This window comes from Oxyura jamaicensis, chromosome 3 (assembly GCF_011077185.1).
Source record: "Oxyura jamaicensis isolate SHBP4307 breed ruddy duck chromosome 3, BPBGC_Ojam_1.0, whole genome shotgun sequence".
In the NCBI taxonomy this organism is placed as follows: Eukaryota; Metazoa; Chordata; class Aves; order Anseriformes; family Anatidae; genus Oxyura; species Oxyura jamaicensis.
This window is the reverse complement of record NC_048895.1, coordinates 25,243,148-25,385,906: the sequence shown is the minus strand read 5'-3', so window position 1 is coordinate 25,385,906 and position 142,759 is coordinate 25,243,148. Positions and strand designations below refer to the sequence as shown.

General features: G+C 48.3%; 2 protein-coding genes and 1 long non-coding RNA gene across 11 annotated transcripts; 1 reads left to right on the top strand and 2 right to left on the bottom strand.

Moving 5' to 3' along the window:
• Positions 1-18,717: 18,717 nt before the first annotated feature.
• Positions 18,718-26,639, bottom strand: LOC118164756. 4 transcript variants are annotated; one of them, XR_004749657.1, is made up of 5 exons: positions 26,117-26,639; positions 21,958-22,061; positions 21,601-21,710; positions 19,890-19,943; positions 18,718-19,784 (listed from the first exon to the last, which is right to left on the bottom strand). It is a non-coding gene; the product is annotated as an uncharacterized LOC118164756 (long non-coding RNA). The 4 variants fall into 4 exon arrangements; XR_004749656.1 differs by having other exon boundaries at positions 18,718-19,943; positions 21,560-21,710; XR_004749654.1 differs by having other exon boundaries at positions 18,718-19,943.
• A 42,318-nt stretch (positions 26,640-68,957) lies between these two features.
• On the bottom strand, positions 68,958-122,996 carry RSPH9 (radial spoke head component 9). 6 transcript variants are annotated; one of them, XM_035321742.1, is made up of 6 exons: positions 122,747-122,996; positions 122,423-122,585; positions 120,998-121,127; positions 120,262-120,408; positions 103,352-103,477; positions 68,958-69,022 (listed from the first exon to the last, which is right to left on the bottom strand). In XM_035321742.1, the coding sequence occupies exons 1-6, from the start codon at positions 122,971-122,973 to the stop codon at positions 68,973-68,975; spliced, it is 843 nt and encodes a 280-aa protein (XP_035177633.1). In that variant the 5' UTR covers positions 122,974-122,996; the 3' UTR covers positions 68,958-68,972. The 6 variants fall into 6 exon arrangements, with proteins under 6 accessions (XP_035177633.1, XP_035177634.1, XP_035177632.1 ...); XM_035321743.1 differs by lacking the exon at positions 68,958-69,022 and adding an exon at positions 81,595-81,647; XM_035321741.1 differs by lacking the exon at positions 68,958-69,022 and adding an exon at positions 87,237-88,879.
• MRPS18A (mitochondrial ribosomal protein S18A) lies at positions 80,922-101,991 on the top strand. The gene is made up of 6 exons (XM_035321748.1): positions 80,922-81,082; positions 81,323-81,354; positions 84,431-84,535; positions 91,382-91,505; positions 92,279-92,345; positions 101,211-101,991. The coding sequence occupies exons 1-6, from the start codon at positions 80,983-80,985 to the stop codon at positions 101,353-101,355; spliced, it is 573 nt and encodes a 190-aa protein (XP_035177639.1). The 5' UTR covers positions 80,922-80,982; the 3' UTR covers positions 101,356-101,991.
• Positions 122,997-142,759: the final 19,763 nt, after the last annotated feature.

Below are 142,759 nucleotides of genomic sequence, written 5' to 3'. Positions count from 1 at the left end.
GGGGGTGGATTGTAGGAAGCCCCTGGAGGACTAGGAGCATGGGTGAGGGGCTAGCCTGCACCCACATTGCAGAGCAGTTATGTCAGCGGCCTTGGGGTTTTACTCTAGCCCATCTCCTTGGCTGGTCAGCCAGCTCAAGTCAAAAAGCATCTCTGATTTATAGGGATGTGGGTGTGGATGAGACACAAGTTACCAGCAACACTGGAGTTATAATCTTATTAACTCTGCAGTGAACACCCAAACTAAGCAGGGAGGCCAGGGAGACAGCGTGACTGTAACAGAGAAGCAGTGCAGCCAGGCTTGTAGTTCTGGTCCAGTTGTAGCCTTCCCACTCTCGTTCCCTCCACGCCACGCACCCAGCGGTCCTGGGGCCACCTGCACAGGGTGGGGGCAGGTCATGGCTTTCCTTTCCAGTCTCCAGGATGGGGGATGTCAGCAGCCAGACCCCCTCCCCCTGGCGCTCATCCCTCCTCCACCTTCACCCCGAGACCCCGCAGCTGGGCCCAGAGCACACAGCCAGAAATGGGAGCTGTCAGCGCAATCACTGTGGGTTTCACAACCTCCTATTACTGCAGCTTTACGGTTTGCTTGCTCTGTGTGCCAATATATGTGGAGGCATGCTCTGTGTCTGTGGATATACATGCACCCATGTGTCATGTTACCCACCTCCTTAAGCACAGGGGAAGGCCAGGCCGGTGAAAAGGTGGTGTTCATGGTTTGGCATCTGCACATTTTGTGGTCGCTCTTTGTATCAGATAGGCATGGGAAATTCCTACTGGACTCTGGCAACAAGTCTCTCCCTTGGCTAATTTTTAATGGCAAAGGTTTTGTAATCACCATCCGAGCCTGAGGAGCAGAAATTCCTGCGGGGTAATTGGCTTTGTCGGTCTGTTGGGTGCACTCAGTCTTGATCTCTTCAATTACCGTACGCATGTACCTACTCTCACACTGACATGCCGGCGAGGACAAGCCTGCCGGCTCATGGATGGGTGAGTGTCTTCAAGCAGCACAACCGCCCTGGCAGCTAATGCAGCACACGAGACGTGGGCCAAGTCTAGCAAGGCACACCAGGCTCGGCTTGGTAACAGCCACTTCATGAACTAGATCACAGAGGGGACAGGACCTGTGGGGACAGGGAGCCACCAGCCAGTCTTCTTCCACCACTTTGACTCAGCTCGATCACAAAATTCTCTATCTGCCACCGCTTAGGGCACCTCGCTCTCCCTACCAACAAGGCCTTTTTCGCACGGAAAATGCTGTAGCAAACCTTCCCCGTGGAGACACAGCTTCCCCTTGCATAAAGTCTGCCTTTGCCAGGGTGGCTTATCCCTGGTGAATTTGCTGCCAGCAGTACAGCACATCATCTTGACTCTTGACAGCATTGCCGCATCAACAGGAGGGACAGGATGACTTTTTCTTTCCTTAATTAATTGGGTTATGCAGGCAAAAAAAAATGGGGAATAGATCAGGCTGATGACCCCTTAATGCTGCCTCATCAGCATACAGCATTTAAAGGATGTATATGACACTGAAGCATGCTTTGAAGCCCCTCCATGGGGCCCAGGAGGGCTGTGCATAGGCACAAATCTTCAAGCCCAGCATCCATTCTATCATTACACACTGAACACCACAGAGGGCTTGGGCACAGCAAACGTGGTCAATGTATGCGTGGGATATCCTCCTCATGAACCCCATACCTTCACCATAAGGTTACCAGCAGTTTCCTCCACACCATATCTGTCCCACTCATGCCCCACCTGTCCCACATGCTGCTGCTGTCCTTCCCCATCCTCCCCACCTCCTCCCTGGCATAATATCTTTGCTTTTCCCCACTAGACCGCAGATCTCCTGCCCTTTTCCCTCCACTAGTGGCCTGTGGGTTGTTCCCCCACGCCGCTGGAGTTCACCGCAGGCAACTTTCACTCCCTCCTCTCCTCTAATTGCGGTCGGCACCCCCCAGGCTGGGGGGGCTCATAAATACCGCGGCCTTGTGAGGGAGTCTCCCAGCCAGTAATTGCCTGAACTTTCCAGATGCACTTCCAGCAAGAAATTAAAAAGCAATGTGACCCTTGTCAAGGGCACAGGCACCCCCCACAATGCAAACACCCTCTCCCAGGAAAACCCCGTCCCCACAGGCCAGCGGGGCCGGATGGAGCCGCAGTGGCAGAGGCGCTGAGGATCCATAAATCAGGCTTCCCCACAGCTCCTTATCAGCATTGCGGGTGCTGCAGGAGGGAGATAAGGGCCCACCAGGGCAGGCCCAGCTCTCCTGAGAGCCTCCAGGCCAGCAGGCCTGGCCAGCAGCTGCCATGCAGACTCCTGCTCCATGCAGGGCCTGGGCCTGCGGCCTCAGTACCCGGCTCCTCTCTGCCATCGCAGCGTGCTGCCCGGCAGGCCTGATAGCTTTACCCAGGCAGGCTGTCACTTCCCCGTCCCCTCTGCAACATGAGAAACAGCTTCAGGGCCTAATGGAAAACAAGTAATTAATGAGCAAAACAGCAGCGCTGACAAACAGGATTGGGGTGTGCACCTCTGAGCAGACACCCCCATTTCTTGCTCCTGCTATCATACATTGTGCTGGGTGAAGCAGGCTTGCCCCTCTCCCCTCGGGCTCTGCAAGATGTGGAACCACTCTCGGCACTGCGAGTGGATGAGGAATTGGGACAGCAGTCCTCAGCAGTGCTGCTGATGCCTGGAGCCACCGGGGCCAGGGCTGAGGGGCTTTCCAAGGGGTACGTGTGCTCTGTGTGCTGGGCTCCTGTGTCCCCTCACTTCCCCAACACGGCGGCTGCCAGCACAAAAGTGATGGTCTCCAGCTGTCAGGCATGCAGGCAGGGAGGGGGATCTCTGAGGGGAGGGCATCCCTGAGCTGCAGAGAGGATTGGAGAGGCAAAATGCAACCACTTCTGTGGCAGACAGACTGCCTCTCCTCTCCATGCATGCTGCAGCTGACTCTTGGCTGGCTCTGATGGCATGCTGGTGGCCAGGAAGCAGTGACAGCAGCCAGGGCCGGTGTGGAAACAGTGGCAGAGGGGTCCCCATGGGGCACAAAGTGCTTCAGGAGTGTCTGTGATGTACTGCGCCCTGAGCAGGCAAAGATAACTGGTTGAAAGGTCTCTCGCCCTGCTGATCCCATTTCCCTCCAGTAGCTCTAAATCCATCACTTAAAAATTCAGTGTTCCTCTGCTGGAGGACTGGGTGGCCTACAGGATGAATGGAGTTCTTCACCCCTGGGGCAGCAGGGAGACTCGAGCAAACAGGGCCAGGAAGGTGCTGCCATGTTAGCACGTAGCTGGGTTATAATTTACATGTATATGCCTATGCTGACTCCCATTAGCATCTTGTCTTGGAAGGCACCCAGTATCCTTTCACCCCTGAAGGAAACAGACTCATTAGAAAGCACTCTAAGGCCTACATGGCCATATTTGCCTGCAAAACAGGGGCAGCTCTGCAGAGACTAAAGACAAGCTTGAACATTAGGTTCATTCCCTTCTGATGGAGTTAGAAGGATGGCACTTCACATGGTGGGCAGTCTCAAGCTGCCCAGTTTCCCTGAGGGGATGCAGCAAACAAACTCATCCCTGCTGCAGTTTCGGTGACCTCAGGTGGCGTGCAATAGGGATGATTTAGGTTTGAGTATTTAAAATAACACCTATGAGAGATTGCCCAAAGGTCCAGTAACGATCAATTAGCTGGTAGAAGAGAAACCTTTAACTGCATGGCTAGTCAACATAAGATGGAACCTTCGGGTACTGAAAATGTGATCGAGTCCATGCTGAAGTATGGCCTTACTGTTGTCACTAGCATCATTCTCAGTGACTGTGACAAATACTGTCCCTGCCTGCACTCCTTTAGGTAAGGTGCAACCATTTCAATAGCCCCAAAGAAGCTGCAGAGGCAGGTGAGGCCTCCAATGGTCGAACCAGTGCTCCCAGCTACATGGGAGCGCTTTGCCTTTGGGTGGAGTTGTCCCTAAGCAGCTTGCCCACACCTAATCCCCCACACTCCCAAGACTCTGGAAGGCCACGACCCCTTCCTTTTCCACTGTGCTGCCATCACCTCCACTTAACGAGTGTCATAAAGCCCAACACAGGGCCCCAGATGGAAGTCCAGGGGGAGGAGGGGTGCTGAGTCTGTATATTCTTCCAGATCTCCCCCTACGCACTCCTCCATGCAGAAATATCCCTGTTCCTATCAGCGGTTTTGGAGCTGACGTCCTTTGTGACGTGGGTGAGGTCCCGCAGGGGCCACCAGCAATGATCTCTCCCCAGCAGGCTCCTGGACCTGGCCTGCTGGCCCTGCACACTGACACTCACCCCGGTGCTGGTAGGACACTGCTTGGTCCCGTTGGCTCACTGAAGGTCAAAACCGGTGACACAAAGGAGCAGCGCTGATGTAGAACCACCCAGAGAGCTGCCTGTTGAAATGCTGCTGCATTTTCCCTCCTTTGGGATGCTAAAGGCTGGTTTGAGGAAAGCCTTTGCATACCCTCTTGACCAGCATTTCCAAGAGCTGAAACCAGGTCTTGAAGTGCTGAAAGCACTGGAGCTTAAGCCCACACTGCCTGACTGGCACCTCTGTCCTATTGTCACAAGGAGGATGTACAGGAGCATACAGGAGACTTTGGCTTGCAGTACTTGCTCCAGACAACGAGCAAGACTCTGAAGGAACCACCTCAAAGGCACCCTCACTGTTGTGCCAGCATATACCTACAGCAGAAAGGTGTTTTCAGAGACCCCCTCTCATTCCCTGTCCTGATTTGACCACATGGGAATCTATAAAATGGAAATAAATGTGAGCAGCCACTGCAAAGGGAAGAGGGGCCAGAATGACAGAAGTTTAGCCAGTGAATGTCTTAAAGCAAGGTGCTGAAGTCTCTAATTCCTTGGTGCATAGAGTCAGAGCTCCCTGACTAGGTGACAAGCTAAATTCCCTCTGGCTGCACCAGCATCCCCCTTCCCTTGTCCCCAGAGCTCTTCCCTGTCTTGCATTAGTGCCTGACAGAGGGGACAAGCAGGGGACGGGACATGAGGGACAGCTTGGCTTATCTCTCCCAGGGGGAATTTCTCACCTCAGCCCTGTTCTGTTCAGCTGCCCAGGAGTCAGCCCTGTCGCCAGAGAGAGCGTCTGGCCTGCTGTGTTGACAAAGTCACAAGAGATGTGGAGTGCACATGGAGATCAAGGCAGGGCTGACACAGGCTTTAAGCCTGTTCCCACTGCTCCGCTTGTCAGAGAAGGGAGGCGGGGTGGGGATGGGAAGGGAGAAGAGTTGTCTTCTGCACAGAAGAGCCTTGGCTCTCCAGTTCCCCCAGCTCTCACACTTCCCAGTGGCAAGCAGAGGCAGCACAGACAGACAGGGGCATCACTCTGTAACCATTGTAGAGAGGACAGAAAAAATCTTCCTCATAGCCAAGCAGCGCTGTCAAACGCTGCTGCAAGTTCCTGTGTCTAAAACACCAAGTTGTGGCTGTGCTTTGCTCCTAGACTCGACAGCAAAGCAGACTCTTCTGGACAGGCATCTACCTCCACTGCTTCCTATCGCACAGCTTTTCATCTGAATGATTTCTCCTCATTCAGATGCTTATCTGCCAAGTTTGGCATCAGCCCTCAGATCTGAGCACTCTGCCCACGATCCTGCTGCACCCCCTTGTTTGCAAAGGATCTTGATGATGTGCACAGCAACTGCCTGAAAGAGAAGGGCAAGTTAGCATTTGCCTGGCAGTTTTCACACACACACCACTCAACGGATTGCAAGCGCTCATCCGTGCCTCCGTTCAGCACCAGATTTGCTTTGCCAGGAGGGGTTTGCCCATTTCAGGAGGGTGGGACCAGCATCGTTACAGGCACCTCCAGCGGCCAGAGCACAGCCCTGCTCCCCATGCTGCCTCCCTGCAGCCTCCCGGACAGCCAGGCCATGGTGTCCTCCTCTCACCGCTCCCACAGCCTGCCCCCTCCATTTCCCAAATCTGCCCTTGCAGCTGACTTTGGCTAGGTGGGAAACAGGTGCAATTTCCCCTGCTCAGTACACCTTCTTCCTGCAGAGCTCTGGAGCACTTTGTGCTCTGCTCTCCAGGTGCTGGGGCCTAACAGAGGTCAGGGGGGCCTGGTGGTCCCCCAGAGCTGAGGACACATCCCCAGCCCTAAATGCCGGCACTGAGAGCAAGGCAGAATCAGGCCGGGGGTAGCTGCCCTTACAAAGCTCTTTCACTGGGCTCTGCAGAGGGGTGTTTTGGCAACACTGTTCGAGCTGCTTCAGCAGATGGGATGAGTTAGCAATCGTAGTTCAATGCTGGAGTAACGGTGGCTACGCTTCCTAGTATAGAAATGTTGCTTAAAAAAACCCATACCCCTACATGTTTCAATTCCGCTGTGAGCCTGCCAGTAATAGAGGCCAGCTTAGCCTGAAATAGATGGGTTTTTAATGGTGCCCAGCTCCCACCGAGGACAATAGCAAACCCCATCCCCTGAAGAGCAGCCGCAGAAGCGCCGAAGAGCCCGCCGGCCGTGCTGCCAGCAGCCCAGCCGTGCAGCGGTGCGGCTGCAAGACGCCTCGGCAGGAGGAAAGGGCTGGCAGGTCTTCCCCTTCACTGACTCTCCGTCTCCACCTTTGTGTTGCAAAAACAAAGAGGTTTGGGTGTGATCCCGCCCCGCGCCCAGCGGCGGCTTCAGTGGTTGCGTGCACAACGTGCCCGCTCCTGGTGCTGCTCATGGAGGAGGAGGATGCCTGTGCCCTGGGCATGCTCCTCAGGCCCCCAGGTGCCGTGCTTCTCCCTCTCCAAAATACATACGCCCACACCGCCACCCCCTTGCCGGCAGTGGGGCGGTTGCTGGAGACTTTTCCATGCTGCAAGCCAGGCTGGGTGAGGAGGACTGGGCTTTTCCCAAGGTGCCCGCCCGCCTCCCGCCGTGAAATCACGGAGCGGATGGATGCAGATGAGCACGTAGGGTGGAGGGAGGGACGGTGTGTGCTGTCCCAGCCTGACTAAAGGAGCTTATAGTTTACAGCCAAACCTGGCTTGACCTCCTCCAGGATCACCCCAGGGAGCTGGGCTCTTCTTCTCCAGCTTTGCCTTTCTCATTTTATATTTTTGGCCTTTATAGCAATATCCAAGAAAACCCCTCAGGCTAGAAATCAGGGGGCTGCAGCTTTCCTCGGTGGTCAGTGGAAGCCAAGAACAAGGCGAGACACGTACTAATTCACACTGCCGCATCAAGCAGCACAGACAGGGCCCTGGATCCCACCACCAAAAACTAGAGGGAGGCTCAGCTCACATCTGCACGGTGCAGAGCGTTAGGCGTTAGAAGGACAAATGGAGAAGAGGAGGAGGAGAAACAGTCTGACACAGCTACACACGCACATGTCCCCAGCTAAAAGCCACTAGCAGAGTAAACTGTGAAGACCCCAGGCCAGGAGGAACGGAGTTACAGTAGTGTCTCCATCCAAACTGGCTCCTGCACTGAGAAGAGGAGCCTGTGGTAAGCACGCTGGCAAAGCCTGCCAGAGCCAAGCTACACAGCAACGTTAGCTGTCAGAAGCAAAGCCTCTGGGCTATTCTGTCTAGGATTTTTTTTTTTTTTTATAAGTCTTACTCTGCTTTTTCCAAACTCCAGACTCTGGCAAGCGTTCTGGGCAGCCTGGTAACTGTGTGCTAAGTTTGGCCCGAAAGCATATAATCCTAATGAGAATAGAAAGACCTGCCTCTTTCTGGGAGCTCCTGCTCGGCTTCAAAAGATCCAGGACTTACCAAGCGGTTTTGAAACCTATCCACGACTTCTGGCCCACTTTCTGGTTGTGCTGCTGAGGAGGGACAGCTTCATGCATGCATAGGAGGGGGCACGAGGCTGGGAGGGGAAGGCAGGGGAAGATGAAGGGGTGAAATTCATTGGTGACCAAGGGATAGGGCAGAGGAAGCAAGGCTGGGTGTCAAGGGAGGTGTCTGGATAGGAGGGGCTAGGAAAGCCAGTGTTAGGCTGCGCGGGTGCCCCCTGCACACCCAGCCTGGGGCTTGCTTCTCTTCATCTGCCCACCTGGCGTGAGACCCCTGGACCTTGTAATACTGCCCCAAAGGAAAGGGTTCTCTAAGGCTGGAGAGGCTCCAAGAGAGGAGGTGCTCTCCTCCCAGCCACTGTCCAGCTTACATTGGTTTTGCTGCATGTCTCAGAGGGGAGCAAACACGTGCTTGCCTAGGCAGGGAGACTGTTCTGTGTGTAAACAAGTAGGGGATGAAAATGTCCACAGACACTACCAACGCAACACGGGAGCTCACGAAACTTTTGGAGGATTGCCCTCCACCACCACCCTGTTGGAGAAGAGAAATACCATGTCCTTTAGCAGAGATATTTGAGGCTAAGGAGCACAGGGAGGCCACGGATGATGAAGAAATAACACTGCCACGCAGGTATTAGTGCTAGCTCAGGATATCACATGAACTGAGGCAAAGGGGAAACCAGAGAGTCGGGAATGCAAGTCCGATTAGCTATTGGACAAAAAACAGCAGAGTACCTCTGTGTAACCCTCGTCTCCTGTCAGATCTAATATTGCCCGAGCTGGGGCTGCACATGGGTGTGCTGCTGCTGGAGCACCGTGCGGTCAAAAGCCTGGTGCTGCGCCAAGCAGCATGTGTGCCACATTGCTAATGAAGAGCAGGGCTATCGCCCCCACAGGCACGACTCGCAATTCAATGCCTGATCTTTCATGGTTTTATTCACATCTGGCCATCCTGCTGCTGGAGTGCCTTATGTGCAAAGCCCACTGCAATGCGTTTCGCAGGCGGTGCGGAGATGCTCACCTGCCTGCCAGCTGCTTCCTGCTGCTCTGCCCCCTTGCTTCAACACTCCGTCCTTGTGAATGCCAGGCCTTTCTGACACGAGTCAGCAGCAGTCACAGCTGTTCCTTAATGGCTTGCTGCACAGGAGCTGCTTGCCCAGAAATACAGAGGCAATGGATTGCCCTCCCTGCTGTCCGTGGGTCCCAGGCAGCACTCAGCTCCCCAAGGAGGACCCAGCCCCACTGCCTGCCCCCACCTCCTGGCAGTGGTGAGGTGGGTGGCAGCATCTTATCCCACACAAGCTCAGGGCTAGCAAGGCCAGGGTGTACCATCATGCTATATACCCTGGACCATAATGTGCCAGCCCTCTTAGCATCCCCAAGAACGCGCACACACAGCACTCATGCTCTTAGCTTGGTTCCAGGAAGAGCCTCTGATGCCAGTGTGCTCTCAAGCCCGGCACTCACAGACAATGGAAATGGTCTCATTAAAAAAGCTGTAGACAGAGTGAATCACAGCCTCCTGCAGGACTAGTCTCTGGGCCCTTCCCAAGCAGATGAGGCTGGCAAAAAGCAACAAGCCCAGTGCCCACAGCTGCCTGCTAACTCTGTACGGCACCGGGAGGAAACACCCTGCTCACTGCTCCGGGGACCAGGCTCACCCTGAGACAGGCAAAGCACTCCGCAAACACCGAGGGATGCAGGCAAAGTTAATGCTGTAGTGGTGAGAGAAAACAGATCTCCACCGAGGAAGCCGCCCTGATGCTTTCCCCAGGATGCTTTGGTGATTGTGTCTTGCTGGAGAATGGTCTGCTCCATCCTAGAGAATGTAAGCACTAGCACCTATTGGACTCGTCTCTCCCAGCCCTGGTTTCAATTGCTTGTAACTTGCCACTTTCACCACTTGGGCTGACATTTTCCAGACCAGGCATCTGCCTTAGGTTGTTAAAAGAAAAAGAAAAAGAAAAAAAAAGGAAAACGCACACACATCTAGGGGTTTTGACTGTTTTTAGAATAGACGGAAGAAAAAGAGGTTATTTCGTCCGTGCTCAAAAAGCAGTGCTTACAACTGGTTAACTGAGTTCCCAGTTTAAAGCAAGAGTTTGAAATTAAGCAAGGGAAGTGCCTAGCTGCCAAGAATATGTCTCTGCTGTCCCCAAGAAAAATATCCCTGAATTTTGATCCAGTTATGAGCTCGATGCTCACACAGAATAGATTTGGCAGAGTTGGCTGCTCCATGCTGCAAAGTTTCTGCCCGAAGTGAGTGCTCTGTTTGTCCACACGTAGATCCCAGAGTGCAGAATGGAACCAGTCCTGCACTGCAACATCCACATCTCTCCATGTCAGCGTGTCTGCGTTTGTGATGGAAATTCTCCTTTCTCTGCAAAATAAGCAGAGAAGTAAGCATTTGCCTTGTAAAATCTTGCTGAATCACCCCAATCCCAGTTGCCAAACATCATCTGGAAACACTGGCCAGGCCTACCCTAACTTCGTTAACTTCAAACATCTTTTGACTGCTGCCACAACCAAGACTGTCCCATGAACATCTCTGGCTTCCTACATAGAGAAGCTGAATTCATACCCACCAATCCTGAGATCCACGCCAGTCAGAAAAAATGTATATATAAAAAATTATAACGTGATGGTACAAACATACTACCTGATCACCTTATGCATCTTAGGTGAAAAGACAACCTTAACTCCATCATTTTTTCATTCAGGAGGTGAGACAATATTTTTAACCTCTATTACTATGTAGGCTCCTGTAGCCCCTCCATCTCCCCAGTTTCTAAGCTGGCCCTAAGCTGATCCTGCCTCTGAGACTTGGGCCTTTCACCCGGGAGAGGAACAGTGGTGTTTTGAAGTCTCCCATCTCAGGTGTTATTTTTTTGGGTAGATGTGGGAGAGCAGGGAGCACAGTCCACATACGAAAAATGATAACCCAGGGCTGTTGTCTTCCAGAAATGCTGCGCCCTCTGATTTTAGCCAAAATATTTGTGTTGAAGTCTTCTTTGTTCTGCTAAATATTTATTCACAGCAATACCTTGCCACACTGATAGAGATGGGTACAGCAAAGAGAGACATAGGAGAAAAGAATCATGATCCAGAGCGATGGGTGTTCCTGGGGTGGGAGACAGAGTGGGAAGGTTTTCCTCTCCCAGCTTCTTTATTAGCATGGTGAGGTTTGTAGGAAGAGCAGAGAAGTTTTCTAATTAGACCAACGGATGTATCTGGGAAAAGACAGACAAGCTGTCAGGAACCTGCGCTAACTTCAGGTCTGAAAGAGACAAATCAAACCTCAAGCTAAGCACAGACTGCAAACAAGCTGAACTTCAGTGTGTCAATCAGCTAGCTGTTCTGAAGGAAAGGGGGTTGTTAGTGCAGGCACAGCAGCAGGAAATGCTAGCAGGGGAGAGGGGTAAGTGCTGCTAGCTTGCATGTAACAAGGAGAGGCAGAACTTCTTGCCAGGGGAACAGCAGGGGATTAGTGGAAAAGTGGGAACCTGGGGAAAATTGTAAAGCACTACACAGCCAGTATTGGTACTGCATCCTTGGGTTTTAGCATCCATTGAAGTCACAGACTGTAATTCCCTACTCATCTTTTGAAGGTGTTTCCTGGGTTTGCCTTAAGGATCAGGAGCAGGTCTATGACAGAGTGGCTGTTTTTTGCTGAGAACAGTGTTCTTCTGCCTGTATCAGCCTGTTTCTGTCAGGTACTGATGCCTCATGCTAGTTCATTAATAGCATGGTGGCAGTTTGGTCCCCCCACCAGCTTCCTTGAGGACACGGGGCATGCTGGAGGACATGCGTCACGTTCTGCACGTCGCTAAGATGGCTTAGGGACATCTTAGCAGTTTTATCCCCTGTTGCTCAAACAGTCTGACTGCAGGGTGACAATGCCTTGTTGTGCCATGCAAAATCCCCAGCTTGGACTGCTTCTTCATAGCCTGAGTTAATACTAACACCACCCAAAGCTTCATCCCTGTCTTTCAATGACTGCTCTTCTCTGTGTCTACCTCGGAGACCTGGCATAGGGCTGAGCGGTACCAGCCTTGAGCTGCGCAGGCTGCCCAGCCTCTCTGCAGGGGTTACAAATACTTATCCTGACGCAGACAGGACCATGCTCACCCTCGGCCTGCCCTCAGTGCTGGCAGCTGCCATCACAGCGACCACGTTTTGTTTCGCTGGATGCTGTAAGTCTGGATGACTGTGTAGGAGGCATGGGGCAATTTCTGAGGATGAAAGAGGTGGGACCAGAAAAGCCTGCCCTCCAGCCTGGGGACAGGGTCTGGATAATACTCTTTGCTGAGTCCCCACCACAGAATTTATTGCAGAGTAATTTCTTCCTGCTGCATCTTGCCCAGTTTCAGACATCTTTCTTTCTGACTCTCTCATCCCTTGCTCTCTGTTTCAGTCTCTGCTGTTTGTTCTATGAAGCTATTCACCAGATAACTCCCACAGATGGCTCCCAGACATCAGTTCGCTCATGAACAGCTCTGTGTAAATCTGCCTGAAATACAAGCAGCTCTGAGTGGATGTGCAGGTGCCACGGGATCCTTCCGTCCCTGCCATCAGGGGGATCCTTTCAGTGGTGCAGATGTGCTCAGCTGAAAACTGCACAGCGGTTTGCTGAGGACACTCTCTCATGTCTGATGTTCACGCCCCTTTGGAGCACAGGGAACACTTGAGGCAGAAGAACCAGGTCCAAAAGCAGATTGCTAAATGAATACCTGAGGATCAGCTTACCCAGAGATGCAAATACAGGGTGGCAGTTTTGACAGTAAGGTTTTTGCAGAATTTCCATGCCCTTCCTAACTTAAAGCAGTGAAGCAGTGGTTATATCTGTACCTGCTGTTTGCTGCATCCTTTTCCATGCTTTCCTCCGTGAGCCCAAACCAAGCAGCTTTGCTTGGGCCTGTCCCCACCACCACAGCCGAGCTCGGCTCCAGCTGAGATCACGTTGGAAGGTATTTCCCAGGATGACGGGCCTGCTTTCCTCCAAAGAGGGACTTAAAACAAAACAACCACAGCCACTCAATTAGAGTTTGGGGCTTAGAAGGCCCTTTATCTCATGAAAAAGAGATTAAAGCCCTCTGATAATTTATAAAGTGCTTAAAAGTTTAAAGGGGAATAGGGCTTTTATCTGAACTATCAGATAACACGAGGCACGCAAAGGCCACGCACAAGGCAGCCCCAGGGTGCAGTGGCTTCATTGCAGAGAGCTTTTGCTTCCAACCATGGATCTGATCCCAGTGCCTGAAATTAATAGCCAGACTCCCAGGCTCTCTGGGACCAGTAGCCAGGCCAGTCTGACACGTCCCGGCGGCTCAGACGTGCAGTCACGTAACTCTCGCTTAGAAAGTCCTTGGGTGTCCTCACTTAGTGGTGGCTGACAGCTCCTGCGGTGAGATGGACCGGGTGTCCCGGGTGCCTCTGAGTGGCCATCCCAGGGCTGAGGGCTTCTCCCACCACACTGGTGGCCAGTGATTACTTAATGAAGGCGTGTGGTGTGCTCAGCATACCCTCAGCAATGTGCAGTTGGCCCGAGCGCTCTCAGAAGCTTGCCCAACCTGTTTTCATTTGAGTTGGTATTTCGCACAGCCAGTTATTATTTGGGTGGTTGAGGCCATCATTCATTACTCTCCTGGTATCCTTGTGCTGTCTTCCCAGCTCCCTCTCTGCTCATTATCCACTTTGGCCACTGCTGACAATGGTGTCCCGGCAGGCTGAGACCACCATCGAACAATGGAGGGAGGAACGCGTGTGGGACACAGAGCGTGCCCTGGAGCTGGCCCTGGATGCTGGAACTCGCTCCCGCAGGAGATGGGGACTCCCAGGCTTGCGGCAAAACGCCAGGCTCAGCTATTCCTCGGCACTGCCCACACATAAAGGAAATGAGATGCCCTTTGAGCAACAGGGCTAACAAAGCCCAGGGTTCCTCGGGAAGAGGGGGTGCCTGTCATCCCCAGACGTCTTCTCCTCACTCACTGCATTAACCCTCATCCCTCTACGTGTTAGAGATGGTAGTGGTGTGTATAATCTAGAGTTAAATACCTGCTGGCAGGCAGGTCATGTTCACACCTGGTGATGGTGTGGTCAGCTAATGGCTAACACAAGGTGCAACAGCTGGGTTCTCCCTCTCTTTCCTTCAGAAGTCACCGCTTTTCATCATTTTATCTACCCTGACAGCCACAAACAGTATTTCTGAAACTTCTACTGTTCTTTCAGATGTGGTTGGAACTGGCTGACATATTGCTGCTACTTGGAGAGGGAAGGATGGACAGCCAAACAGGCATTGTTTCCTTTGGAAAACAGGCTTTAAAAATACCCTATAAATAAACCAGACTCTCTTCCTTTGTTCTGACCCCCAGTAAAAGCGTGTACTTCAGCCAGCAGATGAAGTCCCAACCTCTGCCATCCCAGCATGCAGACAGAGCCATGTGGCCAGACTCATCCTCACTTGACCACACTCCTCACGAGTGAATGAATCAAACACTCCACCTTGCATCTGCTTTGCTGGCAGCCTGTGAGAGGATCAAAATGTTCCCAAACAAATGCATTATGCAAATTGTTTGCCAAATACTTGTTCTGAAGGTCCTTTTTGCAGACTTTCAAGGCCAAGTTGAAAATGAAAGTTACCTCAGGAGATTTTGGTGGATCACTCGGGGAGACTGGGCTTTGTCAAGTAGCTAAAACTCTGGTCTCAGGGTCAGCAGGAGGTACGAGTCCCCTTCCCCGATCTCTCCAGGACCTTCTGCATGGTCTCAAAGAAAAAATCCCTTTTGTATTTTCTCTCTCAGGGTTTGCCCATCCACTCCATGAGTAAATCAGCCACCGTGCCTGTGTGTTGCTGAGCGTGGGAGACACTATGAGAAGGAGGTGTTCAAAACAACTCGGGGGTTGTGCTTTTTGTGCTGTGATTTGTCCTTTGGTTCAGGACACTACCAGAACTGGCCAAGAATACTTTAGCGTGACAAAGTTTTCATTCGCATGGCCAGCATGCTAACATCCTCATTCTTACCTTGCATGTCTGTCAAGTGTAAGCAAAGTATCTATTAATTGTGTCTGACTGAATTTCAGCCAGTCTTTTAAAAGGTCATTGATATAAGTGTAGACAATAGGCGAAGAACAGGCTGAATCCCCGTGGAAAACATGCACAAGGCATTCTCCTGTGTCACTGATTTAATGAGGAAGAGTTGAATACACTCCTGTTTAGAAAGGCCCAAATGCTTTGAAGGTTTCTGCTTGAATGGAAATTGGAATTCACTTTGGCTCTGCTCTCACCCTCTGTTCTCACCTCCCTGCACTGCCCCAGCCAAGGACTTTTGCTGCAGGGAACATCTGTGAAAATAGGAAGGGATGCCGCTAGCTTATGTGGGAAATCCTGTTTCCAGTGGGTACCTCTTTCCAATCACGAGGCTCATTCTCCAGGACCAAGGGGTGACGTATGTGACTCAACATCCAAGACCATAAACAACATCCAAGACCATAAATGAGGTGATCAGCATGATCCAAGAAAATGAAGTAACTCCGATTTTGAAGTACTGGGAATTTCCAAGAAATTAACTGCTGAGAGTTCGTCAGGAGACAAGAGATGAATATGTTACTTGAGATGGTGAATAATCAATCATAAACTCACGGGCTGCTCAGAAACATGACCAGCGTTGAAATGCCCCAGATACATGATTGGAAGTGTTACTCACTTGGTTGCAGGCATGACTCCTCAGGTCCACATGGTAACCAGAAACTCAGCCAAGATCTCACCAGGCTGGCCCTAGCTGCCACCTCCTAGGCCCCTTCGCTTAGTCAAGCCCTCTGTGCAATACATACTTCCTGCCCTCTCCCCTGCCAAAGTCCCACTCATCTGGAGCTCACCCCCCAGCAGCAGATGGAAACTATCCACGGCGAGAAGCAATGGGAAAAACCAGCTCCTCACCCCTCAGCACACTCCGAACTTGGTTAGCCGTGCTGGCTCCCCATCGCACGGAGTGCTGCCATCCCTCCCTTTCTATTTTAACTGCCTCACATAAGGAGTGGAAAATTCTGCGAGGGAATTAAGTTGCAGGGAACGCTGGTAGGCACTGAGCTGTGAATAGCCTCCCACGGCCTGAGCCGCAAGAAATGCATTGCTGAGAGAAGAAGGGCAGAGCAGTGCCATGATGGGACATGGGCATGGATGCCCTGCTGTGCTCGCTCTGTGCCTCAGATGCCATAAAAAACCCAAACGCTCTGTGTATTACACTTATTATGTACCTTTATAAGAGCCCCTAGCAGTTCCAGACACAAAGTTCAACCCGGCATCGTTCACTCCCTGGCAGAATGTCTCACGGAGCAGCGTGCTAAAATTTTGTAAGCGCTGTTGTGTCCCCAGCACGTGCACATGAACAAACACCGCATGCCTGAGCACCCTAGCAGGGAGGCTGTGTGTATTGCAGCCGCAACAATCAGGGCTTCATATCTCCAGCAGCGATAACAGACAGACAGTTTCTGTTATGCAAACAGCACCAGGTAGGGCAAAGCAACCCACGGCATGGCATCACTGACGTTCCAGGAATGGCACGGCACCGCTGTGGCCAAAGTGCACACCGCCTGCTGCACGTCCCAGCATGGTGGCACTCACACGGGGAGCTACAGCCACAGGGAAACATCCTCCTGCGACAACATGGTGATGTTTCAAGGGATACCTCAAAGCCCTAATCCTGTTGGAGAAGGCCAGCGGCTGGGTAGATGTGGAGCAGCTCAGGCAAGACCCAGCACCACCCAGGGTGCCTGTTGCTTATATTAAACAGCTAATAAAGCTGGTTATCATCCAGGCAGCTCCTGCATTAGGTGTCAGTGGCCATGTGGAGGACTCCCAAAAGGAAAAAAAAAAATACATGCAGGCATTGCTGTCCAAAAAGAGAACGTAAAGTATGAACTCAGCAATTGGTTTTGTTGAACACACACATCTAACAACAAATGCGTAGCAAACCTATATCCAAGAGGCACTTAAGCACGTGTGGATTAAAGTTAAGTGTGTGTTGGAGTGCTGTCCTAGATCCTACCCACTGCAAAATCAGGGCCTGTGTCTGCAGAGACTTTGTTGGGTAAAGGTGTCTTCTGGTACAAAATGCCACCTACTGAGAACGGGCTTTCACTGCTGTCTCCACACATCGCGGCAGGACACACTGAACCAATACACAGAGACAGGGAATTACCCCGGTAGGTGCAGAGGCTTCAAGCATTCTTAGTCACATTCATCAGCAGAAAATACAAGCTTATACAGCTGCACTGTGTTCCCAGATTTTAGTGAAAGTACCTGGAAGGCACATGAAAGAGGAGGAGAGAGACGCATGAGGACGCATCCTTCCATTCCTCAGGGTGAGAATATACCACAGGGTATTTATTTGCAACCAAAAGCATGAGAGGCGGGTAGGCCTCGGTGAAAACTCGTCTGAGGAAATTGTTAGCATGCATTACAAGAACCAGGGGCATCAAATGAAAGTGGCAGGCAAAGCAAGCAGTAGGAGGTGTCCGTTTACACAACAGGAGTTCAATGGTGGAAGTCCTTGCCGCAGGATGCTGTGGGTACTAGAAGTTTATGCCTTTTCAAAAGACTGCAAGACAAATGTATGGAAAAATAAAATAAAATAATAAATAAAGACTCAACAAAGATGGTAGGTCTGCCTCAGAAAGTCCCCAAAGCACAAATCGTTGGAGACTGGCAAACATTCGGGACACATATCACTATACATTTGCCTTCCAATTAGACTGTGTTGTGCATGCGCTATCAGCCATCGCTGGAGACAGGATGCTGGGCTCCACGAAAGCCCTTGGCCTGACACAGCACAGCTGTTCCTCCCTTATGCACATGCATGTTTTGCTTGGTGGGGGCAGAGAGGAGCAGTGGACTCCCAGCCAGAGGGAACACCCAAGCCTTGGAACAGGCTCCATCCCATGTCTGGTTTTGCATGATTGGGGTAGATATTTTGCTCAAAATGAGATTGGACAGAGACTTGAATCTGGGCACAAACTACCAGCATGCGCTCCTCGTATTCCAGCTGTGAAAAATGTAAGTTTCAATCTGAAAATCACATTTCACACACAAAGACTGGAAATTGGACACAACCCTCTTTCTGCCAGCATAGTTGAAATATCATGGCTTTGTCCCAAAACAGACTGAGAGCTAATTAGGGAGCTTTGAAAGTCGTTCCCAAACAAAACTGCTTTCCTCTGGTTATCTACCATGGCAGCCTGACTCCAGAAATACACGAATTTGTCAAGGAAAAAAAAAAAAAAAAAAAAAAAAAAAGTATAAAAATAGCGCTGACCACACACTGAAGCTCTGAAAAGTGCTCGAGCTCCCTTTTTCCAACACTACAATAGGAAATGCCAAATGCCAACAGGACTTACAGTGCTGGCGGGGGAAGCTGGTCTTGGGCTCCCCTCCCTGGGTTGGCAGCAAGAGGAAAAACCACTGCTTAAAAGGTGCACCATGAAGACAGTAAAGCACCAATCTAACACAGTAATAGCAATCCCAGGCACCCAACAGCACAAAACAGGACTCAAAAACTTCATGATCTTGGTTTGCAAATGAGAAATTAATATCCAACATGTTATGATGAAGTTTTCATGTCTCTCATGGAGTCTTCAAGCCCTCAGATTTCACGGTCCCAAGCTCTTCTTGATGACACTTGGGGCTGGAAACATGTTTAAAGAAAACCAAGACATGTGTGAAAAATAAGCTGTGATTGGCACCAGATTTAGTTTTTGCCATGACCATTTTGAAATACTTGCTGTTATGTGCGAAGCAGCTCCTCTCTCAGTAAGAATTTGGCCTCAAATTTTTATCCTGAAAAAGACTTTCAAAAATAGCAAGGTCACAGAAGAAGAGGGCCAAGGATCCATCTATGACTATCAATGGTAGAGTAAAATAAAATAAAATCTAAAAAATAAAAATAAAAATAGAAGAAAAACTTGCTATATAGCTGTTTAAAAATAAATAAATAAATAAAAATCAGCAGTAACATGAAACAATGGGGCTAAATTTTCTGGATTAATTGGTGAGTAAATCCTCTCCAGTCAATTGGCTTATGAGCCGAATAGCCTGCAGCGTTAGGGAAAAAAAATGCTAGATGGTTTTGCAACACAGAAGAAGAAAAGAAAGAAAACTTGAAAGTAGCTGCTGTTCTTTGTGGATGGTTCCTGACATTGGAAGTCATTACTGACTGATTAATTTACTAACTCATTAGGGGTTATTTACATTGTTTATGAGCATGTGACTAATTACACAATGAAGATACCAAAACATAATCACCTAATAAGAGCGTGTGACCATGGCAGAGATGAATTGGGTGACCAGGCCAATCCTGTCTAAGTGCAGCCAGCAAGCCCCAGCCTGCCCTGATGACGGGGCGCTCGGAGCGCTCCTTCACCCTCTCCCCCCAGCTCCAAGTCCACAAGAGGCACAAAAATTTCCAGGGAGCCTTGCTCCGGAGGGGCCACATCTGGAGGGAAGCCAGGAGGGCTGCACACATGTCCTCGCAGGGAGACACGGGCGAGAGGCACGGTGCGAAACCTCAGTGCCAGTGCCACCGACTGGGAGGGTGTAATTGGGGCGAGTGGTATCTGGGAGCGGTTCTCACCCTGTCCAGAGGCAAATTCCAGCCCAGGAGAATTTGCTCCTGATGAAAGGTGTCTGACAGGCAGCCTCAAAGACTGAAGGCTTCAACATCTAAAGAAACGGCAACGTCGTCGGTGCAAATGGAGCAATCCCCTTCGTCCACGCTGGCCTCGCAGGGAGTCTCATCTCCAGATACCCAGTGAGTGTCTTCTGCTGTGGTGGGTTTTCCTTATGCAGAAACTCGTTCTCCCGCAGCAATGCTGCATTTGCTACAACACACCACCACGGGGGCTTTGCATGTCCGGGGTTGCCATAAATACCTCCCGGAAATACGCTGTCACCAGTGAAGATTCTCATGGGGGAAACAGCTTTTATAGCCAGGCTACACTGCTCTACTTACTGGGTAAATTCAAGCTACGTTAACAAAATAAATTAACTTCTTACAGTATGACATCTCCCATTTCAGATAGGCTGCCACTAACCACTTCGCCATTTATAAACAAAAAGGGTGACACTGACCTGACTTAACCAAAACTGATGTCTCAGGGTAAAGGCTGTCCCCAAGAGGTTTCCCTGGTAGAAAAATACTAATAATAATAACAACAAATTGATGCTTTGAGAAACATCAACAGCTCACAGCAGTGCGAGCTCTCCCAGCTCAGCCTGGCTGACCCCGCTGTGCACATGAGGGTGCCCTGGGCACCCAGCCCCAGGGTCTGGCCGGGGGTCTGATAGACATGCTGTAACAGGGACATCACGGGAGTGCGAGGCTGAATGTTTAGCCACCGACAGCCAAAAAGCCAGAGACCTCAGGGGGCTGTTTGATAACCTCAAGGCAACGACATCCTGGATAGAAGAAAGCCGTCTATACACAATGACAAAACCAGCCAGGATTATGGTCATGTTTATGAATAGTCAATGTCTCCAAGATGCCATCCTGTCTGATGCTATCGGGGCATCTGCACTTGTCGGAAAGCTGCCCTGCAGATCGGTAGCACCCTGCCGTGGTGACATGCACCAGGGTCCAAAGCTGAGACCCCTGACAGAGCAGGGAGAGCCACCCTGCCCCCTATCAGATATCCTGGCGAGGAAGGCCGGTTATGTCCCTGAGTAAATTTGTTGGCTTTGCACTGCAGGCCCCAAGTGGAGCTTCTTGGGAAAGAAGGGGGCTTTGCTGAACAGCACAGTGAGGCACAGCCCTGCTCTGAGGGACTGCAATCAAAACAGGCAGGGTGACAAAATGCAGAGGACAAGCTGGGGGTATGTAAGACACGATGTCAGACCCCAGCTGTGGCTACCTGAAGACACCTGCAAGCAGCATAGTTTGTTGCCAGACTAACAATCCCAGCAGTGCTTTCTCCATTTCCCTTTCTCATCCAAATGTTTTTGGTGCTGTTTGAAGGCACTGTGATGCAAAGGGCAGGCATGCATTGCACCTGAAATGAAAACAGGAAGGCTGACAGCACCTCAGGAGAAAAATGCCACCCTGATGGGGCAGATGGGCAAAAAGGATACAGATTAAGTCCAACACCAGTTTCTGTAGGCAAGCTGGTGGCAGCACCACTGTGAACTACAGCTCCCTGGGCTGCTTTTGGTCCAACCACCCCACAGTTAGCCATGAGCTGCCACGTGCCAACTCCTGCCAGCTCCATCACCAGCTTATGCCTCCGAGGCTGCCAGGGGCTTGCACCCTGAATCCCAGGGAACAGCCACAGCCCCTGCTCTTTTGGCATACACGCAAACTAAAGCTGCAGCAGGAACTGCCCCACTTCTGAAGGAACCGTGGGGAAACCCCAGCCCAGCTTTGAACCCACAAGTGAGAGGCAAAGGACCCAGATCTCAGTCACCCTCTCCTCTTTTCTCCCCTCCTGCCCTAAACAGGATGGTCAAGAGGGAACATGCTGATTTATTAAAGTAGCTCTTGTGCAGAAAAGGGGCCCGGGGTACAGGACTGCTGAGCTCAGCTGAAATCGGGCATCTCCCCCGAGCAGCGGGGCAGGGAAACTTGTGTCAGCTGAGGAGTGGCCCAGCTGCAGGACATCCAGCTGGTTCCCATCCCAACAGGGTCCGAGACAGCGCCAGCCTTCCCGCCTGCCTCCCCCAAAACCGACCGTCACATTTGTCACGGACCACGTTGGCCTAAATAGCTAGGTGTCACGTCGCCAACAGCCCGTACGGGAAGATCTTACATAACCCGGATAAATGGGACAAGGTCACCGCCGAGCCCAACCTCCTCTTGCAGAAGACCCAGCACCCGTGGGTCCTGCCGGCCCCGCCGAGCCGGGAGGGAGCCCCGGCTGCTGCTCTGGTGGCAGGCAGATCGCAGCGCGCTGCTGATACCTACAGGAAGAAATTCCTGGCAGGATTTGCTGGGCTGGAATTTGCCAGCGTCAGTCAGTAACCAGCGGTGCTGGATCAGGTGAGAGGGTTTAGTGAAACCGCAGGTGTGGCCCTTTGTCTGTGCCCAGTGCGTGTCGCGGCGGAAAAGTTTTACCCGGGTTACCTCATATCCCCTTCACCTGCTGATTCAGGCTCCTCTCTCTATTTTTAAATGAGGTGCTTGGTGTCACTCACTGAGGAAAATTACTCTGTGCCTCCAGAAATAGATGCTACACCTCTACCCCAGGAGAGCCCCTTATACGCGATACCATTTTGCAGCCATCAGTGCCAAAGGGATGTCTGCAGCATCTGCTGTAAGACAACACAGAACCCGTGTTTGTGGGAAACACCATGAGATAAGGAAAAAGAGGGGGCCGGGTTATAGGAGAGCACAGCATGGGGTATCAGGGAGCGGGACTTCATGGAAAAAACGAGGGAGGATGGAAAGCAGGGGCTGGGGAGAGGAACCAGGGAGGCTGAACGCTGCTGGGGCCACGGGTTGGGAGCATTGGCCTCGGGAGCAGGGGCAGACACAGGCAGGGAGGACAGATCCACAGAGGGGCTGCAGCACGGAGAGAGGAGCGTGGGCAGGGCAGAGGCACCCGGGGCTGCCAGGCCTGAGATTCTTAGGATGGGTTTTGCCATGGCAAGGATTTTCCTTACAGCCCCTGCTTTTGCTGAGGGGAGAAAGCATTCAGGGCTTGCCTAGAAATGCAAGGCAGTTTTTAGTCTTGGTGGTTTCAGAGTTGTGTCCCAAGAGGAATTTTAAGGGTAAGCAGTTGGAAGTGGGGGAGGAGGGGAAGGGCTGTTAAATACAGATGCCTTTTTTTTTTTTTTTTAACTGTTATTTTTACTTACTCTACCAATTTGTTGCGTACTTCAGGCTGGCAGCATGGGGCCAGTGCAGGGTGCTGGCTACTTTCTTGTCACCACGGCGGGGCTGCGGCACCGCTCCTGCTCCCCAGCCCAGGGTGCTCAGGGAGGCTCCGGCCTTGCCACAAGCTCAGCACCACCGTCCCGTGTCCCCGTGTCCCTGTGTCCCCATGTCCCTCTGGTTTTGGGGGTGCCGGGTGCTTTATGCAGAGCCCTCTTCGCACCCCTGTGGCTGGGCCTGACCCACCCGGGGCCCAGCTACAGGTGTCCATCACCTGGAGGACACAGCCGGCGAGCAATGTTTGTATCACGTGCCGGGGAAGGAAAACCACAGAGTCAGCCAGAGGCCAAAAACAACAGCCGGGAGAGGAGGAATTCATTAAGAGAAACGGCAAGGGAAGCAAAGCCTGTTTGTGTAAGGGCAGAGCCTGCGGCAAGCCATCCCGCGACCTGCAGCCACAGAGGGTCGGGGATGGAGCCGTGCCCCCGGCCACCCCTGCAGCGGCCGTTTCCTCGGCCAGGCCATCCCGGCGAGCCGCAGCCAGGGACCCTCCTGCTGTGGCAGAGGGGCTTCCTCAAACGTGATGCTTCCACACCCTCAGCAGCTTCATTTGTTGCTCTCTTTGGGGTGGGTGGTTTTTTGGAGCCTGTGGCCCCACGGGTGAGCAAAGCCCCTCTCCTCGCAGCTCCCTGACTTAGCATCCCCTCTGGCACGCAGGCCAGTGAGTTCCCAGCAAAAAAGTTGGAACCAACTTCAAAAGGATTTGCAGCGAGCAGCCTTTCTATCTCTTGATCCTCTCAGCTGTACATGGGATTAGGGGCTGGCTGAAGCCCGGCGCCCCCAGCCTGGGGCTTGCTCCCCTCATTCTCAGGGCACACACCGTGGACCTTCCTGTCCCCAGCCTCACGCACTCTTTCCTGTGCTGGCCCGGGTGGCTGCTTGGGGGAGGCCCTGGTCCGGTGTCAAACAGCATTTCACAGACACTGGATAGCAGAGACAAAATGTGTGACCTTCCAAGGACAAGGGCTGAGTTTGCTCCATTACAGCATCACCTGGCAAAGCCCACTGTGGCCACGACATCTCCTCCACCTCACGGTTCTGCTGCTAGGGCTGTCGGGCACAGCTCTGTGTCCAGGAGGAAAAGCCCCAACTGTGGCAGCCATCCCCACAAACCTCACGTTGCCCCAGGGTTTAGCCACTGGGCTAAGGATATTAACTGGGCTGCTTCTCCTTGGGAAAGATACTGGCTCCTTCCATAGCATTCCCATACAGCCAATGCAGATCTTCCTGCCCCAGGGAGGAGGGAAAGGTGCCAGCCTAACACCACAGGGACTCAGGGAAGGGTTATGTCCCACCAAGGAGGGGAGAGGGGGCGAGGGGGGACAAAACGCTGGAGGAGCCTGTGACCATGATGAAAGGACTAAGCTTTCAAGATGGAAGATGAAAGGGAAAGCCGGGAGGTGGGGTTGTTTTTTGTTTTTCCAACTGACAAAAGATCTGGTCCAACTTTTTGAATCACGAAAACAAGGAAAGCTTTTGAGAGGGAGAAAAATGACTCTGGCTCAGCTCAGGGTAGCAGAAGAGTGGTTTGAGCTCAGCATTACAAACTTCCATTTGCTCTGCAGGATGGGTCAGTGTGATGTAAAGTTTGTCTTTGAGAGGGATGTCCAGACTTTTTCCAATAGGTGGGGATGGGAACAGAGGTGGCATTACCTCATTAAGGAAATGAGGGTGGGAAACGGCTCAAGCAAAATACATACTGCAGAAGTGTTTAGCCATCACTGGAAAAAAATAAAATAAAATAAAAAATCGTAGGCAGCAGCGTGGATAGGGTAACTTCAGGGCAGGACACCGGGGCTCCCTCCATAGTGAAGAAGGACAGCAGAGCAAGAGTTGGGACACAGGGTCTGGAAGCAGCACTGCTGTGCTCAAAGCCTGCTTCTGCATAGCTTTGTGTGCCTCAGCTGGCCGATACAATCCACAGGGTGAAAAAGTCAGGGCAAGGAATGTCCAAGAGGTGGTGGAATCAGCCATTACTGTTGTGTGCTCTGAGAGCTGCTGAGAAAGGGAGAGGACTCTAAGCCGCCAGTAAAAGCGATGGAGCCATCGGGATCTACCGGCATGAGCTTGTTCTCTGAGCCTTGGGCCCCCATCACGCTCTTCCCACAACCATCTGGCAGGGCCACCGCACTGGGATGCGCCGGGCAATCTCCGGACGGAGCCACCGCTGCTGCCGGTGCCGCTTCAGCTTGTTTGTTTTCCTTAATCCCAAGAGGCAGCATCTCTGACAGGGCAGCAGTGTGATTAAGATGATCCAGCGTGGCTGTCACAAGCATGTAATTACGGGTTTCCTGTGTCACTCCTGCTGGGAGGTCAGTGACTTGCCCTCCCTCGCTCCAGCAGCGGGAGGGGAGAGCCACCAGCTCCTGTCAGCCTCTTAACCTCCTGGCCAGCTCCGGCTTCTGGCCTCCAGCTCCAGCCTCCGGCTCCAGCCTCCACAGCCCTGGGGACGGGAGGGCAGGCTGTGGCACTCAGCCAGGCTGGGGACGGACAGCAGGCAAGCCACAAATGTGAGAGGGGCTGGGGAGAGTCAGAGCAAAGAGGAAGGGGATGGAGAGGACTGGAGAGGGATGGTATGAGGGCAATGCTGCCCATGGATGCGGAGAAGTGGATACGTTCCCCCTCCCATTACTCTTTTAAGACAAAACATGGGTCTGGTTGGACTTCTTAAGTGGAGAGACCTGGGCAAACTTTCCCATCCCCAATATCCAGGTATCTCTGCCTACTCCAACATGAAGAGAGGAAGCCTTGCTGCAGACTGTCCCAGGTTCTCCCCAAAGGCACTGCGAGATATTTCAGTGGCCCCCAAGGGATCATCGTGCTCTGCAGCACCCATGTTTCCCTCACCGCTAGCAGGCTGGTCAGGGACACACAGAGGGGCTGCTCTCACCAGATCGGATTCTGAAGCTGTTGCACACAGGATTAGCTGCAAATCACAGCAGAGAAGGACCCGTTGCTGGCCCGTCAGAACAAGACGAGGTTTTGTGCTGCATTTGCTCCTAGAGAAGGCAGGGTTTCCTCAAGCTCTGTTTGTTTAGTGACCCCCACATAAGGAAATCCATCACATAGCCTCCTTTATTAATACTGGCAATCATCTGCAGCCAGCTGTTGCCCAGCTGTCAGAGCTGGTATTGCACGGGAATCCCTGCACAGAGCACCACATCTCATCCTTACAGACCTAGCCTCCAAGAGGCACTCAGGGAAGAGCTTGCATGCCCCTGCAGAGCCCAATATCAATGCTCATCCTTGGTGGCAGCAAAGCATTTCTGTCGGTGAGGAACCGCCACTTGGTTGCAAGACAAAGCTCTCTCCAAAGCACCAAATGCCATTGTGTTTAGGTGGGGGCCAAAGCTGAGATTCAGGTTTCGGGCCAAAACAGAGTGGCACCTCCTGTAAAGCAAGCCATGAAACCAAAACTCAGTTCTTCACTTACCAATCTCACTTATTTGCCAGGCGTATCTTCCAAAAGGGCATCCAGTTGCAAGCCAGAGACATCAAGAAACAGGGAAGCCACCATCACACACAATAGAGGGCTCCAGCGAAGCACTGGAAAAATGCCTTCACCATTGGAAAATGTCTGCCTTCTTCCTAATCTGGATCTGTCTGGCACGAGCTGAGAAGCAGGCAACCCATACAAGAAGCTGTGTTTACACCTAACACAGTTACCAAGAGCTGCAGCCATGAAGTAATTACTACACAAACCTGGGAGCCAAGGGTGGTGAAGACTTTTTTACAGGTTTCCTCTAGTCTACGTTGCATTAGAAAACAAGTGAGCTCCATCCATAACGCATGCTGTAAGAAGGGGCGTGATGTAGAAACCCCCAGACAGGGTTTGCTAATTTATGCCAGCAGCCATGCCAGGCACATGCTGTTCCTCAAATAACCAAGCTTTTCTCTGAAACAGAAAAAAATAAAAAATAAAAATAAATAAAAGGTGGAGTGCTGAGGTCCTTCGAGTAAAGGCTCCCAGGAACAGCTTCACATCACAAAACCCTCCAGCTAATGCACGGGTTTAGGGGTCGCTGTGTGGGTTAGCTACAGAAAGCCACCCTGCAGGGGTGGCACAAACCTGGCGGTGGGAGTACAGAGATAAGCCGGAGGAGGCACAAGGCAGCTGGGGGGCTCCTGCCCAACACCCTTCCCACTTCTTCCACAGGGCACAAGGCAATGCTGCAGCATGCTGGCACGTGGTGAGGATTGCTGCTGAAATCCTCAGTGCACACCCCATGGGGCTGCTTTGCACCTCGATGCCTGCAGTTACACAGCCAGCCCCTGAAGCTCTCCTGTCCCTCTCGTGCACCCCCTGCTCACATGGCACAACATTTCGGTGTTCCTGAGTGTGCTTGGGGTGATTCACAGGCACGCAGACAATGCCTGCTTTAGCACGGGGCCAGGGAGGAGCTCTGCCTGCCGCGACAGAGATAACTGCTGCTTTCTGAAACATTTCCCAGGAGGAAAACCCCTCACCGTGCCAGCCCCGCATCACCATGCCGCTGCAGGGTTGGCAGCCCTGACACGCACCGAACCCCCTCCCAGGATGTGGGAGCTAATCACTTCCCGTGATCTGCCGCAGCCCTGGGACTGGGAAAGTGTCCCAAAGTGGAAGGGACCCAGGGTGCAAGGTCCAAGTGCCACTTCTAGAGGGGAACGGGGTGCTGCTCTGTACTGAACCAGCGGAGGAGATGCCAAATCTGCACGCGATGCTGGTGACTTTGGAAGCAAAGCAAAAAGATATCCCTTACATGTCAGGCAGCAGAGAGGCAGGCAGCTATTTGTCACCTACACGGCTATGGGACTGGGTAGGATCACTGAGGCCATCTGCCCCAGTCCCTGCAATTAGAGGCCACGAGGATATTCACCCCCACCTCCTCCATCGCCCACATCACAAAACGCCTCATGGTTCCCCGCATCTCCTGGTGGCCCCGGGAAAGCAGAGCACACCACAAACTACACAAGGTTCAAAAAATTGTTCCTGCCAATCTGATTTGGATCAAAATACCTTCCTGACCCCAAATTTGGCATTTCCTTAGGGCTACAACACATATATTAGCCATGTCAAGCAGCCCTCGGAGGGATTTCTGTGTGCCGCTCACATCACCATGACACCCCTCCACATCTTGTCTCTAGCAGTAGCCGGTGTCCCATGCATCGGGACAAAAGAGGGGGAAATGCAAACAAACCTTCTTTTCAGCCTCCTTTCTAAGTGAATTGGTAGGGAAGAAAGTTTGCTGGTGGGTTTACAGGCAACCTGAGAAAGGGATTTGGTTAGCAGAGTTGTGTGCATTAACTGGGATTAATTAGTGCACGGCAACAAACTGAAATCAGATCACTTTTCAGTCCCTCTTGGCAATACCACCAAATGGAACATCCAAAACTTAATATTGCAAGCTTTATTCTTCCAGTCCAGAACCCCGTTATCCTGTCATCTGATCCCCTCCATAAATTCAGCAGTCCTGCCAATGAATTATTCAGCTGTCCTAGGTCTTATGCATCAGCTGCTACACCCATGTAAGACCAAGATCATGATGAATGAGAAGAGGGACAAAAAATAAGACAGCCTGCTTTCTCTGTAGCTAGAGAACACCCTAAAGCACACCCCAGAAAAAGGGCAAAAGCTCCCCAGAATATTTGTGTTTTCCTGGCTAAGATGCAGAACAGCCAAGAGAAGGAGATTTATAAACTTGATATGAATCTTGTATTAAAACTGTTGTTGAACTTGTACCATTTAAAACTCATGGTCACTGAGATCATTGCTGCAGAACACCATTTATTTTACTCCTTTTTTTCTTCTGTTTATCTAACCCACACATGTAACTGGTGCAGGAAGTACTGACAGGACATGACTCAGAAATACATACAAGCGTATCCCTCTACATTTACGCAAGTAAATTCCCAAGGATTTGCTGCTGAGGATGGCAGCATTGCACTGGATGTAACAGGTACTCGTACAAAACATCCTTGGGGCCCTCTGAGCTCATGTAAACGAGCCCTCCATGGATGCCCTGGGGCCTTCTACCGTGATGGAAAACAGTCATCTTTTCTCAGGCATTGCCCTGTGACGGAGGACCCGACACCACAAGCCCTACCCCTCACTGCTAACAAAAGGAAGGCACATGTTTTTGATGTTCCTTCTCCACAAAGGGATGTACATCCCAAAGAAAACACCATCCTCCCATAAACAAAGCATCTTTTCTCCTAGGAAGCTGAGTATACCATAGAAGACTGACATTAGTCACCTCCCTTAACAAACCGGTGGAGGGTGGTGTGTTTTGGGCATGGGATGAAAACATTACCGTATGCTAGCTGACCCTGCACCAGGAGCCAAGCCCGGCCCTGCCTGTGAAGGCTCTGCTGATCTTTATCTGCTAGAAATGCGATGAATCTATTCAGCAGCAGGTCTGGTGGGGAGCCTCCAAAAGCTGAGAGTTCAGCAAAGGAGAAAGGAGAGGTGGATGAACTGCCAGAGAAGGGCCATTCCACAGCTCAGAAAGACGGGCACCGAGACTGTGAGCTCTGCAGGAGGGCAGGGAAGAACTGAAAGCTGGCCAAAAAAGAGCAAAGCTCCCTTGTACTCCTTTGGGACGCTTCTTGGAGCTCGTTATCAGCACCCTATGGCCGACTGCTGAAAGAGACAAATCCCAAATGACAACAAAAGAGAGAGATTCTGGAGTTCTGAAACAAAGTCAATTAAAGACCCCTGCATAGAGCCGAAGCAGGAAAAATACCACCACAAAGGTATAGAAGGGGGCGCTGAAGAAGCTGACCCCAGCAGCAAGTTGTGCAGAGCAGCGCCATCAACTCCTTGGACAATTCCCGCATGTAAGCATCATTCCTTCCCAAGGTCTGGTTGCCAAGGTCAGAGGTTCAGAGAGAAGAGGAACTTCTGGAAAGTAGGACATGAGGGTGGTAGGGCAAGCGTGAAGCAAACGTTTACCTGCAATACGTAACACCTCAATTAGGAATGCTGGAGAACGACAACGTCCTCCATGACAAGAACCAGTTAAACTTTACGCTCTTGCAACAAAAGCATTCCCATCTCACTGACCGGGAAACTGGAGCACCGGCAGATTCCAGCCGATGTTCCTAAACGTGGAAGCCTTAAATCAGATGTCTAAACAGCTTGCAGGCATGTTAGAAAGGGTCTTGGTCTTTCCAAGATGCTGTGTATCCCCATCTGTTGCTGGCTGAACAATTGCCAGCTGACCTACCTCACAGTTCATGCTCGCTGGCCTCTCCAAAAAGGCGTAGGATTATTATCATTATTATTACTGATAAGAGGGCCCAGCTCATTCACTCCATTATCCCAATTAATTCCAAGGCTTGCAATGCCATTTCCGTCTGATAAGTCAGACGAGCAGGCTGTCATATAATTTGCTCAAGACTTCCCCAAGTCTTCAGAGTTACCTCTTGCACAGATTTTTTTCCAGTCCCAAGGCAGCAGAGTCATGCATGACTATGTGGGGCCATTTGATCCTATCACTTTCAAACAAACGCCCCCCTGGAAATCAGGTGTTAGCAAGCCCAAGCAAGAAAAATCTGTGTTCCAGCACTGTGGATGACTGTAGCAGAGATCTGTATTAACATGTCCTTGCCAGGCCAGAAGAAAATTCACAGATTTTATTTTATTTTTTTTTCTGTAAGCTAACTTTATCCAAACTTCTGTTTTGGATCACTGAATCGTGTGTTTGAACCAATCTTCCCCCCGCTCCTCTTACGGCATGACAGCGAGGAGCTTATGTGACAGAGTTGATACTGTTTTGCTAGATAAAAGCACACAACTTTTTGGACATCAAAAAGGCGAGCCTTCATCACTTACAATGCATGTAGGAATTCCTGTCCATGAAAATACTAATCTTAACACTTTCCCAGTCTGTGTTAAATTAGTAGCATTCATATGCAGCACTTCAGGCCATTTACAAGGGGCACTTCCTGCAATCAAAAACATATGTCCCATAAATGGCCCAGTTCTGCCTAAGTTTGCTTTCCTAGAGCAGCTGGCCGCTCCTGAGAACACAAAGGAGAATATTTAAGCAAGTGTAGTGTTCGCTGATACCCGGGGCCGGCTGGGAAATAGAAATCCCTTCCAGCAAGAAAGAAAACAATAGTGACCGAGTTTCTTTTCAAGCAAAATACTAGACCAAAAAATCAAACCCGCTGTTTTCATTAGAACTCTGCAAAAGCCAGGCTTCGCCAGGACCAAAAGGAAAACTGCCGGCTTCCTGGCTGCAGCGGGTTGCAGGTGAGCTGCCAGGAGCTCCCGGGGCAGCTCCCAGCCCTCCGGTGCCTCTGGCTGTCGCTGGCTGCTCCGCTGCGCCTGGGATTTCTGGTCCCCGGGGGAAGGCTGGGCGGCTGGGAGCTGCGCGGGAAGGCAACCTCCGCGCGCCCGTCCACAAGCGCTCTCGGCGATTTTGTTTGCTCCTCGCAGAAAAAGAGCCAAGGATCCTTCAGCCTGATTCTCCCCGTGGAAATCTGCAACTTTCTTACAGAAAGTGCTGAGCTAGTGAAAAGGACATTTTCCATCGGAGAATTATTCTGATGGAAAATTTCCCAACCAGCTTTATTAATACCCTTGACATCGTTTTGTCATTCCTCCTATTTGTGTATCAGTGTCTGGCCACTAAACCAAATTTCTAGCCAGGGCTTTCATAGTTATGATTCCCAGAGGCCATCATGTAATTCTTGGAGTACACTAGACCTGGGATTTATTACAGCAACCGCTCTGGTGCCACACGTTAGGCAACCTGGACGTGTATTTCAGTACTCTCTTTCCAGCCAAGGAGGCTGGAAGAGGCTGTGTGCTAAGCCCATCTCCTCATCCTATCATCGGATGCCTCAGCCAGGCCCGTCTGGCTCTCAGTTTCACGTTGCATCAGGGGACCTGCCACTCCACGGGTGCTCGTGGTGCCAGCCACTGCGTCTCCTACCATGGTACCAGAGCAGGGACTACCCCAGAAAACCTCCCGGCTCCATAACCAGGCTTCAACTGCTAAAACCGAAGCCGGTGTTTGATGACTTGCAGCCAGAGTAAAGTTGTTTCCTCCCGAGATAAGCTGTGGCTCAACCGCTGACCTCCCAAGGCGATGCTTGGATCTCCTCGGGGGTGTGAGCACAGGGCTGCAGGACGATGCCAGCCAGCCCTAAGCGCGGGTCTTTTCGGCGTCCTACCCCAGCAGCGGGCTTTCTGCGCCAGTGTTTCAGGCCCATGGGGAAGTGCTGCAAGATAATTTTACAGGCAGCGTTTTGCTTGTTGATAATACAAAGTTCTTTGCTTCATCTGGAGCCTTGGTACATCATGTAGATCAACATTACTTCTGTCCTTTGTGCACTGGTCTATTTAGGGACTGTAATATTGTCTAGGTATTGGGCAAGACCCCTTGGTAATAACTGCCTATCCCCAGAAAGGAAGATAATTGTGACATATCTTGTGGTCAGAGTGCCTTGAGAATAACCCCAAGCATTACTGGTGATTTATGAAAATCATTTGCAAGTCCCGCAGCACACAGCCGGCTCTTTGGAAAATTCACTTTTCCCTCATTTGCTCCGCAACCGCTCTTGACAGCCTCACCAGCCTCTCCGCAGACTTCCCTCGTTGTCACCCCCGCTAACCCATACGTTGTCTGCACAGCTCCGAATTAAACGTGCTTTGCAGTAGCTGCTTCGTGGCCCTCTCCCAAAACAAGGGTGAGGAAGCTCTCCTCGTGCTACTCTGTTAAACGGGAGTAAAACCCTGTGTACGTTATTCACGGGATGCTTCTTGTCATTATCCAGCATCCCCATCTGGCTGATAGGTTTTGCTGAGACAGACCTAGGCAAAGGACGCCAGCCTTTGTTAGCTCTGAACAGGGAAACACCGCAGCCTCTAAAGCTCCCTCTTCCCTCCTCGCTGGCACCACAGCCTCCCTCAGGAACCCAGGAGATCATCCCAAGCCCTGCCCGTGTTGTAGCCCTGCCTTTCTTCAGGCTGTCACGCAGATGGGGCCTCAGGAGAACAGTGGAGTCAAAAACACCCTTCTCCCTCAAGCAAAGCTTAATTTCCTTTATGTTTTGGTTCTGATACTGTCCCGAAAGACTTTCACCCCAAAGAGGTGGCTGTCCCCCAAAGGGGAAAAAAAATAACCCCTGTGTTTCAGGCTGTTTGATGCTGTTGCAACTCCCCACCTTCAAGAGTAGCTGTATCCTTTGACACAGCAGTTCCTAGAGCACATTTTAAGGGCAAATCAGCCTCAGTTAATAACCGTTTTTGGATTGCTTCATTTTGCATACCACATGCTAACCGCTCCCTTGACGCAGCACTTAAACTCTCTCCAAACTGGCAACACGCGAGCAATTTCCTTAGCCCCCCCACCTCCCTACCAACACATATTTAGAAATTGTTTCATTTTGCTGTTTTTGTTTTTATTGCATTTTTCGGGAGCTCAAATGCATCACTACCACCGCTGCCTTTATGGAGAGAGGGGCTGGGAAAACTTCCACCATCTCAGCAAGCCTTCCACCAGCTGGTTTAACAGCAGCCGCTAGCCTGTGGTTTCCTCTTCAATTTTTCAGCAGTCATGGTATTCCTGGATTATAATCCCACCCTGGTCACCATTTCTTGTTCTGCTTTCCTCCTCAGACATAACACGAAGAGCCACACGGTCACAGATGAGCACGTGCTGCATACACACAGCAGCTTCTCCCACTACAGCCTGGCCACGAGCGTGGAGCAAACGTTGCTTTCTCCTTCAGCACTTCACCCTGTCTTCTTAACCATTTATTTGCTCCCTGGAGGCTGTTCAGCTCCAGGATGTAAAGATCTGGTTTGATTCAGAGTGTCTGTGACCCGATGGCAGCACCGGTTGATCTCCGCATCCACCGATGCTTTCGTGTTGTGAATCCTCTCCGGCTGGAGCTCAGGCACCCAGGCTGTCATGTGTACATGGTTGGAGGTGTCGCTGCAGCCCTGAAGGGCCATGCTGTAACCCCCATTACCACCTGAACAGCCTCTCCAGCCCCAGAGCATCGCTTTTGGAGGGTGGGATGGGGAACGGATAAAGGGGTACCTTTGGGGAAGGGAGATGGAGGAACAGTCCAGGAACCCAGAGGTGCGATCCAGGCACCAGGCTGGGGAAAGGCTTTTTTTACCATCTCCCAGCCCCACTATGTGTTCTGGCAGAGCTGTGGAAATTCACCTGCAGTGTTACATCATGAGGGCCTGGCTCAGAAAGCTGAAAGGGAAGAGGCTTTACCTCAACGGAGCCAGGCACTCAAGCACCAGCTGCGGGCGCAGCAGCGTGGCTGGAAAGGTACTGAGGCCACGGTGACTCACAGGTAGGAGTCACATCAGGAAGGGGATAGCAGCTTGTATCGCCGTCCCCTCCCAGTTCGGTTTCAGTGGTTGCTGCTTGGCTCCTGCTGGTGGCATTTTCCATGCAAACTTGGCAGCGACAGCGGTGCCCAGGATTAGCTTCCCCTGCAGGGGGAAGGGAAAGGCAGGTGATACTTGGGGTCGTGCCAGGCTGATCTTCACACAGAAAGGCAACCTGGCTCCCTGTGGGCTCCACTGCTTTCTCTTGCCACGTCCCAGGCCAGAGGGCTCCCCAAAACCCAAGTACATTGCTCCTGGTGGCAGTAGTACAGCCTGGACTGCTGCAATGCTACAGCAGTGAGGGGCATGGCAGGACCACCCCACCACGGCTGTTGTGACCGGCTTGTTTCTGGGGCTCACCATCCCTCCCCGGCGTGCCCCTGCTCCCCCTGCCTTGCTTGGGCACCACACACATGCCAGACCTCCCAACAGCTGCAAACTCTCACTGCTTGTACAGAAAACAGCAGGCCAGCAACCGCCCTCTGTTTTCCTTTAGCTTAAATATGATAAATGTCAGAGAAAAGATGAGGAATGACTTTGGCCTGAGGTTCAGGACAGCAGCAGATGTCAGGCCATGGGCAGATTTAGGGTGATGCCTTGCCTCATACTATATTGAAGAGCATCTGTGTCATGCCCCAGGGAAGGGGTACTGCCACCTTCCCCAAGGCACCAGGTTAAGCATCAGATCTGCAGAGCCTCGAGGCTGCCTAACACAGCACTGAGCTCAAAATCGTGATTTAGCCTGGTGGAAGAAGCCATGCAAGGAGCATCTGGAGGTGAGGAGCTGTAAATGGAAACTGAGGTACCCCAGCCCCAGCAGGCTTCAGGAGCTGCGGGACACAAGTGAGGAAAGAGGCTTTGGACAGGATTAGCTGCAGGTGGGAATGAAGGGCATGGGCTGAGCTGCAGGGAGGACATTTCCACAGCCACCATTCGCAATGTGCCTGGCTCCTGCCTCTGCTCGTGGTCTACTCACCCCTCACGGGCCACAGTTGTTTGTTTGCAGTGATTTCAAACCCCAGAGCAAAGCCTGAGCTGCCTGGAGCAGTGCTGCTGTCCACTCCCACCAGCTGACCTCACATGTGTACATGCAGGAGGAGGTATGTACACCATACTGCAGCCATCCGGGACCTGCTGCCTTAAACTCCAGCCATAGGTGTTGCGTCAGGTTATGTAAAGTTCAGTTGCATCACGCAGTATTGCACAATGCAGCCTGCGCCTGACAGCGTGCCAGGCCCTGGCTTCATTCATCGATCAGGTCTCGTCGGCCTCAGCGAGCTGGTCAGGAGAAAGGTGCCTGCTCCTCGGGGTACCCTGCTGTGGAAGCCACTCTCCAGCTCATGACACCCTTCCAAAATGTGGGGCAGAGCTTTTGCCATCATCATCAGCTATCATTATGGCACAACAACGGCACCAGGGCTCCATGAGAGCACAAGGCATGAGCTGCTCACCTGGCCACCCAGAGCAGGGACCGTGTCTCCTCAGTCAGCTCCCTGCCACACATCCCCTGGTGTTGTTGGAGCCAGCACCATCCTGCCACAATAAGTCATAAAAAATGTGCCATTTAAGAGCCATGTGCCCTTCCCACTTTTGGTTTCCCTATATGGTACCCTGTGCAGGTAGTGCCGGGCAGCCCAGCATGGCACTGAGCCTGGCCGGTGCAGCCCCTCTGCCTCCATCCCCACCGTATTTATGTCTCCATGGTGTGAAGAAACCATCCATAGACAGGCATGGGCTGGGACACTGACCCGGCATCACCTTGCTTGAGCAGTTCAAGCCCTAGGCTGATAGAAAAGTTGGAGATGGGAATGGCCCATCCAAAGCAACTGGAAATAAGAGAACATCAGGAACAATCTGAAACATGAAGGGGTTTTGAGGCAGCACCTGAACACACAGGCCCATCTCCAGAGAGCTCCTGGCCCCCACCGGGCTCCTGTGCATCTCCTCTCCCTGGACGTGCTGCAACACCCGTGGTGGCAGGCTCGGCGGTGTTGAGCTGCCAGTGGACTCATTGCTATTGTGTGAAATGCTCCCTCCTTGCCAAATGGCTCCCCTCCTCTGCTAGCAGCGCAATCCCGCGATGACCCACTCCAGGGTGCGGCAGTGCAAGCAGTGGCCCATCCACCAGGCTGAACTGGGTGGAAGCCCTGCGGCATGGGAGGGTCTCCTCTGGGAAGGGTGCGGGGGGACCTACCTGTGCAGCGAGGTGCTCTGTCCCCCTCCAGTGGCAGAGGCCTTCAGGAAGCAGCAGCCGGGCTTCGCTCTCCCAGTTCACCATGCCACGGCCATCTCTCGTGCTTTTGGCACTCAGGTCCTGCTGGTGGTGGCAATGCCATGTGTCATATCCGTGGTGGGCTCCAAAGCCACCAAGGCATTGTGCCAAGGAAGTCCTATCCAGGAAGATGCCCTGGCAGGACCTCCTGTCACCCATAGGAGACCCCAGCCAGCCACAGCCTGGTTGTGTGCAGACCTCAATCTGCATGCAGAGCTGCGTGGCTGCAATATTTACTTAAGGAAGGTACAGTTTTTGCCTTTGGTTTCTTTCCTGCCCGAGATACTATTGCTTGAAATGGATGAAGGTAATTCACAGTATCTCTGTACAAAGAGCTACAAATTTGGTCTCGTGTTTGCCATGCCTGCAGCTTCCTCATGGGGCTGTAGCTGAGCAGGGGCATGGACTGGCTGACAGTAAGCCTGCCCACCTCTGTACTACCTGTCCCTCCATGCGGAAACGTCCCAACTCTTGTGGAAGACCCCAAGAGAGCCCAGAACATCAGGGAACCACCTCAATTATAGCACGGAGATGCTCAGGTGATGGTCCTAGAGCACTTGCTGGCCTGCGGTTGGCACAGGCACAAAGTCCCATCCCCTGCACACCCAACCACCTTTGGGTGGTGGGAATGTCCTCCAGGCTGGGCATGAACTTGGCACAGGCTGGGTGAGGGTGAGAGTTCTGGGAAGATAAGGGAGCCCGACAAGCTGGCAGGTCTGGTGTTTTCCCTCTGTGGAATGACAGGAAGAAAACACGTCCACACCCGCATGACAGATTTGTCCTCCAAGATATCATACACCAGCTGCAGGGGGAGCACACGGTGGGGAAGGTAGGCACCACCAGGCCATGGACCAGCTCGCCATCATCTGATTTCTCCCTCCTAAATAGCACACGCTGGCCGCAGGCTGGCTTCATTGAGCTTGCTGAGGCCATTGAGTAGGAAGAGGATTTAATTCCAGTCAGTCAGAACCAAACTGTTTAAGATGTGAGGGCAGGCCGGGCTGGGAGGAGGGCATGGGGAAATTGTTGGACCTACTGTGACCTCTACTGGCTTGGTCTGAAATTGGTGTGCTGGTTGGCCTGGGCTCTCCAGAGCATGGTGGGAGCTGGTCCCTTGCAGCAGGGCCCGTGGGAGTTCCCATGCCACAGGCACTGGGGACCTCTGCCCCCAGCACGGGCTTTGCCCTCATTCATGCTGCAGCTCTCCAAATTACTCATCTCCAGTGGTACTTTTTGGGCCAAGTTGGGGCACCCAAGGCCTTCAGCCCCACTACCCTACCGGCACTAAGCTATCTGCTGTGCTCTCCTCCTTTTTCCCCATGTCCCTTGCCAGACAAGTGCCTGTCTGGGTCTCCTATGGACAAGCCCCACTGATGTGAGCAGGACAGCTCCCTTCTTTCCGAGCTGCTACCTCAGGATCTTGATCTCGGTCCATTTTCTCCAGAAACATCACTGGTTCAAGAGCTTAATGCCTCTCCAAGCCTGGCTGCTGGTTCCTGAACCCATGCAGCAATTTACCTCAGGGGCAGATAGATGACAATTTTTATTCCACAGCAAAGCTGCTCCTGCCCCAGCCTCCTGTTCCTGACCCCACACAGCAGCTTGTCCTTTCTCCTGCCCTGCTACCGGTGGTACCACTACATCACCATACACGACCACAGCACTGATCAGTGCCCTCCAAGACTCGGGCCCCCAGAAGAAGCTGTTGCATCACTTCTGTTTAGCTAAGGGTTTTGATCTTTTCTCTGCAGTCAGAGAGCAGGAAGCTTTCTTTCTTAAAGGAAATCCGAGCTTTCAGTTTAATCCTGTGTTTTTAGGAATGCACGGATCTTAATCCAAGCCTGGAGTTTGGACTGTTTTAAATAGATGTTGTGTGACATTTCAGAGCGAGTTGCATTTAATTGGTGACCTAGAGTCTGTTGCCACAGCTTGGTATGAAGTTTTAGGTTATATTTGATGAAAAACACTAAAACACACTCACCCACATACGCCTCTCCAGCCCCTACATATAAAGAGAAATATGGTGGGGGGGAGAGAAAGAGGCAAAATCATTAGCAAGCCAGTAGGGTTCTGAACCTTTGAAAATCAAAACCAGAGACTCCTTGGTGGTGACGTATTAGATTGTCACAAACTGTTCCCATGAAAGACATCACAGAGCTAGTTTTGATCGAGTGTTTGTGTTTTTCCTACACAAGCTACTGCCGCTACAGCAGCACAAATGCTTCTCACAGCAGAACTTCTCCATCAGTTTTGTCTTTCTAGCACAGTCCCTCCTGCAGCAGTAAAACAGACTTGAGTGGCTCATACCGCTTCAATGGGGTTTGCACTCGTTTGACCTTTCTTGTAATCCAAATACCCTTCATCCCAGGGAGCACACCTTCTTCTGGGCTGTTTGTTCCTGCTAAACAGGGGAGAGATTCTCACCAGCGCCACAATATGTACTGAACAAACACTGTTGTGATTTAAGAATAAAATTTGGTGACATGAAAAACTGAGACATTTCCAGCCTCCTAGAAAACATTCCTGGGTTACAGGGATGTCTTTAGAACAGCTGAGGCACACGGGCACATGACACAACATGTCCTTATCAGCCAACCTTTGTCCTGACCCGTCAGACTGCTTCTCTCCCATGTGACGTAGCATATTGACTGGTTGACGTGCTCTTATTGTGATGGTTTAGTGAGAGCCCAGCCTTTCTTTAGCAAAAGGGATTGTCTGCATAGACGAGGAGATGTGGTTGGTACACGTCCTGTCCCTCTGATAGCTGACAGTGCCCCAGCAGATATTAGTTATAGCAAGGAACAAATTATGGTGAAAAACACAAGGCGGGAAGCTATATTTTTAGCTTTACATTGCCTTTTTTGTTGCCAAACCACCCAAAAGATTCAAACGCTGATCTTTCACACCACTGTATTAGACTGACATACATTTGTCAAGGACAGAGGTCTGCCCCAAGCAGCACATGGACTGAGGCAGCCATATGAATGAAGGGTACGGGGGCAAAAAAACAAGAGAGAGAGTTCCTAAATATGTGCCGTGTTTCATCTGTGGGGCTGCTGAGTTATCGCAAGTGAGGCAATGTTCTCCTATTTGGTCTGAAAGAAAACTCGCACCGCTGAGAGAGTTACAATGAGTGCAGCTGTGAGAAAAGCTACCCTGCGATATCAGTCTTGACCTTGCTGAAGCAAAGCCCTCTGAGTCTGTGAGGCAGGGTGGAGTGAAGCAAGATAACTGAACGAAAAAGAGACTCCAACACTCTCAAAACAAGAGACTCAACAACAGGTTAGGAGTGACTGAACAGGAAGCCAGTTGTGGGCTCTGGAGTGGGCTGTAGACTGAATCCCCAAAGCTGGAAACTTTCTTTCAGTGTCCGTATAAATATTTCTGTAAGTTATTTTTAAGCATGTGTTTTGAAACTGAAATATATTTAGACTGGTTAAATGAAAATGTGGTTTACAGAAGGCTGCTTCTTTAGAAATTTCCCACGCTGGGGAGCCTGCTCCGCCGTGCTCAGCCCGTGCCCGGGCTGCCCGGTCCTGTGGGCAGCATTGGGCAGAGGCAGGGGCTCCTCTCTGCACCAGGCAGCTGGGACCAGCCCCAGAACCAGCACAGGAAGGCTGGGTGGTGTTTCCATACTGTTTTGTGGTCCCAGCCCACGAGAGTGGGGTAAGATGTGGTGCAGCATGTGAGGAGGGCCTAGGAGGAAATCCTGGATCTGGAGAAAGCAAACCTTCTCCTTCCTGTGAGCTGCGGCCAAGAGACTTTCCCAGGGCGCAGCAGGGGTCATGATAACCGTCTCTTCCCAACGCAACGCGGAGCTGGGGTCCTCGTCACGTGTGGCCAGATCCCACAGCACTTGCAGTGGAACCAGGATGTTGCTTTGGCCAAGGTCCAGGCTGGCCTGCACCGTTTTGTAGAAACTAGGGATGGAATAACATTCACAAGGTGGGTAGTGCAGCCCCTCTGCCCGGTGGGTGGAGAGGCTGCCCACATTTCTTGTCAAGGACGGTGGCATGCCATAGTCTGCCTACCTCTTCCTTTGAAGTAGCTTTGATGGGTAGCAAACTTCTTCTCCTTGCTTATCCCAAGCTGTTCCGCAGTGCTGCTGCATACATGGAAACAGTTTTCTGTCCCAGCCCAGAGAGCACTGTTTTGCAGTGAATGGTGTCCTGATACCTGTGCCTGAAGGAGAAACACAGTTATTTATATCCTGGATCGTATAAAATAATGCTGGGAGTGGCACCATGTATAAAAATGCCTTTTCTTCCATATCGCTTTCTTGCTTTTTGCATTATCCATCCATCTTGTGAGCAAAATTCTCAAAAGCTTTCCCAGTGGACTTCAACAGGCTGGGTTGATTTAGGAAAAACCTTTTGAAGCTCCTCTGCTCTAGCCTGCACAGTTGGATTGCTTTTGGGGGGGAGTTCTGGGAAGTGCACATCCAACAGAACCTCTTTCCAGGACTCTGATTTTCTTTTCCAGCTTTTATAGATAGTCCAGCTGGAACAGCAGAATCATGTATGCTATAGTTTAGAAATCTGACCTAGTTCCTTTAATCCGTGCTAACCACAGGAGCTCTCAGAAGGCTCAGCATCAGTGCACAGCCTCGCCAGGTCACTTGCAACACAGACTTTAAAGAAACAGCTTCATGCAAGAGTAAAAACATCCTTTGATCGCTGTTAAATTGACCAAAAATAGGGGGCAGGGGGGCTTTGAGCTTAAACAACAGCAAACTTCAAATGAGTTTGGTTTCTTCTGCACATGAATGAAAGCTAAACTTCAGTAATGCAGCCTGCATCACCCATCAGAGCAGGGGAATTCCAGAAAACGGAGTGAAAGATGTATCTGGTAAATACAAATAGAGGATTAACAGCAACTGACCCAATGGCAGGACCCCAATCAAGATGCTGAAATGAAATACAGAGCTTACAGTAAGTCCCAGATTCCCTCCTTGCTCCCCTGCATATCCCCAGTGCATCATTCCCCAGCAGATAGGCTGCCATCTGTGGAAAGGCAGCCAAGGGGGTTGCAAGACAGTGAAAGTGTTATTAAATCCCAAAGCAAAGCAATGCTCCTTCTTTCCCCACCCGCACCACTGTCCTTTGAGGTCCAAAGCCACCTCTCTGAACACCTTTTCTCCTCACAAAGTCATCAGCCAGGCGCTTTGACGCTTTTATTTTTCCATAATGCACAGGAGGGCTTCACTTTTTTCTTTTTTCCTTTTTTTTTTTTCATTTTTCCTGAGGGGCTACTGCCTGTAATAAAGGAAGGCTGAGAAAGCCACTTCTAGGGCGTTGTTTTCTCAGGGTAAGCAGAGGTGTTTATAAACCATATTCACAGCCTGCTTGGAGCCTGGTCTCTTTGCAAGCTACTCGCGTCCAAAGATGATAGGTGCCGCACAAAAAGTCAGAGGAGGAGCAGACCTGCTCTCCTTCTAGTTGAAGCCAACGACAACATTTCTTATCCTAAATCATCCTCATCTTTTCCCTCTCTCATTATAAAAGCGCTTTCCCATGCTCCCAGCCATTCTCAATAGCAGTGCCCCAGCCCCCTCTGTTTCTTTTTTACCAGGGCTGTAGACTATATTCCCTTCCCACGAGAAAATGCCATTATAATGCTTGCTACTTCTTTCCCCCCCTTCCGTCCCACTCCCGTTTCTGTTTTCTTTTGACCCACGCTGGGAAGAGCTTTCCACCCAGCCGTGCCCACCGATACCGAGCCTCCCGGCCAAGCAGCTGCAGCTCATCTGAAACACGGTCCTGTGACGGATCGGTTGGACTGGCTCCTTGTCGTGCATCTTCCCCAGGCTTCAGTAATGCTGAGTTCTGGCCACTGTGAACGCTCTTATCCACTCACCAATCTGTGCTGAGCCTTCCCAAAACTCCCCACAGCTTCTCTGTGGGCTAGGTTTTACTTCTCTGGACCTTGGAGGCCAGATGTTCCCACAGCCCTCTTCACTCCTCCACCACAGCAGAGATAACAGCTTGGGGAGGAAACCCCTGGGCCTCGTTGCTGATGTTTAAAATGGCCTCTTGCTTCATATGTTGGACGCAGCCTCCATCTTGCAAAGCATCCCAACGGCAGCCGCGTGCTTGTCTCACCGCTTTGATCAGGCCTGTCGAGGAGAACGTTAAAGTGTACAAAAAGGACATTTGTTAAGATCAGCTATAAAAATTTAAGAGGTGGCCAGTGCCTGTCCTGTGCCAAAATTCCTCTTCATCCAGCTCTATTCTGTGCAGGGAAATATTGCAGGATATTTGGTGGGGAGGAGGGGGCGGTGTTTGTTTTGCTGGGTTTTAGGCAATGGGAATTTTGCTTTTGTTTCCCAGAATTCACGTGCAGCTGGAGGGGTTTTCCAGAACAAAGCCTATCCCGCATTATAGTGGGCCAAGTGGCACCCTGGCTACACAAAAGCAGAAATACAACAATAATAACAACAATCTGCATAATGAGATCATTCAAGATGGGACAGGTAGGCAGAAGGAAAGGCAGACAAGCTTCAGGCAGGCTTATAAACCCTCCTGCCTTTTATACCCGACACAAAGCTGGCTACAAGTGCCCATGCTGGTAGCACCCAGCCACCGGGCTGCTGTGAGGGTCAGCCCCAATGGCACAGCCAGACCCTGTACCCGATTTCCTCCACCTCCCCCCTTTTCAAAGAGTCCTTTCTTATCCCTCCCGCCACCTCCCCATTTCCACGCGTTGCCGGCATTCAAGGCAAATATTTCTCCCAGCCCCAGCCAGCTCTTCCCCCCGCCTTGCTTTTCGGAGGCCCCTTTATCAGGCAAGGCCACGGCGAGCCAGGCAAACATTACCTCAGGGGCACTGTGAATCGGGGCTGGGGGGTGTGAATGGGTCCCAGGCATTCCCTCCAGCCTCTTCCCTTTCCTATAGCAACCACGTCGGGAGCCAGCAGGTCACACAGCCCCTCCGTTGTGCGGCCGGGGGCCGGGGGGGCCAGGGTTTCACAGCCCGTCTGGGAGCAGGGGATGGGGCAAGCTACAGTGATACGGCCTCCACGTGCTCCTTCTGCTTCCACATGATGGTGGCTCGGGATTTTCTGGGCCAGAGGCTGTGTCTTCATATCTAAGAGTCCTGGCGGGGCTTTTTCTTCATGAGTTCAACCAGTCATCGATCAGATTGTTAGCACTTGCCACGTCCCGGTGCGTCACCAAGGGTTGTGGGAAGGACTAGGCCCCTTCTCTGCTTTTGTATGCTGTGACACTGCCTACCTCTGCTGCCTTAAATGAACTGAAATAACACTAATTGGGTAATTTTCCTTCTTGGAAGCATGGTGGGATCCTGTCTATCCAGGATACCAGAGCAGACTTTTTGACTCCAGGCTTCTGGTAGGACACTGGGTACAACCCCCATGACTGGTGACATGGGCAGGCGAGCTCGGCCCAATCTTTCTCTGTCACACCCAGGTGTGGCAGGGTTTGCTGCCTTGCCACTGCCAGAGCAGCCACTCCTGGAGCTGATACTGCACTGGGCTGCCCTCGCAGATATTCCTGCAGTGTCCACCAGCATCACAGCAGCAGTGTTTGCACTTAAGCCACGGCTTTGGCCACATTTACTCCACTCTCCTATTCCATCTTCTGCTCTAAGAGCGATTTCAGTCCCTCCACCAGGAGCCATTTCAGTCACTGGGACAGCAAACCCCTGGCAGAGGATGGCCATGGATGGGTGCAGTGCCCTCAGTGGGCTCAGCTGAGCCCATCAGGGAGCTCCGAGTCTAAAAACAGAGATAGTGAACAGGGATTTGTGTTCCAGGTTGGAAAGTAGGATGGATCGTAGACAAGTAGACATGAAACGCACCCTGCTCAGACATCAGCAGCACTATCAGGGAGACATCATTCAAAGCCCCTCTGAAAACATCACAGGAAAGAGCTCCCATTGCATCCCTAGGTTGCTTGCTCCAGAGTTAGAAAGTTTTTCCTAATATCATACCTCAAATATTCATGGACACTTACGCGTGCTCAGACTCATACCAGCTGGAGCTTTTTCAGGACCTGTGGCTTTACTCCTAAGTATAGAGGGAAACTGCCCATTTGAATTCTTGTCTGTTTCCAAAATGAGTGTGTTGTGGTTATTTTATGGACAATTTTTTTATGTCAGAGTAGTAGCTGTCAGGCACTGGGAATTGTACGGATTGAGAGGAAAGCGTGGTCTTCCCAAAACTCTACATGATTCATGGCGAATTAGGACACTGACAAAAGGTTGGTAGCAGGCAGCAGCACGCCAGGAAGGTGATAGTGATGGTGACTAATATCCTGACAGTCAGGAGCCATTTTGGCTCCTCTACCCACGCCTGAGACCCTCCATCACTCTTGTGGTTTCACAGTCACATATTCCACTTTCTAAAAAAGCCTTTGCTTTCCCCCAAAGGCTTGTGCAAGGCCCACCCAAACAACGGAAGAAACTCACTGACCAGAGGAAAACTGATTGCACCCAAAGTGCTGACACATGCACCGCACAACCCAACCGGCAGCCGAGCCCCAGTGTTTTTCTCCACTCCTGGGCTCTCAGGAACTTCACAGCTCAGCAGCGGGATGGAAATAACAGAGATAGAAGCACGTTTTTAAGTTGATAGAGCTCTTGGAACAAGTTGCTACCTCCTCTACTGGTTGAGTGAAAGAGAACAGCGTTTGTCGTGAGATTATTTGGGATGAAGATAAAACATCTGCCGCCTTCTGCTGGTTCGAGGATGGGGAAATCCCCCCTTGCTCTTTCGGCAGGGATGTGCACAGCCCTCTGGGTCTATGCCCTGGCCTTTCTCCTGCTCTGTGACAAGGAGCCATCCTCCATCCCACAACCCAACATCCATGGCCATTCCCTCCATACTGCGAGGCTCCCTCCTGCCAAGTGATGGAGAAAACCAGCCCTCCAGTCATGCAGCAAGCGCACTGCCAGCCATGTCACAGGGAGGAGGATGAAAGACAGCAAAGAGCAGGGCGTTGGTCACAGAAACAGCTTGTGGAGCCCACAGCCTTCTCCCCATGGGCCTCTGAGAGCTCTGGGAAAGAGGGATGATGAGGAGTTGATCCTGTGCCAGATGATGTGGCCTGGCAGACCCCTGGCTGGGGACGATCATCTCAGCTCCATGGGATGACGTGACGGGGTATGGTAGCCCCACATACACGTTGAGCTACCAGATGTTATGGCAGGTGTAAGATGCAAGTTCGGCACAGAAATACCTACCGGCCTCACCTTGACCAGCTCCAGAGCTGGGTACTGCCCCAACCAAGGGTCATCACCTGGGGCAGCTGAGCCAGGACCACCTGCATCCTTGGGGAAGGGTCCGTGCTGGCTCTCAACCCCCAGCAAGGCCAGCCATCAGTGCCAAGAGGGGCTGAGCACCCCTGCACCGATAGCCCTGGCATGCAAAGCCACCCACATTCCTTCCTCTGACTCTGGGGCAGAAAACCACGCACTGCCTGGCAGCTGGCTGTGTTATTTGTGGTTAGGATCCAGGCCAGACTGGTGGGTTTGGTGCTTTGGCCCTGCTGCATTCACAGTGCAGCAGGGAGGACATGCTGCCGATGGGTCCCCAGTCTTGGCCCAAGAGGCTGCTCACTGCTCCTTCCACCCAGAGACCTTGGGGAAGGAGCTTGGTGGAGAAGGCAGCTCCCATCTCCACAGCTGTGGGGGTCTGGTGGTGGCTCTCTGCCTCCACCTCCACCAGACCCAAAGGCTTGGCAAGGGAAATTATCAGGAGTCCTGAACTGCCAGATGATGCTCCATCTAAAACCAGAGGTGGTACCAGTCACAAGATCTGCCCTAAGTCCTGCAGAAACTCTACATATCTCTTATGTCTTTGCCCCTTCACCAGGTATTCCATGGAGGAACAAACACAGATCTATGGAGGAACAAACACGGATCTGAGGTTAAAGCATTGGGATCAGGACTCCCTGCTCTGCATGCAGAAGGCACATCCCTTCTTGACTCAGTTTCCCCTGGGAGCCAGGACTGAATGCTCACTGTCCCCTTCCCCTGGGGTGGTAGGAAAAGAAAGCTGCTGATGGCTGTGTAGGCATCAGCCCCCGTGCTTCCTGATGGGGAGCAGGTTGACACATAGCTCGTGAGTCAAATTTGCAGCTTAATTAAAGTCAAAGACAGGCAGGAGAATGGCAGGGATGCACTGGCCAAAGGCCACTTATCCTGCCACCCCCATGTGTGCAAAGCCTCAGTTTGAGGCATCTGTGTCTCTCTGGGGACACATCTTCTGCTCCCGGACTGTGGGCAGAGCCCTCTCATTCCAGCTGCCTCCTGCCCCCAGCCCTGCAATTGCCTGTGAATTAGGAGCTATTCTTGCTACTTTCTATGGAAACCCAGAAGTTCCCAGAAAAAGCACTTCTGAAAAAAAAAAAAAAAATGTATATATATATATATATATTAAAATCTCTGCTAACAGGAACCTTCGGCAATGCACCCACCTTTGTCTTGCTGCCCCACTGCCACCCACTCGAAGCAGAACGAGCAGTGGGTGGTATTTACTGAATATCTCCCTGCTGGCAAGCAGAGGCAATAGGAAGGTGGCCCAGCTACCAGAGTGGGAAATGCAGTGGTCTACAAGCACTTGGCTTCAAACTGAAGTGGTTTATTTCTGGTAACTCAGCCACAGCAGCTTCCAGTAACGCTCATAAAGCTCCTTTCCGCTCAGGAGATGGTGGCTTCCAAGGGCCATCGCAGCTAATGCTCCACTCTGGCTTCCTTCAAAGCACGTTGGTGGATGCCTGAAGTCAGTGAGGGAGCTGAGGCTGCCCAAGATCCCACACGGGGAACACCAGAGATTTCCTAACAGAACCCACGAGGCACTTTTAGACTGTGAGTAGTGATGAGCCAACCTCAGATGGTCTGGACAGCATCCACACGTTTGGAGAATTAGGGGACAGGGTGGCTAATGAAGACTGCCTGTCCCTGTCCTTCCTGAGACCTGCCTTATCCGGACAGGGAATCCCAAGGCCCTGCTCTGAGCAGGCTGCTCACATCCCCTCACTCCCACCAAGCCCAAGACTGGGCAGGCTCAGCTGGGAACAGCTGCAGCTTTCCCTCATATCTGCTCTAGCCCTAATGAAGCCTCGCATCTGCACTGCCCCGTGGGGAAGTTGGGATGTTGCCTAAAACACTTCTCATCCGGAGCTGCAGGAACAAAACCACAGCACATCAAAGCCCAGCCTTGCCCAGAGCTCTTGTACAGCCAGACGCAGCAGCTCCGTGCTGTAAAAATGCCACCAGAGCCACACACCAAGGTGGAGCGAGGGAGGCTGAAGAGGGCATGGTCCAGCCAGCTACCACTAACCCTTCTCTCGCTGTGCCAGACCTGATCACCGGCTCCGAGCAAACTGCATGGGGTTTCTCCTGACCACAGGGGCCAGCTTCTCACCACTGCACTCAGCCCTGATCCTGACCGAAGCCGCTGCAGATCCTGGCTCCGGCAGCTAACCAGCACCACCTGGGGCACCTGATGGAGCAATTGGCAAACGCTGCCGTTGGTCATTAAAGATACGACATACGTCCTGCTCTTTAGTGTTCGGCTGGCTTCCAGGGTTGCACAACAACCCCTTTTATCTGCCTGGAGTTTGGCCCCTTGGCATTTCAGCCCGTGCCCCCTTCTCCCGAGGCTGAAAGCTGCAACACATGGAAGCCTCTCTGGGTTTCCCTACACAATCGACTCCAGGACCACATCACCGCCTTTTCCCCCTCAAGCTACTGGCAAGGCCACAGTGTTCCCTTGCCTGAGGCCACATGCTTTTCAAACGGCTCCCTGTTTTGCCTCCTCTCCTGTCATTTGAGAGCTCAGAGCTGGTCACGAGGCTCTTACAAGGGCGACAGCACCAGGACGGGGAAGGATGGAGCAGCGAGGAAACACAAAGCCCCTGCCCACACCGAGCACCTCCAGCAGGCAGCTTGCAGCCCGCAGTCTCCTGAGTCTGTAGCAAAGGGAGAAGGAAGTTCGGTCACAGCTGATGTGGAAACGATGGAGTTCAGCCCAGAGCACGTCCTCCCCCCCTCCCTCTGCTTCAGGGCTCTCCTTGGGGCAGTCATGTCGATGACTGAGCGTGTCTCTGAATTCCCTGCCAAGTTTCAGTCACGGGGATGGATAGAGAGAGAAATACGTATAGCGAAGGGGAAAGGGGAGCGAGGCAAAGGGAGGGGGAGATATGTTATCTCCAGCGTGTCAGCTGCGGAGAGAAGGGCCCGAGCACAGGAAAGCAAGAAAAGGAACCTGTGTTAGCAGTGGATGGCTTCTCCTCAGAGCCAGCCAGGGACCAAAGCTGGGCAGGAAGGTGAGGTGCTGCAGCAAGAGAGACACACAGCCCACGAGCAAAGAGCCTCCGTGGGGAGGCAGAGGAAGAGCACCCACTGCAACACACAGCCCCAGCACATGGCATCTTCCAGTTCGAGGCACCTTGTGCCTCTGCCTCACTGCTCTATGTGTCCGAGGGAACACGTCATTTCCTCGGCCATCTCTTACCCCGGGCTGGGATCCCCCTCTGCCTGCCAGGGCTGAGACCCCTTGGTGGGATCCCAGCACCTCTCCCACTCACACTCCTCCACCTCTGCCTTCCCCGGGGCTGCTGCCCCCTCCCTTCATCAGTGTGGGTTCCCAATGAACAAGCTTTGAACTCGCGACATCCTCTGACAGGCACTGGATTTCCCCCGGCCGTGCTGGAGGTGGCCTCCCCAGGGCATCTCTGTGCAGAAGCAAGGCCGCAAAAGCTTTTCTTTTTTTAAGGAGAGGGAAAACAAAATGCAGAAGCTAGCAGAAATGGAGGAGTCGGTGGCATCTGCAGTGTCACCTCTCTGTGCAGAGCCCTGTGTGTCCTCAGTTCTATGAATAGCAGCAGATACTAGGCATTAATATCAGCGCTTTGATTATTGCTACTAATAACACAGTTGATAGCAATAAGCAATGTTGTTTGAGGCCTGGAGGAAAACTCAGCATCTAGAGGAGAGTGAAGTCAAGGAGAGGACAAGGAGCTCCCACCCCTCCTCATACGACACATGAGGAAATTTACGTTCGCACTGTTCCCCCGATTTTACTTAACCCTACAGTGCAAGACCCCTCTCCAAACCGTGCCGAAGCGCCTCAGTCCCTGCCGGCGGCGCCAAGCCCTGGCGGCAGCGCCGAGCTGGCCAGCGAGCCCTGCCAGCGGCCGGGGAGAGGAAATGAATCCCCAGGCCCTTCGGCCACAACGCCTTTAGAAGCTAATGGGGAAACTTTATTAAAAAATAATAACGGCGATAAAAAGGAGACAAGCAAGCCGCCTTGGAAGCCGTTCAACTGCGAGCGCCGCGAGCACGGGAGGCCCCTTCGAAGGCAAACACCAGCCGGCCTCCCCCAGCCGCGCGGCACGGCGGGTCACAGCCATCGGCCCTGCTGAGATCCAGCGCCGGATCGCTTCTGATCAAAACCAGCCCCCGCCAGCTCTGCTGGGAATGAAACACATCCCCTCGCCGCCTTTTGCCAGCGCCAGTTCCTGCCTGGCTGGCGATGAATGAAAGCGTTTCGCAGGAGCTGCCGGTGCCGCTCCCCAGCAGTTTTCCTCCCTTGCAGCCGTGGATTCTCCAGCAAGCCTGAGGCTTGCCCGGCAGTGGGATCGGGGTCCTCCTAACAGCCTTCTCCCACCCACCCCCTCTTTTTTCCCCTGGGACATGCCAGACCAGGTTACGCTGCGGTCCCTGGGGACAGAAAGCGCTGTGTGCATGCACCGAGCCTGCCCATCCATCCATCCGCTGCTCCCCTGCACGCGGGTGGCTCACCAAGCACCCTCGCGAGATGGCAGCAGGAACAAGCCAGCCTCCGGGAGGCAAAGACACCTTCCAGCGAGCTGTTCCTGTCGGGACGGGAGCGGGCTCATCAGCCTGAGTCATGCCCGAGACGACCAGCCCCCAGCACACCTCGCTGCAAGCACAGCCAGTGCCGGGACAGAGCGTGCCAGCTCCGGTGCCTCACGCACGTAATCCCCTGCAAGCGACCAAAAAAAAAAAATAGGAAGGGGATCTATCAGATTAAAGAAACCACAAAACCTGTCCCTACATCTCCCCATCCCCGCCGTCTCTGGAGGGGACCGATAGGAAACCAAACATCCTGTGCACACACAGCATATCGCGTGGCGGGGACGTGGCTTATCGCCTCTTTCTTCTCCCAGCCTGCTGCAGCTCCCCCAAGCCCGGCTCCACGTAGGGAGGAGAGGTGCCAACAAGCTGCCAGCTCACGCTGACCTGCTCACTCGCCCCAGGGAGGAAAGAAAGCTGCAGACATGCCGCTGCAGGCCCAGATGCCCCCCAACACCTTGCCTGCCCTGGTGGAGACACTACACCAAAAAAAACAAGTCATCAGGTTTCCCCTTCCCCGTGCAGCCTTGATCTGCCCTGCAGGAGGCCCAGGGCAGGGATGCTGAAGCACCCCCATCCCTGTGTGCAAGGTCCTGCCTCGGGCAACCAAAAGCTCCTTCTGCCTCTCCCCCTGCTCCTCAAGCTCTGGGAGATCGCCATCAGCCGCAGGTGACCCTGGATTAGCCCTCGCCACCCGCCAGGCTCCAGCTCTCCCCCATCCATTAGGAGCCTCCTCCCTCCCCTAGGGGGACCTGGCTTTCCGGACCCCCCTGCAAGTTTGCCAGGGATGCTGGGGCAGCACCAGGGGTGGTGGGACCCCCACCCGACAGCCCGTGACATGCTAATCCTGGGATTAGCCAGAGTTCAGAGGTTAATTACAAAGGTGTGGAGAGGGAGGGAGGGAGGGTGAAGAGGCCATGGGAAGACCCAGAATGACTCTTCCATCTAAGGAGCAATCGTGGGTGCAGGTTGGCTGCGTTTTCAGAAAGACGGTGTGAAGAAGGCAACGCTCTGGGAGGACACCAGGGGCCGGAGGGGCTGGTCACCCCAATTCCTGACCCGTCTCTGGTCCGCCACCGAGCATGCACCAGGAGCCAGCCCATAAAACTGGCACAGCCTCCCACAGAGGTGCGAGGCAATTAAACCTGCTGGAGACTCCGCACGGCTCCAGCACAGCCCAGGCCGCGCAGGAACATAAACTGGGGACGTGCAGGGCAGATATCTCGGCAGGGGGGCGGCAGGATTTACGAGCCTTCCCACCCAGTCTGATTTCTCAGACATCCCCGCAGCACAGAGAGGCACCACGCGGGGAGACCTGAACGGGCTCCCAGGCTGCAAACAGCGTAAACGCTTCAACCTCAACTCATTATCAGCAAACATCACTAATTGGCTCCAGCACAACCGTACTAAGTGCGGTTTTCTGGCTGCCAGGCCACGAAGCAGCTATCTCGGCAGGACACAGCTCCGGATTAAGCAGCTGTATCCACCCGAGGAGAGATGCCCAGGTGCTCCGTGGGGCAGGAGCAGCCCCTGTGCGACCCACCGAGCCCTGCTGATCCCAAGAGGGGCGTCGGGGGCCCCTCCAGGCAGGGGCTCCAGGCAGCAGCCCCCCGGGGAGCCGATGCTGCCGGCCCACCAACAGGTTCCTGGCGTGCCCCTCTCCCGCCCCGTCACCACCGCGTCCCCAGGGATTTCCTCGGAGATGTCATTAGTCAGAAACAGCGGCATGCGACCGCACATCTGGAAGGAGTTAGATGACGAGAGCCCCTGCCAGCTGTCTTCGTTTAGGTTTGTTCATACTTGGAAGCGCTGTGCAGCGTGATCTGTAAAATAAAAAGTTGCGCTGATTGACATGAGCCGAGGGTTTCCTCCGAGACACTCCCTGCCCCCCTCGCCTCCGCCCGGGAAGCCAGCATTAGTGCTTATTACATCCCGTACGCCGGCTGCATACAGCGGAGGAGGCCGTGCAAGAACCACGAGGGCACTGCAGTTAACCATCGCCTTTCTTCTTGCCAGAATACAACCGGCCCCAGCAGGGACAGGGGTCCGTGGGCATGTCCCCCCGGCTGGCACCAGGGCAGCCCTGGGGACACCGCCGAGCCTTGCCACCCAAAGGGGACCCCACTGGGAAGCCCAGACCCATCCCTGAGGGCTTCAGCCCCTGCTGGGCAACCCTCACCTGTGAGCTTAGCAGGTATCTGCAACACCACTGTGCTCAGGAGGGCTGCAGAGCTCGCTGGAGAAGCACGTGGAAAGCTCAGGGACCTCCCATTTCTACTCCTCACACCAGTTTCCCACCTGAAGCTGTTTCTGCAGCTCAGCCTCTGGGCGCAGCAGAATCAGAGAATGGTCTGGGTTGGAAGAGACCTTTGAGATCATCCAGTTCCCACCCCCAGAGATTTACAACCCCTAATGTCAAACTCAGAGATCTGGCAATGTCCAAAGTCAGTCAGAGGAGGCTATCAGAAGAGCAGTGGTGAAGCTTCACCAGTCCTTAATGGGTTTGTCAACAGATCAGCTGTTCCCAATCTGGTAATCCCAGTCCCACACACAGAGCCAGGGGCTGCCGGGAAAACAGCTGATCCATTTCAGGATCCCTGGGGTTGGATCCTTCCCATGAAAAACCAAGCGGAAGCAGGATGGGAGCTACCAACTGCTGAGATGGAGCCCTACGCCCCAAACAAAAGGACGCTGACGTGCCAGGATGCGGCAGGGCGGTGGGGAGGAGTGATGCTGGGAGCAGACGTATCCCCCCCAAAACGCTGTGGGTCCACAGAGCTGTGCACAGCCTCCCTCTGCTTCCGCAGGGCACGTGCAACCTGCCCAAAAGCAGCGAGGGGGGCTCGCAACGGAGCCCGGGCTATCGCCTCATCTGTGTGACACACGATCTCCCAGCAAAGCTGCCAACGCTGGGCCCCAGCCAAGGGCTTGCGTTCCTCGGGACATGTCTTCAATTAATGTCTTTTCTTCCCCATTTTTGTTTAAAATTGGGGTTGAGCTGCTTCTAAACAGATGTGTTGGGGCAGCCAAAATATTTGCCTTTCTGCTGGCTGCTTGTTTGGCATCCGTGCACGGCCGATGCCAAAATATTCCTTCCTCCCTCCCACCCGCAGCGAGTGAGAGGCAGTCTGGGGGAAGGGGGTGGGGGGACACCCTCCTCTCACACACCCAGGACACCAAATTCAGGCAGTTCCCTGCTGCCCCCACGTCCTACCTGCAACCCAGGCATCTGCCACACTCGCTGGATGCTGTGGATGAGAGGCACCGCACGGTGGGAGCAGCACCACCTGGGGCATCTCTCCCTGTGCTGGCCGTGGGGACGGACCCCGCAAAGTGCAGCCAAGCCCCCCGGGGACTCCCACCCGCCCAGGGATGTTCCCAGAAGCACGGCTGCACCACCAGCCCCCTGCTATGGTCCCCCCCAGGGTGCTCCCAAGCCCATAGCTGTGTTAACAGCACTGCCAGCAGCCCAGGGGGGGGGGGGGGGGGGGGGGGGCAGATCAAAGCGACCCACGGTGACAGCAGGCACCGCTATTCACAGCAGCAAAAGATTCCCAGGGGTCCGTGTAGCCCCAACACCCATCCTGGGACGCCTGCCTGATCCCGAGCTGTGCCCCGGGGACTATTTCCAGCTGCAGGGAGGTTTGTCTGCACGCAAACGCTGGGAAATCCCACCACCAGGACCTGAACCCCGTGACGCAGAGGACGGGGGGCCAGAGGGATGGTTTACGTGCGGGCTGGGACAAGGGCTCGCAGGCGCACCGCTCGCCGTGCGGGGCTGGCTGCGTGGCACGCAGACACACCGTGACTCAGAGCAGCGTCGCCGGCACGGCGCCCAGCCCCGGCTGCAGCTGGGGAGCCCGCCAGCATCGCCACGGGACACGGGGGAAGCCCCTGCCTGAACAGCATCCTCCCAGCCCCCCTGCACAGACACGGACCCGTTCGGAGCAGCAGAAAGCTGCGGCCAGTTTTGGGGTTGGGAGCGGGGCTGCCTCGCCAGGCAGGTGGTTTGAGCTCCCTGGCACGCTCCTGCCACCTGGGTGGTTAAACTCAAGCCCCTGCCCACACGAGTGCTCTCACCGAGGCTCCCCGTGCCGACACGCCAGCTTGAGCCTGCAGCAAGCTGATGACCAGTGGAGAGGGCGTTGAACCCTCTGCTACGCTCAGCAGCCAGGTTCAGCCCCACTCCGTCACGCACCTGGGCGCCCATCCACAATGCAGACAACCATTGACGCCAAAGCTTTCAGGCTACAAACGCTCCTGGCACATCCTCTGGCCCAAGTCTGAGAGGCCGTGGTGGAAGGCAGATGTTTCAGCAGGCCCATTTGCTAAGTGATAACAGAAACGCTGCCATCGGTTCACCCCAACCCCAAACTGAGCCATCCTCGCCTCCTTCCACCTTTTTTTTTTCCTCTCTCTTCTCCCAGGCTCCTCTTCCCTCACTTGTCACTGCCTGGGTCTGGATGCTCGGGGTGGAGCTGGATCTCCTAATGCCAAAACACACCGGTCAGGTCAGTCCCTGGGCCCCACCATCAGCAGTTTGGGTCCCACTCAGGATTTTGTTCTCCCTGGTGGCTTATACAGCCACAACACCCTCAGAAGTCCACAGCTCAGCAAAACAGGAGAGGCAGGAGCTGACCTGGGATATGTCTCTTGCTGTGCTCTCACACAGGTTTTTTGAGCTTGGGTGCCACAGTGTTGGACCCAGGTGCTTCAAAGCATCCCTAGATCTCTGTAGGCTTCATTGTTCCTGCTACACCATTTGTCTGCCACTGTTTCACTGAAGGAGGACCCAGGCTCAGCTCTTGTTCCCCAGCAGCAGACCTGAGCTGACAAGGTACCGCAGTGCTCAGAGAGAAGCAAGTTAGTTGCAGTAGCAGTATAGATGCCGTATGTCTCTGTGGGACTGACTTGCAGTGCCCCGCAGCTGGAGGTCCACTCTGGACCTGCTGCTCAGGTTCTCAGACACCCTGGGGCTTCTTGGAGCTCCCCCAGCTCCCAGACACTCACCATATGGGGACCTTTGTTGGTCAAGGACAGGGGACAGCAGTGCAGCAGCCTCAGCCACAGAATTATAACCCAGAAACACCCTGCAGCTTCCTAGCTACTCCACCTACAAATGGGTTTCCACCAGAGCTTGAAGGAACACGACTGGAACCCATCCAGCCACCAGGTGGAGGTTCTTCCTCTCCAGTGCCCCCATCGGGCATGTCAGGACATCAGAGACCTCCCCCTTGCTGCCTGGCCCTCAAGCCAAGTGTGCGAGGGCAAAAGGGGTGAGGTATAAAGGCGCAAAGGACACCTCTGCTGACCCCACGGCCGGGCCAGCACCCTTCTTTGGGTGAGCCCTCGAAGAAGGGACACAGCAGAGAAACATCCAGTTTCTTGTCTGCGCTTCAGATCATTGCGGGCCCTCTCTGGAGCCCACCAGCAAAGACGCGGGCATGTTGCAAGTGTGCCCCAGAGCAGCACATCTGTGACCCAGCTGTGCAGGGCTGGCAGCGCAGGCCACATCCCAAGCGTCCCGAGAGGGAAGGAATCCCCAGCCCATGCACAGGCTACCCTCCGGCTCCACGCGAGGACCTGGTGCTTCCCTCCCAGCCTTTGAGGTGGGAGGTGGCTGGTCCCCCGCGGAGCATCCCAAGGCCCCTCAGCAGGGCTTTGTGCCCAGATGCCACCCCACGGGAGTATCTGGTGAGGGGGGAGATGGTGGCAAGGCCTTGCCTGTTCCCTGGTCACCACCAGCTCACCACTGCCTTGTCATGGTGCCCCAGACAGACTGACCTCCGGTGAGAGCTCCCCCCGCAACATCCACCAGGATGAATTCTTTCCCTCTTAGAAGAAATGTCTCACTGTGCAACAAGATTTCCCCTGTTTCCTCAGTACCTGGGGTTCAGGACTTCGATTGCCCAATTCTTGTCTGATGGGCTTGAAAGGAGGGGGAGGGAGGCTGAGCCAGTATCCTCAGAACTGATGATTATCATCCCAAAACGACCTCAAAGATGTCATGAAGGCCTGCCACCGAGTCATTCCTTGTTCAGCTCAGTGTAGTCATACCATAAACATCCCAGCCATCGATGCAGCAGCATCACCCGCCGAATATCCCAATTGGCTGCTCACAGATGCTACTCAAGTATTACTAGGGAGAATTTACATCTTCATCACATCATCAGAGTGGGATTGTATTTTTCCAGTCTCTTGTGAGTCAGTGGTGAGCAAGTGGGACGTGTGGCTGGTGTCCGGTTCTGGTGCTCCGTGCGTACACGTCTGGGGGAGTAATCAGCTGCATGGCCACAGTCTAACCTCAGCCTTCCTCTGCGGACCCACACTCAGCCTGGAAGCCAGAGACCCAGGGCAGAGCCTGGCTTCGCTGACCCCAGGTGGAGGAGAGCTCTGGTTTGAAGGCAGCACTGTGGAGAGGGACTCTGATACACAAAAATTGCTGCCCGGTGCCTTAGAGAGAGGGCGAGTGCTGGTGACAAGATGAGAGAGCGGGAAGGGTGCTGTTCCCAAGGCCCAGCACAGCAGAAACAACATCCACAAAAATTTCGGCTTTATTTGTATAAGACCTTGTCTCTTTTCTTTACCTTTCCATACCCTGTCTCTATCTCTCTCCCCCTCTCTGACAGCATTCCGACCTGTACTCCCAAGAAGGAGGCTACGATAACAGCAGAGCTGGATAGTATCACTGCTCTGATGCTCAGAAAGCCTTTGGTATGTTTTCTAAGAGCTGTCTCGGCACAGCTGCAGCCCAGGCTCAGTCAGGCTGAGACACGGGGGAGGTTTCTGCCTCCCAGAGCTCCAACACAGAGGACTGGGATCCTCCAGCCTCCATGAGGTGTGAGCATCTCGCCTTCCGCAGATAACCTCCACGGGCGAGACAGGGTGCAGTGCCCAAATCTGTAAACAGCCCACATCCATTTTTTTTTTAAATCCCCTAATGAATCCTCCCTAACAGCATGCGTTGAGGATATCTGGGCTTCCATATTAACGCTAAGGCCTCTTGGCAAAGCCAGGCTGGGCCGGCAAAACTTGCGTGGTTATTATGGTTATTATTAGGGACCTCTGGTTTGAGGGTTTCACGCTGCTGCCTTTCAGCGGCTCCTTATGGCACAAACATAAAAGCAGGCAGCAGCTCAACCCCTGCTCTCTGCAGAGGAACCAGGAGCGAGCGTTTGCAGGCTGCTTTTCGAGAAGAGGAGTCTCCTACAGCCCTCCCCTCCACTCATAGCCAAGGAAAGTGCTCGCTGGCCCCAGCTGTCTTTCCACCCCAGCTCTCTCGCCAGATGTTGGCCATTAGCAGGACCGTCATGAACCGGGGCTGGCCTCTGGGAGCAGCCTCCGTGCGCCGTCAGTGGGACGTGGTTGTGAGCGAGGGCGTGCGTGTGCAAGCCAGCATGCGTGCTTGCAAGTGTGTCCCCGAGGGCCGCCGTAACACAGCCGCTCCTATGGCCCCATGCCAGAGGTGAAACATCTCTCTCACACACGCACGCTCTCGGCTTTTTGCTCACCCTTGCCCCCTCGGTGCTTCGCAAAGCCCCCAGCTCAGCTGACTCAACAGCTGAGCGCACTGGAAGCACGGGGCTGGAGGTCTCCCTCCTCCTCCTCACGTCGAGCACACGCCGCCTTCCCGGAATGTCGGGGCTCCGGCTCCTGACTCCGTTTCCTCACGTCTGCCATCCTGATTCAGCTCACTTTCTCCTGTCAGCCTCAAAGACACGGGAAGTCCAGCTCTCTGATTCATCTGCCGTGGGTCCCGAGGAAAATGAATCCTCAGCTTTCCTTTTCTGAGGATGGAGTGGGATCTGTTTACTCAGGGACGTAATGAAGTCATTTTTTTCCCATTTAAGCCAAAAGCGGAAAACCATTTCAAAGGGAAAGGAGTGGGTTCAGATTTGGCCTCAGACAAAAGCTGAATGAGCTCAGATCAGAATCAAAGTTAAACAAAGCTTCTGGGTGGTTTGTCCAGAAGACTGATAAGACCTGACCCATGTCCTCCGCCACCACAATCAGAATAGGTCTCTCTGTTATGGACAGGGCTACAGCCCTATCTTCTCGACTTCTCAACCCCTCTTCTAGCCACCCAACCTCACCCCTTCCCCTGCTAGGACAAGATTTCAGCAGTCCCAGGGCCTGCTTTATCCATTAGGTCAATTCCTCTCCCAGAGCTGGGAGGGGAGCCCTGGAGTCCTGCTCCAGTCCTCTGGCATCACTCTTTGGAAGAGCACTTGTCCCACCCACTGAACCCAGCGGGGACTGTGGAGGTGCCTAGGGACAAAGCAAAAAGCAGGACATGCCTCATTGACATACAACGTCTGCTAAAAGCAAGGACACAGGATGATGCCCGGCTAAATGCCAAGTGGGTCTGAGGTCAGATACATCTTAGAAAGATGCCTTTGACCAAAACTAAATCTACAGTAAGATTGCCTCCAAGGTGTGTGGCTTGGTGTTGGTTGTTGTTGAGTTTTGTTTGGTTGTTTTTTTTGTTTGTTTGTTTTTTTTCCCTTAGAACTTTGTCTGCTCTCAGGTTTTCACCATTTGGCACCAAGATATTGCAGCACAGCTCCCCAGCAGATGCAGCCAGAGGGCATCAGGCCCTGGGTGACTGCTTGGAAGCTGAGGAGATGCTCCTTGCCTGCCCTACCACAGTGCCCACACAGTGACTGCAGTTCCCACTGCCCGGTTGTGAGGAGCAGCACCTGGGAGCCGGTGGGTAGAGACCGGTGGCTGATACCTTCAGCATTTCAGTAACTGTCTCGGCCACAGAGAGTCAATGGCCCTGGGGGAGGCCCCAGCTCCCACGTGGGGCTCTGCTTGAAAAGAAAAAAATAAATAAAAAATAAAACAGGAGAGAGTGCAGAACCATGGATTTTGTATTTATGAAAACCTATGTTGCTAAGCAGATGTGCAGCTAGGATTCACACCAGCTGAAGTCTCCTTCAGTCCCCCTTGGCTCTGGTCCCAGATATAATGACTTGTACTCAAGAAGCTGAAAGTCATGACTGCAAGGGTCCGGCTGCCAGATCGACGTCCAACAGAACAGGAGGGGGGGGCAACCCATGGTCATGTAACACCCCCCCCCCAGGACTGGAAATGTCATCATTGACTTCACTGGGTGCATTTCACTGCTCTCCAGAACCCCATAGAGCGACTCACTGACATCATCCCTACGGCCAGGCTTGGCAGAGGTGGTGGGATGAGGCCCACCACGGCCAGCAGGCCGGGGATGGTCTGCATGGCTTCCATATGTTAGCTCTTTCACAGGACTCCGTCTTTGCTGCTCAAAAGCCTCAAGTGCCCTCTTTAACTCACCAGTGCAACAACCGTGACTGCTGCTGTGCACGCAATTTCAACAGGTCTGCAGCAAGACACGGTGGCTAATGGGGCAAACACCTGGAAATCCTTTAGCAGCTTCTGCTAAAGGCAGAGAAATTAAATGAGTCCCCCACCTAGAGCCCTGCTTTTTGTTGAATTGGCTATTAAATGTAAGGTTTTCCCTGCTGCTGGAAGACTTTCAACAAGCCACAGCAGGATTTTGGACTGAAGACACATCTGTGCTTCTCCAAAGGTGCCAAGACAGTGGGCAAGGGGGGCGTACAGGCACATGCCAAGAGATGGGCAGAGGGAAAGGGGAGAGGAGGAGTGACAACTGGAGAAGCACCACAGCAGAAGGCCGCTCCAAAAATAATTGGCAGAGAAATAATAAAGGTTGCCATTGTTAATTAACATAATTACACCCTAGCAGTTGCAGTCCACAGGATCTATAAAGCAGACTGTGTGTCACAAGAAGCATCTTCCCAGGAACACTTCTTTTCAAAAAGAAAGTTAGAAGAGCACAGATTTGACCTTATCTGGAGCAAAATACAAATAACTGTGTTCTCCACAAAATGAGACTGAGTCTGCGTCTCAGCACTGCAAAGGCAGAGAAAAATAAAAGCTTTAAGTAATGCAACATGAAAAATAAGCATAACTTGTTCTAATGAGCTAGAGAACTAGCTCCTCAGATATACTAATGAATTAATGTATGTGCACACTGTCACACAGCAAGATGACTTTGAAAAGAAGAGAGATTTCACTGCCATTTTGAAAATGAGACAGTCTTCTGCGCACAGTCTTGGTCATGAGCCTGTGATCAGGGTTTAATTTCTCCTGAAAAATACTACTGGACTCCTCACTGATGAAGAGAAAGATCCCAGTTCTGTTATCTCAGATAAAAGACAGCACTTCCTACAACTGAGTTTCTCCTAGCAATAACATGTGCCATTGGTTCCGCAAGGGAAAGTGCCAAACCTTGAATCATCATGACTTTCTGCCTCACTCTGCAGTGACTCAGAAGATATCCTCCTTACATCTATCAACTACTTCACCTTATTTTTCTTATTAGATATGGTTAGTCAGGCAGAAAACATTACATCGTCTGATTTCTGTCACCTCGTGTGTCAAACTGGTGTGTCAAACTGGTGTGTCAAAGACTCCTTTCTGACTTTTCACTTGCACATACTAGTAGTAGACAAAATGCTTACTGATTACTTTGTGGTGGTGCATTTTCTGTCTCTGAGATTCAGCTGATGCAAGATGATCTCTGGTGCAGATTTTGTTCTGGGAATGGGAAGACTGACATGTCTGTACTAGATCTGATCTGATCTGGGGCAAAAAGTAAGCTTTTTGCCCCTGATTGAAAAAATAAATAAATAAATAAATTTACTAGAAGTGAGCCTTTCTGTGGGAAATTACCAATGCTAACAGATCACAGAGGTCAAAGTTAGGTACTCAAGAGAGATGTGGGAGACCCAGATTCAAAGTCTGCATCAAATGCAGACTGGTTCGCTACATTGCCATGGTTCCTCTGACAGGACGAGACCTGTGTTCAAATCCCTCTCCTAAAGCATAATGAATCACTCACACAACATGAAATAGCTCTCTTGGGCAGAGGGAGGGCAACTCCATACAGAAACATGCAGGATGGGGAAAATGTCCACGATGCCAGAGGTTGAGTCCTTGGTCCCTGCTACAAGCCAAGCAAATATTTGAACTCTTGCTTACAGCATCGACAAAATGCTCTTTGCCACGTTACCCACAGTGGCTCTGGGCAGCCACTGTGCTCAGTATGGCTGCAGCTCTCCTTGCCTGGCACATCTGACCTGAAGCACCACTTGCGCTCGGGAGGATCAGTGAGAACAGCTGGACTTCTCCCAGAGAACAAATCCAGTTGTTGAAGAGCTGAAGCAAAGCTCTGGGGGCCTGCAGTGACCAGCCCAGTGCCATTACAAGGGTAGTCAAGTCCAATCGCAGGAGATGTTGGGTAGGCAGCTGATGAGCCACCTCACTGATAAGAAAACATCAGGACCTAAATCTCCAAAGTTTCCACTGGCGTCCCAAAAAATAGCTTAGATTTCAGGTGTTTCAAGGTGCTGGAATCACTAGTATGAGTGGTTTAGGCCCATCTAAGTGCAAGCAACTGTCTGACAAGAGGGATCTCACCCCTCCCTTCCCTCAGTCTTGGCCATGGGTTTCCAGCACCTCCATCCATCCAACACTCGTGACCAACACCGGCCTCCCCATCCTGCTGCCAGCACATCTGTGGTTGTTTACATGGTCATTTCTCAGCCAGAGTCATGAGCATCCCAACCCACTAAGGGCAGCACCGTTGCTGCTGCCAAAGCAAGGGAAGGGGCAAGGTCACCACTGGGGTGAGGAGTGAGCAAAGGCAAAGGCCTGCCCATTTCGTGGCTGTCTGTGGTCAGATCTGCTTCACACAAGCTTAGCCCAGCTTTCTCCGCACGCTAGGAATGTTCTTCTGGCAGTCTCTGTAAACAGCACCCAAGATCTGTCATCCAGTGGGCCCAGGCAAGCATTTGCCTCTTCCTCCCTCAACGCCCCATTGCCTAAGCATAGCCCTAAAAAAATGGCACATCCAGGAAGACTGCAAAATAAGGCAGACTGAAACAAATAAAAGCCATGCTCCACACCCACTCCTCCTCAGCAGGAAGTACGTGGTCCACAAGCCACATCCTGGTCGTTCAGCCCTCAGCTCTCCTTATCAGAAGCACAGTCCCACTGCAAACCAGACTCCACCACCGCCAACAGCTCTGACTCCCAGCCAGCAACAACAGCCCTACAGGCCAGGAACTCCATAACCTCTGGGTTTCCCCAGACTGTCAAAAGGAAGCACTGACAAAGGAGCCCAGACCTCGTGTCCCGATTTTCTCCCAAGCCACGCCTGGTGGGGCCCTCTCCTCCAGCACTTAAGGGGCTGCCTTTGGAGCTGGGCACCACCTGTGGGGTCATTCTGCAACCCAAAGTCATGCATTAGCCATCCTGTGGGAAACCTGGCTACCAGGAGAGCTTTGCAAACTACTCCCTGCTGCTTTGTGGAGGAAGCAATTCCCAGTTGCTAGCTTGTCGCCCCAGGCTAAGGAGGGCACACCTTCCCTGTGCTCCTCCTGCTCTCCCTCCCGTTCACAGGTGCTGGCCCTTGGCCAGCTGAGGAGCAAGAGAAGGTGCCTGCACCTCTCGCTGCCCTTCTTGGAGGCAGCAGCTCCAGCACTGCAGGACCAAGCCGTCCTGACTCCAGAAAGGCTCTGCCAAGGCCGCTGCCCCCGGCTCTGCCCTCCCAGCTGGCCCCATCCTGCTCCAAAAGCCGTGCTGGCAGAGTGCCTCCTGGCTCCTGAGAAAGCATCCCCTCAGGGGCTGCTCCTAATTGGTGGTTTCCTCCTCGCTCTCTCATGTTGCTGCGTTTTGCTCCCTTGCTCATATTTTATAAGGCTGGTTTTTAATACCAGCCGCGGAGGCTGCCAGATCTCGTTCTACCTTCAGACATCCACCACAGGGGGAAGAAGTCCTGTCTGCAAACCAGGGAATAGCTGTGGCTGTGTGCCTGGGTGCAGGCAGGGCCAGCGGGCCCATCCAGAGGCCTGTAAGGACTCCCAGCTTTGAGGCTTCAGATCTTCAATGATTTGGAAAGTACCTCAACGATTTGATGATCTTAGAGGTCTTTTCCAACCTAAGTGATTTTTGATTCTAAATATCACAATGATGGGCGCAGTATCCTAAAGAGGACAACCAGGCAGTGGTTTCCAGTGTGCACTCCTGAGCTCTGCTAAGCCATGGCATAGCATATGTGTCGAGCAGGCAAGGGGTCCGCAGACTGCGAGCAGCCTGGATATTACCCTCCCATGACCAGTATCATCCTCCTTCCTCTGAGGATTACCCGCTGAGACAACCTGAAAACACCACTGCCTGAAATGCAGATTTATTGCTGTACGCCCCAACTGCTGAGGAAGGAGGGACTGGACACAAGTAATTTGCCAGGACATGGCAAACAGAGGAGAAGCCTTCTGCCTCTTTCACCAGGCCAGGCACAGAAAGCAGGGGCTGGGAGCTGATGCACCTTGCTCCCCTCACTCGTCCATTTGTGTGTCACACAGTGGCAATCTGCACCAGGAATCATCCTTCTCCTCACCCTGACAGCGAGCCCTGACTCTGGCAGGGCTGTAAGCGCAGCAGGGCTCATGCACACCCCGGCTTGTCCGAACAGGCAGACTCTGTGCCTGCGGAGCAGGCCGCGATGGAGGCACATGGCCTTGGCTGATCAAAGCCACAAGCAATCCTCCGGGAGGAAGCCCTGGCTGAACTCTGCGGCGGCAGCTGCAGTCCCCGTCCCCGCAGGCAGATTGTGGCGAGGAGGAAACTGAAAAGGCCCCGTGTAAGCACAGACAAAACCTTCCTCCCTCCTTCCAGCAGACCGGCACAGCTCCTCACCTCCAAACCCCCACCAGACTCTGGACTTGAGCAAATCCACGAGTTGCCAAACCTCACCTGTCCCTATGCTCAAATCCGAAGCGGGGAGCCATCCCTCCTCCCCGCTCCCTCCCTCGCCCTCGCCACAAGCCCATGGCTGCTCAGAGAGGTTTCTGCTCTCCGAGGGGCCCACACACGCTGTGACTACCGAACCCCACACGTGGCTGGCAAGCCATGCGGGGCTGCTTGTGCTCCCGCTCCACTTTGCAGAACTGGCCAACATACCGTGAATTACAAGTGTCAGATATCACAGGCAAATCTCCAGCTGGGTTTTCCATTCAGTGGGGAGCTATTGGTTCAACAAACAGCAGCAAGTGCCTCCCGAGTGTAAGAAAGAGGGGTGACTGTCAGAGAAGGGTCAGGGCTTGATCCCCTGCATCCATCCCTCCTCCTCACTCGCTTGTGAGCTGAGGATGGGTTGCTCTGAAGTGCACCGCCTGCATATTCAGGCGGTCTATCTCGCATCTCTGATCCTTTGATCCTATTTGCATACAAATGTCCTCGGAGATAAGGAGCAAAGGAGGGAGACAGAGGCAGGATTGTTTCTAGAGAGAATGGTGTGCTCTCTGCTTTCCCATGAAGAATCGGGAGGGCCGAGTCCCTTCCAAGCCACCGGCCTCGCTGTGCTCTGGGGCCAAGCCCCACCACCAAGCCCGGGCACCGGGGCACCACGGCTCCCAGTTCACAGGGAACCTCCGACCCCGTTGTGAGGAGGTTCACAACACTGTGAACTGCAGAGCATTAGAGCTGCCAAGAGGGGTGAGGGTGTATTTCAGTGTGGATTATTACGGATCGCTGTATGCATTACAGCAGAGCATGGAGGTTCCAATTGAAATCACAGTTTGCAGGCACAACACACACACACAGCTTGTAGTCTAGAGGGGCAGATGCTGCTGCAAAAGGTCACAGCAAGGAACAGACCAGAGGCTGTCCCAGCTGAGTGCCTCAGCTATCAGGTAACACAGTTGATTACATACAGGGAAGGAAAAACACTGGAGAGAAGCGGGGTCTGTACAAGAAAGCAGGTAAAGTACATGGGAGCCTCAAGCAAGGAGTTTCACCTGCACAAATCCCCAGAACATACATTATTATAACCAGAAGGCAACCTGATGCAAGCATGCAAAATACCCATAGAAGGAAAGACAACTGGTTGTTGCAGTTGCCCTTGAACACACGAGGATAAACAGATATTCAATAAGATGAAGAAGCAACCAGTTCAAACTTCATCAAAGTAAACAATTTCCTTCACATCATGTGCAATTGGACTAAGCCATCCTTAACACAAGAAGCTGGGGAGACCAAGAATTCAGCAAGCCTTACAAAAAAAAATGTAGAGTGATGTGGATGGGAAGGAAAAAATAATAATAATAACAATAGTTAACAGTACTTTTGGAAAAGAAGTTCAGCTTTGTATTCCTGGTCCCAGTCCCATCTCTAATGGGTAGGAACCAGAAAGCGATCTCAAGTGTGTGGAACAGATTATGTTACATCTGCCTACTGCAAAGTTCTTGCACCTTCCCCTGAAGCATCTGGCAAAGGCATCAGAGACAGCATCAGAGCATCAGCGCAGCAGAGACAGGTTCCTGGAATAAATGGATTTTGGGGCTCATCCAGTTTGGCCATTCCAAGGCTCCAGAGTTTCCAGGGTCAAGATTGCAATCTCCAAATTTGTGTATACAAAGTCTTGTCAGACACCAGTGAAGTGAAGCCATTTGAAGTAGCACTGTGCTTGTGATGGGTTGTGGATCTCATTATACTGTTGCTGTTTTTCCTTAAAGCTCCAGATCCCGATGACAGATGATTAGGTGAAAACACATTTTCTACATAAGACAAGTTTCTAGTCCTCTTCATTGTGGGGAAAACTAAAAAACGTGATTCAAAGGAAACTTTAAGACTCAGAAACCAAGAGGCAAGGAGAGAAAATGCAGCATATGTTCTTTTATAAAAGCTTGCAATTTTAAAGTTAACATAAATTTTCATGGTCCATCTTGAGATATCTGAAACCCTGGGGCTTAGAATACTGAATTTAAGGCAATATGAACTTCTTTGAGCTGCCTCATATCTCAGTTCTTGCTAGCTTCTCTCGGTCACAGGGTTTCTGCTCAGCAGCCCTCAGAAACCCTTTTCTGTGGGGTCTGTTTTCCCCCATGGTGCTGGCTTTCTGGATTTCATCAGCCATCTCATTCAAGTCACTGTTTTTTTCTAAAGCTCTGGCTTTCCGACTCACGCAATTATGTGAAAACACGCATCTTATAAGGGAAAGTTCCTACTCTTCAGAGCTGCCAGAAAAAGCTAGCAATGGAGCCTGCATGTAACCCCAAAGCCTAGTATTCCAGGCCTGAGGAAAACACTGCTATCTTCTTCTATCTTCTTACACTATTGAGGAATTTAGGATTTGAAAGGTTTGGTTCTTGGGTCATGCACCTGAACTCCTGAGGGCAACATTGCTCTCCACGCCCCTTGATTTTCAGCAGGTCTCCCTTGACTCCAGCTTGTTCCTACACCTTCCCAGCTTTTCATCACTTCCTGAGGGCGAAGAAGGATTCTGCAGTAGTATGGGTCCCGCATTTAAAAAAAAAAAAAAAAAAAAAAGGACTTTGATGTTCAGTACTTGCCCTCAAAAACTGGAGCTTTGGCAGGGTTGGCTCCAGCTCAGACACTAATGGCATGTCCTCAGCGTGGCCTGGGCTTTGGCCCAGCAAATGTCACCATGGTGCTTGGTTTCCCCCCTCCCTCGCCTTGGCCTTGCTGCCCTTCTCCTCCCTTGTCCAAAGGCACAGTAGGGACAGAAAGCAGTTCCCTTCTTTCCCCTCCACTCCATTTTTGACTCCCGAATCAGGTGGGTGGTGGTGACTAGGAGGTGTCTCCCAGTCCACACGGCAGAGGTGATGATTGGTTTCCTAGTAGTGTGGGATTTTGTCTCTTGTTTCTACAGCACGACACCCTGTTGAGGCTTTCAGAGCCCCAAAGGCTTTAAGGGCGTTAACAGTTTGCATGGGAAGCAAGTCAGTGCTCAAACCCATGCTCGGACCCAGCTTTAGCATCCAGTGTGAACATATCCACATACAACATATTGTTCTGTGGCCAATGTCTTACGGCAGCATCCAGAAGGTGAACATATGTACCTCCTATCTCTGTGTAAGCTGCCTGGTGAGGGGTTTGCAGCGTGCCCCGCACCTTGGTGCACAGGTGTGTGAGATTTGCATCTGTGGCTGTTGCACACGGGCAGAGCTTTCCAGGGAAGGTGTGCTTTCCAGCTCTTTCCTGTGCCAGTATTGCCGCCACCTGGAGATGAGAGGAATGAAGGGCTCCCAGCCGTTTCCATACCTTCATCCCCCTGCCTTTCCTCAGACACACAGCACCCTCCCCTACTGCAGCTGGACAGGGCAAGCTGGCAGCCCCCCAGCTCCTGTGGTTACCCCACTGAGAGCCCTGCTCTCAGAAGGCCAGGGCCCTTCTGCTCTTGGTAAAAACACCGCTCCCGGCCATGACGGGCGGCTTTGGCTGAGGAACACAACCCCACTCAGTGCTGCACCTTCAGGGAGGAGGCAACTTGCCCTGGGCTTTCCTGTCCTCGTTAGCTCGGAATTTAAGCTGCAGATCCGTGCGAATGAATACACGCTTGTGTGTTTGGCAGAGCTGCGCATGTGAAGGAGAAGGGGTTTTCTGCACGTATTTTATGGCACTGTCTGGGTAGGGAGATGGGAGAGTGAGGGAGTTTCTGCACTGCATGTGCACGTGCACGTTTTCATGTTGTCTGCACGTGCGTGCATGCGTATGTGCATTTCCATATTGTGTCTAATAGGCTCTTTGTTTCTCCAGAGAAGAAGGAAAAGGAAATCCGCATGTAATGAATCCATTTATTTTATGGAGCTCCCCTGGAGAGGGGCAGGGGAGCACAATTTATGCAAAAAAACAGGCAGCTGCTGTTGGGAGGGGGACATCAATCTGGTTTTGATTTTCGTTCATAAGTGGAGGTGGCCACACAAGCCAAGGCCTCGTAAACTCCCTGTAGAGGAGAGTGGCCCGTTGGTGTGAGGCTGTCAGAGCCTATCTGGCCGTTAGTATTGAGTCCCTCTCCTCTGCATCTGACTAATTCCCGCCCTGTTGTTCTGCCTTCCCAGGACGTGTTTCCCCGTGCTGAGGCCTCCCATCAGAAGACAGAGGCAGAGCTGTACTGGGGCGCAGGCTGAAATCTTTGTGTTGAAGGGCAAAATGCCCTTTACAGAGCGCTTGCAGTTCATGTCACAGAGAGCACTGTATACTACAAAAACAACAACAACAGCATGACTTGTAAGCTACAGTTCAGCTCCTCTCTGCCATTTATAAAAACCCAGGGAGGGAGATGGGATGGAAAAATTCCTGGGCTGAAGGAAATGGCCTGGAGACTACACAGCACTTCTCCGTCTTTTTTCCACCCTGCCATTTTGCAAAACTCAATGCATGTCATCTGGACTGCGGGTGCAAAGCAGAGAGCTTCCCAGTGAGAAAAATGTCTCAACGGGGGCAGAGCTCTCAGCAGAATTCTGTTTTATTATCTGATTCTTCATCGGAATGAGTCTGTGGAGTTTATCCATCAGTAGCATGAGAGCAAACTGCCCTCAGCATACTCTAACCCACACTGTGACTGCCCCATATGACAAGGCAACTACACGTGGCTTCCTGGCAACTTCCCCCAGATGCCTGTGCCAGACCAGAGCTCATATGTCAAGAAGAATCTAGCTCAAAATCTCAAAAGCTGTATTCTTCACCATCACCTTGTGCGTGCCCAATAGAGGTAGGCAGGTAAGTGGACAGACAGATGTACCAATTCAGGAAACAGAGAATGAAAACTGGTCTTTTCCAAAAATTGTCCTCACACACTACCAGCAATTGATTACTGGATGAGATAGATTAATAATAATATTAATAAAATTTAATAATTTTGTACTTTTGTTACTCTCTGTAACTCTGATTCCTACAGAGGACCCAGATTCTCAGTTTATAAGACAACTACGTTAAAACATGCTCCCAGCAATACAATCCCTGGCATCATGTTGCTCTTCCATTACCAGACAGTCCGAGCCTCTTACCCCTAGCACGTGAAAGAAAAATAATAATAATAATAATAATAATATAAAAATACCTGCCTTGAAAGTATAAAGGCCAAGTATGCACTGATGTGAAATGCTGACCTTAAAGAAGCTGCCAGAATGAATGTTGGTTTCTGATACCAGTGGGATCAGAGCCTCTTCCTGAAGCCTAATGTGGTAGGTCAACTGCCCCATCAGTTTTTAGGCCAAGAGAAAGAACTGCTTTTACAGGTCAGGCTGGAAAAAGCTCCTGTCATAGAGTCTGATGTGTGGAGTACTAGGTCACAGAGATTCTCCCAGCAGAAGCTTTCAAGGATCCATCCAAAACCAATTTTGTTTTGAAATAGATACAATCACATACTAACTCTCAGAACTACTGGCCTTAAAAGGCCTCGAATGTATAGTAAAGTGCCATCACCTACACTTGCTCTTTGAGAACCCTCAGTTCAATGATTGTACTCCATTTGAGAGACAAAACTGAGAACCAATGACCAAAACACTGTCCAAGTCGAGTGAGGAGCAAAGTAAACAGATCACCTTAATGCTCTCATGTTTTACATTTTCTTTCCTTGCATATAAACGTGGGTATCTTTGGAAGCATGGCAAATGATACCTGGAATTCATGAAATGTTGAAGTGATTTGCATCTCCATCTCATGCATGTTTTCACCTCCATTTATCAAGTGAATGTTTCAATTCATACACTGGGGACCAAGCATCGTATGAAATCTTGGTTGAATGGTGCTGCATCTATCAGAGTTTGCCACTGATCCCCTCGGCTACAGCCCATGCAATTGTTAATTTTAATGTGTTCATCTTCATACAGACCTACAGGGAAGAGAGGCACAATTACACCGCAGTTACGGCTAAGTCCCTGAGGCACTCAAAGACTACGGTTTGTCCCACACTGCAAACCTCATCCAGCCAAAGAAGGCTGCTCATGTACCTGTGCCAGCAAAAACCCTCATGCAGATGCATTTAAACTGATGCAACACTATAATGTCTTCATGGTTGTCACTGGGTAAACAAGAGAAGAGCCCAAGGCTGGGAAGAGAGCAGGCAGAAAGAGGTGCCCAAACCCGCAGAAAGACTTCTAGTCATGCAGACCAGATTCCCACTAGGTGGCTCTGCCAATGTAGCAATGCTCTTGATCATTTTGTAATTACTCTAAGCTATTATTTCTCAAGTACAACCACGCAGACCACATGCAGGTACTCCGTACTTCACAAGCAGTCAGCATGCAAAAGCTTGTTCTTGCTATTCTGTTAGAGATTGACTTTTGCTTCTAAAAATTTGTAATTTGATCAGTCACAAGAAAAGCATGTTGGAAAAAGCACTTCATGGCTTACCAAGGTCATGCAAGAAGTCTGGGGCAAAGTACAAAATTGAACCCAGGTGTCCTGCATCCTCAGCTAGTCGCCTAAAAACATGGATCAGATCCTGAATTAGAAGCAGGACAGCCTGGAAGCATCCCAAGAAAATCCATGCCATCATCAAGATGTAACAACTCAGAAAGAAGGAAGCAAAATAATCCTGGGAGAAAAGGTGAGCTGCTTTGATGGATGCACACATAGCAGGGGATGCTCTCCTACGCTGCTGCACAGCTACAGACATGGCATGCAGAACATGCCACAACACAGAACTACGTACATTAGCACGTCATGCTATGATACGGCTCTTCTGCAAATATACAGCTCTGAGGCCAAGGAGAGGAAATAGTTTTCCGATGTATATCTGAAGATCAAAGAAGCCTTCATGCAATTGGGGTGAGGGCTGTACAGTGGACTTAGCAGCACAGAAGGCTCCAACCTGGCCTAGGGGCACCCACAAAGGACATGGCAAACTCTGCTACTCCTTATGCAAAAGCTACAGGACCATTGCTGCTTGTTTGGAAATGGTCTGAGTATACGAGGAAAGTTGTGAAGAACTTCAAGAGCCTTGTCCAGTTCAACTGGTCAAGAACAAAGTCCCTTATAGCAGCCAATAACTCAGCATGGCTCCTACTCCTTCATCCAGGAGGTGATTTCCATCCAAAACTGCTCCCCAGGAATTACACCTTTTCAGCCAGCTCTCTATATTTCCTACTGGCTTGGCCTAGTGAAAATGACTCCTAATCAAGACTGGCTCAGTAAAGTTCCTACTGGATCAGAACTGACCTCAGCTGGCTTCTGTCATTTCCAAAAAGCTTCTGCTGTTTTGGCTGACTGTCCAAGCTCCAGGAAAACTGCATGTCAGCCCTGCACAGGCAGAGTGTTTCCAGAAAACAGAGGAGACGAGAAAAGGCAACAGGAGACAACATGGTCAGTTTGCCTGAAGGAAAATGTTTGCAGCGATCCCTACTCTAGGACTACTGACCCCAAAGAGGACACCAAGACAGACATCCTGGGCAGACTGACATCCCAGGTCTCGGTGACACAAACATCCCCAGCCCCTTGGCCACGTTCTTTCTAGCTCTTCTTGACTGCTGCACGTCTGGACAACAGCAAAACTTCACTTTGCAGCCACTTGCAGAGAGAATTGTCCTTACAAAGAGCTATTTCTCTTGCAAGGAGCCAATAATACTGTCCCAAGGAGGACACTCACAAGCACCCTGTACTTTGGAGATGAGCCCAGCAGCCCGTACAGAATCACATGCACTTTCCTCACCCCTCTCAAGCCCTTAGCAGAACAGGGATTCAAAGCGATCGCTTTGATTAAACGTTTACGGCCACTTAAGCATCTGACTGCCGTGCAGGGCCCACCTGGCAAGGCAGGCACACCTCCCCCAGACCCACGCCGGGGCCACAACGCTTGCAGGCTGTGTGGGCTGCTCTGCTCCGGGGCCGACGAGCCCGCCGCGTTCCCCTCCAGCTGCCTTGTCGGCAGCGTCATGCTGACAGGTTCAAGCCGTGCAGAGAGGGTTGTTTTTATAACCTGCTCTCTTTTAACAAAACTTTCCCAAGCTTATTCCTCTCCACTATAGGCAAGATCACCTGCTGCTCGGGGGGATTCGGATTCTTAAAGGGAAATTGCAGAAAAGCAGATTGACGCATAGTGGCGTCCAAGGAAGAATAAAACATCTTAGCAATAACCGGTTGCTCCAAATGCTGAGCTCTGCCAACATCCCTCATTCCTGACTGGCGGCTACCCTCCTTTCTACACTGTTCTGGATCCACCATAACAAGCTCTGGAGATGCTCCTCATATTGACCTGTATTCCAGCCTGGGACCACGACATATTGCCCAGCAGCTGACTTTGAGCTCTGATCGATAACCTACAATGCCACAACGCCACGCTGGTCTCCCCGTAAGTTAATCACAGCTCAGCTCTGTGATTCTCAATAATATTGATAAGCACACACATAGGATGGTTGAGATTGGAAAGGACCTCTGGAGGTCATCTGGTCCAACCCTCCTGCTCAAGAAGGGCCACCTAGAGCCAGTTAACAAGGCTTCCCCCTGAGCCTTCTCTTCTCTAGGCTGACCAGTCCCAGCTGTCTCAGCCTTTCCCCATACGAGACATGCTCCAGACCCTTCACCATCTTCACGTGAAGGACTCTCTCCGGTATGCCCATGTCTCCCTTGAAAAAAAAAAAAAAAATCTCTGGATTTTTTAACTGAGCTGTCAGCAGTAATGCTCTTTTCTTAAAGAAATAAATTAGAGTACTTTAAGATGACTGGGCAAATGAGTTTTCTCCCAAGCACGCATTATCTTTTAGCGTTCTACAGGGAACTTAATTTGCCATTGCGCTGCCTTTTCAGTAAGCTTAGCTGGGTCTCTCTGAACTTCCTCACAGTCATCTCCAGTCCTGACCAACCTAAATTTGGCCAGTGCTCACATGCTAATATTTAAAGCCCCTGCAGAGCAAATGAAAAAAACATGCTATAACAGGATTCTAAACAATGCCATTTGGTTTTGGTCTTAAAATTTTTGTATTGAATTTCATGCTCTTCAATCCACACCCCTGGAGACCAAAGGCCCTTTCTTACCCAAAAGGAACTGAACAGGCAAGATGAGAACAAGTTTCTTCACAGTATGCTGGAGGATCAGCTTCTACGTTCCCCAGCGAGTTTAGGCTCTGAGGAATATTTAGTCCATGACTTCTTTGATTAACCTATCAATGAGAGCAATGAAAGTCCGATGCCTTTTTGAGGCAGGGCTACTCTCGCCCACCAGGAGCTGGACTACAAAAAAACAACTTATTTCACACATGTGCTGCCAAAGAGCTGTCAAATGGGAACAGCTTATTGTGAAATGTTTTTGTCATGAGAATGAATATTCACTCAAGAACAAAACAAAACCTATCAACCTCTCTGACTTTAAAAACAAAAAGCCCTCTGGCCAAGAGCTTCAAAGTTGTTCACCACCCTCAGCTGGCTTGTGATCCAGGATCCAGCACAGTTCAAGAGCCACTGCCCAGTAGGGCAGGGAATGAGATCCCAAACAGGTGTGGACCAGGTGTGAAAAAGTAGAAGGTTAACACACCCCATCCATCACCGGACAGCACATCTGTAAAAACGGAAATAAATATTAACTCAAGTCAAAATCTTGTCTGGAGATGAGCAGGACTCTCCCCAGTGGCAGCTAAAGAATATCATGTGGTGAGGACTGCAGCTGAGCTGATTTACTGCTAAACTGTGCTTGTATGGCTGCAAGAGGCTCTCGTTCCCTCGCTGCTGAATTGCTTCTCCTCTATACAAGAGACAAAGAGTCCTAGTGCTCTTCTGAGTATCTCTCTGGTCCATTTTTCCAGTTGCAAAGCAAATGGTTTGAAGTTTCATTGTCTTGCCAGACTCATAAAAAGAAACTATCAAATGCTAGCCAAATTGTGAAGAACAGCATGTTTTATGAAAACCCAATTAAACTCTGGCCATCGGTATCTCACTTTCATCTCTGCCGAGCACAGTCTCCGCTTTCTTCTTGTATGCCAAGCTCATATTCTTCTCTGATTCACTCCGTGAGATTACAGTTAACAGTTTCATTTTGTTTGCCTGTTTGGGGGGGGAAAGAAGGCAGAGTCCTTCTTGTTTATATACTAGATCTGCAGGGTACCAGAAACAAGTATCTTTGGGGTCAGGAAAGGAGTTTGCTTCCATGCCTCAGATATCAAAATGGGAATTGTTTGTCGTTATTACTCATGCACACACTGAATGCCATTCCCAGAAAGAACTGACAGAAATAAAACGAAAATGCAGTGAAAAGAGAAGTGCTGCCTGGTGATGCACTTTGGAAAACCTCCTCAGCAGAACAGCTCTTTGAGCTGCACGACGTGGCAGAGGCCTGGAGTCCCTACAGTCCCAAGTACCAGGAGAAGGGGCAAATGTCAGAAAAGTATTCCCATTCCCTTCCTTCCCCAAGACAAATTCCTTTTTCCTTGTCTCTAAACAGATAGGCATCCGGCTGACTCTGATTCATTTCAGGAAGCCCAAATAAATGCTAGAGCGTATCGTGTTTTCACCTGACTGGCAAAGAGGCCAATTTTTACTTCCCACCAGCCTCCAAGCCTCTTCCAGGTCACTGATTAATGAAAGCAAAGAACTCCCTGAATACTGCTTGAAGTGAGGACAACTAAAAAAACAATGCAACCAAATGCAAAGCAGAAGTCACGTACAATTAGGGATGAAGTAAAGCTGGTTTTAATAGATCGTCAACTATCACCTGAAACTCCACTTCAGCCCATCTGATCTTTTTTCCAACATACCAGTCCAGGAAACAAGCTTGCTGATGATTTAAACAAACAAACAAGCAATGTCCTACTGCCTTCTGTCATTATCACCCTTCTGTTGTCCTTTTCTGTCTTCTATTTAGAAGACTCCGTAATAAGACCGTCTTATATTGTCTGCTACTCACTGTAGTCCGGGTACAAGTTATAAAAATGCAGTGGAAAGGGCAGTCCCTGCTTTTATTTGTCATGATATTTGAGGCTTTCAGTGCTGAACAATATCAGGAAAAAAAAAATAGAGCAAAATACATTCTCTTCAGGTTTGCAAAATGCAAAGATAGATCGAGGTTTGGGTAACAGGGTTCTGTTGATGAGACCAATCTGTCAGGACTCAGGGTATTAGCAAATATAGGTAGAAAGGTGTGTATAAGAAGCGCCACATTCTGAACTTTTTACCAGCTGGAAAACAGCAGCATGACAAAGAAATACCAGTCTGAGAGCTACATCAACAGCAGAGCTGCCTAAGTGAGCGCTATTCTCAGAAATACTCAGAGGAGTTACATGACTGAAAGCCTCCAGAAGTGAAGGGCTTTGAGGCAAATCCAGCTGATATATTTGTTATATGGTGCCAGCATAATTTCCCCTAATGTCTAGAGAAAGGGGGAAGCATGAAAAGGGTCAGTTGGGAACGTATGTGCATGTGGGGGAGGGGGGCAAAGAAAAGGCAAAACTAGCTGAGAACAGGCTCCATCTAAATTGCATACAGACCTCACACAAAGCACAGAGAATTGGTCAGTAGATTGAAGCCATCTGGCTGGAGGAGCCATAAGAGGAAAACCCTGCTGGAGATCTCTCCATCACGTCCCATCATGGTCCAACATCAGAGCACAACATGGGCTTCCCCCACTCCAAACTCACGGAGCTGAAAACAGGGAGAAGAGCAAGGAGAGGACTGCAAAGTTTGTCATTCTGACAGAGCCTCTACTCTCCTCGCAAAGTATAGATCCAGCTGGCACTCTCCGCTGCAAACAATTTCAGTTTTGACTCTATGCCTTGTTACAAACCTCCCATTTCGATGCCAGCCTAGGTGTTTGGCTCCTGGCTGCAATGGTTTGCAGAGCCTGCCCTGCACCCTGGTAGCTCCATGTCAATCTTGACCAGAGCGATGAGCTTGAGGATCCTCCTGTGCTCAGAGACTGGGAACAGGAAGCTTACACATGTCCGCACTAAATACCCAACGTAGCAGCTTCTGCAGTGATACATCAGTTTGACAAATGGAAGGTTTGGGCTTTGCCCCAAGGCTTCTCTGGTAAACTTCAGGCTTTGGTGGCAATGAGAGAGAAACTGAGCCGAGGTTATACGTGCTGCAGCCAACAGCACAAAACGCTGATTCAGACAGCTGGCTTCAGGTTTTTGAGACTCCCCAGTGGAAGACCACCCCAGGGCTGTCTTCATGCAAATGAACCAGAGAAATCCTAGTCTCCTTCTGCTTGTCTTCGCCATTTAGAAGCACGTCTGTTGTTGAAGTCAATCTGAGCATTTGTTACAATTCAGCCTCGAAATGTCTGAAAACACAGCCGTTGTCTCATGGCCCAGATACACCTTCTGACTTCATTTAATGCAAATTAACACTGTTGTGTTTCAGCACACTGGTATCTGAGCATTCAACGTTGCAGTGCTCTTAATGCCGACCGCGGCTTACAAAGTCAATGTTTACCATTGTTTGTTTTTCTGAAGTCCCTCCTTCACCTGGCTTGAAAAATAAATAAATAAATAAATAAGACACAACATCTGGAAAAATTAAATCTTTGGATATTTGCCGGTCTGATTGCCATGGTGTTGTTGCAGAGCTTTTCTTCCCTATGTTTCTCCCATGCAGATTAATTGCCAATCCATATTAATTGCCAGAGATCAAATCTCAGTGCAAGGGGTTCAGTTGTTTTCCGTCATTTAGACTTGCCCATATGGAACACTCCCAAAATGTCAAAAGCTATTCATAGTTTTTTTAAAACACTGAAAATCTTAGAACTTATCATTTCTGTATCAAAAGTGAATTTCAGTGAACCTAAACTTTTTTCCTCTAATAAATGTCATCACTGAGGTATTTCAGCTGGTGTCAGCAATGTCACATGAGAACAGTAGCATCTAAAATATATAAGGAGAGAGGCAGGGGAAGGAGAAACAGCACTGAAGAGTTATTGAAAAAGGAAGTTGGGTTATTTTTCCCACTGGATTTTTCTTGTTTACACTTAGCTTGAAATCTTGGAAGGAAAAGTAATGAAATTATTACTTGGTTATTTTGCTTCGAAAAATAACCGTATCCACCGGGAAGAGAAGAAAACCTCAAAAACACAAGCAAGTTATTTCCAAGCGAGTTGCTCATTCTCCTGCCAGTGCCATCTCCTTGCCCTATACCCCCGCTCTCTTTGTATCTTTTCCTTCCTACCATCTCCAGCCACCCTTTCATCCCTCTCCACACTTCAAGTTATTGAATTCTGTCCCAAGATCATTCCCTTCCACCTTCTCAAGTCCGTTTCACAAGCTGGTTGTCACTACATGGACAAAGGCATTTGGGGTTAGGTGGTGGTGTGTGGAACGGGCGGGCCTTTCGTGCTGACAAGGATTTGGCTACCCTCCACCAGGACACTCGATTCACATAAATGAGACGAACCCTGCCGTAGTTCCTGAGCCCTAACAGGCTCGTGACACTGGACAATCTTCGGAGAGGTCTCTGTATCGCAGTGGCTCTGAATGGTTGAGCATGATGAATTGCACTTCTGGTGCAAAGTGTCAGATATTCCCTTCTTTCATTCAGGATTAAGGGGGGGTTGTCACTTCTGTTGGTGTTGGTGGTTTTGGTTTGTTTGTTTTACAATCAGTAGTTTTAATTATTATTATTTTTTTTAATCTGACTATAAAATGTTACTGTAATGCACTCTAAGTATGGACTACCAGACAGGACAAACCTGCGACTCTTTCTCCTTACAGCTGAGTGGCTCCAGAGCAGTTCTGAGGATTTGTGGCACTTGTTAAACACACATGGGCAACATGTCGTTTTGAAGGGCTTGCTGAACTTCCTTACAGAAAATCCTGGATGAGCCGTTGTTGGACTTGAACACATTTCTTCTGCTTTTGATCACCGAACATCAAATCACATGCTATAACAAAAATTCTAGACATTTTGCAACATATGCCTCACCAGATTCGGAAGGTTTCCTAATTTTTCAAGAAGGAGGAAGGGAGGCAGGCTGTTGGATGCAAAGTGAACGCTGACCTGCAGTGACCCCTTCTGGAAAGCACCAAAAACGTACCACTGGAAACCTGCACAGCTCTGGGGGGTGCGTGTGGGAACTACATGACCTACTAGCTTTTTCCATCTCGATTTCTATGATTTTTTATCATATTGCCTTGGAACAGCCTCAGCCTTCACAAGATATTTGCACGGGTAAAGCTCTGGAGCAGATATACATGTCATCTATTAGCATCCAACAGACCAAAAAAATGCCCAACGGACCAGAAAAGTTTATTTGTTGTTGGAAGCAGAAAGAGGTAATATGTTATATTAAATAAGAAAAATAGCAAAACATATTCCATTTTTTCAAACAAGACCAAAGAGCAGAACAAAAATTAGTCTGAAAAGAAAAATGGTGCCTTACAGAACATCTACAACATCTAATCCAAAAGCAGTTCAAACAAGGGAATACCATTTCTTTGAAAACAGTGCCATAAAATCTTTGGAGGCCATAAGCAATTAGGACGTAAGTTTCTCATCCAAAATATGGTATTTCTTTGCTTCTGACCAGCTCCACGCTTGTGAGCACAGGTTTAATTTTAACTCAAAAGGAAAAGCATTCATTTTTCAATGGTCAGTGACATCCCATTGTGTTCCTCGGAAACGTCCACTTCTATCTAAACTCAACCACATTCTGTAGTGTCAACAAAATACAGACCGCGGCTGAAATGACTTACAGAAAGAAAGTCACTTTTCCCTTTCATATGCTGACATAACATTCACAACTCTGTTTCTTTTACCCCAAAATACAACGGCTTGATGAAATAAACACATTTAATATTATCTGTAGGAAATTAGAAATATGTCAAATTTCCAAACTTGGAAAGAGATGAGGGGCTTCAACCCAAGTTGGTACAAACTTTGTTTATCTCCTTGGGACTCAATGGTCTGCATTGCTGATAGCTGTAGAAAATACTCTGAAGGCAAAGAAAATATCCTGGGGAAAGAGAGGATCCACTCTACCCAGAGACTCCAATTCTTTATGAAAGCAACTAATTTCCTTCTTTGTGGTAAATCATGTGTCACTAATTCATTTAGAGACAGCCTTTGTTTGAGGGTGAGACGAGCAAGAGTTCTTACTGTTATCTGACCTATCACCGTGTTGGTAGCCTCTGTCAGACCAAAAACCACAATACTCCTTAAACGTCAATACTGAAAAGTCAAATGACATGGAGAAACGTTTGAACAGCACCCATCCTTGCCTGTCTCTCTATCTTTACCACGCTGAACCAGCACTGTGCTTACTGTCAGTTCTGTCCCATTGAAATGGTCAGCCCTTTAGTTTTCCCCATCACATGAGACAAGCAGAGGAAATTGAGTTTAATTTAAACCTTTGAATAAACTCTCCTGCCAGGTTGTCGCAACCAAACTTCTTCCACTAGGATAAAATTCTCTATTTAAAGAAAAAAAAAAAAAAATCACAAAAATGTGACATTGCTACACCACTGTGTCTAGCAATGTTCCTTTTCCTCATAAGGAAGTTATTCCCAGACTGGATGGCAGTAAATATTTTGTTTGGCTCTTGTTTCTAAACTTGTGGACAAGCTGAAGATCACCCTGCTTCTAGGGATCATTATATAGCATAATCCAGCAAGAAACGAAGAGGTCTCTTCTGGCTAGCGTTCTTACTCAATTTGTTCTCTGAATAACTGGGATGGCCCTGTCTTCATTGCTTGGCATACAGCACAGGAGTCTGGACAGAAGCCCTCCCTTCATTCCCACTTCTTCAAAAAGTCTCAGAGTTGAATGCTTAGAACTGCCATAGAAAGATTTGCATTAATTTTCTGGTCTGGTCTCCCACTCTACAATCTAATGGGATGGTATCACCTGGAGATCCTGTCCAGTTTTATCAAGGACTACAAAAAAATAAAGCATAGTCCCACTGCCCCAGATGGGCATGCATTTTCAAACTGGACTGTAACAAGAAGCAAGCGTAACAAGAGGAAGGAGGCAGGACAGGAAACGTCTTGAGATAGTAAAATCACATTTTATTTTACGTTATGTTAAATTTTACCTTTGTCACAATTTATATTTTACATGACATTTTAGCTAGAAACTCAGAAAAATGTAGAGTATCTTGCTTGAACACCACTGACCACTGATAGAAGCTTATGCATGAATAACCACCAACATGCAACTCCCAAACAATTGTCTCTCACTCCATTAGTTTAGATTTTTGAGAGGGAGACATTGAGCTATTGGTTACAGATCATCTCAACCTCAGCTACACCAGGAAGACACAACTCTTCACAAAGACACAGTATTACCATCTAAAAGGAGTGCTAACTGGTTTGCTGCTATCTAAAGTCAGAGCTATTTCATGCACCCCCTCAACTGGCAGCAAAGGACTACCTTCCATCAAAAGAAGGTGGAAGAAGCTAAGAGATGGACACAAGCTAAGAAAGATGATGGGGATGGTACTTTCTCAGCAGGCTACAAGCTGCCCAAGATCTGCCAAATGCAAGCAAAACTCATCCAAAAATGGAAAGCATCTAAACTGGGCTGACTTGTAGCAAAAGTAAGTTTGCAGCCTGACAACGTGCTGCTTCAAATATTCACCAGCTGAGTAACACAAACCAGTGCAAGAATATGCACCAACCCCAGCATTCCTGGCAGATGCTGATGGGAAATACGCAGATTTGACACAAGCCCCTTCCTCACACCTTGTAGCTGGCTTGAAGCACCCCTGAAGCCACCTTTGGGCCCATCCAAACAGAAGAGCCTCGCCACCACACAACTAAGCTAAACCAGCCCTTGTCCTTCCTCTCAGTGGAGAGACAGAAGAGACTCAGGAGCTGTGGTAGGAGCGTAGCTCAGGCCTCAGTAACACGGTGCCAACGCTAACTCTAGGTTCACCTCCATCTCGAGGTGGGAAAAGAAAAAAAAAAAAAAAAAAAAAAAAAAACACCCCAAAAATTTTCCCCCCCCCCCCCCCTCAGGTGACAGGGGCGGGACCAGCCGCGCCTCAAAATGGCGCCGCGCAGCCCGCCTTCCCCCCGGCGGAAGCGGGAGTGACGGCAACCAGGGCGACGACAAGATGGCGGCCCCCAGCCTGCTGCGCGGGGGGCTGAGGCGGCTGTTCGCCGGGCTCTGGGGACGGAGCTGGGCTTCGCCACCGGCCCGAGCCCTCCGGGAGGGTGAGTCCGGGGCTGGTCCCGGGCGACGGGCACCGGGGGGACCGCGGAGCGGCTCCCGGACTGCCCTTCGCACTGTTGCCTTATTGTAGTTGGGGGAAACGGTAGCGTTTGCTTTGTTTCACGACCCTCCCCCCCCCCCCCCCAAAAAAAAAAAAAAAGGTCACTTTTTGCTGAATTAGTCTCACTCTGATATTTTTTTCTCCTGACTTTTTTTCTTTTTTCATTTTTTTGCCTGTGCAGTCGTGGAGGTGACCGAAGGCAACACGACCACAGTAAGTCTCTGCCCCGTGTTGTGCTCAGTAGCAGTCCGTGCTGTTGCATTTCCCCTTGTCAGAGGGAAATAAGTCTGCTGGTGGCTCCCAAAAGGGACGATGAAAGGGTCGGTTTTCTGCCCAAAAGACATCATGGGGTATGAAAGCAAACCAAAGGCAGGAGTGTGTTACAAGAGTGGGTATGCCAGTTGGATGGTTTGGCCAGAGAAGGTCAGGGTCTCATCGCCCTGCTCTGGGGAGGGGCTCCAGTCAGTGTCACCCATGAACAACAAACCTGTGGTGTTGCCACGTCCCTGGTAAAATTGGAAGCCCAGAGTCCAGGCATTGTGTATCTTAAAGGCAGAATGCAATACTTCTTCTTTTTTTTTTTTTTTTAACTGACACTTGACATCATCTCAGCCCCATGATTAGTATGAGGAGACACAAGGTAAGTTTACCCAACATGCAAGCACAGGATTGCTGTGCATTATGCACGTTGCCTGGCTTTGATCTGCTTTGTGTTTGGTAATCAGAGCGCGTGCCTTAGTGACTGTTGGTGATGTGAAGGTTGCGTTTCATGACGTATTCAGTAATAAAGAAAATGGTGAAGGAGGCATTGTCGAAGAGAAGATACCAAATACTAAAAGAGTACTGCTTCTGAAAAGGAAATTTTGGTTTTGAGTTTTCTGATAAAGAACAGCATTTTTCTCAGCTACGCTGTAAAACAGAAAGGAAAAGACCAAAGCAATAGAACTGGAATTTGCTTGATTAACACCATCTGATCTGTTGCATGTCATCAAGAGAAGTATTCTTTTGAAGAAGAGGCACAGCAGTTACTGGAGGGGGTGGAAAAATGTCATTGTTCTGCTCCCAGTATGCATGCTAGTGGCTATCTAGAGGCAGGCAGTACAGATATTTTGAAGTGTTTAAATACCATTGGAAGAGTAGAGTAGGAATCATTTGGGAATAACTAGAAAACAATGCACTGACACAATGCACACATCTATTCATATAAATAATAGAGAGGGAAGAGACTTCTTATGCTTTTGAAAGTGATTTCCCTTCTTTTCATATTTGGGTTTGAAACTTGAATGGAGTAGGTTACTTATTTTAGATGTATAATTTCAAAGTATTTTTCTAGATGGCTTCTCTGCTAGCATAGTTCTCAAGTTCCTGTACAATGTAGAAATATATGTAGAAATGTAGAAATTTAGATAATTTTATAATACTCTAGTATCAACCTAGGATCCATCCATACTCATCGACGATACTCAGCCCTTTAGTTGGTCAACCAACATACCGTTTGTTACGTTTCACAGTATATCCCCTGGTCATTTCATTTATCCTCCCAACTCAGTGTCAAACTATTCTGAATTCATCTCTCTGATCATCTTTTGATGTATTCTCTTGCCTTTTATCTATACTGAAGGAAGCGTTCGACATGAACCAAGTGAATGAATCTTAAAGAAACCTGGGTTTCATCAGCATACTGAGAATGTCAATCATCTATATTCACTGTAACAGAAAAATAACTGAGTGGGTTAACAATGTGAGAATCCTTAGTAGTTGGGGAGTAATTACCAAAACGTGTATGCTGAAATTTATATCAAGAAAAGTGAATACTGATATAGCATTCTGATTCTTCATTCATTTTCAAGATGAAAATAGTCAAAGTACAGTCTGAAGCCAGGCTAACAGGAATCAGGACCCAGAGGAAACCAGATAGACTGGCTTCCCCAAAAATAATTTTACCAATGAGTAGAAGGGTAGATACTGGCCTGTATTTTATATTCATACTTTTTTTTTTTTTTTGTAAAACTGGCTGTCCTACTTGTGGAGGAAGGGATCTTAAAAATTGATAGCATTCCCTCTCTTTGAGCTACAGAGGTTCAAGTACAGCTAACTTATGTTTGCCATCACTAGGGAAGAAAGACACATGGTATGAGCTATTTCTGACATTTCAGCTGGATGTCAGTGTCCCACACAAACTTAGAGAAAATGTCATGCTGTTTTCTTCCCAGGTTTTCAGCTTTTTTTATTAAAAGTAACATTGCATTCCTTCACAGTGTTGGAGAATTTAATTAGATACCCAGGATTTCTTCATAAACTCTCTGGTGTTTGAACTATTTGAGCCTAACAGTTGGTGTTCCAAATGGTTTTAATCTTAATTTGACCAGACAAAACTTCCAAAATGTTTTGAAGAAAAACTGGCTTAGTTTTATTGTCTTTTCATCTCCATTCAGCTGCAAGTTGAGAGAGCTCGTGCTTCTATTCATAAGTCCTCAAAAAAGACAAGCACACACTTATATAGACTTCATAATCCTAAAATACCTACACTTTGAAAACAAATTTCTCAGGTTCCTCCCACACACGCCTTCTAGACTTCTTTGCATGTTACTTTTGAGAAAAGTTGAGTATTAGATATCACCACTCTGTAGTGATAGAGAAAAGATTGTAAAATGATCTCCCAAAGGGATTGTTCAGGGAATTAAACTAGAAAAAAAAATGGTGTATTTTAAATATATACCTGTGTACGTGTGTACACGCACACAGCAGACATCTTCTATTAGCCCTTTCTTGGGTTTGACTTATGCTCAGAATTTTTCTTGGTGTAGGCTTATAGTCTAATAAGCCTCTACATAGTTTGGCCCACAGCATGCATCTGCTATTCTGTGACATTCTTGTATTCCCAGCAAAAATGTGTTTTAAGGCCTTTGGCTAAAGGATCACAACAATTGCAAGGCATAGTAGTTCAAAGGAATACTGCAATGAATGGAATTTGGGCAAATATGAGAATTTCACATTAACTAAGAACTACTTCAGCTTTAAATAAAGTATGTACCAGAATTTATCAAATAGTTCTCTTTGTTCCCTGAATTACTTATTTCTGCCATAATCTGTGTATATCCAAAGTGCTTGATTTATTGATCTATAAATGAGTGAGTTGTATAATGCAGGTCCTGTCCCCCTTATATCTGTGCAGTAATTGTCAACGCGTTGTGGTCTTAGTGATAGATTTTTCTCAAATGATAGGTGAAGGTAGAAGCCTAGGCTATGGAATCTTTTCTTGACCATTGTATCTTGAATTGTTTCCTAGATTGAAGGGAGAATTATAGAGGATGCTGCAGCACCAACTCCTCCTAACCCCTCTGGCCAGTGTCCCATCTGTCGCTGGAACCTGAAGCATAAGTATGATTACGTGGTAAGTTTCTCTCTGCTTCTATTGGGTATAACAAGGGCTTCCTACATAGTGATTGTTTGCCTTGGTTGATGGTATTTCTTGGGAAAAGAAGGATTTGTTCATATCAAATATGAGGTCTGGAATTATGCACATGCCCATTATTGCTGGCCGTCTGATCTGAGAAGGCCGTATCTCTCTAATGTGTCTAGCTGCCCTTCAGCGTTGCGCTTCTAAGAGAATGGAACTGAAATGCAATACTTAGTCAACAGATTCAGGCCTGCTGTAACTCCAGAGAAGCCAAAAGACTTGACTGGATCTTGACCAGACTTGTATCTTTAAGCACTGCAGGTTTTTTTCAGGTCATTGTTCACTAAAGTAGTAACTGTTCTGCATACCTTTTGAAGCTCTTGATGGATATGACAGAGAGCATACATGCTCTCTTCCCTTCCCCTTAGCAACAGGAAAAAATAGTTGATTGAAGCCTTCTGCAGGAAATGCTAATGAGGTGTTTATTAACTAACGAGAGTATGATTGACACTAAATGTGGAAGATGACAGGGAAATTATATAATGCTTTAAAACAAAAGCACAACAGTCAAAAACGTCTTAGAATAAAGAGTGTGAGGTAGAGGATGCAGAATGTAGCTTCACAGGAAGAGGTCATTCAAACACAGAGTTTATAAAAGACCTAAGTGCCCCTGTGTAAGCTAAAATCCCGCTGCTGGAATTAGAAAAGAGGAAAAACAGACAGCCACATTCTGTTACTAAGGTAAGGCAACAGAAGTTGGAATAAGTTAATGCCATTAGGATTAGGGTGACAGAAATAAAAATACATTTGGAGGAAAAGAAATGCTTGTAAGAAAGACACAGGGAACTTTAAGAAAAGAGACACAGGAACTGAAATCAATGTTGGTTGCAGGATGGCCAAGCATGCAGTCCTAGTGTGTGCACACATACACACAAAGGAAAAATTATGTTTGAATATCTAGGTACTAATCACAGTCCTGCAAATGACTACTGTAAAGCAACAGGAAAAAACAGGTACAGACTTAAGCACTGAATTAGGTACGGACCACCAGGCTTGGATAGTGTGTAGTGCCAAGATCTTAGTGGAATTAACGAACAAATAACTTGACTTTTGCAGGATTTTTATTTAAGTGTGGAAAAAGTCCTAAGGAATCACCAAATGCTTTGAAAATAGTATGTGAAATTCTAGACAACTGAGAGAGGAAAAAGAATGATGCTGATGGTTACTACTTAGTAAATGAAATGCTGTGAATACAGAGTAGAATGGTATTAATTAAGAGTAAAACCTAATAAGTGATTAGGACAGGACTCATCAGTTTTGAAGAACATGAGTATGGAAACAGTGCCATATAAAATACAGTTACTTCAGGCAGGTGAAACAAATGATGTGAGATATAAATGAAATGGCAGATTAGTATCTGTCAGTCCATGTTGCAGGGATGATGTTGTCTAGGATCTGAGTGTTGTTAATGATTCCAAATCAGGTCAGATGCAGTATTAAACAGTGAAATAAATGTCAGGGCAAAGAGTTTTGTGTTCTCTAGTATGGGTTCACAACAATCTGGGCGAGCTAAAATATTCTGAATTTGCAGGTGAGAATACATAAGGAGAAATGGCAAATATCATTAAGGTATGGAAAGTACTACAAAAGCAGATCAGGCTCATTATGTGTTGTTCGTGTTTGAATGCAGGGATTTCTTGCAAGATGCACTTCTTCATGGTTGCTGACCTCCACTGTATTCAAAGTAAACCAATCACACTGGAAAATAGTTTTCTAAGGTTAACTTAGTGTCACATAACTTCTAAATGCATGGAGTCAACAGCATCATTAAACTGCCTAGCTCTACAGATTTTCAGAAAGCATTCCATGAGTCACCCACTAGGAACTTCATAGAAACTATAAACTGATGCTCAAGGATGAAATGAGTCATCTTGAAAATAAATCTTATTAATTTTCTACTGCTGTCTGTGGTAGAGGACTCGGTTGCACAAAGAGATAACTGGGCCAATGAGAAACAAAGTGTTAGATAATGTGGTGCTGTAGGGCCAGAGTTCCAGGATTAGAAGTAGGCTGTTGGTCCCAGAGGACAATGTGAAGCTTGAGTGTTAAATATGTTTGTACTGTGAACTAAGATTACACAATTTCTTCCATGTTGAAGCTGTTTGATTCTTGGATTCTGATTTATAATGGTCAGTATGGAGGCAGGAGAAAACCAAATGTGAGGAGAGATCCTGCAGCCAGAGGCTTGAGAATCATTGCTGAGATTTGTTGCCAGCGATTTAGGAAGCCTTGGCACGTGTCCATCCTGGCTGTTGCATAGTTTTTGAATGCAAGTGTATCTGGGTATATACATCCAGTACGCCTGCTGCAGAGCAGGGGAGGATCTGGACAGAAAGCTAAAGAGCGGTGTGAACTAGCGTATCAGAGTTGCAGAGAGTTCCTACCTCAGTGTTTAGAATTATTCCTCCATGGGGTTGATGGGAGCTAGGAGAAATTTCAGCTCTGGAGTAGATCGCCTCTTCTGCTTGAATAAGTCCATTATATGTTTTAATGCCGGTTGTGGATTTATAGGCTTTTAAATGTTAAGGTGAATAAAATTCACCCTTTTCTGCACAAAAGCCCTCAGCTGTTTTTCTTTGCTGCAGCAGTGATGACTAGCAGAATCTTGAAATGCTTAAATAATAAAATGCAGGCATTTAACTGTGTGGGTAATTAAACGGTTTATTAAACTGTTTAATTAGACAGTTTACGCATTGGTGGCTGAATTGTCCTAAAAGACTGTAAATCAAGGCCAGCTATGTTAAAGATACGGGCTGGTTCATACAGCATAACCTGTAACCCATGCTTAGTGAGAGACCAGAATAGGTGGGATCACAGTGGTTTCTTTGAGATTGATAAGCTGAGATCAGTCGGCTGCACAGAAGGGAAAGTGTGAGCTTTTTTGCTTGGGACGCTTGTAATTGGCCTGAATAAGGCACTATGAAAAGGGAAGTGTTGAATTAGCCCCTGAGGGAGCTGAGTAATATGACCTCATAGGACTTTCCTTTTGTCATGGGCAACTAGCACAGCCTAAAGTAGGAGCATAATGAGTTACTTTAGCTGTCAGAGAACTGGGGGACCAATGTCTCCGAAGTTATTAATCAACCAAACAGGCATTGTGAGCACTCACGGGTCACGGTCCCAACCTGCCTCAGCTGTGGTGTGGAGGGCTGCAGCCGTCATTGCCAGTTCAGTCCTTAGACTCCACTGAGGCTCAGGATAAAGGAGCCTGAGGTACAAACACCCACTGTTTGTTGTCTGGGTATGTCTATCCACTGAATCCCAGACCTGACTTGATTTTTCATAGCCATCAGATTTAAAAAATTGATTTTCATCATTGTCAGGAGGCAACGGGCTTGGAACCTGCAGTCTTCTTACAAAATGCCTAGAGAATGGCGTACAGCTCCCAGGAGTAAGGGTTAAAGGAGGAAATACGTTCTTGTGTAACTGGAAATAATGACAGGCAGGCTTGTCTACAGCCCAGTAGTAATTTGGCTATGCAGACAGAACTCCTATTGTGATAAATGAAGGTTTTAATGAATTGCATGTAACCAGTCAAGGATCTTGCTTTCCAAATTGTCTGCAGATATTGAAATGCAGAGATGCCTCTGTTTCAGTTGCCATCCATTCACAAGATTGTGTTATACGTAGTGTTTTGTTTAGCGAGTTTATCCAGACCTTTTAAAGGTGAAGGCTAAACTTGTTTTTCCTTCTCCCCCTCACCCACTTCAAACATCATTAGTCTGAGTAGGCAGTAAATATGTCATCTTGCTTTGGCTGCAATTAGGGAAAACCAAACTGCTCTTTGCCTGTTAGCCCTAGATTAATTCAATCCAAGTTGTTTTCATCAAATGCTGCAGATTACAGGGGTGGGAATCTGGGTCCAGCCTCATGGGAGCTGTCCAGTGATTAAAGCAAATCTGTAGTTACAGGCTTGGCTGTCCACTAGCACAGAATGTGAATTTCATGGAACATGACGGCACCAGGAGAACTTGCCAGGCGTATTTTTTTCTTTGATTCTTCTGCATGCTCGTTCACTTCCCTCCACAGCTGCCCCATAAAGTTGGCTGTACCTGTCTGCTTTCTCCCTGTGGTAAGATGCATCTGCACAAGTATGCTGGGAGAGGCACCTGGCCTGCTAACTGCGGGGATCTTCTGAAATGGACAAATCTTCTGTTGAGTATGCAGTGTTTTAAGCCAAATGGCTTGAGCGTAGCTTGGAACTGCAGCAGCAGGGACATAGATGATTTCACTTGAGAAACGACTGCCACACAAGGAAGTTGGTCAGCTGGAGACACACTGTTGGTCAGAGATAATAACAGAGAATGGATTTTTCCCTGATTTTTTTTCTTTTTTTTTTTTCCCAGAGGGAGAAAAAGACTATCTCCTTTTGCTTCCCGCCTCCCACCTTTGCATGGAAACTCTTGATAACAGCCCTGTGACTCCGTGAGGCGTGGTGGTAATATGAGAAAGCGCTCGGACCACACACGCCCTTCAGGAGAGCCTATGGCCTGCTCAGGCTTTCACGGCTGCAACGACTGGAACAGCCTCAAACTTGCCATCAGCTCCCTTTTCCTTCTTCCCCACAGAGTAACACAGCAGGCTAGTAGAGGAGTCTAGGAAGCTTTTTTCTTTCTAGGCACTTGGAGCTGAACAGCCCTTTCTCACTTAGGGAAGTGATATGTCTGTGCTAAATGGCAAATCGAGGTATTGGTGACTTGGAGAACTGGATGGCTACAGAAGATGGAAAAAATGGGACGGAGGCTTGCTTAGGTTTCCTGGATCCAATCCAGTGCATTTCAGGAGTGGCCGAAAGTCAGTGCCCTTGGACTGTTTGGCTGGCCTCAGTCCAGTTTCCACCAACGCAGCTGGCACCACATGGTCCCCTGGTTACTGTTCTCATTGGCAAGGTCATATGCTAGCTGGGCTGAGGACACTTTGCTTCCTTTTTACCCACAGATGGCCTCTTGAGAGCTTCCTGCTAGTTGCTCAACTGTGCTATTCTTGTTCTTTGGACACAGCATCACTGTATGGTGGTTGTAAGTCATTCCTCATTAGCATGAAGTTGCCTAACCTGCTGTTATTTCAAAGAGACAAATCTGAAAATAAGCCTGAATGCATTAACTGGTAGAAAAGAAGCCAGATAAGGGAAGAGGGAAGTTTGTTTTTCGTGATCATAGTAGTGAAGGTGAGATTTGGAGAGGGAAAAAAACGAAATTTTGACTGCAGCAGTTGTATGGCAGCATGTGTCAGAGTTGGTCATTACCAGAAAGCCATGCTGAATTCCAACAGCCCACTTCAGAGCTGAGCTGATCTCCTGCAGTGGGGACAGAGGGGATGGATTTATAAATGCTAGATAGCTAATGTATTCTGAATGCTAATCCACTTGATTGTTTGTCTTTGCAAGGGCAGTAAATGAAGCTAGGAATGCTCCAGGGAGCTCTTTGTGGAATTCGTTATGGAAAATGGAATAGATGTGGGGTAGGAGGAGATCTGATCAACAGGCAATCAGGGTCACCCATCACAAAAAGCAACAAGTAATCTTTGTTCTTGCCTGTTGCTCTAGACAGGGGGGTATAAAGTGCTGACATACCTGATTTGAGTTCCCTTTCTGTCGGGGTGCCTGCTGGCACGTCCCTTCCAGCCTGAGAGCAGCCTCTGCACGCTCCAGCTACCTCAACTATGAAAATGTTTACAACAGCAGTGGAGAAGTAAACTCCCAACCAGCAACAAGTCTGTCAACAGATGGGGGGGAACAAGCACAGAGGCCCCAAAAGCCCTTTGGGCCAACTTACACAGACGTCAGTGTGTCAAGATCTGCCTATGTTGGCCTGAGGGTGCTCTGGCAGCGGTGGTGTGTGTGGAAATGGAGAGCTGTATCTGAATACAGGGCTGTTTTACTGTGTGCAGTTAATGGGACACTTGTGCTGTGTTTAGTAATTTGTCATGGTAGACTTATGATACTATCTGATTCTACGGTTCCCTTTAATTTTGTTTTTATTAAAAGCACTTTATATTTCTAGAGCACTTAATTGGAAAGGTCAACAGCAGTGTAATCCAAGTGATCCTTGAATCCCAGCCGAACCCTCAGCATGCTCTGGGTGCTCCTTCCATCCAGCATGGCTTTAACAGCCCTGCCTAACGCACGCACAGTCGAAAGGCTGAACGCAGTGATTTATTCTGTGAGGGCTTTCCTATCAGCACACGCTCTTCTCTTACAACAAGCTTCTTCGTGCAAGGTCTTGGAATGCTGCCTTGCTCTCCGCCTTTCCAGAGAGACATGAGGGAAGGTCCACCATGGGAAACTAGATGAAAGTTGGAGGAATAGGTAGCAGAGAACAACCCTGCTCCGAGAGAACAATGAAAGGGCCAGGGTGATCTAACATATCTGTGACCTTTAGGATAGCAGCTGTGATGGAATCTCAAGTTGTGTAAACACTATCCATCTGTAGGTCTTGTGTAACCGTGCCTCAGTACCTAGGACACATTGTCTTAGCTAGAATCTTGGAGCAAGTGACAGCAAAGTAGCAAGGATTGGAGCTGACATCATGTGTTTACACTAGTGAAGTCAGGGGAAAACTTAGGCCATCTAAGTGACCTAACTGAGCTAAGCTGGCAGGCGAAGTGATGGCAAGCAAAAGTCACTTGTTGTCAAGCTGCAGCCAAAAGTGTAGGAAGTAATCCCTGTTCTGCTTTGTGTTGAGTTCTGTACGCAGTGTGAGGACCAGCACAACACCTAGGAGTGACAGCAGTTAACAGTTGCTGTAGTGCTGATGGTTCTGCCCCTTTTTGCTCCTTCAGGATGTCCTGCTGCTGAGCCAGTTTATCCGTTCTGACGGAGGGATGCTGCCACGACGGATCACAGGCCTCTGCTTGGAGGAGCACAAGAAGGTTGCGGTCTGTGTGCAGATGGCTCACCGTGCAGGTACCTGGCCTCCTCCTCAGCCAGCCCCATGCGCAGGGTCTCCCCCCCATTGATATAACTCTGTAAGGTTTCATTGTCCAGTCACTCAGCAAAGCCATTGTGCGCCAAGCACTGGGACAGGATGATGGACCAGAAACCACGTGTTCTGCTTTCTATGCATCTTGCTCCTGCCTTAGCAGTCAACATTTATCAATGTAGATGAGTCTGCCGTTGTAGAAGGATGTGGGAAGTGGCAATCTGTAACTGTGCTACTAATGATTAAATACCAGCTTCCGAAGTGGCTTGTTTCAGCACAAGCTTGACCCTGATCCCATTAATGCACATGTTGGCCATCTGCATTGTGAAGATCTCTGTTTTGACCTGGAAGTGGGTCCTAGGTTGACAGTCTGTGTGTTGTGCTGATCTTTGTCTGGCACGAGAGATCCAAATTAAATGGACTGAGAATTTTAATAGATTTTTCACCCCGGAGAGGGAATCTGATTGGACACCACTGCCATATGTCCTCTCCAAAAGCCTCTGGTGAGCCCAAGTGGCTGGGTGTTTTGTGTGTTTCCCCTCAAACAGTGTATCCAGCAGAACCTCCTAACTTCTCTCTGGCTAGGGTGCAGGTTCAGCAATGGCTAAAGAAAGAACAAACACCCTTTGTGCTTCAGTTGTGTTTTAGCAGTAGGGATCTGGGTTGCCTGGCTTATGAGGTGTAATATAACTTCTGGATGATACAGAGGTGAGGAGGGACTGCAAAATATTCTCACGCCTTTCTTTTTCTATCGCAGGTTTGTTGCCAAACCACAGGCCTCAACTTCCTGAAGGGCATATTCCCAAGAAACCCAAGCTCAACAGGTGAATAGTCTTATCTTTCTGTGTCTTTTTTTTTTTTTTTAAGAAATAGATCGGAAGAGGAAAAGCAGTTCCTTATAACTGGGTAGAACATGCCTCAGGCAACAGGTTTGACGAAGAGTACTCACAGCATTTCAGAGAAACAGCATCTGTCACAACTCTTGTTAGTCTTTAAGGAAAAACTGCATTTCCTTCAGATCATCTATCCCCACAGGATGAGAACTGCCATGCGTGTTAGTCTGCTCACCCTTTCCCAGCTGCACTGGCCTCCTGTTCGCTAACATTCAGTAGGGTGGTCATGGAAGGATGCCACATAACTGGAGTCACGGTATCAGAGAGCAGCTGAGGTTGGAAGGTCCTCTGGAGACCGTCTAGTCCACACTTCCTGCAAAACCAGGGTCACCAAGAGCAGGTTACCCAGGACTGTGTCCAGTCAGACTTTAAATATCCACAAGGATGAACCTTTCACAGTTTCTCTGGGCAGCTTGTTCCAGAGTTCAACCACTCTCACAGTAAGAAGGTGCTTTCTTGCATTAAGACAAAATCTATGTTTCAATTTGTGCTCATTGCCTCTTGTCCTGTTGCTGGGTACCAGTGAGAAGAGTCTGGCTTTGTCTTCTTTACACCTTCCCTTCAAGTATTTATAAGCATTGATAAGACCCGCGCTGAGCCATCTCATCTCCAAAATAAACAGTCCCTTCTCTTTCAGCCTTTCAGTGTCTGGCCCCCAGCTGCAATCAGGACAGAAGGGTGTGCTCGGGATGATACCAGCAGTGAGATGAAGGCTGAGCAGCTAGCAAGGGCCTGTCACAAAACTGTTCTACTCTTCCCCATCCCCATTTGCCCTTTCTGACTGCAGGCAGTGACTCGCCCTCAGCCTGCCCTTCCTGTGTAACACACTCTTCCCCCTCCCAGGACCGAATGGCCTCTGGCCTTTGGTGGACAAACTGAAAGGCTGCTGTCGCCTTCTGCGCTTTGCTCAGCGTTAGGAGGTGCTAATCCCCTGTTTATGGCCTCACACTCTGTTTCCATGGGGATGTCAGAGCGGTTTATGAACCTTGCATTAGCAAGCCGTGGGGTTACCAGAGGCCATGGGGCTGTTGCTGGGAGAGCTGGGGCTGCAGGGCTTGGGGCAGCTGGAGACTCCTGCATTTCAGATCTGACGTTCTGCAGTGGAGACTTGAGGTAGACCCTTGGAAAAGTCCCTCAGAGATGCTGGCAGGCTGTGCAATGGGTATCAGCAAGAACTCAATTAGCGGAGTATGTTTGGTGCAGCCCTGTAGCCATCAAATACTTCAATTCTGAAAGCTTTGTTATTCCTCTATCTTAAGTCTTTGAGATTCTTTAGTTGCTGCGTCTATCCAGCAGCTGTGGGGTGGAGCACGTTATCTAGCTAGCATTCACATGGCAGCCCTGCACAGCAGGTTGAGACAGGAAATAGCAAATCCTCTATCATGCTGGAATCACACCAGGACTCCAGATCTAATGCCTTGACTCTTATAAATTAATTGCTCACTAAACTTTTAGTGAGAACAAAGTATACCTCCAGATATGTTCTATGTTTAATCGCTAAAATTAAGTGTCTTAATTTGTGATGAGGATCCAAGCCCTCCCTGTTACATTGCTAGTCCCTCCCGACGCCACCCGTGTTTTTCTCCTCCCAGCAAGGAGACGTAACAAGTGGGGTGGAGACAGCTGATGAAAAGAGTACAAAGCTGCTGAGGACATGGAACAGCACTGAAATGTCCACAACACTGACGTCTCAGCCTGCTGGAAGGGGAAAGCTCTCTGTCTTCTTCCAGAATCTTGTCCATTGTGGTTCTGTGAGAGTTTTTACCCCACTACCTGTGCTTTCTTTCTCTGTTCCTCTGTGGAACTAACTAGCTGGCACCGCTTACAGCAGGAGCCATTAATTGCTTCCATCCTCCAGCCTGATGGGGCAGGGTGGCCCTGCAAGGACTAAACGTATTGAAGACATTTAACCAGTACTTACTTGGGGAATTAAGCCAGAATTCTTATCACAAGTTTCCCGCACAAATGAGTTGTCCAGGCTTACATTCTCTTTACCTCTGTAATTGTTTCTATAGCCTTCTTTAAGTCTGTGGTAACTGGGGAAGTGCTCAACCTGTGGTGCTGCCACAAGCAAGTGAGCTGGCAGGGGAAAGCAGAGGTAGAATTGAGGTGGGACTTCCAAGTGGAACAAGCTGCCTTGTGCAATGCAATGGGGACTTGACCAGGACATCCTATAATCCTGTCTGGTGTAGCATCAGGACTGACCACCTAACTGAACCTGTTTCTTCACTGCATTTGGACCTGCTGGATTTTTAATCATCAGTCCATGAAGAGATCAATAGGGTTTGCAGGGAGCCTATCATAGCAGACGCTATATTGCACAATTAGATGATGTATTTTTCAAATCCTTGAGTTTCAGCTCTGAGATCACTGTATTGACTGTAGTAGCCTTCTTTACCTGTGCTTAAATGAGAGGTAACAGTGTGTTTTTTGTTATTTCCACTGCTGCTGGGAACACCAGTGAGGAGAAACTGAGGTGCCCCATGATACGCAGTTGCTTAAGATTGCACCTTGGGTACTTGTTAAAACTCTTCCAAGACAGCAATGCAGCTAATGTACATCCCTTAACATCAGGGTTAGCCAGCCTGCATGCTCTCCAGATCTGCCTGCTTTCATGGCTTTTTCCTTAGACCACCAGTGGGTCTGCTGTGTGTGTGGTGTTGAAATACACTCTTCTGTTCCCTGTCCCCTCCAAAAAACCCTGACCACCCAAAACTTCAGGTGCATACTTGTCCTTGTAGCACGCTGGAGCTATTAAATTGCCACCAGCTACATGAGGGACCTTTAACCTGTGAAAGAGCTAGGGATCCTGGCACAGCAGCTTTGATGGTGCTGATGCTTGCACAAATGAAAGACTTGTTACTTGATGGGCTCTGTAGATTGTCCCTCCTTGGTCAAAGGAAAGTAATCGTGAGGAAACGGAGAACAGAGCCTGAGACAAGTTTGTATCATGGCTGCAAACTGAGATGGGTACTTCTCACATGTGTCTAGTAATATCTGGTATACTGAGAATTTAGTCCTTTCCCAGTCACGTCCTCTGTTCCTGCTGTCTATCTCCCTCATTCACTTGCCCTTACTCTCCTGCCATGGGGGACTTGCATTGCACGTGGAAGAAAGCGCTGCATACAGAAGACACTTGGTTCCTGCTGTGCTCCTGAAGTAGGAGGTCTGGTGCAAGGTGAAAATAGGCAGAGCTGAGCACCATACAGATACAGTCTGTTTCTGACCATGACCGTAAGAGCTTTGCCCTTCTGGAGGACACCATTGCTCTTTGAAATGAGTGAAGTGACAGGATCAAGACAAAAGCCGAAGGTAACCTTAAGGACAGATTCCGCTCACTCACACCACCTGAGATTGAAAGAGATTTAATGTGGGGAACACAGCTTGATGCAGGAGTCAGAGCCCAGCACCTCTACTATGCTACAGACCTGAGCATCCAATTTCTGGATGTAGACTCGCTGGATGCTTTGTAGAATCAGAGCAGCAACCCCTACCTGGTTGGAGTCTGGCAAATAACTTAATTTGGATAAGCTATTCCTTTTGTTTCTTTCCAGTCCTGCAAAGTCATGGTTGATGCTCCACTTGGCCAGGTTTATTCCAGGTTGTGTTGGTACTGCTGAGATCTGCTGCTGAAGGAGGAACAAACCAGACAGACGAAACACAAATGCTCTATCTCTGCCCTGAAGTGAGGTGCTTCTCCAGTTTGAGACTATTTCCATAGCACAGCAGTCAGCAGTACAAATTACCTGGCAGGTTTGTTCTTGAGGAATCTGCTCTTTGCTCCTGAGATGATGTACAAGCCAGCTGCATAGGAGGAGCCCTATAGCTCCTGGGCAGAGGTGCTAAGGACGTGCATAAAGAAGGGCTGAGGAGCTTTATTAATATATACCTTTGAGAGTACCTTGGCTGTGTTTGTGGCTATCTTGGCCAGAATGTTTGGCCCACATCACATTCACCCTGTCTAAGAGAGCCTGCTTCAAATACAAAGTGCCTGGCGTGCACTGGCTATCGCCTAGCCGAGATTAAAAAGTACCAAGCCACCATATGGAACTATCAGCAAACTGCCTTGTTTTAACGAGGGTCAGGGGTGCTGTTCTGCAGTTGATAAAATGATGTGAAGTTTGGATTTATCACCGAGAACTTCTCTGCTCCTCCTCCATTGTACAAATTTATTTCCTACATGCCCTCAATTTCTCTGCACGATGGTAAGAATTTGCTTTGCACCCATCCTGGATATGATGTAGCATAGAGGAGAAGATTAGGAGCTTTAGATGAAGGTATAACATGAATGAAATGCTAGTTTGAGCCAAGCTGTGGTCATCAGAGTGGTAGGAGACAAGTGAGAATAGCTTGTGATCAGAATTCATCTGGGGAGTACTCTACAGCTTTCTGTTCTACCCCCTGCAGTTCAGACACTGTCCAGGTGAGACTAACCATGGCATTCCTCATTTCTTGGACTTCAGTTCTTTGCCTTTTCACTTTCTGCCTAATTTGTTTTTGACAGTGATATCTCATGAACATTATTGCTTAACTGCTTTACTTGTTATGGGTTCTTCTGCAGAAATACGGCCATCAGAGTACCCACATCATCCATAAATTGAGTCCTCCTCTTTTCTTTCATAACATTTGTTCCGCAGTACTTGGACATGGAAAACCAATTAAGTTTACCCCATCATTGCAGAATTGCTCCCTACAATTCACTTTCTCATATTTGGCCCAGTCCGGGGCTTTCACTGCTTCCAAGGGATGACTCCACAAGCAAATTTGTTTTGTAGCCAAGGATTGTTCTTTCAACCCCAGCCTAAATTCTCCCTTTCATAACTTCCTGTTGTTACCTCTTATTTCTGAGTCCATTTGTGCTCCAGCCTGGCATGTTCCAGTTAAGTGCTGTAGCAACGAAGTATTTTCACTAGCCCATGAGGCTGGAGAAGTTCTCAGGGATTTCAGCAGCGCTGTGTGGAGCAATAGGCCATTTCCAGATTCCAGAGTCGTGTGTGCAGGCCACCACACACCAAAGCCATTTGGGGAGCTGTCAAGCACTGCTGCAGGTCAGACTTCTTGCTTTCAGAACAGTTGCTGAGTTCAGGCCAGCATCTAGACGCTCCCTTAATGTGAATATAGCACTCATTTTCTTTTGGCAGGTCCAGAGTGTTGGTTAAAGCACAACACTGTGTAGTTGTGACCTTTTCTAAAGGACTGAAGGATGTCACGGGCTCCTAGGTCATCCTTGCTCTGTCAGCAAGAGGTTTTGTAGATACGGAGTACATGATTCTGAGTGCTCAGCTGCCACTCCATTTTCAGCTTCCTGCTGGAAGAACAGAAATTGGCACGGATAACATCCAAGTCAACCTCTCCTCCACCACCTGAACTGAAGAATTTGCTATGTGTTAGGGAACGGGCATGAATTACAAAGTTCTCAGGCTGTGTGGACACCTTTCATCCCTTGGAGCAGAATCTGGTTTCACTGCTATCAGTGTTTCACACCAGCAGCATGTGGTTTCTCTCATCTGCATGGAAACTGTGCTGTGCATACCACGTGAATTCAAAAGCCAAGAGCCAGAGCTGCTGCAGGTGAGCAAAACCAAGAGGTGTCAAGGGAAGGGATGTGGCAGGGAGGAGGCAGTCTTTGCCAGCACTTTGATCGAGTGCTTCCTGCTAGTCTGTAGCCCTCTGCCTTCTGCTCTTAATCCAAACAAGAGCCAAATTGAAAAAGCTCACTGAGGGTTCAGAAGTTCAGGCTTGAACTCCACCGGCATGCTTGAGCTGCATGCAGGGCTGCAATTGCCCCATGTGTAGGTAATTTCTCCTAGCACATGGAAGTCCTGCGCCCATTCCTAGGCGTTAAGCAGCAGCCTCTGGCTGGGAAGGCTTTGGGGCTTTCCTGCTCACAGAATAAAATTCATGCAAACCGATTTCCACGTGCCACAGAGATTTTAGGTGACTGCAATGACACTACCTACAGCTCTTTCCATGGTTTTTATATCGTGCCATTTCCCATCAGGGAAATTCCACCAGGATTCTCATCACACTTTATCCAAACTAGTCTTTTCTGCAGCTGGAGCCTAGCAATTCTGGTTGCTCCTTGGGATCCTGTCATACTCAGGGGGGTAAGCAGAGCCCTGGGGTGGGTTGCCACTCTCTGAGACTGGCAGTTCTGTTCCCTTTTGGCAGAACGAGAGCTCTGTGTACTGAGACAACAGGTTAGGAGACTGCACACCAGCTGCATTTGGCAACCACGTGGAGGCTCTGAACTGACAACCCTCAGCTGGTTGAGAAAATTCAGACCATCTGCCAGCGTATATCTGTAGGTTATTGTAAAAGCTCCCCGGGACAGACCAGGTGGCTGGATATAAGGGAAAGTTGGGTGACTTGGTTCGAAAAGGGGGTACAATTTCACGAAACACCAGATTACGTGGACGGCAGAATTCACAGGAAAGTCCTGTGTGCTGGGTTTTGAAGCCCTCATATGTGAGTTTTGTGGCTTGTTTCTACTCTCAGGAAAAGAAAATCTGTTTTGTGAGACAGTAGGAACTGGGGTTAGTCAAAACGGAAAAGGAACTTTGTAGACCAAGTGCTCCCAGGCATCAGGCTTTTGCCACTGCTGAATCAAGGTGAAAAAAAAAAAAAAAAGGCAGCAAACAAAATAGGACAAGTTTGAGTTTGGGACAAAGCAAGTATTAAAAGTGCTAAAAGCAAATGTGCTCCAGGAAGGGAAAGCGTCCAAATGTCTGTTTCAGCTAACAATGAAAAGCCCCAGCCTGCAGTCCCCAAAGGAAGCCAAAAGCCTGGACCAGAGGGCTGGATTAGACCTGCTCAAAAGAGAAATAACAAAAGCTTTCAAATCAGGCCATTACTAAATCCTCCTTCCTATGCAGAATTGGGGTGTGCACTTCCAGCCCCCACACAGAAACAGAGGGATTTCTTAAAAAGCCACTGTCTGTCTAAACCTGCACGCAGCATTGATGTGTATCTCACATTCACACATTCGCTTCTCACGGTGAGATCATTTATTATCACGGGAGCACTTTCCCGTAAGCGTGCAGACACGTGACCAGAACTGCACTTGGCACACCAATGGATTAAAACTATTTTATATTTTTTTCCCTCCTTCACTGTAACTGCAGTCTTGCGATATCAAAACTCGTGCTGCAGACCTCCCCCTACAGTAAGGGAAATTTGAGAAGGACTTAGCCCTACGTGTCTGTCAAATACCCTTAAAAGTTCTCCCAAAAAAAGCTGCCTTGCATTGGTTCTCCGCCAGATTCCCAAGTAGGGACCTGTGTTTGGTCTCTCTGAACTCCCCTTGCATTTGAAATTAGAGACAGGAGTCTCTCTGACTTCCTGTCCTCGTGCTGTTATGTAAGGGATTCCACTAATGCACTAGCATAGCATTAAAGGTCAAAAGGGACTAATTTAACGCATGCGTGTGAGAAAAAGTGGCTGAGTCTTGTTCCATGCCATGTCCTGAATCCCTCCTGCTGCTTCTAGGTCTTTTAACTGTCATAAACTCCTCAAAGCAAATACAAACGTTCTGGAAGTGACTCTGTTTCAGTGGCAGGGACCTCCAGATATGATCCATTTTTCTATGTTTGTTATTCAGGACTGGTAAGGAAGGAAAGCACTAGGAACACAGGCTGCTTTTAAACAGTTTGTAGCAGCCTGGCATAGCAAGCTTTCGTTGCAGTTCTCGGGAATCTGCCAAATGCCTTCAAACAAATGCATTACGTGGTCTCTGTCCAAAGTTCTTAATATCTCAAAATTGCACGATACAAATAGAAGGTAACAAAGCTGTTTGGGGAGAGGATGACTGATTGAGGTTCCATTAAGACCATGGGATTACTCAACACAGGCATGCAAACATCGCTGGACAAAGTTTATCAGTCTGTTCCAAATTCTAATTTGTTGGAGCATTGTTTGTGCAGATTACGCTGGGGTTTTACTTTGGATCTTTATTGTCTGAAAAGACTCCTCTTTCTCTAAGGACCTCTGTTCCCTCTCTACTGGTAGCAAAAGATTTAAAGCCTAACAAAACTGCAGGCCACCCAGCCACAGGGTAAGATTTCCAGTAACTGATTCTGGATCTGAAATCCCCTGCCTGTTTGCAAAGCCAAGTCTAAAACTTCAAATGGTGAAAAGCAGAGGATATGTGCCAGACATTGCTCTTCACAGAGATTTGTAGTTATGATAATTCCATTCTAGTACCTCTTATTTTCAGGTTCTGGCTTCGTGCAGCAGCAAGCTGGAATAGTATTGTACAAAGAACACTAAAGTAAATTTGGGCCTGTGAAAATGCAAGACTAGGCCAGAAGCCCATCCTGTGCAGAAGAAAACCATTTATCCACTGAAAGTAAACAAGTCCCTTTTTAGAGACTATTTTACACTGTTAGACAAATTACTTTGTAATTAGTATACCTTACTGAGGCAAGCTGTTGAAACAACACCTCCCCTATGGGATGGATGGATTCAGTCTTGGACTTAATTGCAATGAAGGCACTCTAGTTTTAGTTACAGCTGGACAACTTACCAGAAGCCTGGAGATTACACCTGATTTGTTTTGTGAGACTGGAAGTCAAGCAGGTGCTAATGGGTGCAGTACAGAGGTAGAGCAGTGCCAAAACATACGGTCTTTTTCAGTGGTCCATTCTGAACTGAGGGAGCTGTGTTCGTTGTTACTGCTTTCTTGAAGAGGCATGTGGGGAGACAAAGGCAGACGAAGGAGTGTGTGCTCCTGCTTCACTCAAACCGTTCTTTCAGTGATCAGTCTCACACTGACATGCATCTGTGTTGTTTTAACAGGTATCTGACCCGCTGGTCCGTCAGATCTGCAAAGCCCATCTGGAAGAGGGGCCCTAAGTGGTGCAAAGTTCCCATGCCAGTTGGACACCCCTTGCTGAAGGATAACGTCAAATATACACACAAGCCTCTTAATTTCAACCACTAGGGTCCAGAATTGGCATAGCCAATGAGTACAGCTGCTTTACACTGTTCTGGTTTTTTATTTGTGTTTTTTTTTTTTTTTTTTTCAAGTTTGTCAGTATCTCCAATTTCCAAATTCAAAAACTGTCATTAGTGTTCTGTATTGTCTCCAGTGAATGAGCTCCGATCTGCTTCTCGAGGAGGACACAACATTCAGCAAAGCAGAATTCAGTGTTCAGAATGATTTGGAGAAAGCAGGAGGCAACGGCTTGTCCTCAAAGCCAGAAAGGATCCAAAGGTTTCTGTTTCGTTATAGTCTACTACTGGGTTTGGAAAAGGTTGTTTCCTTCTTTTCCCAGAAATGAATGGTATTTCCCCATTAATGTGTTTCAACTCAGATTTGCCTTAGTTGGGCTCTTGTGCCTGTGACACTGATGGAAGAAGAGGCCTCCTGCAGCACTGTTTCCTCAGCAGTAATGGAAATTACATTAATGATTACTGAAGTGAAATATTTTTATAATCTATACCATCCATAACTTGCAGCAGAACGCCTGTGCAGTGGCAGGCAGGCATGTGTATGTCTTATATGACCTCTTCAGGATTCCTAGCCTGTGCATCCCTCCTGGATCTAGCAAATACAGAATGCTGACGTTCTTGACAACCTGGCCTCTTTTTTTCTCATTGCAAATATATTTACCACAAGTCTTCCTTTTCAGTGATGGGGCTGCTTCCTGGGAAAGTTCCAGGCTGAGAGAGTTGCATAATTTTCCATCCTATAACTAAAAGGTGGCACCATTTATCTCCCTGTACAGTACATGTGTGTGTCTTCCACTGACAACTTCTGCTTAAGAGTGCTAGTTAAGGGCCTCATTTGAAAAGCTTATTAAATTTATCAGGGTCATTATTGGCTCCATTTCCTTGATACTTATCTGAGCTACAAATCAACACTGAATGTACTGCTTTCATCAGAATCATCAGTTAATACTTGTCAGCATTTACAGGAACAAAGGATGAGGATAAACCCATATTACCCAAGAAATCAAATTAGATTAAAATGGTTCTTTTTAGTCTCACTTTGTTTAAATGGAAGCCCTAGATTCAGCCCCCTGAGATGGCCAAGATTTTTTGGCTTTGGGAGACAGAACGAACACTTCATTCTATACTGAGATAAAATCTCTGTCTGACCATCCTTGTTTTATGGAGCTTCAGAAAAGATTTTTCTTTTTTCTGTGTACTCAAGTTAATAACGTCTTCTAGCCCAGGTAGCTCTGCTCAGTGAGTTCTACAAATGGAAAAGTCACCGGATAAAGCCATTGCCTTGAGGTGAACCCAAATGAGAAAGTTTTGAAAACAACTAGGTGGTGCCTACAGTTATTTTTTTGCCTAAATTTTTGTGTCATGAGCTGGAAAGACCCCTCTAATTTTGGTGAAGCCTAACATCTGAAAAACAGAACACTCAGCCCTGTCTTCAGTAGGCCTTTCTGTAGTTCCGGGGTTAATAAGGATCCCTCAGAGTATACACCAGCTTTCTACTTTGACTCCAAAAGTAGGCAGAAACTCTAATTTTGTTTGGCATTCATGGGTGACAGCAGGCATTCATTTGCGTTGCCTCCAGATGAGTTGTGGTGTCTTTATATACAAAAAGATGGCGTAGGTTTTATTTCCAACCTAGGGCTTTGCCCTTCATGGAAGAAAATGTCTTCTGTTACTGGCTGAAGGATATGTAGTGACACATTACAGGGAATTCAGTCTGGAGCTGAGGGAGGATTGCATGCAGTGAAGTCCTAGGAAAAGAACTGAGGCCGGAGTCCAGGCACAACAGAATACTGCTCAAAGTGCAGAGGTTTTACACATTTATAGATTTATAGAATAAACAAAATGTAACACATTTATAGAATATAAACACATTTATAGAATAAACAACAAACAAAAATCGCCCAAGTGTAAAATCTAAGTATTCTTGAGTCCTCATCCCAGAGAAGCATGTCACAGCATGAAAGGCAGATCTAAGTTCTTCTCACCAGTGCCAAAGTAGACATAGCCGTATTGCTTAGTCATTGGGACATGGTAGAACGTCAGTCCCGGCCACAGCAGACTCCTCAGCACCACCACAGTGCCTCCTTTCTCCAGCTGGACAGTCCAGGAGCCTGTAGGAGAGTATGTGCTAATGAGTCACTACTGCAAATGAGAAGGGCCGTGTTCCTGGAGCAAGGGAGAAGAAGGATCATGGTGAGTTCTGCCTGACTAGTGAACAGGTATAGTTACTGCATCAGTACATTGCTGTTCCTGACACCTGAAAAGAGGGAAATCACACCAGAAACCTCAAGGCTGTTTCTTCTTCCAGCAGTTCAGCATTATTAGCTGCCGTCATTTCCAGGTGTTTGCATCTAGCGTCACACCAGCACATTCCTACAGCCATAACAGTAATGACATGTGCATCACAGGAAGGGTCCCCTGGAGCTCCAGACTTGTATACTTTATCCCTAGGAGAGGCTGCAGCTATTCTTGGCTGCTTCTGAATCGGCAGCAAACTCTGACGAGCTCTGCTACCTATTTTGTCTAGTTACTAGCTATACAGCAATCCTGGACAAATGTGCACAGGTATGAAATTTCTCCTCAAAATAAACCTGTAGCATTAGTAGAGAGAAGAAGGCACCCTTCCTGCTTCAGGGAAGACTCTTTTCCCTAATGCAGCAACTGGGAAAGAGGAAGAAAAGAAAGCTAAAAGCAGGATATTTCCCATCTCAGAGAAATTTACAGAGAAGGTTCATTCTCTTCAGTCTTTTTTGGCTCCACCATTGACAAGGATGTGCGTGGTAGGGGCAAAGGGATTAGTTTCAGCATTAATTTTGCTTTGGCTCTGCAGAGCAAGTCCAGAGCCAGTGTGAAAATGCAACTTCTCCTGGATGCAAGGAGCTCTGAGCCACTGAGTATTTGTTTTGTGTTTGACACAACAGCCTGGGAACAATGCCGGAGCGGAGGGGGCTGGAGCATCAACTTGGATTCAGTGCTAGGGACAAGGAGCTGCCAAGGAGAAGAAAATAGAGCTTCAGCACCAAATCAGTAGTGCCTAGAGGCTGCAATGTAGGGAGGAAGGTTCTTGCTAAATCTCCATCTAAAAGCAAAAGCAGCAGACCCAAATCAAAAGAAAAATAAGTACCACTCACAGTCGGAGCTATCTGGCTACTCCTGGCCTGGAGTCAAGTGGTAAACTTACATGCACCCAAAGCCAAAAACTGCCATTTCCAGAGTAAGCAGAAAGCCCATCATGTGTTGGGCCAGTTAGACTGTATTCATCCTTGTAGATAATTTTAGGTTCATCAATTTGTGCTGTGACTCATGCTTACTCATGTCATGGTTAGCCTGAGGAAGGGCTTCTGTGATTGCTGTCAGCTGCCAGTCCCCCCCCTCCCAGTAAATTCTGGTTCTTGGCCAATTTTAGTCACATCTGATGAATGGCTTAAACACCCCCAGTTCCTACAACAGATCTCCACAGGACAGGGTCCAGGGGTTGACCGCAACTCCTGAAGCTAAGTGTCTGGTCTCCCAGCAGCTGCACAAAGCACATGTGGGCTGTTTGGCTTGCCTGGTAGCCAAAAGGCAACAGCTAGCTGGGCAATTGGTGTTGGCACCCTCCCAGTACGTGAAGTCTCTTCCCCAGCTGATGGCCAACTACAATAGTTTATTTCTTGAGTGAGGAGGGAAGTAATGTTGAAAGGAAACACATGTATGGTGGCTGCAGAATGAGAGAGGAATAACAAGATTCAAAGTCCTGTAAAACCAGGTGTCATGAGTTCTGCCACTCAGCTATTTTCTGTCCTCTGTACTTCTGTTCTTTTCAAAACTTTGTTGGTCATGATTGTTTCTCCTGTCTTTCAGTAGCAAGTTGCACAGGTAGGTTATATCATCATATGCACACCATAATTCCTGTCCATCTTTGATCTGTTCCCTTTTAAAGTACCCTCTTCGATTATGTGCAAACATGGAACAAAATGAACCACAGGAACCCCTTCACCTTCTGTGACAGTCACTGAACTTTCTGACAAACTGCCCCTGGCTGCTGTATGGAAGTACAAAGAGGATATTCAGTCTTTAAAGGCTGAGGAGATTTCTGCAATGAAGAGCTTGCTTCTGACTCACTCAGCTCTGTGTTTACACTACAGACAAACATCTGGAAATGACAGTAAAGCAAAACACTCACTAATACAGAGCAGGATCAGTACAGGTATGCCATCTCTGCACCTTCCTTGCATTGTGCAGGGATTCTTGTGCGGGTCCTAGTTAAATCATGAGCTAGTGTCTCCATAAGCAGTGGTTTCCCATACAAGGCAATCTCAAGTCTCCCACGCAGCCTCTCCAGTGCCACACGTAGGGAAACAAACAACTGAATCTTTGTCATAGCCGGGGTAAACACACACATCATGGTTCAGGCACAGGGATTACAAATTGTGACTGAATGAATCTACAAAATCCACATGTTCTTGAGAAACTACTTGGATAGCATGGAAGCCTAGCTGAGGAACACCGCTACAAGGCAAGTCATCCAGTGACTGAGGCTAAAGACATCTGCTGTCAAAGCACAAGTTTTCAAATTGCTTTATGAACTTTGCTTCTAAAGTTTTCAGCATTTGCTAGTGGTTGTAGCTAGTCTATGCATGAGGGTGTTGGACAACAACTGGCAAGCAAATAGGTCTGACTGTAATCGTGACAAATAACTTCCATTTCTACACTGAACACTGAACTGACTTTTCTTTTGGTTCAGGGTTTTTGCAGCTTCAAGCTGCAGAAATGATCTGCAAGCCTTTCATTCGGAGACTGGTGGGTTTTGCTGCAGCTTTACACAGTGATTTGCAGGGAGGATTGTAAACTTTTCGAAGAGTTTCTCTGACAAGAAAATAATGGAATGAAGAACTCCCATTGTCTGATTTTGGACCAGTCCTCTGAAAAGCAAGTCTGTCAAGGACAGGATTGTGTCTTGCCTTGCTGGGTGGTGAAAGCCCTTAGGGATTATCTACTTTGCTAATGCCTCCCAACATACTAGAAGCATCCAGCACCTTGTGTATATGTGATAGCTTGTATGTGTGTATGTAAATACGCATACATTCGTGTTCATGTACACAGATGAACTCTCAGCCCCAAACTATCTGTAGTCAAAGAATAAAAACAAATGCCCAGAGCATGATAAGGGATACTAATGTTCTCAGGTACTATGTTTGTATTCAGTCTTTTTTGTTGGGCAAATTCACAGAGAAGGTAGAGTAAATCAAGTTCTGCTTGATTAAATCCCCATATCTTTGTTCTGGGGAAATAAAGTACGTGGATCCGTGGTCCCCTCAGAACATTTACCCAGTGTCACACAGGCTTATCAATCTCTGTATTTATCAGCAGTTTACTGATCAAAGGAACTTCCCATGCACTTTCAGACCTGGCAGAAATGGACAGACTTTTAGGCTAGATCTCTGAAGGTTGTGATGGGCAACTGCTTCATTTTCCTATCATCAGTCCAAGCTGCAAACTCTCAAAGGGCTCAAACGTGTCATTTCATAAATGCAAGACCTTTGAGGAATATTACGTTATTATACTTCCCAGCCCTTCTCTGATCCTTGATTCTGCATCTACTTCTATGCAAATAGGGACAATAAAGTTTTGCTGATGCTGCATAAGGCTACTTGTGAAATGAGGACCTGAACAAAACAGGCAGGGTACTTAAATCCCAGCTGGACCATCACAACATACAGAGGTTGAGAACAGGATGAATGATAAGTAACTGCCTGAAACTATAATGCCATCTTCACTGAGGTCCTGTTTTCAGCCGTGATAGTGACCAGTCACGGAGCTGCTATTTATTGTGCAGAACCAAATGACAGCAGCAGTGCCACCTTCCATCTTTTACTAACCAAATCACTGGGAACATTTCTCTAATAATCTTTGATAGCTGGATTTATTCAGTATACTTTTCCAGACTGTACTCCTGCAATGCACAAAACCCATTCAGAAACTGTATTTGATACACAATGCTGGTGTCTGCCTTCTCAGAAGACATCACAATCAAGTTCTGGAACTTGCCTGCTTGCTTTGGTCCTTTCTGTTAAAGGTTAGTTGAATTAGAATCCAGTATCTCAGTACTGATTTTTTCCATACCTCACCATGTTAGCTACATTCAAGGAAATGGTGCAGAAAACAAAGTTAATATTTGAATTTAAGAGACATGGAATTGTTCTCCTTGAAAGATCCAAGACAACCACATTGTCTTCCATCAAAGCTCAAATCTTACAATCTTCAAACAACATGATGTTTTTTTTAAGCCCCACCTTTCTTGCAGGAGCTCTAAATAATGTCATAAATCACTCAAACTATTTTAATCAGTAGCAAATGAACAGCAATAAAATAATAGCTTAAAATGAGCATTCCTTCTTTCTCCTTCAAGAGAAAGCTTTAGAAATATATTTAATAATACAATATAAAAAGGGCTCAGGAGAATTATGAAAATTAGATGCTGCATTTATCTTTTTTAATAAATAAACTTCCCTTTATTATAAATGGTTCTCAGAGTAAAATCATTATATGGGTAGGTGTGGGTCTGTATTAATATAAAAATACTGTAGCAGGATGCAGGGTTCAAATGCATTCTAACGTTGCTCATCATTACCCCTGTGCTCATCATTAACCCCCTGTCCGGCAAGGTGTCTCTTAATGTGTGACTGGCAAGCTCAGAACGTCAGTCTGTAAGGTACACCAAGACTCCTGGATAGAAGTAGTTAGGAAAAAAAAAATATATATATATATATATATTATTTTTCACATTGGAGGGAATACAACTATAACTAGGAGATGGCAAGTAAGAGCTGGCTTTCCTAGAGTTAAATACTGCTTTTAAGTTGCATCTGAGCATGAGGTGCAGCCTGTATCATCCTTAAATCAAGCAGCAGAGTTAACTCACTCATCGTGCAAAGCTTGATGAGGTGCAGGGAAATGGAGGTCATAACTCTCATGCTAGAGATTTTTCATGGCAACAGTGCTGTGGTAAGGTTTCTGTTCTTCAAAATACATATTTTTAAACAAGCAAGATAGTTCTTAAGCTGCACCCAGCAAACCTAGGGAAGCCAACTGTTGCTGCTCCAGAAGGGAAGGGAGGGAGCTGCTGTGTGGGAGGAAAGAGCATGGGAAAAATATCCGCTGGATGAAGATCTGGAGCTTCCTATTCCCCCTTTGGAGCAGGCTGCAGCCTCCACCCCTCCAAACCCAGGCAGGAATTCTGAGGAGTTCCTTACAACTTTCCAAACAAGAAAGCACTTTGAAGCCCCTGATGCTCACCCAGTGTTAAACCGCTGCCTTTTTTATGGCCCTTCAACAGCTGCCAGGACACCAGGGCTGAATTTCAAAAGTCAACCTCCTTCTTCTCAGCTTCTTCTTCCTTTGCAGTCGCCAATAGGAATCCCTGTCTCATCCCCTGCGTCTGTCTCGGCCATGGGCTGAATCTTGTAATTCTGAAACATTAGCTTTTAAACAAAAGCCTTTTAAGAGGGCTGTTTGCAGGAGAAGTTTCCTGCCGTAACTGGTCCACTTTCAGTATGACCTCTCATAACATTGCTGCTTTGGAGGTGATTCAGCAATGCCTAATTTCAGAGCAAGCTTGAGAAGAAACAGCTTTAAAAGCTAGACAGCCTGACACAGAGACTGCGTGTCGCAAAAGCTCACACAGGGTCATAAAAGTGACATTATCAATTCCTCTTCAAAGAAGGAAATGCCTTGAGGGAAAAGCAGCTACGCCGTGGTTGCGCTTACCAATAACAATATGCTGCTGCAAAGGCAGGTTGTAATGTGTCTTTCTGCAGTCAATCCAGAGTGAAAGTACTGAGTTACAGCACAAATATTAACACCTAGAGAAGGCGAACATAACCATTTCCCTTTGCAAAAGCAGCTTCTGCTTGGCTGTGTGACCCCAGGCACTTAGTTCTGACACCGCTCCACTACACCCGTGGGATTTAACTTCCGTTTCCCTCCAACAGAAAATCCTACGCTGGGGAGAGCTTCCTACTTCTAACTCAGTGTCTGCAGGGAACAAAGACCAATTGCAAAGCAGAGCAGCTGTAAGGAAAGGTCACTTTGCTCTGGCTCTCAACAAATTTCACCACACGGCCGTTTCACACACAGCCTAACAGCCATAAGGACACATCCAAACACTATGTGGGGCTCAATGCTTCATGCCGCTAACTGGCTGCAAACTAAATTTCTTTCATTTGCTTGACACACCACCTGCACCCCATATGTTAACACTGCTGTCAATATTTCCAATTCCCCATGTAACTATTTAATAACAATTAAATAGAAACACAGACTGGTTGCAGGTTCACTACTATTTTAAAAAGCCACCAGAGCCAGGAAAGTGGAGCTTACAAACAGTCAGATGCTGCCAGGAGGCTCTTGCATGGTCCTAATGCCTGCCACATCTTTGACACACAAATAAAACCATGCCCAAACCTCAAAGTAAAACACTCTTACTTCAGAGGCTTCCTGCTGACAACGAAGATTCTGGGACTGCAGCTTTGTCCCACATTCACAATATTCAGGTGAAATTCAGGCCATACGTAGACATCTGACATCAGTGCTTTTTAATTCAGTTGAAGCAGCCTCTGCCCTCAAACCTTTATTCCCGCCCTCATCATTCCTCCATCATAAAGACTGCAAAAGTGTTTTATTTACTGCTCACTGAACGAGGTCAGGGAAACGATCTGGTTGAAAAATAGTCTAGTCAAAAATAAAGTTATTTTTCCAGCTGGAATCTGGCTGCACAGCCAGCAATGTTGATACAAAAGAAGGGACAATACACAGACATAAATGAGCAGCAGAGGATGGGAAGCAGTGAAAAAGCTAGCACAGGAGTAATGCACATCTAATTACAGCCTCCCTTTTAGCCCAGTTATGTTGCCTGTTAGTCCTAAATCCACGTGACAATAGCACTAGAATCCTTTCTCCCACCAGCTAATTTCTTATTTTTTTGTCATTGCTGTTTTGTTAAGAAAAAGATGCAGTCTTGGCACAGAAAGCATCCAGAACAAGGATTTGGAATGGTGCTGTGCACTAGAGGAAACAGCAAGACAATATACAATCAAAACTTCTAAGCAGTGGGAAAAACTAATTCAAATCCCTTCTGTTTGGATAATGACAACAAAAATATGGATCGTTGTATCTTGGGTCCTCTGTAGTAAATTTAGAAATCTCTCAGAGCAGCAAAAGACCCTCCTTCCAAAGCACAGGTTTATGCTGGATCCCGTCACACTCCATATTTCTTGTTCAGCTGGTCGCTGTGGAAACGTTTTTGGAGCGTGCCAGGAGTCACGTAGCATCTACCTGGGGAGCCCCTGCATTAATCCGTCACCTTCGTGGACTTCTGTGAGCCCATTGGTTAGTAGGAAGAAAAAGAAGGAGTCTCTCGCTCCTCCCCGCTCTGAATGAAAGACGCTTCCTCTAAATCTTGCTACAGGATTTCAGCCTCAGTTCAGCTTCTTTGGGGCTTTTGTCACCAAACAAATGTGATGTCTTTGAAAGAAAGATTAACAGTTTGATGAAAGGATGCAATGGACAGCTTTGTTCTAGCCATCTTCCCCCTAGAGCTTTCGGTCACTGTCACTTTCTTACCCGAGGGAGAATATCTGTCTGACTCTCAGAGGAGATTATGGCCACCTTGTAAGATTTTGCCTCTCCTGATAACAAAGCACTGGCCACTTTGAGGAGGTGATAATGATGAACAGGGGCTGGATTATGAGCAAAGAACCTCACATTGATCTCTGAATTCTGAGAGAGCACAAAGCAGTCAATGCTGGGATTCAAAACCCACTGAATGCTTAGAGCACGTCCAATTCACTCTCCTGCAGGAGGGGCAAGGCTACAGACGCTGTCAGTCCCCAAGGTGTACTTCTCACCTCCTCATCAAGTTAGCATGACTAGTTAAAAGGCCTTAGGATGAAGAACAGATGGCACGGCACAGATCATGAACAGTGGATGTTTTCATACTAGGCTAGATACAAATTCTGGCCCAAATTACCTGAAGAGTTTACCAGTTGCTATGAATACTGTCACTCAGAGCATGCCCACGCAGCACAGTACAGCTGTGGTGATATTAAAGCTAATTCCAAACACTAAAGATGGCTAAGCATCTTCTAGTACCTGGAATAGCCCAGAAACCTATGCACACCACAACTGCTGTACAAATATACCCAGAGATCAACCATCCCTCGACCTTTTCCCTCTATGCATGGCCACACACCCCTTCAGCATGCAGAATTTTAATCCACACAATATTTGTGTATAGCAAAACCAGACAATACCTGTTGACTCCCTCTCTGCAAAAGTTCTACAGCCAAAGGAGCAGCAAAGAGAGGAAAGCCACGTGCAAAGAGCTGGCACCAATGCCAGCTGCCGCACAGGCAGGAACCACCACTTCTTACGAGGAGTCCCTTCAGAAATAGATCACTCCAAGCAAATGCTGACCTGCTTAGGGCTCATTCTGACTTCCAGTAACAGGCAGACTGCCCTGGGATTTCCTCTTCGAGTAATTTTTCATCATTCCCCAGAATAAAGGGTTTAGTTCAAGGCTGACACTGATAAAACTACAACTTCTGGTTCTGAGGCTTTACCAGCATTTCCCCATCAGTTCAGCAAGAAGTTCATCTCCTTCTCACATCCAGTGAACCAAGAACTGAAATAGAAACAGGGTGGGCAATGTTTTCCTTTACTGAGGAGGCACAAATCTTAAACACAATCCCTGGAAAGTTGCTATGAAGACAGTGCTTCTGTCCTCATTATTTCACTGCAGCAGTCAGGAGGGTGAAAGACCCCACCACAGCTCTCTGTTGATGGGCAGCCCTGATCCAGTATAAACTCACCCAAGGCGTCTGACAAAACAAGACCCCTGAGGTGATACAGACCTAGGACCCAAAAGTAGTGAATGCACTCTTTTATTACCCGCAGACACAAAGCCAAAGGAAAACAGACTCCTTTCCAGAAATCAAGGCAGATCATGGACAGCCAGTCAAAAGTTGGCTCTCTAGCTGGCTCTGGAGTCCTCCTGCTGTGCTGCCACGGAGGAGGTTTCAGTCCGATACTGAACTCCTAAGCTAGCAGCACCACACCTGTAGGAGGGACAGTGTCTTGCATTGTTCCCAGGGAACTTTCTTGGGGCACTCTAAGAGTGGCTTCTAAAGGCCTCTAAAAGATGACCTCTAAAGCCTCTGGCTTCTAAAGGTTTCCTAGTCCAACATCACTAGCAAAAATGAAGAGTGTCTCTACTTCTGAAGGAAGTAGGAAACACGCTTATGTGTTTGTGTACATCCATTGCGTGCCTCTGGTCACTAGGGATGCTGAAAAAGCTTTTAAGTCCAGTGACCATTCCAGAAATTGTCTAAGCCTGGAAGGGACTGGATCTCTTCCTCTCCTTACCTACCGTTCAGCATGTCAATACACCACACACAGCCTGGGAACTCAGGCTTTACCTTCTCAATCTGATCTTCTTGGTGCTTTTCTTTCTTATTTTACTTTTCTGTCGTCTCCTTTTCTGTGCTCAACGCGGACAATGCTGGCACCATAGTGCACCCTGCTGGAAGGCAGCAGCTACAGCCACCCTAGAATTATTTCTAGGGATTGCTGACTTCAGTTTCAACAGAGAAAATCAGGTACCAGATAAGAAACACAATTTAACTAATAACCCACTAAGCCAGCTATTCTGTTCAATTCCCACACCCGAAAGCCACCAGCTGTTCTGATCCACGGACATCTGTTGTACTCCGTGCGTACCACCATGTTATAAAGCTTGGTTGCTGAAACCACTTGTTTAAATGTCAGGTAACTCCAAGGGATACCATTGCTCAGTTTCGCAGATTCACTGAGTCTAAGGATTATGTCTCCTAAACAGGAATGAGGATAGCTATGAGCCACAAGAGGTATTTTGGTTTACATTTTGGCTACCTCTTTTTTTCCTTGCTAACACGCAGCACTGCCCTCTCATTCATTATGGGTCTTTTAGTTTGGATTTCAGTGAGACAGCTTGAAAAGCCTTGTCCCCGTGTGGCTCTTGGCAGGCTAAGAAGTAAAGTGCTCTTGCTCTCAGCTTTCACAGAGCTGGGGAGGTGCTGCTTATTGTTAAGCAATGAAAGGGGAGGGCTCAGGTCACATCTGTGAAATGTTAGCGGAGAAGGGAGGCTGGGTGAAAGTAGGTGGCCAGCACAGCCTAGCACTTCGCTGGATTTTGCAAGGCCACTGGGGAGATAGGCAGCCATTTGTCTTAGAGCCCTGATAACAGCCCGACTTGCTCTCTGCTGGCTAGCTGGGGTTGTAAATACCTCTGCAGACACAGACTCTTCGAATGGCTGGAGACTGGAGGCTGATAGAGGATTAATCGCTGGGGGGAGGGGGGACAGTCCAAAAGGGAGTTAATTAGCTGTGTTAATGCATGGAAATAAAGCAGGTTCATGTCTCCTGGGCCTCTTCCTCCCAGCACCTGGGCTTTTGGGGCAGCCAAGATGAGGCTACCAAACTGGCCCTTGAGAGTGGCCACAGGAAACTCTCTTGCTTAAAAATGCAACCTCTTCATCTTCGAGGCCCCATTAAGCACAAGGTTTTGCTAAACCGATAAGGAGTGTGCTAATGAAGCTCAGAGGACAGGAGGTTAGCGTTCTAACCCACGCTACTGTTCAGGAAGTTTAAAGAAAGGCTAGTGCCCAAAGTCAAGGAAATAGCCACAAACCCCTGTCTGTAATGCTGTATAAGGAACACTCCCAAAACACTGCACTTTTGGGTGAAGAGATAAAATAATATTCTGTCTAGACAGTTCTACGCCTCCTCTAGCTGAATCTGGAAGCAGCATGTGGACATGGCTCACTATTATCCCCCAACACTGTATGCCCCTTTAGATCAGTGCTATAAAAACTCTCCTTGTGTTAGTCAGCAACTACACCTGAGGAAATCTCAGCTCTTCAGATCACACTCCATGATGGACAGTAATAAGTCAGGAGTCTTCTCAATGCTCTTTTAAGCCCTCATGTGTTATACCTCAGGATTTAAAGCCAGCTGTATTGAGAGTCCTGCGTTTAGAGTCCCTGTCTCAGGAACCCGCTGTCACCTTTCTATCATTGTCACTGGCAATGAAGAAGCCAAACATCATTCTCCATAGCTGCCACCAAATTTACCAAGGTGTACCAGGAAGAAGGTGTACCATCTGTTCTGGACTCTCACATACCACTGGCTATTAAATTGAACTCAATTACTCACATCTAGGACTCGCAGTTTGTGTTTCCATTTGGCTAGGACACATCCCCCAGAATGACATCCAGCATGATGCTAAGATACCAAGAAACACACTCATCCATTGTCCTTGCTAGCAGGTAATCATTTCACTCTTAAGATTTCTACCTAATTTTTCCTTTCGGTTTTTCTAGCTGTAATTTCCAGATGCTGGTTCCTGTTATGGTTTTCTCTGCTATACTAAATAGACCTTCAGTACCCAATACTTAAACTCCATGGAGTATTTACACAGGGTAATACAGTCATTCTCGTGTTCTTTTCTGCAAGATAAACAGATTGAACTGTTTATGTCTCTCACCAGCCCTTGAATCATTCTGTGGCTCTTTTCTGCAACTTCTCTAGTTTTGCAATGTGCAGTAATACAGCCCTGATCCCACCAGTAGTATAGCAAAAGTAAAGTCACCTCCCAGTTCCTATTTGCTACGCCCTTGTTTATACATCTACAGATCATATTAGCCTTTTTAAGTCTCAACATCAGACTGAGAGCTTGTGTTTAGTGGGTTGTGCCTGGATTTCCTCTCAGAGCCACAGCTTCCAGAATACACTTCTCAGTCTCACTCGTGCTCCCTGTTCTTGTATGCTTGATTTTGCACTTACACCAAAATGTACATTATTTAAGTAAGCCTGGTTTACCAGATCTGTGTGGGCATCTTGCCTTTATCATTATCTGTCTCTCCACCAATCCTGCATTTCTACATATAAATACACTGAAGAATATCAGCGCTGGCACCAGTCCCAGCTGAAACCCCTTCTGACCCCTTCCAGGAACACACCCATTCAGTGATTTCTGAATCACATCTACTAATCAAGATTAGTTATGGGGAGTATCTCTGCAATGCTGGGATTTATTAAAGGTTAGCATCATAAGTATGTCACAAGTCTTCTGAGATAATGCATTCAGGAGCAACTTATCTGGTTCTGCCATTTTCATTTTTTGGCCCACAGTAAAGGTTGTCTAATCCTTCTCTCACTTAGCAAATAGTCTGAAAACTGCCTGAAAGAGTATTTTATTGTCTTCATCTGATGCAAGTCCATATTCTTATTTTCATTCCAAATACAAACCAGAAAAAAAAATATTGAGCACTTCTGCCCTTCCACATTCTTATCAGCCATTTTACCATCAACATTTAGTGCCAGATTCCAGTACCCTTACTATGCTTTCTTTTCCTGTCAATATACCTGAAAAATTCCTTCCTACAGTTGTCAAACTAGCCAGCAATGGATTAGTCCAGGTTATTGTCTCCCTTTGTCTTTTTTTTATTGATTATAAATTCCAATTTATATTGATCATTAATTGTACCCAACTTTCTGCATTTCCTTTTATATTGATTTTTAATTCTAATTCTTGCTCTTATGACATCAACAAACTCCAGTAGGCTTTGAGCCAAAAGTTGCCATTTCTTGACTGGAAGCCATGACTTTTGACTAAACTCTTCTCATGGAAATCCTGTTTCTACTCATATCTTTTCCTATCTACATTTTTCTTTCCCTTTGCCTCTGACAAACCTCCCCTTCTGCATTGGTTTTTAACAGCGCCCTGTTGGTGTCCCTTATCTCCATATCAAAGTGATCTGAGTCAGTAATCTGTAACAAACCTTCAAAGTCAACTTACTGCTTTTCTGAAGTGTAGTTTGAAAGTGCCTAAGAACTGAATTATCCATCTACTATCTTAGTTCCTCCCAAGCTTTCCATTCTATCCTAGTACCCTAGGCTTTCTCCCATCCTTTTCCTTCATCCTTGCAGAATGTAGCACTGCCTAACCTGGTACTATGGTCACAGTAAATTCATCCTTCATTCTCCATTTCCACTTTCCCCGTCATGTCAGTGCGTGACAAGTGACTGTTGTTTCATATGTACACAACATTAGGTCAGGTGAAAACGCTATAGGCATGCTAGGAATTACTGCTGTTTGCTTTGCTATTTTATTACCTACAAGCACATGTAAAACTGCCACAGCTCTGAAATGCTATTGCCCATGGTGCCGAACTCCATGCAACAGAAAGGACGACACTGGCAATCTGCCAGCAGCTCAAAGGCTACATCTAATTGTGCATAAATTTGAGCAGATTGTCTGCTTAGACTAGAGCAAACAAGCTTATCTTTAATGCAGACATATGGCCAGCAAAACCTACAGATCTCAGCACGCAACGTTTTGGCCAGCTGGCCATTTGGATCAGAAAGAAGCATTGCATGATCTGATACTGTGGTGACAAGAAGATCAGTATCACAACCCATCCATGTTCAAAAATCATGAGTCAGGCCACTCAAATTCATGAGTTTTGCTCAGAGCTGGAGATCTTAAAGGGGGTAAGCAGACTGAATTTGTTTACGAGACAATAGTATTCACATTTCTCCCACTTTTCTCTCCAATCACAAAAAAAAGGTTTTGTTTTTTATAAAAAGTCACACAGTCACTTGCCTCTGGGAGCTGAGATCCCAAGAAAAAGCAGACAGACTCACAGGGTGATCAGGGGAGGAGCACCAACATATTCTGAACTCTTAAAGTATACAGATAACCACAAAGATAGACACACAAGCAGAATCTGGAACCTGCAATCACCACAGATATCACTGGTAAAGATAAGGGTGGCAGACAGTTTCGTTATAAAACTCCAGTTGTTGTAGTCGTGCACTAAACTCTCTACTTTTAACATTGCATCCTTTTTTCAACCTGGTTTTAGCTTCCTTTCTTCCCACCTCTCAGCTGTCAAATAAAATCTTCTCTCTGCCTCCAGCCTTCCATTCTGTAAGACACCTCTGTTCTCCTATAATGACATGCCGCTTTCTGACAGTTACCCTCTTGATAACCATCACAGATGCTCAGTCTCCAATTAATAAAGCAAACTATTCCAACAGAGTTGTTACATTTAGACATGGAATAATAATAATAATAATAAAGAAACAGCCTTTCCTCCCTCAGTCCTGTTCCTTAGGTCTTTTAAGATATTAGGGAAATTCTAGCCAATTCAGGCTGTGAGCATCACTGAGATGTCGCTCACCCACTGCTCCACTTTTTATTTATTTCCTGAGGGCAAAAACAATCCTCTGCTTCGGTCACAGTGTATTCTGAATGCAGTAGGTTTGGAAATTCCTGCTTCGGCTCTGATAACAACTGTTCAAGAAAGGAGCTAGCCAGGAAAGACAGGAAAAGCTTCAGGTCAAAATGTGGGGATTTGCCAGAACTGTGAACAACATGTCAAGAAATAGAAAAAGCATTGTCTGCTCTCGATCAGGACTAACATGTACTGGCAGAGTTGAAAGAAAGTGATCCAAGAACCAGAGTTCAAAAGCTTTGCAACCAAGAATGAGACACTTCAGCAGAGCTGATAAAATCAACGCAAAGCTTGTGTCTGTCCCCTCTTCCCTTTTTTTTTTTTTCCTCCCCACATTTTCACAAGCAACCAGTATGTTAGACAACCTGAACACTTGCTAAAGAGGTGGGTTGATCTTTCTTTCATGTCAGAGCTCCTATCTGCATATGATAGAGTGCAATTAGAGAGGGTGCATGCTTTGCTGATCCTTTAATCAGTTCCTGTCTTACTTCCTTAGCCTGACAAGCTCATCTCATCAATCCCCAGGTTCAGTCCAAGAAAGAGCAGAACAATACAGCCAGAGCTGCGCAGGCACCATGATGAATCTTCTACTCTTCCATTAAGAAGCACTCAACTACACTTGAACTCAGGTAGTCTTTAATAGGTAAGTTTTCTGAGGAGACTGAGAACTGCATTACGAGCCACAGCCTCCTGGAAAGAGGGCAAAGGTTCAAACTTATACAAACCTCAGGTTGCCACAGGAAGACAAACATGGTGGTGTCACGTCTGAGTCCCACTTCCTATCTGCCACTGGGTAAAATAGAGCTACAAGTCACATTTGATTTAAAGACTTCCACAAAACCTCCACCTTCGTGTCTAATACACCGCACAACCTGCCAGTTGTTTGGACCCTTGAACTAGATGGGAAACTGCAGGATGAGGTCTCTAATCCTTAGAAGCTGCCATTCCCCATCACAATGAAGCTGGCCAAAACCAGCTCTGAGATGCAATCTAGCCCTCAGGCTCTTATCCCTTGGTGCCAGTTTCCCAGTGGAAACACATAAAGCACTGCAGATGCATCTCCTGCTGCAGTGGCTTTGTGCCTGCAGGTCTCACAAAACTAAAGAGTCTCCCTATCAGAATCCCTAGAAAATGAGAGGGGAAAAAAATCTAAGTAGCAGCAATGCCTTAACTGCCATATGAAACTGCAACTAAGATTTTCTTAGGAAGCATCTAGGAGCTAACCCCACTTGCAATACTCCTTTTTGAGTCTAAATGAGCAACTCAATGAGCCAATGTGTGTAAAAACTCGCAGTATGTCCAGACTACATTTCTGAAAAGTGACTGCAGCAAGGACACTACCAGTAAGTTGGACAGTTTTGATTTTAGTGCTGTTTATACTCTGAAGAGTCAAGAATTTTCAGAATTCAGGACAGAGCTCACTAGTTTCATTCTCCATTCTCTTTTGGCAAAGGTAAGATTGGGCAAATATATATATGTACATATATTCCAGTTCTTACAGCCAATTCTGTCTGGCACAGGACAGCTACTATCCTATCCTGCTACTCCAGGACAGAAATAAAATAGCAAACGTAAAGTCTGATTGTGACTATAAAAACTTTTCTAGACAGCAGGATGTGGAAGTGTTTGGCCCAACCCAAAAACGCACCATATCAGCAAAAAGCAGTGTTTTTTAGGGGGAAAAAAAAAAAAAAGAAAAAAAAAAGAAAAAAAAAAGTCATTCCAAGTTTACAGACGTAAAGCAGTTCTGTAGAATTCTACGTACTTCAAAATGTAGCACAGCAACAAGGAATGCAGCTGCAGACCAGGTGGTAGATATAATGATTTACTCTCTCTGAATGAGAAACTAAATCCCTGTTCAGAGCTCCAGAAGCAAAACAGCAACATAAATCCAAACTGGTAACATCTCTTTAGAGAAATACCTCACCAGAGGAATCCCTGGATGAGGTCCAATGTATTTATTAACAGTTGCCCAGAAGAACAGTAGAGATGGGAACATAAGATACATTCTAGTATGCACATCTTCCTTTCTCCTTCTGCAGTGCATAATCCTGTTAGAGGACAGATTATTCCACACTACGGTATTTCTAACAGTTTATCAAAAGAAAGTTTCAACCCAGCTTCTCAAGGATATCAGTTTAGTGTTAATGAGAGCCCATTTAGGCAAAGAAAAGCATCACTGGGTGGGATGGAAGGTGTGAAATACTTCAAACCACGTAACTCTGCCAGTGACAGGGAATTTTTCTCCCCCCATAGGGTCACCAGCTCTCACAGGCTTTACAGAAGTCAGGAGGGAATACAGCACTGAGGCTGAGAGGGGGGAAGTGGTGGTGTGGTCAGAAGACCTTTTGTAAGGATGCAACAGCCCTGGTACACTTATCTTTTTAAGTGTTTATAATTGCTTAAAAAAAAAAAGGAATTAAGTACAACGTTTAGTAAAGAATAATGTTTACAGGATAGCAGGGAGTTCCCCTAAGCATACTAACTCCACTGTAACCCATGCCTTGTCTCTTCAGCGTTTTCCAGGCTATGCAAACTGCCTTCCCTTTCATTGCATCTCTTGACTCTGCTGTTTTTACCTTGTGGGATATCATGCTCCAGAGAGTCCAGAAAGTCAATGGATGGGTCCCAGTTAGCCTTTTCCAGCAGGGTTTTATTCTTCAGATTAACAGGCTCCGTAAAATGGAAATAGGAACTCATTTTTTTTGCCTCCGTCAAAGAAAGACCTGCAAATAGCCATTCCTGACCGTTAATACAGTGAGTTGGGTTAACGCACATAGTATCACAGACAAGTCACGTTGTTTCTCTAATGCCCACAGGACAGAATCACAGTCTTTCTCCAATGGACTCCATGAAAGTCAACAGACTTGCCACAAGTGGGTGGCAGTACTCCTGATGCATGGTGGATGATGCTAAATGCAGTCCCAGATATGCAATGGGCACTAAGGCAAGACCAACTCTCTGCCCATTTGGTTACATACTATATGCAGATGATGAATTCACTGCAGCTGCAATGGCTAAACACTGGCATAAACCATACACAGACAAATGAAACTGCAGGTTTAATGACTCAGAGATTCTCCTCCCACCTCCCAGAGTTGAATTTTGCACCTGAACATTAGTGATTATATTCACAGCTCTGTGGTGTGAATCAGAATTGCAGGAGCGGCACTGGATTGTCTCCCCCCTGTTCATCTTACTGAGGTCAAAAATAAACCTGAAATCAAAGCATCAGCTAGAGAGAGAAAGTCATCTTCATTTACAGCATTTATGATCAAAGTACAGTTGATTCTGATAAAGACAATGAAAATTTACCTTCAAAGTTTCTGTTTTCATGCACAGACCCAAGAGGAGTCTTCACAAATGCACCTCGGGGAATGATACCAACTGCTCTGTCTATCTGGTCTATCGTAGCTATGAGGCGGTCCTCCTCCTTGATCACAGGCTTTTAAAAAAGAGGCAAATTTTAAAGGCAGGGCTTTCCTTCTTGTTGTTTCTGAAAATAAACTCAGTGTGACAATAGAAACCACAACCAACTCGTCTTGGTGCCCAATGGCTACCCAAGGATGATCACAAATCAGCCGTTCTTCTCATAAGATATGACAGAAAACATGGCTACGAGCAGAGAGTCTAGACTCCCAAGAGAATTACCTGTCCCTCCCTTGATTCAACCATTTCCTCCCTCTCAATTAAGCTACTTGTGACTATTCTGTTTAGAAAGATACCTGCAGTTCCCGTCTAGAGCTTCAGACACTGCAGTGAGGATCTGTACCAATTGCACATAATAAAGCATAAAGGAGAAAAGATATTTCTGAGCCATATCTAAGTCCAGGAATAATTGAAGTAAGAGTTCAATCAAGAAGCTGTTTCTACGCAGTGACAGAGAACAGAAAGGCGGGTATATTCCACCTGCTGTGAACAGGGAGATTCTTGAAGTCATGCATTTTGGAAGGAACATTACCTATGGGTAATACTCCAAGAACAAGAGAACAAACCATAGAAACAGCCTTTCTAAACAGATGTAAAGTAGGAGATACAGATAAGAGATACTCCCATTCTTGCTTCCATAACTTTTCGGGCATCAGTCAGTAGTGTCCAGGTAAAAGCATGCTGGTTCTAAAGAAAGAGGTGCCCCAAGTGGGAAATTTTGCTTGGAGCAGCTGGGACACATGCCAATTATCAGAATTATTATGAATGTTCCAATTATATGAAGACAGGCTGAGGGAGTTGGGGTTGTTCAGCCGGGCGAAGAGAAGGCTCCGGGGAGAGCTTACAGCGGCTTTCCAGTACCTAAAAGGGGCCTTCAGGAAATCTGGGGAGGGACTCTTGGTCAGGGAGTGTAGTGATAGGACAAGAGATAAGGGCTTTAACTAAAAGAGGGCAGATTTAAATTGGATGTTTGGACAGAATATTTGGATGGAAATTCTTCACACAGAGGGTGGTGGGGCACTGGCACAGGCTGCCCAGAGAAGCTGTGGATGCCCCATCCCTGGAGGTGTTCAAGGCCAGGCTGGATGGGGCTTTGGGCAACCTGGTCTGGTGGGAGGTGGCCCTGCCCATGGCAGGGGGTTGGAACCAGGTGATCTATAAGATCCCTTCCAACCCAACCCATTCTGTGATTAAACGAGTAGGAACCAGGCTGTTCCTGTGACACATCAGCTGCCTACTACAAACAAGGCTGCTCGGTGTGAGGGGTATGACTGTAGCAAAACCAGTTTGAAAGTGTTTTGTCGTATTTACCTCCTTACCGTCTTCAAGCAATCTTTCGGCATCTTCCGCGTTTACCTCGGCGTGCTCATACTGGAAAGAAGGATCCCCCTGGAAACGGCCCTTCAGCTTCTCAGCCTGCGCCTCCACCTCCTTGGTCACCGGCGTCAGCAGGCTCCAATCCACGCAGTTCAAGCTGTCGGCGACAAGCGCGACAACAGTCCCCAGCCCCGCCAAGCGCCGGGCTCGGCGCCCTGATCCCTCGGGGCCCTCTCCAGACGCCTTCCCCTAAGCTCCCCCACACCGTTCTTTGGGGTGGGGACGCCCGTCCCGCTCCCTCTCCCCGTCCCCGGGCACCTGTAGAGGCGGCTGCGCGGCGCGGCGCGGTCTGCGCCCAGCCCCTGGGCGATGTAGTAGGCGCCGCGCACGCCCTGGACGCAGCCCCAGAACCAGACCGCCTCGAAGCGGTAGTCTCGCCGCAGCAGCGGCAGCGAAGCCCCCAGCGCCGCCCGCTTCTCCGGGCTCAGCCCCGCGCCGCCGCCGGCCGCCAGCTCCAGCGCGGCGGGCAGCCCCGCCGCCTCCATGGCCGCCGCGTCGCCGTCGCCGGGCAACCGTGGCTTGGGCCGCCCGCCACGCCGTAGCGCCGCCGGGGGAACGGCCCCGAGCGGGCGGCATGGCGGCGCCTCGGCAACGGCTGCCATGGCAACGGCGCGGCGGCCCCGGGAGGAAAATGGCGGCCGGCCCCGCTGGGCTGAGGGAGGGATGTGCGCGGGCAGGGCTGGTGTGTCAGGCCCGTGTAACCCTGACCCGATCGCTGAGCCCCGGGCGCGCTGGCGAGCGGTGTGTTAAGCTTGCAGTCCCCCGTGGGACTCCCCCGTGTCGTCCATCAGTGTTTGTCAGAGGGCTAAAGGCAAAGGTGAAGGACAAAAAGCTGAAGGACACCTTGGCTGGGATACCACCAACAGCTCCATTTTCCTCATGTCTTACATAGCCAGCATCAAAAATTACCTCAGAATCCCATTGCACGGTGTCATTTTACTGACCTTGCTATCTATCTCATTTACATCCAGAAATAGATGGCTTTTTTATTTTTTATAAATACTGTATTCGGATCACTGTGTGGGGCCTGTTTTGCTGAATCACACACAGACAGACATTTGTGAAATAGCTCCTGCCCTAAAAATCGTGCAGACCAGCCTAATACAAATGTCAGTAAATAAATAATGAGGTCATCCAGCTGCTGAGACAAATAAAAGTTGTGTTTGATGTCTTAAGGAAGTTTAAATCTTTATATGTACACTACATAGATATATGTATATGCACATATATTTAAATCCATTGTCACATCATAAATTCTTGTATTTTTTTTCATTTATTTCCTGTTCACACCTAAGGAAAACACTGATCTAAGGATTGTTGCCTGTAACAGTTGTCACCTGCTTCCCTGTGAAGTGAGATGTTCGATAAGCTGTACAGCATGCAGTCAGACCCACTAGTTTTATTTACGTCTCATAAAAATCAACTCAGATTCCTGCAGGTTAAACACCTCTCTTTAATGTGAATCGCACAGAGCATGCAGGAGTGACCACAAAATTTTGTCCACCCTGTCCCCTACCACTGTGCCTTAGCCTGATTTTCCAAACAGGAACAGGCATTTTCAGGCTTTGTAAACTCATATAATGACCAATGTCGCTAGAACAATTTCTTGCACTAATATTTTATGATATGGCTGACTGGCTAGTAAACATGAGAACTGCAAGCCATACTCATTTCATATGAGTCAGAGAGGCAACCTGAGACCATAATGAATTTCTGCCACTGTCAACCACAACTGGATTCAAACCAGATGCTAGCAGCTGAGCGGCTCTTTAGCCTGTTATGGATCTTCTAAGCCACCCAGTCTCCAATCTTTGCTTGTCCTGACTGAAGATTATCAGAAAGGAAATCTGTAGTTTAAGGAAATTCTTCCTGGTTCAGTAAAGTCTGGTGGGCAACTGTACTCTGCCTTGCTTTGTCTTGACCCCAATTACTAAACACTGATAAGCATCGGGAAGTAAGTGGTTATATTATTTAACAAATGAAAGGTCAAAAGCACTGCTATTCAGCAAGGTCAGAGGTTACCATCACTGTTATTAAACAGTTTGAAAGCAGTTTCTCCCATCAGTTGCCATCGCAGGCTCAAACATGCAGCTCAGCAGTCGGGCAGCCAGGAGGGAAGAAGATAGGCACTGGGCATCATTCACCCGAGCTCAGGTCAGGAAGCTTTCCTAGAGGCCTCCTTCAGGGAAGGAAGGTGCTGTGCTCCAGTGATGCACAGCATTCTCCCATCGGAGCGCTGAGCTCTCCTGCCTTTGGCCAAACCAGGTGTGTACCCGTGTGCTGAACTGCTTCAGCTCCTCCCTGCTCCACCACACAGCACAGCTGCCCTGGTAGAGCTGGCGTCGCCTTTTGGGTTGGAAATCAAACTCAGGTTCCCTTGTACTCCTCTTGAGCAAGGTACTGAAGCTTGTATAGCTCTTTGCAGCGTCGAATATCTTGAAATATATGTTAATTACTGCTGAGTGCACAGTGGCTCCTGTATGCCTTGCACGGCGTTATAAAATATTTGAAAATACCTTTAGTGATGTAGTAGGAAGTGAGCTCATTTTCCTCTGTGTTCTCCAGTATGCCTCATCTCAAGAGAAATACAAGCAGTCATTGATCACTGTCACTGTTTCTGCTGGTACAGATTATGAAGGCTGCCCTAGAAATACTCTTGAAGGACAAATGTAGCACTGTTCTGGGCATATACTAGGCCACCACTGCTCTTAAGTGGACTTACTCCTTCCTATCTGTCCTCTGGGTTACAGTATAACAGCAACAGGAGGCAACAGGGATGTCCCTACTTTTTACAACACCGACACTTTCTTCTGTCTTGGAGATTGTACTAAATACGGCAAAACTCTGGGAATACTCTGACTGCAAACTGATCAAAGAAGAAGGACGTGGGTTTTTCGCTTGTCCAGGACCATTGCCATTTTCTCCACTAGTGAGGCTGAAGCTTGCTGTGTGCTGTCACTGGGAGCCTTGGAGAGGAAGGAGTGAAGGTGCTGTGTGCTGCGGGCTTGGGATCCTCCACATCTGGAAACACTGTAGGACCGTTCCCAGTAAGTTAGCAAGAAATTGGGCTAGTAGGTCAGGATGGGAACAGCTGTGCTGAGATTCAGAGGAAATCTGTGGGTTGACTATGACAAGCTCTTCCCGGAGATTCTCTTTGGCGTAATTCTTGGCAGGCAATATGCCCCCCAAAAAAGTGGTTATCTTGCCCTAGTCAGGAAAAGATGGACGCAAGAGGCAATGAGCTTTGTTGTATTTGTGACATGAAGTTTTCTATGTCTATCAGTTTAATTTCATGCTTTTCATTACTGTCTTAATAACATCTGTCTTCCTGACTGTTCCGGGCACATGGAACAGGTAAAGCATTCACTGGGTAAGAAGCACCAATGTGCTGATTGCATCCATGCCTGGGCATCACATGAGTAGCTATAATTCATCCAGTTGGCAACTGAACACACACACCTTTGCAGGTACCCAGCGAAGTGAGGTGCAGCGCTGTGACCTTGCCCCACCATGCTGCCAGTCAAACTGCCTACAGTCTGAGTGGGAGGATTCTGTTCAGGAACCTTGGAAACAGAAAAATATCAGTGAGAACCTAGTATGGAACTGTAGTCCTGACTGTGGTTGGGCATCAGGAGGATTTAATGCATTATTAAGTGAGCCACATTCCAAGCTGCCCATCATCCTAGTGTTTTGCCACAATGAGTTAATGCATTCACAAGGGCTAACACAGGATTGTTTAGACATCCTAAGCAAGAATAGGCGTTGTACAAACAATTACCAGTTTATTTTGTTGGTTGTTCCCACATTGCAGTTTTGCTGATGATGATCTCTGGTCTTTACAAGTTCAATTTTTAGGACTGACGCTCATTTCTTCTCTACAAGCTGCAGTTGCTAAAGTGAAATGGTAGAAGAGCATACCTTATAGTGGCAGGGACCTGAATGATTTAAGCTTTTCAGAGTCGTGACCGAGACCATATATTACAGAGAGGAATGAATCAGCAGCCATGAGCAAGCACAGTCTCGATGTGACAAAATTTAATCAACCTGCCTTTGGAAGAAAGGACTATAATTCTGCAGCTTGCAGGTGGCTCCAGACAGAACCTCTAACAGTTTAGCACAGAGGCAATACCTGGGTGATATGTGAGGAAAGCAAACAAGCATTTGGCAAGCTGACGATGAGATGAGCGTTTCTGGCCTACTGTCTGGGAACTCGGAGCAGGAGTGAGGAGTTACATCTAGAGGGACTCTGGGGTCAGAACAATTCACAATGCAGATCTCATTAAATAAAGATGAAGTCTTCAGAAAACATCCTTCTAGAAAGCTTTGCTTTTATTTAGGCAGAGCTTATTCCAGCTGGAGACATCTGCATTTCTCCCTTTGTCAGATAGTAAGAGTCCACTGGTCCTTCCTCATGTCTCTATGTGTAGTGGCTGATATTTGCAATGCCTTTTTTATTTCCTCAGGAAAACGTTTCAGAACTGAAATTTGTACTCAGTCTCAGGCACCTGCTTACAACTATTAACTTTTAAAAATGTAGAGAAGCTAGAGACCACCTCAGTTGGGGTGGGTGGCTTGAGATGATTGTTAGCACCCTAAATCTGAACTTCCCTCCAAGAGCGGTGTTTGTATCCATGTCTCTGGGGCACTGACTGTTGTCAGTAGAGCTCAGCCATCCGCTCAGCAAGTCTTTTGCATTTGTGTGGGTTCACTTTTGCCACCTGCTGCTGAATTACTGTTTGAACAACCCAGCTGCATTGCACTGACACTTTTGTGTGGTTTCTTTTCCCAGGAATAGAGTCAACCCAGGTAAATTATCTCTGAAAAGGGGAGGAAAAGACAGTTCCTGCACAGCATCTGCTGCAGAGTCTGCTCTCCTGCTGTCTTCCCCTCCATGTGCAGCGTGCAGGCCTCCGTCCAATCAGCCTTGCAGTTGTACTAACAAAGGAGGGTTTTCCTCGTTTTTACTGCAGGACTGAAAAATATGTTCTTTTTGTTCACGAGAAAATGTTACTCCTCTGAAACTTCCAACCTTTCTTTCCCGCCTGTGTTCAGTTCTGGGCAGAGATTGAAGAAATCTGAGATGACCCAGGAGAGAGAAGAGCAGAGACCTCTGCCTACACTGTTTGAATAGCTAATACCCTTTCCAAATACTGGCACCTGGGAATCCTTTAATGACTTGGATGGTGCTTTGGGTAGACTGAATATCTCCTTTCAGAAACAAAGGCTGATTATTATTATTTATTTATCTGCCTTAAATCATACAAGCAGTTAGAAAGTAACCCTTTCCTGTATTACATTCCTGCCCCGTGCTGGATATCGTGAGGCCAAACTGTGTTCTCATTTAAAGTGACTTAATAATTATATTAGGGCGGACGCTCCAGATTTACATCAAATTTTCAAAGAGCAGAATTTGTCCCTATTCACTTAATAAAATCTTAAACATACACTGCCTATTCAGAAGGGAATTCTGTGTGAAAATTTTCAAATGTTAAATGGATATGTGCCTCCAACATAGCTATTGAAAAGCTAAGTAAGCATGGGTAGCTGGGAGGGGAAGGGTTGTCATTAAGAGCATTTACAGACCACCCTGTAAAACGTATTTTATCCTCTCTGTTGGGAAATTCTTTTAATCAACAGAACCTTTATTGACATTTCTATATTGACATAGCTCTGATAGGAGATTTTTTTTTTTCCTCCTTGTCTCTTTAGAGACTCCTACTTGTTCTAAAGAGAGAATACAGTTTGTGGTTTCATGGGTGTGAAGGAAGACTCAGTTCTCTTGATAGTCCGACCCAGAGTCATACTCCTATGGAATTTACGTCCTACCTGTCTTCTTCTTCTTTTGATTTGTTTATCATTGCCTGGCTCACTCCCAAAACCTGATTAACCCTATAAAAATATAATTCATATGCTCGAGCCACATAGTTGTGCTCGCAAACTCCAGCCTTTCCTGGTTTGATCTCTTTTCTATTTCTCAAATCTTTAAAGAAATGAAAGAATTTATAGGAAAAAAAAAAAAAAAATGCTGTTAATTTAGAGGTCTTCCTTTGCATGAGCTCAGCTCCAGTTTTACAGATAACACCTGTAAACTTCAAGGATGGAGAGTCACTCTGGGGTTGTTTACCACCTCTAGCAGAATTAACAATTCCTCCAGTCTCACTTGTGGTCTTCAGTTTGTACTGGAATACAAATAATAGCACATATAATAATGGTAATAATGACTACCCGTTTGCATTCCTGCAGTAATGTTTATTTGCCTGTGTTTCTACATGCCTCTACCTCCAGATTTTCCATAGCACAGGTTGACACTGTCCAGCAAGGGCTGGAGATCATTCCAGATCCGAGCCGGGGAAATTTGCTCAATGAAAAGAAGAGAAGCCCTATTCCCAAGCCCCATGTTGTGAGTTTGTCAATGCAGCAGCACAGTGCTATGCTACTGGAAAATGGGTTGGGCCTCCCATATTCAGTTGCTTAGCCTTTATAACCAGGCACAGGGCAATTACATGCGGACAACAACTTTTGAGGTGTTGAGATGCATCTGAACCGTGGGGCTTGGGACTGTTTTCCAGCTCAGAGGCCTGGATGTGCACCACACTTTTCACATCCTGCTTGCTTGTCAGGATGCAGTCTGAATGTGTAAATGTCCGTCCTTTCCTCCCTCCCCTCCCTGCTGTGCTTCTTGGTTTCCAAGAAAACTGGGACTGAGGGCAGGGGAATGGGTGGTATGGTGAATTCACAGTTTAGACAGCCATCGTGTCTCTTACACCTCAAACTAGAAACAAAACATCATGAAGCTCAACTTGGCACAGCGGAATCAGTGCTGGATGGGCTGTCACCAAAGTCAGATAACCTGGCTGCCAACTTCTGAGCACCTGAGACAGGCAGGCTTGGACTACAGGGGTGCTTTTGAACCAAATTTCCTTACCCAGAGAATTACCATGATGTAGCCTCAAGAACTGTGGGTTTTGTTTGTTTGCTTGTTTGTTTGTTTTGACATTTTTGTTTCTTTCTTTGTTTTATAGCTGCCAGTACCAGCAGGGATGAGTTAAGCTATAATTGTTTTGGGAGAAAGCTGTTCAGGTCAGTACTGACTGATCTGGATGTCTAGTTCTGGGACTTCAGTGTGCAAATGCTTAATCAGTTACAAAATACAAAACAACTTAATGTTTCCTTTTCATTTGACCACAGCTTTATTTTTGCCCCTGTCGACCCAGAATCACATCTTGGCAGCTAGAGATCATTTGTCTTTGAAGTGACAGGCCACAGCTGTCTGAACTTGGCTGAGAGTAGGCTGCCAATTTCAAAACGTTGTCCACTTGGTGTAAGCGGAAATAGGAGGCCAGGTAAGCTGTCAGATTTGTGTATTGCTAAATGGCTGGAAAATCTGGCTGAGAAAAAAACTAAAATCAGAAACTGAACCTGGATTAAAATGCAGAGGCTACTGGTTGAAGCCTCGGTCTCACAGAAGTCAGTGGCAAAGCTTCCAGTGATTTTGCTGGATCAAGATTTCATCTGTAGAGTGCAAATGAGGAGCCAATGGAACAACAGTAGCAGAAATGGCAGTAAAATAGTTGTGGTAAAGTGGGATATGGTGCTCAATGTTTCACATGGAAAAGCAAAATTATAAACCTACGATACGAACATGATGAGAAGTGGTTGTGAGGCAGTTACATGCTCTGAAGAACAGCTGTAAGACAAAATCATGGGAGGTGATTGGGGCATGACTTCGGCACCGGTCATTAGGAGTACCTCTCTCCCAAAGAAAGTGGACAGCTGTTCTACATTACTGACCAATGTGGACTCCTGAGGGTAGAGGTGCCTCCCAAATTACTTACGAGAGCACAACAGCATGGTTCAAACTCCCAGAAGATTTCTGGTTACAATTATATAACAATGCTAAAGTCCATGGAGCTGATTGCTTAAGTCAGAAGTAACTGTGGCTGATGACAAGCTGCCTTGTATGCTCTAGAAATCCTACCTTGCAAATATTCATCAACTTCATACCCACCAGAGCAGCCCCCTAGCACCATCAGCCTATAGGAAGAACATCAAGGCACTCATTCCTACCCTGAAAACATCAAGAATTTGATTTTGGAGACTACAGCATGAAATAAATATATATATATTTTTCTGTTCAGTGTGGTATTAAACAGCACCTCCTTGAGAGATATGAATAACTGAAGAATAAGTAACATTATCATTTCTCCTCCATTGTTTTTCAAATGAGAGACTTAATGCTAATAAAACCTGACGTTAGCAAAGGGATCTTTTGTTTGTCCATTTAATAAGTGTTTCTCCTTTTTAAATCATATTTTCAAATGATTCTTTCTCTGCAGGGTCATGACTAGAAAAGATCTGGGGTGGATGAAGAAATCTCTCTCACAGGCCTTGTGTTCCAGAAACAGGTGTGAATTCTATTCTATGGGCAACTCATAGATTTTTTTAATATATTTTTTGTTGTTGTTACAGAGGTTGAATCAAAAAATAATGGGGCTGGCGAATATAGTCAGGAGGGCAGGCCTGTGAGAGTAGACAGTGGGCAAGCAGCAAATTTTAATTCATTGAGTGGATTTCATGCAAAAGCTTGGTAGACAGTGCCCTCTTTGTTCCACAAAGAAGAATGCATCACTCTGCTATTGCTAATTTTATATTGCAAGTAAGCAAAATCCTGGCTAAGAAGTGTGTTGAAGAGATTCCAGCAGTTCAGCTTGGACTGCTTAATCTTTGTTTGCCTGGAAATCCTGTGCAACTCAGGGTTCCTCCAGCCCAAAGTGGAGACCATGACAGATATTTGTGTATAGACTTTTGTGTCCCTGCAGAGAGGTCTAGCACAGACATGGACAGACACGGTTTTGCAGGAGGAAATAGAGGCCTTGATCCTCTGTAAGAGCACCAAAACTGGAACCATTTAAAATGTTGTTTCTATTGAAAGGCTCTTGGAATTTGGAGCCTTTGCAGGACCCAAATGCAGGGATCCAGTGAGATCGTCTCTCATATTCCCTGTGCTCTACTTGAGTTCAGCCTGGCTCTTCACAAACTCGAACTTTCTCTCCCCTTCTCATTTCTGTAGCAGCACGAAGATGAGCCTTCTCAGGTGCACTCACTGCACCAGAATAGTGGGAGCCTTCCTCTTTGAAAGGAACACAAAAACACGGAGGTGCCAGGGACAAAGAGCAGTGTTTTTGTGCTGCTGCACGAAAACCCAGACTTTGTGGGTTTAGAAAGAAATGTGTGTGGGAAGGATCCAGAAGCAGGCTATTGCACAGTGGCGTGGAAATGCGTGTGGCTGACAGGCTGTGCTCAGCAGCTGGGGATGCTGCAGCTGCCGTGCCTGGCGCACGCACACAGGTGCTACAGAGGCGCACGGCTCCTCATAGTTCCTGGAACTGGAGGAAGTGGAAGCCAGGAGCAGCAAAGAAAACACAAGCTGCATAATCAGGAAAAGAAGATAAACTGTGCTGAGTGGCAGCTGGTCTTTCGAGAACGGGCTGTGTAAATACCCCAAGGGCCCTGGGAAGCTAGACCCCAGAGAAAGACTCAGCTGGATCACCACACCACTCCACACTGGAGGTATGTTTACTTCTGCACAGTCCTCAGTGTTTCCTGTGAAAGCATTCCCCTGCTCATAACCAATATATGCTGACCTTTCAACAAGCAATGTTTCCCTTCTGTGTCTATACACATCTGTCTGTGCCAGGAAAAGCCTCCAAATAAATGATTTATTACTCAGCCTCTTCGAGGCACAGTAGATAGAGGTGCAGTCCAGGCTCACTACTCCCAGTGTCCAGTGAGGATGCCAGCCACCAAATAACAGGATTCTTCATTCTGTCTTTCAAGCATAGGTGGCATACAGTGTAATTTCTCTACCTGTATGTTCTTAACCTGGAAGTAGTTTTTAAGAAGAAGATGCCCAGCTTATTTTTTAGCATCATATACACTGACAGCCCTGTACTGGTACCATTGTAGTGGTCAGCATGGGTGACTTTGGGAAGAGGAATGCAGCTTGCCAGCCCATTGAAGTTTCAGTGCCTGCTGTAAATGTTGCTTCTGACTATAACTGTTCAAACCATCATTCAGTGGATAATTAATAAAAGGTATCACCAGTTTGCCCTTTTAATTTACCTTTAGGTCCATTTTGTGTCTGCTACCTCCCCTCTGTTTTTCTTTTTGCCCTTTGCTGCATGTTCCTCTCCTCTCTCTTTCTCTGCCCCTCCCCTGGTTCTGCAGCAATGTGCCTGGTTGTGTTTGTTCCCTGTAATTCGGTTGTAATGGTAGGCTTGCCAGTGCTGGAGGCACACAGCAGATTTGGCGCTGGCTTTGACGTGATCTCCAATGGTCTTGGCAAAAGAACTGACTTCAGCCGGGAACTGTGGGTTTCCTTACAGGGCTCTGCAGAGGCCCCACAGAGCAGGGAAGGCCGAAAGAGAGGAACAGCTGAAATGATTTACTATTAAACATTTTTTACAGAGGTTGAGGTTTGGATCAGAACACTGCTGTTGAAGCAGCACTTCAGTGCCTTCCGGTTCTGCTCAGTGCTTGGGCTATCGCTGTTGCAGCAGTGAGATATTTGGTCTTGCACCAACCAAATCCTCGTGCTCTCTTCCATTATCCCTAGGCTGCAGTTTACATCCTCCTTTTCCACACTTTTGATACCTGTCATCACCCAACATCTGGTTCAGCAAAGAAGCCATCTGACAGAAAACATTCAGTTACTGGTTTACTCCAGGAAATTAATAAATAAGAAAACCCCGTACAGTCTGCACCAATGGCTTGACATAAGTACTACAGTGCTGTAGGCACACTGTGCTCCACGACACAAAGTCCCTGCTCTCAGAAACTGACAGGCTGATTTAGAAATGAAAAATGGCAAAAGACTGCAAGGAAAAAGAGCGATGATACAGACCGTGGGCAGGGATCAGCCCTCTCTCCAAAGCACGCACATTAGTGTGTTTATTTCATGCAGGGGAAAGAAACTGGGGATTAACTGCTGTCTTTGCAAGTGACAGACAGATGTAGTAGAGACAAACCGGAGAGTGGAAAACAAATGTAAAGAAAGGATTTGGACATTCAATAAAAGAGGTGAAAGGGACTTATCGCATTGTGACTCCTGGGGTCTACTCCTGAAGTTATTGCCCTACTCCTTAGCTCTCTATTTAAGATCCACACAGTGTCAGTTAAAGATCTGAGTCATCCTCTTGTTATTTATTGCCTGCTGGTGGTGCCCACAGGCTCTAAATGAGAACAGATAATTATTTACATTTACAGCAAAATCAAGGAACTTCTGCCGTGGATCAGAATCTAATTGTACTAGGAAGACAAACAAACAGAAAACAGAAACGGGAAAAAAAAAAAAAAAAAAAAAAAAAAAAAGTTGCTTTCAGTCTAAGTAGGTAAAAGAAAGAGCTGAGGAGAGAAAGCATTATCACCTCTGTTTCATGGATGGGAATGAGAGCATTAAAAGATCAAATAACATGCTCAAAGTCATAGGGAGGGTGGGTCAGGAAGTGAACCCAATCCATCAAGACCCCTTGCTTGCAATCCCATCTCTTCTTGGCATAAGGACTCTGCTCCACCTGTGCAGGGAATGTGGTTCTTAGCTTGCAGGCAATAGTCTATAAGGGGACATAAAACTCCTGTTTTACAGCACATGCTAAGCTGTAGTCTTTATAAGAACTAGATTTGGGGATTTCTGTAAGAACTGAAACTAGGAATGACTGGCTACTCAAATCCATGGACCCATGAGAAGGACTCAGTCTGATGACTTCTGTATTTACATGTACATGCACCTGTGACTTCGCTACATCTGACAACTTATAGGAGGTACAATAACCACCTAGATACTCAGGGCAATTTTTTAGGAACTAAAAACCTGTAACAAAACTCTGTTTTTTTGCTATTTTTATTAGAGACTGTCTTGAGTATCCTCTTGAAGAAAACCTGGCTAGACGTTGCTGAGGAATGGAAAAGACTGCTTGTTTTTCCACAGCCTGAAGTGGTCGCAGCCACTTGTTGTATTGCAGGTGGGCAGTGGGCATGCAGCTGGTGACTCCTGTGAGCCCATCAATTTGCCACTGTCATCACAGCTGCTGGAGATCCATTCCTGCATCCTGCACTCTGTAAACAGCAGCTCATAACCGCAAAGCACCCAGCGTCTCTGGTCCAGCATCAGCTCAGGGAGCCAGAGAGCTGCCTGCTGAAAGCTGCCTTCTGTTTGCTTGCAGACGTGTCAATATTTACCGAGTGAGGCTCCACTTTTGCCCAGCTGGAGCATGACAGCTTTGCCACTCTTGCACTCAGTAGCCCTATCTTCCAGCATTAACATCAGGAGGTGATGAGTGACCAGGCTGGCCTGATAAATGAGAAGAGATCTGCAAACAGAGAACAGCAAACACTTCCTGGGGGGCTCAGGACACCTGCTGAGAAAGATGTTCTTTTTTTTGCAAGTATCAGGTAGCATATGATGCTGTATCAGGCGAGACACAGGAAAGGTGCTATTCATGGCATCAGGTGCTGGGAAGATGCAGCTACGAGCAGGGGTGCATGGTGAATTGTTAAGGCAGCCCCACAAGGAAGGCACGGTGTGATCTCAGAGCCGTAGCCCCATCATGGGGTTTTCAGCAGAGCTCATTGAGCACAGCAACCTGGAGCACGTGGCAAGGAGGGGGCAAAACCAGTCCAGATGTGCACCAACAAAGGTGCCCCCATCTCCCCTTTCTGAATATATAGGAGATGGGAAAGGCTGGATCTGGGATGCACTTGTGGAGAAAGTGCCATCACAGGCTGAAAGGCAAGGAGCTCCACTCCACAGTTACAGCTGCAGTTTCTCAGCGCAGCTGTAGAACATGAGGGAGCTGCCTCGTGTTAACAAACATGTATGAGCGAGCCATTATATACAGATAAATAAAAATCAAGAAGCCAGTTTCTGCCATTACGTCTTCAAGCTTAATTCTCTGGGATTTCACAGCTATTTGAGGATACTTTAGTGATAGGCACATTACAAGTAATGGTTTGAATTTGGCTTGGCCTTACAGGCGTGTTCTGCTCTGCATTAGATGGACAATAGCTCCCAGTGGTGGGAAATGGCAGAAGGGAGGGATCAGTAAACAGCAGAAAGGGCTTAGAGATACTGAGGAAGAATATACAAAAAAATAATAAGCTGTTCAGTTTGGGCTGTTTCTTCTTGATCAGTTTTGTTTTCATCCCTCTCCACCAGGACCCTCCAGGAAAAGAAATATAAATGACTGAAGGCCGGGCCTTTTTCTACAAAGTGACACAAGAGCATAAGTTCTCCAGAAGCTGGCTGAAGCACATTTGAAAATCCCTCAGAGATGGCAATGTGGGTGGCAGCATTTCCCCGAGGATTTAGGAAACAGAGAGGTTGAGCAACAAGGATATGAGGCGAGGGAGTCCACCCCTTTTATGAGTAAGTGGTGGCTTGGTACAGCAGAGTGAAGAATAAAGGAGACAAGGATATGGGCAGTATTGAAAAGAAGGCTATGGACAATGAAAGGAAAGCAGCAAAAAGATAACAAAGCAAGAACAATGTGGCTCATGCACAAAGTGAGAAAAAATAGTTTCAGTAGCTGAACCATGTGTAGAGTCAGGCAGTGTCAGACGCCCATTCTGTCTTTTCTGATGGCACATTGTGTGTCATGGATGGCCTAACCTGGCTTGAGACTAATGACCCTGTTGTTCAGATCTTCTTTCCTGGTAGGGGTTGGATAGTTCACCTCAGTCAGACCCGGTTTGCAGTTTCAGCAGTCAAATGCACGTGTCTTGTGGTCACAGGGGTTCATTTAAAGGAATTTGTACAGAAAGGCCTCCCCATGAAACAAGCTGCAAGGGCAGAAAAGGATATCACCAGGAGCATACTCAGTACTGTCCTTTGAGGATCATGAGGCTGCAAAAAGAGGCTAGCAGAGCCCCGGGCAGACAGCAGCTGCACTGGGCTGCTTCCCAGGAGCAGGGTGGACACAATCAGCCAACATCTGTTCCCCTTTAATCTCTTCTTCATTTACATTTTGGTGTACAGCTTTTGTACATAGTGAGTTGCGTGCTCTGGCGCATCCACAGCCACTCTCCTGAACCGCAGCTCCCATGGACAGGCAGAGCTGGACAGAAGAGTTCTTTGCAGCTGAGATGTTTTGAGAAACCGTGCAGGCTACAGACAAAAGTTTATGTCTGATGGTACTGTCCCTCTTGTCCTGCCAGACTCTGTAGGGTTCTCAGGACCCACCAGACCCCACAGGGAAGAGGCTGAACTGCTCAGGTTGGTTCCCATTTGTGTCACAATGTCTTCCATAAAGGCCTTGTGCTTTCTCAGCTTCTGCTGCTGCCTCCAGAAATTCACTGAGACCCTGGGAAGGGAGCCAAAGATGGTCTCCTGCTGAGAAAAGCAGTCTGTGGCATCTTTCTCCATTAAGCCCCCTGCTGAAGCAACCCACAAAGCAGCATCCAGGGCAGTAGCCTGGAAGGTGAAGGCTTTCTTGTGATGCAAAGGGATTAGATAGATTTTAAGAGAGAGGGAAGGAGCTTTTCCCTCCAAACAGTGTGTGAAACTCTCGATAACTTCCTAATGCCTTGGTGGTTGATGGTGTCCCTGTAGCTCCACCGGGTCAGAAAGTAGAAGAAGATGGTATTAATTGCCTTGCATCGCTAGGCCCTTTGAGACATGAGGGCTGGGATCCATGCAAATGCTTGTCATCCAGGAAATCACCAGCAAGAAGAATGTACACAGGACTGAAGTTAGCTGAAGCAACAGCTTCTGCATGATAGCACACTGCAGTCGGGAGCAGTAACATTGGCAATACCACACATGGGAGAGCAGTTAGATGGAAAGGGGATGTCAGGAATACACAGTGGGATAGATACTAGAGGCCAGCACACCCGGAGCAGCTCCAAAGGATTGTGAAATGACCCTTCTCCATGTCCAGCTGTAAGACAAAGCTGGCTGGATCTATATTCCCAAAACTCAGAGCAAAGGAGGATGAATAAAGCATGAGGCCTTAAGCAGAGGGGGCTGCTGGCTTCCAGATTTTGCAGACCAACATCCCTGCAGGCTGGCCAGTGTGTCTCTGCTCTGGTGGACACGTTCTCCTTCTTTTTAAGTCAAACAGGGAAAGGGTGGGATAACAGCACCCTGCAGCTGAAGTAAAAGAGCAAGAGAGCACCAGGAAAGCTGGACTGCTATCCTACTGATACATCTGAGAGGCAGGGCCCAGCATGAAGGCAGAATTTCCATAGCCAGCATTGGCTGTGAGCTGGTGGTGAAGCACCAGGAGATATTTGGACACCTTTTTCTGTCCCTGTCTCAACGCTAGGGGTAGGATGCTGGGCTTTCTTACACCTCCTGCCTCAGGGTCTGAACAGGACAGAGGGAGCTGTCATGGCCACAGGACACAGGTAGCTGTGGGTGCCATGGCTGTCCCACAGGTCACTCATTGTTTGAGGGCTCATCCCTTTTCAATTTCACATTCACAAGAGATAAATTTTCCAGAAGCCAGTATAAACAGATTATGATGACATCAAATTAATGTCTCTAACTACTTCTCCCAGGAAAACAGCCGATGGGCAAGGACCCTACCAAGCCAGGAAAGAACAGCCAGGAAAAATAAAACAACCTCCTAATGATGACTTCCCCTACAGCTAGGGAGACCTCTGCCATTTCTTCTGTAAGAGAACAGTTTGTATCTCCCTCTTCATGTCGCTGCACAGGTCAGGTACTTGAGTGTGTTGCCAGATGCTCTTTGTATGTTGCTTTTCAACAGTGGAATGTTGAATGTTGCTGGAGATACTAGAAACCAACATGGAGCAACAAGCACTTCACTACTGGTGTCCTTTCCCCATCTCATCCTTCAACTCTGAGGTACCCACTATGGGAACCTACAGAGTATGCTGGTAAAAAACAGATAGGGCTTTAGGGTTCCAGAAGAGCCATGGGTTACTGTCCTCACTTGGAAAACCACTCTGCCTTTTCTTCTTTTTTTCAAACAATTTCTTCTCTTTGAATTATACAGCCTCTCTTACACCCTTGTGTGCTCTGGGTTCTAGCTGCTGTACAATGGAAGCATGAAGGTCTTTGGGGCACAGAGCTACCAATACAAACTATCCAGATGGAAAGAGAAATTTGTCCTCTTTCTTGGGAACCAGTGGTTCTCAAAACAAGTGAACACTAATTTGTTTGCTTCTGCTCAAACAGAGATCCGGGGTATATTCAGTATTAGAGTCAAAACAAAACCTGTTTGCTCTTTGATTATTAATCTTTAGCAGGAACCTGAAAACAACAGGCTGTGGAAGATATGGTGCATTAGACTGCCTCCAGGGTCTGAGGTTGACTGAGTTGAGTGTTGACTCTTTGATCTCAGAGAAAAACATATATATTGCTGCAGACTGTAGGAAAGGGATCTAGCTAGCCATATTTGCAAATAAGCCTTCTGAAAGGAGACAGTAGATTTTTTAGATTAAAATAATTATAATTATAATAAAGGAAAAAACCAGACCTGTCATCATTGGTACAGGTCACTCCTACAACCAGCCTATAAGAAGAAATAGGATTTTCTTTCTTAAATGGGGGTTCTGAGAAGGGAATGAGGGGTTGCTGTTTTCTATTGCTTTCCATTTGGAGTCTGTTCAGTTACTTGAGCTCAGTTTGCTTCCCAAATTTTCAGGCTCCGTCACAGTCAGGGCATGCTTACCACAGAATCAGAATGTTTAATTGCAGCATAGCAACTGTAAGTAAACTCTAACAGTGATGAAGTAACAGCAGGACAGGCTTCCAGGAAGGCCAGACAAGTCTAATCAGGGCTTGAGCAAGCTTGTTAGACCATGCTGCTGCTGCTTCACCACTATTGACATCCCAGTTACTTAGAGATAGATAAGTCTGCCTGTAGAGCATTACCTTCCCCAACTGCATTTTATATAAACAACATCCTACAAATCTTTCTGCAAAGTCATGGTGTAAAGGGGGTGCTCTGAACATCGGGCAGGTCCAGAATCCCTTCTTTTCCAGGGCTTTTCCAGGACTTTCTGGTGGCCCCAGATCACCCTGAAGCTTTCAGCTCTGTACTTTTTAAGAAAATGAATCCCAAATCCTGTGCCACTGAGATGCAAGTCTACAGCTGCTAATCATTTCCCCGCAGGATCAGCCGAGCCTGCTCCGCTTCCGCCTAGGGGCCTGGCACGTGTTACAACGCCGGGCAGCTTTCCATGGTCACAGGGAGCTCTGTGCTAGGAGCTGATTTTCATGCTGGCACGTCCCATGAGCTGGTGTGTCCCCATCAGGTCAGTGACCAAAGGAGGTGGATGGAGGGACAGAGCGGGAAGAAAGGCAAAGCCTGCTGATGAGAAGATGGAAATTTGGGTGCCAGGCAGAGAGCTGAGGGAGGAGTGGGGAAGGAGGTGGTTCCACCAAGGGATGCTGAGAGGGGAACAGGGCAGGAGAGCTCACAGGGTGGTGAGAGGTGCTGCTTTGTAACTCCAGCACCTGCACAGAAACACTCGGCCACTGCCACAAGGGAGCTGGATGCAGGCTAGGCCAACACGAGCAGGCAGGAGATGCTGCCCCTGTGCTGCCCTGATTCGTAACGCTTTATTGAGTCCTGCCAACCTGCACAGGCTGGCAGCACCTACCAAATAGGCAGGCTGTGCCTATGCCTTAGCACCATCACCAAGCAGCTCCAGCCACCCGAGGCCTTGCTTCTCCCATGGAAACAAACACAGCTTTCCCCTTTGCCACGGACCTGCATCCCGTAAGGCATGAGAGCCTGATGGCATATTTGCCTCTCTGGCTGGCTACACAAAGAGCACGCTGTGCCCCCGTCACCCCCACTACATGTGGTGTACGAAGCCACGTGAAGCTAGCTGCTCTGCACCCCTTGCCTGCAGACCTGCATGAGGCTGAGCTGAACCAGATTTTATTGTGTTGTGCTGGCAGAGGCATTCAGAGCCCCCCGTGAGCGCTTGTAAGCTTTTCCCTTCCTGAGCAGAGGACAGATGCTGTCCAACCCCTAGTGACACAGCTTTAGCTCGGCAGCTTAGCCCTGCCTTCAGGCCTGGCATGGTGTGATCCTGCCAACTATGTGCATTCCCAGGTTGCTAAATCTGCTTTTTGTCCTGAAGAGGCTGGGGCAGCACCCGGGCTTGCAGAGCGGCCATTCTGCTGGCTTGTCCCACACATCCAGCTCACCCCATCCCATCCCTTTATGGCCAACCTGTGGGCCTTCAGGGAGGCTCAGCTGTCCACACTGCACAGTACCCCATACTCAGCCCCATTGGTAAATGACGTTTCCCATGGGTTGCCTCCAACCGTTCTTGTGTCTGACCAAGGACCCAAACACCTGCTTCCTTGGAAAAAAGTGGGAAGGTGAAGAAATAGCCCTGGCCTGAAATCAGTATTGCTCTATAGCATTCAAAAATTTGTCATAGATCAACAAAGAAGAAAGAGCCTTCTTGGAATCACATGTATTGTGAAATTTGCAGATGGGGAAGGACAGCTTGGTATTCCTGGGCCTTCGGGTATTTTTCCTGGAGAAATTACTTCTCTTTCTCAAAGAACTGCATATTTTGTGTTATCTTCTTGCCCCACACCAGTGATGTATTTTACCCATTAGTCATATCCTGGCTGCCACTATGAGCTGCTCTTCTTGGCCAAGAGTCTCAGGTCCTGGTCTATACTGCAGTTACCTTAACAGAGCCTTGATCTTTATTACACAATCAGAAAATCAATATGTTTAATTACCAGACCAGTATCTCACAGGTAGGAAAAACACAACAGGAAGATCAGGCACATTTTCCTTGCCTCATTTCCATCAATTACTCCTAGTTCTATGTTCCTTTATTATGCTGAATAATTTCTCTTCACTCTTCAAATATTTGGAGGTCAGTATGCTAATCAATCATTCCTTAGGCAAACTTGATTTTGCTTCTGTAATTTTTTTTTCTCTGCATAGTAGCTCCAGCCTCCTAATGATCATCACTGCTGCTCTTTGAGTTGCTTCTAGTTTGTCATGTTTTTTTCTGGTAATATGGTTCCTGGAACCAAGCGCAGTATTGCAGGCACGGGAGCTCTGTGCGGGTGATTGCATGTGTGAGATTGCCCTCAGGTGGTTAGTCCAGAGAGAAGATGTGGCCTTGAAAACAAAAACTTATCTTCAGGACAGGGGTTTGTAACTGCATGGGAGCTATGGAAAGAGTATTTGTCTCTCCTCTAACTCAGCTCTCCACAAAGTTAAGCCATGCTATTCACTCATTCTGTTCTCCCATCACAGCCTGCACTGTACCATGACTGCTATGCCATTTTATTTTCTGCCTTTTCTACTACTCTCTGCAGTTTAGATAACGAATTGATCGTATCCAACACAGATTTCAAGGTGGTGATACGCAGATGATTTATTTAGGAATTATTATGACAATATATAAATTCCCATTTAGTACATTACATCTTATTTTGGTTTCACTTTGCTCTGCTCTCAGCGTCATCTCTAAATATTGCATTTTTTGCTAGGTTAAAGGTTGGACCAGATTGTCTTAGAAGTCCCTTCCAACGTAAATGATTCTATGATTAGCCATGGAAGAACCCAGATCTTTTCCCTGAGATCAGTTCTATTGCAGAATTTTTCAGAGTGCAGATAAGTAAAACAGTTTTTCCAGCTTTCCATGACTTATGCTGGCATGCACAGAGCTCCATCTGCCATCACTTTGTCCCACTTACCTAAGTTTTGCTTCATTCCTGCTCCCACTGAATGTAAATGTCAAAACATGCATTGGATTTAGAAGGAGCAGCCTTTGCTTGGGTCTTTTCAAGTTTTTCCCAATCATTCTGTATCTTATGTAGACTTGGACACTTTACTGAACTCTTCATCTTCTGGATGTGGTGCAAAAGCAAGCTGTGGTCTCGCTGGCAATGTTGAAGGTTCTGCCACTGCAATAAAAAGAGCCGGGGTGGGTCATTTTTGGCTGCTATACATCACAGTGCTGATCATGGGAAATGCCTTGAAACTCCTGTTATAAAACACTGCTAAGAAATGGATGCATCCTCCTATGTTTTCATTCACAATGTCAGTTTATTGCCTTGCTTTCTGCAGAACCAAAGCTTGTTCAGTCATTTGGTGTGTCCCCCCAGTAATTTCTTGATCTATTTGCTGATTTCACTCAATTTCAGTAAGCAGAGACTTCAGAATAATTATGAAATGTGTTTCATGAATTTCATGAAATGTATAGACATTTCATGAAATCTGTTTGTTTTGGGAATTGCAGGGGAAAATTTTTAAATGT

Bases quoted from the DNA above. Each gene is read 5' to 3' on its own strand.
- MRPS18A (XM_035321748.1), top strand. From the start codon at position 80,983: ATGGCGGCCCCCAGCCTGCTGCGCGGGGGGCTGAGGCGGCTGTTCGCC. The intron at 91,506-92,278 runs GTACCTGGCCTC...TTTCTATCGCAG, and splicing joins GCAGATGGCTCACCGTGCAG to GTTTGTTGCCAAACCACAGG. The intron at 92,346-101,210 runs GTGAATAGTCTT...TTGTTTTAACAG, and splicing joins AAGAAACCCAAGCTCAACAG to GTATCTGACCCGCTGGTCCG.
- RSPH9 (XM_035321742.1), bottom strand. From the start codon at position 122,973: ATGGAGGCGGCGGGGCTGCCCGCCGCGCTGGAGCTGGCGGCCGGCGGC. The intron at 122,586-122,746 runs GTGCCCGGGGAC...TGTCGCCGACAG, and splicing joins CCGCGCAGCCGCCTCTACAG to CTTGAACTGCGTGGATTGGA. The intron at 120,409-120,997 runs GTAAATTTTCAT...GGCTATTTGCAG, and splicing joins TGAAAACAGAAACTTTGAAG to GTCTTTCTTTGACGGAGGCA.